Source organism: Sinohyriopsis cumingii, chromosome 4, assembly GCF_028554795.1.
Source record: "Sinohyriopsis cumingii isolate HCF-2022 chromosome 4, ASM2855479v2, whole genome shotgun sequence".
Classification (NCBI taxonomy): Eukaryota; Metazoa; Mollusca; class Bivalvia; order Unionida; family Unionidae; genus Sinohyriopsis; species Sinohyriopsis cumingii.
The window spans coordinates 51,413,626-51,516,248 of NC_142964.1; the positions used below are offsets into that span (position 1 = coordinate 51,413,626).

General features: G+C 38.0%; 1 protein-coding gene and 1 pseudogene across 2 annotated transcripts; both read right to left on the bottom strand.

The window, feature by feature from the left end:
• Positions 1-37,047: 37,047 nt before the first annotated feature.
• LOC149801152 (dynein light chain Tctex-type 5-B pseudogene) lies at positions 37,048-42,695 on the bottom strand (annotated as a pseudogene). Its single transcript, XR_016420583.1, has 2 exons — positions 42,427-42,695; positions 37,048-39,182 (listed from the first exon to the last, which is right to left on the bottom strand). The product of XR_016420583.1 is annotated as a dynein light chain Tctex-type 5-B pseudogene (transcript).
• A 15,316-nt stretch (positions 42,696-58,011) lies between these two features.
• LOC149801153 (peptidyl-prolyl cis-trans isomerase-like) lies at positions 58,012-81,907 on the bottom strand. Its single transcript, XM_089955172.1, has 8 exons — positions 81,796-81,907; positions 79,682-79,777; positions 78,242-78,430; positions 76,160-76,222; positions 73,411-73,561; positions 72,756-72,812; positions 68,792-68,927; positions 58,012-59,155 (listed from the first exon to the last, which is right to left on the bottom strand). The coding sequence occupies exons 1-8, from the start codon at positions 81,874-81,876 to the stop codon at positions 59,038-59,040; spliced, it is 891 nt and encodes a 296-aa protein (XP_089811298.1). The 5' UTR covers positions 81,877-81,907; the 3' UTR covers positions 58,012-59,037.
• Positions 81,908-102,623: the final 20,716 nt, after the last annotated feature.

Consider the following 102,623-nt stretch of genomic DNA (forward strand, 5'->3'; position numbering starts at 1 on the left):
AAAGTGGTATGTGGCATTTGGGTTATCAGGGGGATTGTTCATGGAGTTGTTGAGTTTGTTTGCCAAAGTGAGCAAGTCATTTGTTTTCCTGATGCTATGTCTAATGGCATTCATCTTAACTTGAGACCTAGTCAGGGGTGCCAATATCGCTTTGAGTATATGTGCTAACAACAGGGGCGCAAATTCTCCGCGTTGTACCAATATCTTTTTCTTTGGACGGATGGTTATTTTCTTTTGGACCATTTAGCGAAGAACGTGTTGATGCTTGGCTAAGCATTCTTTCTGATGTTGAGACAAAGGTATCGTTTCTTTCAAGACATTGAGGCATCCTTCGCATACGTATTCGACCTTTATTCGTTTATCACCCCCATGTCAGTGTAAACTTCAAAGGGGCAGCCTTCTAACTCATTGAAATTGACCGGGTTATCTTAACACGGTCTTTAGGAAGTAAACATTTGAGCTAACCCTAGCCTTAAAGGGAAATTGTCACGCAAAATCTTTCACAGATTCCGAACTGTCTAAAGCTGATGAAAGGAATTATTTCTTTGGGGACAATTAGGGACCGCTGTCTACGATTAGGCAGAATAAATTGAGGCGTACACTTTAAAAGCAATCAGACTTTAAAGTGACGACCTTAGTCAAAATTCTTTAGTCTAAAAATCTCCTGAAAGAGGAAGCGAGTCTTGACTCCGTGGGAAGCCTAAAGAGAATAGTGCTTTCCTCATTAACAAAGAAAGGGACCAGATGGCCGTCTTGTAAAAAGAAAGACAGGTTTTAGTGCTAGGACGCACAAATTCTGAAAGAGAACAAGAATAAGGTGCACAATTTAGTTTCACTTAATATTCTATTATTTGATTGTTTTTAGCAAATGTGTTAGCTATGACTAGGTTTCTGTTTCATGTATCGTCTATTCAATTCATGGAAATGTGTTGATGCTAGAGTTGTTATGCGATTTATTTTATTCAATTTCTTGGAAAGTGTTGATGCTAGAATTGTTATTCAATGTATGATGATGAAATAAATCCAAATTAAATACCCCTGCGCTTAAATTCGGGATCGGTGGTTTACAAACGGTGGTCGTACTTGTGTTCCCATATTGTCACCACTTGGGATCCTTGCTGTTCTAACTTAAAGCGCAGCTGACAAGCGGCCTCGTACAAGTCTTCCATGGTATGTTGTAATTGCATTTTAGTGCCACGTTGAAGATAACAGATGGGACATCCGTGAAATAAGCAACCGTTAAATGGTATACGATCTTGGGGTTTTCTAAGTCGCAGCCATCAACCGAATACTTTCCGATGGACTTTTCGCCTCGTCCGTTTCGGGCATATTTTATCCATTTGCCTTCCTAGTCACACAAGTAATGAAGCCAGCGTAGGACTTTGACCTAGTATTGACGTTTGACAAAGTGATTCGTTTGAGGGCGGATGACAGCCAGTGTGTTTTCGGACATGAATCGTTTGAGTACACTAAGGAGCACGCTTTGCCAGTGGTGCAGGCTTCTTCATGAACAGTTCTCGAAATTTTCCACAGCATCGCCGAAAAATATCCACGTCGGAACGAGTATAATTTAACATTTCTTCCTGAAAGTCGAAGGGACCTGAGGCGTGAGTGTGGTACCAAGCTTTGAAAGCTTCTCGTTGTTCGGTGAGCATGTTGTCGGGGTTGTAGTAGTAAGTATCAGGCAAATGGGCCAGAACGGCGCGTTTGTTGACTTTGGTATTGAAAAAGGTGCAGAAAATAGCCTTTGGCAATTTCTGTCATTCCAACCGTTTTAGGCATCCGACTCAAAGGCATGGCCAAGTAACGCATCGAATCTTTAAACTGCACTTGTCCCACTTACATGGAAATTATTTTGACTCCGTTCAAAGCCACTTTCGGACGTTCGGTGCTTTGTTCCGTATAGCATTTGAGAAGATAATGTCCATCGTATCGCGAGAAATGGTGATCCATCATCGTGGCATAGCGATGTTAATCTCCGTAACGTTCGATGTTTTCTTGGATCAACGTCTCGTCTATGGTGTCTAAGATTCATTAGGCGAAATCGATCAGCGTGTTTGGTCCCTGAACGAATTTTTCACGTCCTCCAGGAATCTTGCCACAGTGTGAGCAGTGACTAAAGATAGGTTCTTGGATTCTTCTCGCACACTCGATGAGCCATGCAGAAATTCGGAATGTGAATACCAGTTTCTTGCAAGCATTCACAATCGAAAAAGATGAGATTTTCTTTCTTCTGGTCATCTTCGTCTTCATGTTTGGAATGATATTTTTTAATGTAGCATTCGTGTTCCAAGTCCAAGATTTGGTGATAAATGTAACATCGTTTCTTTCCTGAACATACGTGAACCTTGGCACAATTAATACATATGAATTGTCCACGAGTAGGGCACAATCTTAGCAGTTGAGATTCACTTTTCTTCTATGAACCATGCATCTTTAGATGTTGTTGGTAACAGGTAGGGCTGACAAAGGTTCGCTGACAAGCAGGACATTGCACTCGTTCTGAGCATTCGTCAAGACAGGGTTTTGAGGCTAAAAATCCCTCACATTTAGATCCACAATGTTTGTGTTGCCCTCGATGATTAGTATAGCCACAGTCACATTTCTCACAGTAATAGCTGTATCCAAGGAATCCGGTGATACTAGTAATGGCTTCGGAATGTTCATAATGATGATAGACATGAATGTATTTTCCATCTTCGGAATAAATAATTGCCTCGAAACAACAGAGGTCAGCGCACTTCTTGAGGGTGTCCCTTGAAGGTGTAGCGTGGATCTAAGACGTCTTGCAGTTTTTGCATTTCAGAAATGCCATAGGATGTGTCTTTGGATAGCCCCGCTTGCTGTAACAGGAGCTCTGCTTCTCTTCGTTGCTTGGCTCGGTCCGACTTTTGAATAGTTTGTCAGGCTCTTTTTCATTCTGCCTTATCGTTCTTGTACGAATACGTTCGTCCCACCACAATGGCCCTGGCGAAACACATATTGCCTTAAAGGTTGATAATTCAGACGAGGATCTTTTTGGTGCTGAGAAGGTCGTCCACCAATAACACCTTTTTGCGTCCAGTCCCTTTGCGAAGAGAAACATGGGCCATGCACATTGTCGCTTTTCCATCAGTGACGTGAAACTTGTCGTTGGACTGCTATGCGTGTTGAATATTGTCGATGACTTTGAAAGGTATCAATTCTGATGGCCTCCTAATCTCGATCCAAAGAGGGGACTTCAAAATGGCCTGATAAATAGGAAGTGTCAAGCGATCGTCTTCTGTGGGCTCAAAATTGTCGTTTCAGTACAGTTAAAAAAGAATCCCACACATCGGTGATGAAATCTTCTGCTTTCTTCAGCCGTACGTCGGACTTGAAATCTTTAAACTTCACCGTGTTTGTGTAGGCAGTGGTTCTAAACTTTCTAGAGGAACGTTCATCGGTCTCTCGAATGTGGTAATACTTTGCATGCGTTACTGAGGGTGAACTTTGGTTTGGTGTAGACTCTCTGGGTTTGGATTCTGGTTCACTCACGTCATCTTCAAAATCTGGCATGGGTTTGAACCAAGACTTCAGCTACTGTGGGAGGCGGTAGGTCACGTTTCTGCCTATTACTTTCTTCTCCTTTCTCCACGAAATGATGCAATCGTTTCATCTTAATGGCAAAAAAGGAAATTACTACCTTTGAAACCTCATGGTCCCCTATATCAATGTAAGGCCAGTGTCTTTCCTATAAAAATGATCGGTGCCTTCCCTCCAAGTATTCATTTCACTCTCATTCATACGAGAAAGATGGAAGAGCCAACATAGATCGAACTTCTGATCAGAGCTTTGCAAGGTGTCATACGAAGGTTTTCTTCAGAGAAGCCGTCTGACTACTCCCCTCCTTTCGAGATAAAACTCAATGTAATTGCAATATCGGTTAAAAGAATGTGCATTGGTCTTCAGAATGTTCACAACGTCAACGCAAGATAAGCGTTAAAAGAGACAAAAGTCAAGATACCTGTTACTACTTCCCCTCCTTTCGAGATAAAAGTCAAGATACTTGCTATATCGGTCAGAAGAAAGGGCATCGTTCTTCTGAATGTCCACAACGTCAAAGAAAGACAAACGCTAAAAGAGACAAATGTCAAGATACCTCTTATCATTGTTAAGAGAAAGGACATTGGTCTTCAGACTGCCCTAAGAAACAACAAGAGCAGTAGGCAGAGAAGGGTTCAGAACAAGAATAAGAAGAGGTACCCTCCAAAAAGGAAGAACCCAAACACGTCAAGAAAGAGAAGTAAAGAAGACGAGAAGAAAGTGAGGACGAAGAAGAAAAACCTGTGAAAGTGAAGAAATTCAAGAGAGAGAGAGAGAGAGAGAGAGAGAGAGAGAGAGAGTAAAAACACACAGAAGAAGCTAGTGAACTTTTTAAAGTGTTGTGTTGTGACATTAGATTGTAAATTGTACCAGAATATACCAGACAGAAAACGTAAGTGTCTCTTAGTCTTGATTTTGATCATTAGGACCTACACTTACGCACTCACACACGTCCATCATGGGGAAAAAAAAGAAATTTTGAGTTTTAATTGATTTTGTCAAATGAATACTATCTCTTTTCGAGGGAGGTATGTGGCATTGAAAAGGACCGTTGGGTGTTTATTTTTTTAAAACAACAAACTTAGGAACGGGAAGTAATGAGCTTTAACTGCTTTATACTTTGCCACGGCCAAAACCAACTTCTGGACCTGCTACTGTCGTTGATTTGGTAGAAATCACTAGGGTTGGTATCCCAGGCGTAGTAGGCGTAATGACGGCGTTGGACTGTTTGGCTCGGGAAGATCTTTAGCTCTTGGATTGTATGAAAGAAGTCTGATACATTTCTTTCAGACTCCTTAACTCTGTCAAAATGTCTAACAGTACCGTTCCCGTTCTACTTTCACGGTCCTCCTTCTCTCTTAGACCTTGTTTCTTCTTCTTCTTCCTCTTCTTGTCGTTTCCTTCTGGCCTCTTCTTCTTCTCGCTGTTGCTGTTGAACGAGAAAGGCTTGTTCTGCTTCTTTCTGGTGTTGCAAAAATTTCTCCAATTCTTCTTTCTATCTCTGTCTAAAATCATGTACGTGTGATAAGGAAGGAGAAGGCGGCGAAGGTGCTAATACAGGAACAAATTATTGTGAAGAAGAGAGAAAATCCACTAAATCCTAGTTAAAATCGGTCTCTTTTGGAAGTAGGATCGTGACTGATTTGGTAGCCGCTGCTCTAGACGGCCGGTGCCCCCAATTCTTCGTCTTATAAGTTTCCGTCATGTTCTAACGCTTTCGCATTTATTCACTGCGCACAGACGCAAGCGCATATATATAGGAAATGTGACTTCACAGGTAGCTCTCTTCGTATTGGAAGACAGACTCCGCACTCTGACTGAATTTTGTAACTCGTGTTTGGTTTGGTGAAAGAACTCAATCCTTTTCGATCTGCTTTTCCACTATAAATAACCGCAGTTCACTTTATCCCATTCACCTGTTCTCTTCACAAGATGTGGACTAACGTAGAATCGTCTACCCATCTATTGTCGATGCTGTTCAACCCGGATTATCCCATGTATGTCAAATCATCATGGACAATTACCCAAATGACTGACACGGCCCTTTGGAAACGAAGGATCTATGTTGAGAGACAATGCTGTCTGAAGAGAGTCTTAATCTACAGACCAGAGATCAGACGAGGTTTGAGGAAGAGAAGAAGATCCGTGAGACGCCATCTATGTTGACTGCAAGGTGTTAATATAAAATTCAAAGGCCCTTTTCAGGGCCACTTCTTTGTCACGAAAAGATTTACTCTCTTGCCTAAAAATATTTATTCGATATTTTGTGTTTGTCTCTTTTATCTTTGTATATATGCGGATATATATATATATATATATATATATATATATATATATATATATATATATATATATATATATATATATATATATATATATATATATATATATATATATAAAGTTATATGTCCCGCACCGCCACGCGTTATATAAAGTTATATGTCCCACCCCGCCAAGCGTTATAGCTTTTTGGGTTTTTTTTTCCACTGTCCCTGTTCCACCCGATAGAGGTCAGCCACACGCAACATTGTTGCCAGTCTCTATGACGTCACCCTGTTCCAGTCATATTAACCTTATCTGTTCCAGTCCTGTCTTCCCTATACAAACCCAATCAATGTTCAACTTTCCCTTGTCCGTATACAGGCCCAACCTTTTGTCCGTATAAATCGTATCCGTAACGTGCCCCGGGGGTCTTGTCCATGAAATTCCCAGTGTCCGTAAAATGCCCCCACTTACTACGTGTGTGTGTTTAGGTATATATATTCTGATCCACCTGGGGATCCAAGTGGTCTAAGGCGCTCGCCTTTACATATCCCTCACATCTCACTCGGTCAACACGGCTGCGTAAGAAAGCTTGTCAATAGCTTCCAGTGGGTCCGTGGTTTTATCTGTATTTTAGCTCACCAGATATACTGACCACCATGTATATTTTAGGAAAATAAATTTTTTCCCAGTTCTGTTTTAAGGGTGAAAATTTGGCTGGTACTCTTAACACCTGTTAGAGAGTGCTCGTCGTCACACTCGTTTAATGGTGGGCAAGCTGACATTGAAAGGAAGGTGAAAGAGTTGGAGCCTCCTTTATGGAGGTGTCACCCCCATAGCGATGTCGTTATTGTCTTACATCATTAAGGAACGCAGAGAGAGAGAGAGAGAGGGGGGAGGAGATGGTGGGGGGGTCAACTGTAAGAAAGGTGAACTCTCATCACGAAGGTAGGTGGCATATCTCTAGTGATGCATGACTTGTACAGCATAACTCAGCACCAGAAAAAAAAATGGATATCCCTGTGGCACTCCCCTCACCTTTCTGTGCACTTTCAGTTTCTGTCTGACTTCGGAGTTCGCAACCTTCTGATACCGCCTGTTCTTGCGGTTTACAGTCGTCATTAGAGAAAATGTGTTGTAGAAACGTTTTCCATGAAATATATGTACTTAACTGATACAGAAAGAAGAAAGGAATTTGCTGATTAGCAACTCTCTCAAATCCTTTCTGAATTCACTAAGTTCGAATAATGGAAGAAAACTTATGATACGCTTATGCAATGCAAAGAATGTTACAATTATTGTATATAAACCGTAATCTGTATTGAAACAATACATATTTGAATTACAAGAATAATAAAACATTGCTGCTAAAAAAAAATATTCAATCATGACATCTAGTGTGTTATGTCATGAAAAAGGCCACAAACCCACAAAATAAACACTGACCCACATGCACATCATATTTTCGTCTGGTATGCAATTTAGAGTAAGACAAATACTTTCTACAACTGGTCTACGGTTGCACTAAATACTTCTTTTCAAATGACATACCACATTCCAATTGAAGTATGGAATTTTGCACACGTTGTCTATTCGACAACACTCAGTATGTTGTGCAGATAACAAATATGGATTATAATATTATTCTGTTAACATAACATGTATGACATTGCTGTATTTACTTTTAAGCCAGTGCCGGATGGAGGACGTTGGTGGGTCCGAGTTGCCGGAACCTACCCCTTTGCGTAACAAATGTACACACACACACACGTACAGTCACTTGTCACTTGAAATTTGACCATCATTTATTGGGTATTATGCACACTTTTAGTAAAAAGAAACTTGACGTTTGTGTTGGTGCCCTTTCTAGGAAAGTCAGGGCGCTTTTGAAATTTTGAACCCACACCCTGTCCCAACACTTGATCTGTTTCGGACCTGTACGCTGATCCTCAGATGCCGTGTGGTCTACCGTGTTCGCCTTTATTGATCATTGACACCTCACCTCTGTCTGCGTGAGTTCGAGTCTCGGGCTCGGCCAACATGGGTATGTGAGAAATTTTGCTAGTAACTTCGCGTGGGTCTATGTCTCTCTCTCTCTCTGAGTTTTTTCTTGGTTCTTCCTCCAACAAATATACTGGCCGCCACGTATAGCCTATCATATGCTGAAAAATGGCTTTAAATCCATAACAACTAACCAACCAACCAACTTTACAGCTTATGAAACTTTGTTCACATGAAAATGTAAATCTGCGTTACCTAAATGCATTGTAATAGAACGTAAGACAAAGACTGAATGTTTATACGGTATTCGTTCTAGCCTGCTAAATAATCCACGAATAACCACCCTGGGTCTCACGTTTGTGCAGACACAATCCGAAACATGATACGTTGACCTGTCAGACGCTGAGTAGGGCCAGCACCACAGGGTCCAGCCAATGTTGCCAGAAATCACCTGGAACTATACGAAACTGACGAGTGAATTACTTGCGCCAGAAAGTTCTAAAGTGCTTTGGTACAAACACTATAGACATTTTACTTATGAGTACACAAGAAATAAATCTGGTTCAACATGAAAACTATTATACGCTAAAAACAATTACATGGAATTGCATTATGAGTTCATAGATAATCGCACGGTACACAAGCTAGACCACTTACCGTTTCCTATATACATAATTCAACTGAACTTGGTAATTCAGATGAAATAACACGTGACCTGATAAAGACTATGTTAAATCTGATAGCATTGTGTTACGAGCAATTTGCCTCGCTAATATAAACCACGGAGCTTTGCTTGTTTTAATGTGTTCTCAACAGCATAAATACGTCATCAACAAAACAATGTAACGATCTGAAACACATAAATGAAACTGCCTGTTTTATCGATTGTGTTTGAATGATAAACTTTGATGGCTGATTCAGACAGCGTCAAAGATGATGTTGGATTACAATGGCAAGAAGATTCTATTCGTGCTCTCAGTGATTGGTTAGGCATTTTCGTGTGAAACGAGAAACTCCACGCAGGCAGCTACGGGTGATAAAGGGGCGTAACGAATTGTCTCTCTTGGAATGCTACGATGCACTAACCATCATAGTTCCAGTATATATTGTCTTCCCTGTGGTAACAGTTTCACGTCATCTGATTAATCATATAAGCCCCGTTTGGGTTTTGCAGCATGTCAGTACACCCCCGACTATATAGTGTGGAATAAGGTTGTACAAATGTAGAGGTAAAAACTCTCAAAAAAGATAAATCCTTCTAAATAAAATGAACATGTACTCTTACAAGATGAACGGTAAAGATCTTATAAATTAATTTGGAATGGTAATGAAAAGTCGAAATCCAAAAAATATATGCTGAAAATTTCGTTTCTTTTATAAACCACACATGTTAAAAAGTCGAATTCTCGGTTGTCGTCAGAGGTTTTCATCGAGTCGACATCATCATACTTATGCCTCTTTGATGGAAATCTATACGCTCGACAAAAAATGTGTTACACTTCCGTTGTTCATTCTCAATGCACGTGCTCTCGCCCCTCTATCCTACAATGTTACGTATCTCCAAATCTTAATCGACTTTATTCTTACAAATTTTAGGGCTGTCTTTGTACACTTTGAATATGATTTTCTTGTCTGAATTAATATTAATTACTGTAACTGTCAGGTAATGTTTTTAACTGAGGGTTCTGGTCGAGGCTCACCAGCCATTAAATATGCATTTGTCAGGTATGTGTGTCCAATACATGAGTGACACAAAATCACTTCATCTCTGAGACATGTTCAACGTGAGGAATGTCCTTCGATGGCGGCTTGCTTGATATCCAGGAGATCCGGGAGCTTGTTTCTGGTGTTTGTTCCACACATTTTGACAAGTGGATATAATGATAAATAAAGGATATCACGAATTGTTTTGGTTACAAAATATATAGAAAAATATTTAACAAGTGAAGAGGAAAGATTTTGTAGTTTCACGAGACGCGAAGCAATGAGTGGCAATGCAAAATGTTTCCCCATCCCTCCTGGAATATGTATGTGTATCAACTCAAAAAACTTTGCTTTTCTTTTTCTTTTATATATTTCTTGGGGCAAAAGCCATCGAAGTGCACGGGTTTTGTCTATTATGTGACAATGTGCGGTTTTCAACTGCATTACTACACTAACATTTCATGCCATGATTGGTACTGTTGGGATTGGGTAACTAGAAGCACAACATTGAGGTTGTATCTGACAGTCTACACAGTGAAACATATTTAAACAAATTTATTGTAATGATGGTCAGTTTACTTGTAAGAATTTTCGTTCTTCATTTTGTTTATTTCTACATTTAAACGTTACATTTTTGTGGCCTTGGCTAACATGTCTAGCTCAGTAGCAGACGTTGTATCCAATTTCCGGTTTGCAATCAATACTAATTAATGCCTAATTTATACATCGTTTTAACCACGATTGTCATGAGGTTATTTCTCTGCAAAATGTACAGTTTCTTGTAGCATATTACAGATATACAATACTGTATGGGTGACACATAGCTATTGTAAAGTGTCGAATATTAAATAGTATCGAACCTTAAAGTTGAATGCATTGAGCTTTAAAATGTTATCACATTTAAGCCAGAAAGTCTTTGTGAAAGGTCACTTCGCTTTTTCTTCTTTTGTCCCCCCCCCCCATGTCAGTGTTAAATATGAAAGGCCAACATCTACGACTCCTTGAGATTTGACCACGGCATCGCAACGCTGTACTGAGAGAGTAAACATTTGAGCTACAAACCGTAACCGCTTAATAGGAACCTATGTCAAATTATCATTTTCAAAGAGAAGTTGATTGCAGCGTAGTTCAGGGATTCTAAGTAGTGAATAGGGTCACCCTAGGGACAATGGGAATTACCATTACAGACACCCCTGGGTCACTCTGGGGACTATGTAAATTTAGCATGGAGAAAAATCGTGGGTCACTCTAGGGACAAGGGAAATTAGCATTACATGGGAATAGAGTTTGGGTCTGTCTAGGGACAATAGAGTTTGGGTCTGTCTAGGGACAAGGGAAATTGAACATGGTCAATAGAGTTTGGGTCTGTCTAGGGACAAGGGGAATTGAATATGGGATTTTTTTTTTTTTTTTAAATTTTTTTAAAAAAAGGGGTAGGCAATTGAAAGTCATTCTCTTTTCGAGAAATATGGGTGGCCCTGAAAAGGGCCTTTGGGTTTTTTTCTTCTTCTTCTAACTCTTTAACTTCTTCCACCATCCTCTTATTTTTTCCATCATTCCTTTCTTCTTCTTCTTTTCTGTTTCCGGCATCCAATCCGGGTGACCCATGGCTCGGAACTTCTCTTGGATTTTCATCCAATTGTTGTTAAGCCGCTCAAACTCTTCCTTTTTCTTTTTGTTTTCCACATCTTTTCTTTCTTCCCTCCATTTCTCTTTAATCTTCTCTACTTCTTCCTCCATTACTTTTCTCATCAGATCTTCCCCTTTCTTCACCTTCTCCAACCCCCATTTTACATTGCTCCATTCTGTCCAGTACAATATTTTTTCTAGGAAGCACCGGACTTTGATGACATGATCCAGTGCTTCCTTCAAACTTCCCACTCTGAAGTAAGGTGGGTTAATGAAGCCTTTTGACTTATTGACTTCTTTTTCAATCATCCCTACTATGATATCTCTTGCTGTCTTTAGGCCTTGAACTTGACTGGTTACAAAGTCTTTCATATCTCCATGCCTCCATTCCTCTTCTATTCTTCCTACAACATATTCTACATCCATTATCCAAAAATAGATGTCTCTCAATAGATTAAATAGAACTGATACTTGAGTCATTTTGTCTCATTTATTCCTTAGAATGGTTCCAACATTAAACTTTGTGGGTTCTTATAGTGAAAGCGCGGACGTGAAGGAAAACATCCCCTAAAACATAAAATTGATCTTACCTAGATCATGACCAAACAACGCGCGTACGTGAAGGAAAACATCCCCACTTTTCTCATTTCATATAATAAAACCCAAACTATACTCTCCACATACGCTAAGAAACAATAAAGAAACCCATAATCTACTATTCACACAAACTTACGTGAGCAGTTACAAACCCAATCACTAACACACAAACACATACACTCACATTATTAAAAAAAGAGTTAGTGTTTATATTCACACTACTCTACCTACACACAAACACACACACACACACACACACACACACACACATTGGCAAATCTATAGTTATTTCTTTTCTAGAGTATTGGGTAGCCCTGAAAAGGGCTGTTGGTTTTTTTAACTCCAGATGCACCTATCTAATGATGGCACCTTCCTGGCCTGGCGCCACACACGCATCTTCTTCCCCAGTCTCCTTTCACCTTTCTTCTTGGGAGTGCAGAGGCGGGATGATTGGCTTCAGCACCCCAATCCTCTGTCTCTGGTATCGTGTAAGTCATCCTCTCTCCTAGTTTCTTTTCCTCCTCTTCCTCTCTCTTCTCTCCTCCTCTTCCTTATTTATTCTTGCCTCTTCTACTATGGCTTCCGCGGATAGTTCATTTACTATGCGTCTGGCATATTCCAGGTGCATCTGGAGTTCTAGCAGTTTCACAGTTCTGGTGTTCATTCTTCTGGTGGTGTTGATCAATCAACAAGGGTAGCTAGACTGCCGAGCGAGTTTCAATTTATACTGAAAGCGCGGACCTGATGGAAAACATCCCCCTAAAACATAAAATTGATCTTACCTAGATCATGACAAAAAAACAACGCGCGGACCTAAAAGAAACACTCACTCACTTTTTATGCTACCCATTACTATTCTAAAAAAATTTTGTTATTAACCACTTCAATAGACTATCCACATACGCAAAGCAATCCAATCTAACCCCAAATATACACCTCAAACACCAAAAAAAAAAAGACATCATTTTAATCTACTATCCATACCAACGTACGTGAGCACTTACAAACACAAACACACAAACACATACCCTCACATTTTTTAAAAAAGAGTTAGTGTTTATATTCACACTACTCTACCTACACACATTGGCAAATTGATGGTTATTTCTTTTCTAGGGTATTGGGCAGCCCTGAAAAGGGCTTTTTTTTGTTTGCTATGGCAATCTTTTTTAGTTTCTAAGAATGCGATGTCCTCTGAGGATAGACTTTCTGGCAATAGGTCTGCTTCTTCGGAAAGAGAAGAAGAACTCTTTGGTGTCGATACGACAATCGACAAAGCCTCTGTCAGCTTCAGGTTGCTGCTGCTGCTGCTGTTGTTGTTGTTGTTGCTGCTGTTGCTGCTGCTGTCTTTGAAGTCTGTACTTCTCTGTCCATTCTTCTTTCTCCCTGTTCACTTCTTCTCTGAAGAGCTCTTCTATCAGGTCTTCAGTGACTTTTAACATTCTCACATTCTCTAGTTCTTCTGGCTTCAGTATCAGACTGTGTCTGACCCTATGCAAATTCACGTAGGCTTCGTTTAGCTTAGCTAGTTTGGAGCACATCTTCCTAGGAGGATGAGTTGACAATGGATGGTTAGACTGGAAACAACCCCGGTTCTTAAAGTCAAAGCGCGGACGTGAAGGAAAACATCCCCCACACGGTTTTCGAGCCGCAACGTTCAGTGAGTGTCATGAGAGGGATAGTAAGAAATTAAAGAGCATGAATCCAACATTCTTATAGCTAAACAAACCACAAAGGCATTTTTTTCAAAACACAACATTTTTTATTCAAAAATCACTTAACACTAACAAACAACAACTCTAACATTTTTTAACAATAATCTAACAATATAACATCAAACATTTTATTCAAATACCAAACATTTTTTTTCAACTAACACATTATTTTGGACAGGGCTGGCAACGTTGTGAATGAAGTTGTGATTTCCACTGATGGAAATCATTAGGCCATTGATGGACACTACGTTTCCTAGCTTGAGACAAAAGATAAGCATAATGGTCACAAAACCATCGATCTACTTTCACATCGTTTCTAGAAGAAGAACGAGGATCAAAATGAGTCAATAAATGTTCTAAGGAATAGCCCAGGCTGCGATGATGCAGAAAATACACACAATATTGTCCACACACCAAGGAATCTGTGCCTTGTAATTTCACGTTATTGAATCGGGTGGTTTGAGCATTTCTTCTCATAAAGTCAATAATATCGTCTTCCAAAGGAGGCAATCCATACGAATCGAAATATTCCACACATCCTTCTTGAGGAAAGTAGACGGCTACCCAGTGGGTTCCTGGGAGATGACTGTCGTCCGTGTTGATTACGTAAGCTTGATGGTCTTTAGGTTTGCGATGAGGGAGTTCATCTTTAGCACAGACGACAGGATTCCAAGAAGCCGTATACGAACTGTGGTTCAAAAGGTAATAAAGTTCCCAGATATCCATGTTTTGTGTGTGGTTTTTTCTTCTTCACAGGTAATAATAAGTCGTCAATTCGATCCTGACCTTTTGCTTGAAAATGTCTGACAAATAACCGTTTCTTCGTTTCGTCTCCTCACTCTGATTCAGGAGAGTTTCGATACGATGGATCTCTTGAGTGGTTAATGGTGGACAAGAATGTTCACGCAAGTCTTTATACCACTGATGCAACACGTCTTCGTCCGAGATGAGACTCCAAGCTTCGTCCAGATACTCGTCCAATTTTTCTTCTTGATTCAACATCAGGCATTTGTCGTGTTGAATTTGACTGGGATGATCGTTTTGACATCCATAGCAATTTTTCTTGATCAATTCCGTCATTTTTTCGACCAAATGTTTGGCAAAACAGGAGACTAAATGGGCTTCTTGTTCTGGCCATCTTGACTTCATCATGATCACTTCTTCTTTTTCCACGGTCTCCTCACATTCCATCTCCAACGTTTCTCCACTAGGTAAAGAGGGATAACAGTCTTCCATGGCTTCTAATAGTCTAGAATGACTTCTCTCAAACTGTTGATTTCTATGGTATTATCGAATTCAGCATACAGGATGACGTTCACCGTCTCTGTTAGATTTGTAGTAAACTGAAGTTCCACACGAATCTGGCCGGATTTTATAGGGTGGAAATGTCCCTCGTCGCTGCCTTGGTCTGGAGTGAAATCAAAAGCCCACAAAGCGTAGCCTCCTGCGTAATCCTCGTACGAAATACCGTGACTGGTGTTGGTTCCTAACTGTCCCGTGGCTTCGTACAAGGACAAGTACGACCTCAAATAATTCCCGTCACCAAATTTAGGTTCGAAAGGTCGGGTACAAAAGGTCTTGCCATCACGACTGACTTCGATCTTGGACACGTTGAAGTGTTTAAAGTTGAAAGGATTTTTTTCGACAGTTCCGTTGAAGGCTGCATTCACGACGATACCAAGGATTAAACGTTTGGGTAGCTGTCCTTGGAACAGATGATCTTCGATCATGGATCGTTGTCCAGAAGGAATGGTGAAGGTTTTCACTTCCACGCGACGTATCGGATACTTGGCGGTCGTTCTGCTCAACGTCTGACTGACGTCGTTTCCCACTTTAGGCAACACTTCCACACGACGCACGTAGAGTTTGGCTTCTTGGATGACAGTTTTGTAATCGTTAGCATTAGACAACAGATGGAAAGCGGCACTGCTACGATTAAGTCTCAGGCGGATATCCACTCCGTTCAGCAAATACTTTTCTTGCAACCACATGTCCAAATGTAAACGATCCATCAGTTCTAAACTCCGACTTAGTGCAATTTTCTTTCTTCGTTCTATAAATCCCGATAAGTTTTGAGCATCCCCATCAATTGTAGTGCTGTCGAACTTTGCACCTAATGCGTCAGGCTTCCATACCACGCAAGCATCCAGATGAGTGTTCTTGGCTTTTTTTCCGTACGTCAAGAGATTTTCCAGGTACGCTCGGTAAGGGTAAGTATCCATGCTGCTGCTGAACAGTTTGTTATTCAAATACAAGTCCACTCCACTGAACAAGGAATGCATGAAATTGTTGACGGGAGCTACTCTGGACGTAATAATGAGAGGGTCACCGTCCGCTTCGGTTACTTTCACTTTCAAGTACAAGTAACTGCTATTCAGATCGATGTAATCTTCGGGCTGTCCTTTGATTTCAAACTCGATGGGAGCTGAATCGGTCAATGAGGAGACGGGGTTAAATTCCACCCATTGGGATTCTTGCATGGTCATCATGGTGGGGGGCATGGCAAACATATCCAGTTCCGACTTGGAACAAGCACATGACTCTCGTTGCATCATTTTTTGTCTTTTTCTCAATAATCGAAAACGTCTAAGTCTCGAACGGTTCTTCTTTTCTTGGTCTTTCTCGCTTTAGACGTGTGAAATCTGGTGAAAGGGTGTTTTCTTCGTCGTCTCTTTCTGCCTTGTCCTTGCTGGATGCCTGACTCGGTAGCGTGCAGGGCATTTATAGGTGTGTCTCGGCGGCCCAAAAGGTCTTTGCCCGTTTGCAGCAAGACATTTTTGCCTGCCCTCATGAAGGCTTCTTTAGGGTTTTGTTTGTCGATGCTGACATTTTGGAGAAATTCTTTGCCTTGCGACAGTGCCGCATCTTTCAAGGCGTGCAATCCGCGTGTCACCATCGGTTTCAACACCGGGGCCACTGAACGAAATGCCGATTTTAACATATCTCCTAAACCGTGTCCTCGCTGTCGTGCAACCCCTCGGTACACTGGATACATGACTTACGAGTCGTGAGAGAACCGTTTTCGAAAATGGAGTTTCACCGTGACTTTTCCTTTGGTGAATGGAATATTTTGTCCCAGATCTCCTTTTATAGCAATGTTGACCGTGTCCAAATACGACTTGCTGACGGGCAAATAGTGAGGATGTACAAATTCGCGGTGAACGTGGCAAGTGTTTCCACCTTCCTCGTCAGTGACCGTGGCAGAATCCACTTTGAAAGGAATGACACGCAGTAACGGTACGGAGGTGTGTCCCACCACGTTATACTCCACCACATCGGAGTACACAAATATCAAATTCAGTCCTTGGTTCAGTTCTACCGGGGAACGAAAATATTGGGCAAAAGTATCGTTGTCGTAAATGATTGGTAATTCGTTTTTCCTGAGAATGGCCTTTCTTATGTCCGTGTTCCCGCCCAACATGACAAACAATTCAGGACAAAATAAAATGGACACGATTTTACTCCGCTCAAATTTCATCAAGAAGCGACGAGCTGCTTTGTGGTACTCCATGGTGACACTTTTTTGGGCACTTTCCAAAGCTTTCAGAAACACGAGATTAAACCTGGAGGCTATGGTGCTGACCAAATGATGACCACTAAAATAATGGTCTTGGGGAATGAACAATTGGTAGGTCCACGTTTTAGTTTTCTCATTTTTGGTTCTGTGATCATATTTGACATTCTTATCCAAGTACTGTTGCACTTGTTCGTCATGAACTTCCACATCAAATTTGTATTGATTGGCTAGGACATTGTAGACTTGAGTTGGGTGAATGATTTCAACTAAAGCCACTTCCCAATGGGTTTCGTGATCTAAGGGGATGGCTTGAGGTAATTTGGCCGTGTTCTTGGGAAACACCTGCATGGAACTGTCACTGGGTAAGGTTAAGTAAAATTGGTTTTGGTGACTCATAATTCCAGAGTTCTGTGGCTGTCCGAGGGGTTACTGGACGTCAGAGGCGTGTCTCCGCCTAAAATGGGGTTGTTGTTGTGGTTGTTGTTGTTGGAGTGGTGACTGGCACTGGCACTGGACACAAGGTTCCCGTGGTTCCCGTTCGAAGAGAATTTCAGGGAGGGATTGGGAAGCAGGTAACCGATGCAACTGCTCAATAAAATGGTCCACAATTTTTTGTCTCCTTGTTGCAAACTCAAATTGGCAATGGCTGCCCCGATGACACAATACACCACGAAGATTTGGCAGAAAAAGACGATTTGCGTTTTAGGCACACGTTCTCCACACCACACCCACAAGGGTTGTTTTTGTAAATCTTGCACAGAAGAACTAGGTGAAGGAGTGGTCGACGAAGCTGCGTCTGTGTGAAAGGGCATGATGGTCACTTCTTTTTATAGTTGATGACTTGCGAAGCGTCGATCCAAGAATCAAAACTGGGTGGATATCCTTTCCAACGTACTTTGACTTCTTTGACACGTCGTTTGCCCACTTTACGGGTTCTGCGTTCGAGAATGCTTTCGATGTCCTACACGTCGTCTTCTTTTTTGGTGACACGTTGTAACTCGGGTAAATAAAACGTTCCTTTGAGCACTTCTCCGTTCATGTCTTCCAATTTATAGACGGCAGGATGACGGCCATGCACTCGTCCAGTGACGCGAAACCATTCGGTCGTCCAGTTAGGTAAGTAACCTTTGTCGAAAGTGCGTTTGGTTTTGCCAATGCGCACCCAATCTCCTACGGCCAACATTCCACTTTTCTTGGCGACAGCCCTCGTCGGGGACGTACCAAACAGACGCTCAAACACTAGCACTTCGTTGTCGGGAGTCACTTCTTGCGCGGCACGTCCAATGCTTCGATGGTAAGATTGGTTGTACGCTTGCACCAGGTGCGGTAAGATGTCGATGTACTTCAGAGTGTGGTGATGCGTAAAATATTTCCACATGCGTTCTTTCAAAGTACGTTGAAAACGTTCCACGATGCTGGCTTTGGTTTCGGGATTCTCGGTGGTAAAAAATGAATGTCACGTTTCTTTAATTCTTTTTGGAAAGCTTGGTTCAGAAATTCGGTGCCTTTGTCCGTTTGCCATCGAAGAGGGTGACGACCGCTTTGTTTCAACACCCGTTGCAGGGCTCGCACTAACTCGCTGCTCGATTTGGAAGTCAAGGGCACGACCCAGGCAAATTTGGAAAAGACGTCGATGACACAAAACAAATATTTGTAGCCACGATTGTAGCTGGCCAAATGAGAGACATCGGCTAAATCGGCTTGCCATTGATGATCGATGCCTTCCACTCGGGTGAGACTTCTGGCAAACTTGCGTCGAATGGGTTTGTGTAAAGTGTAGGTAGCTTGTTCTTGTAACCATCGTTGCACTTGAGGTAAACGGAGACTTTTCAGTCGAGTTTTGGCAGCACGATACAATTTTTGAACTCCTGCGTAACCTGCAGGATGAGAGGGATCGTAGTAAATGCTGGCTAAGACTTTTTCCATTTTTTATTTTTTGTGTTGATTGGTATGTTAATAAGACACCCACTCTTGGAGGATGCTACTCTTTTTCTCTTGGGGTATTTTCTTGGATTGCAATGCTTTGCGTGTGCGACCGGCAATAGGTTTGAAGAGGAGCATGTCTGAGCGGGGGTTATCGGTTCTTGTTTCACTTCCGTCTTCACTTTCTTTTTCTCTTGTGATGAAGAAGGGGTGGCCATCATCTTTTTATTCCATCCAATTCTGGAGGTAGGTGGTGTTGTTAACTTGGGTACTTTTTCTGGTGGAGTTTGAAACCCTTCTTCTTCTTCTTCTTTTCCTTTTTCTGTCTTGGTCACTGGTACTGGTGGTACTGGTACAGGTACTGGTACTGTAATGGTGCTGGACTTTTCATCAAGGTCTTAAAATCTTTCAGAGTGGGTAGAGCTGTTTCGTCTAAAGCTTTCTGGTGAAAGAGTTGCAGTCGTTACAAAAGTTGACCGTACTTTTGCGATTTTTCTGTTTCGGACAAATCTTGGCGATCCATCAAGGACTGCAATTCGTGTTGTAACTGGGACATCTCGTAACAGGACAGATAACATGTCCCCATGTTTGACTAAACGTGGTGGTAGTCCTTTCCTTTTCTTTCCTTGGGGTTTTCTGGAGGGTGACATCTTTGAGTCTTCAGGAGCACCAAAAAACACTGATACCCCCGACTTGGTCACAGGCCATTTTTATACTGGAACGCGTCGCCACTGATTGTCTTTACGTCGTATCAGTTTGAGGACAGGCATAACACGTCGTGCAGGAGTACGTAACGGACTAAATCGAGCCAGTTCTTGCTTGGACAAATCCAGTAAACTTTGTAACATGCCCGATCTTTCTTGGACTTTGATTTTGGGAGAAGGTACTTTGTGAGCAGCAGCCACTGCCGCTAAATTGGAGGGTCCTGCCACTGGGGAAGTTCTTTTTGGGGTCATCAACGGAGAAGTTCTTGGTGTGATCAACGTCTCCAAGTACTCTTCAGTTCTTGGTGTCATCAACGGAGAAGTGGATGAACGTGAGGCTGCCGGAGACGCAGTCACCGTCGTGGCAGGTCGTGGTTTGCGAGTGTAAAGTTGCGTCCTGGCCGAAGTGCCTCTCTTGCGACTAGTTTTCTTCTGTGGACTTTTCTTTTTCTGGGGACTTTTTCTCTGTTTCTTTTTCTGGGGGCTTCTTTTCTTTTTCCGGGGTGGTGTCTGGTAAGAGGAGGGTCCTGCCACTGGAGAAGTTCTCCTTGGGGACCTGGTCTTTTTCTTTTTCTTCTTGGGGCTTCGTTGGACTTTTTTCTTGGGTATAACTTTGGGGGCATTAGGATCCCATCTTAAGAGAGAGCGAATGATGACCCCTCCTAGAGTACCGCTCTCTCCAGGTTTCAAAATGATTTCTTTTTTGGTTTGAGTGTCGATGCGGGGATCGGCCAGTTGGACCAAAGCGACTTTGTTTCGATCGAAAAAGCGTTTGGTTTGATGAGGAATCTGAATGATTCCTTGGAGTAATTGACGTGCCGTCACCGTGAACCATCGTAAGACTTCTTTGAGACTAGCTTCTAAGACACGAGCTCGTATTTGTGGATTTTTTTCTCGACTGATGCCATACAAGGCACGAATCAATTTGACGGGAAGATGCGACTGAAGGGACGTCATGTTGACGTTGTGTGAAATAGACGAAAAAGCGTCTGAGGTTTTTATAGATTTTTTTATGTGGAGTGAAATTAAGTCGAGGACGGAGACGTGTGCAGGACAGGCCCTCCGTCTTGGCACCAGTGGTGAAACAAGTGGGTACGAAATCGCAAATCATCGGGGGTCGTAGGTTTCAAATCGACGAGTAAATAGACGTGTGGAGCTTGAGTGGCATCGTCGTACGCCTGAGTCAGCCAAGGCGTTCCTAATTGTTTGGCTAAGACTTGCACTTGCGATTTATCTCGAGGACTTTTAAACAAGACCACGTAATGCGCATTGAGACTGATGGTGCGATGGGCTTTACTTTGTTGAAACAAATTTTGGGTGATGTAAACGACACTGGCATTACGGTGATGACCTTTGTGCGTGAACCACAGTTTAATTTCTTCTTCGTCTTCTCCTAACATGTCGTCGAAAATGACCAGATGGGTTTGACGGGAGTCAGAGACGATGCCGTCGTCTTCTTTAGGAATGCCTTCCACAAACACGATGGAATCGCCTTGACTTTCTCGCAAGAGGCTGTACGCCGATTGCCACTCTTATAACACAACACGATCCGCTGAGGTGGCCGATCGATCAAATGATGTTTATGTTCGATCAAACGTTTGACGAATTCGGTTTTGCCTGAACCGCTAGGTCCAGCAATGAGCATGTTAAAGGGATGGCGAAGATACAAAGCCTCCCAACTGGCACGATCTAAGTGTTCGTCGATGACTTTGACAGTAGAGGAAGAGGGAGCAGAGACATCAGAGGTAGCCATAGTGTGAGAAATGTCACTTGTGACACGAAAACAAACAAGACAAGAGTTTATATACTTTTTCAGAACACGTTTATTGAATGTTTTCAAACATGAATACGAAAGACAAAAATACATAAAAGCCAAAGGCTTAAGTACAAGGATAAAAGGCACATGATAACCATTAACGTGGAATAAACACAAGTGTCTGTACAACATGTTTTGGGTAATGTTCTAACCAGTTCTATAGTAGGGGGTAAGGTCACACAAGTGTCCTCCCGAAAGGGTCTTTCAGGCCTGTCCACGACTGTCCCGTGCTGGGTGACGGGTTCTTCTGGCACCGTCACTAACACGGGTTGAAAAGTAACTTTTTTCCTTGAACAACTCTCGTGCATACTGGGCCACTTCTTGGGTCCAAGCCTCAAAATCCCATTCTTTCCAGGCACGGACATCTGTCCAATGGGGATGTAAGTCACAAGCTACACACACATCGTCATACACGTCTTGAGTAGCGAAAAGTTGACGAATCTTTTTTTCCTGTTGAGGTCGAGAAGTATCCAGATGAAACCGCAAGGCTTTGAGCAAAAGGAGTTTTTTGTGACCATTTAAGGCCATTGAGGTGGTAAGTACTGATCGTAAAGAGTCCACAAAGAATCGGCTGGTAAACGAAATCCCAGAAAACAAGTCACTAAGACACACACCACTTGTCGACCCAAATTGAATGGATACAGTTCTTGTAATAATCGATGGTAATGATCCACGGTTTGAATATGGTCATTGAGTTCCTTCCACGGAATCTGTTCAATAATATGTGACATAATCCGTGGCATGGCAACTTGATTTTATAGTCTCTTTGTTTTGGAAGCAATAAAGGTAATTTCTAACTAAACATGTTCGTTCTCCAGTAGGGAATTTAAATGTTACATACTGTAACTGAAACGTCAGAGTTTGTCTAGATGTTTCGTCTTTCTCTAAGCAGATTCCATGTAACAAATGTTGGTAATCCTTTAACTCGTCTTCCTCAATACGTTGCAGTATTTGAATCTCGAAGTAACCAAAATTACGAACGTCTAGTTGATCATCATTCACAAACTGAAAGTGTTCAACAAGGTCTTACCACTGAAAAAATTTCTGACGAATCAGTCCTCTTATACCATTCAGGTACCAGTGGTTAAAGATCTGGTGACGTAACGGATGCAACTGTTCTTTACGTTTGACTTGTATTTTGACCAGTTCTCGGTAAATCCTTTCTCTCAACTCCTCAGGCAAGCCCAAAATGTTCTCTTGTAAAGTATCCATAAGTATATGCACTGTTTTTGGAATCCTTGGGTGGTGGCCAATAGCCTCGTTTACCTTTGTGCCTGATGTAATATCCACTCATAATCAGTCTTCTTACACTTTGAAACAGAGCATAATTTAAAAACGGTTGAATAACTTTGCGTTTGCGTTTCACTTGTATTTTGATCAGTTCTCGGTAAATGCGTTCTCTCAACTCCACAGGCAAAGCACGAATGTTCTCTAGCAAAGTATCCATGAATAGGTCATACTAAATCCTCTTTGGTCTGACACAAGAAATGTACTCTTTGCACAAACATGGTTTTACTTCAGTGTCGAATTTAAATCGTTTAGTCACTAATCTACACGTTACAATTCGTTCAGAAGTTTCCTCTTTCACCAAGTTGACATTTTGTTCAAGATGTTGGTAATTCGTTAACTCTTCCTCTGGAATTCGATGCAGTACGTTTACAATGATGTAGTAGATAGAATCGTCCATAACAAACCATTCCTTTTTAAGACCAGGGGATCGTTGATCAATGTCTGTCCAATGGAACACTTTCAATTGAATCAATCCTTGTATAGCCTTCAGGTACCAGTGGTTCAAACACCGGTGACGTAACGGATGCAATTGTTCTTTCCGTTTCACTTGTATTTTAACCAGTTCTCGATAAATGCGTTCTCTCAACTCCACAGGCAAAGCACGAATGTTCTCTTGTAAAGTATCCATGAACAGATTATTATGGTAAGAAGTTACTTCAATGTCTCGGTCCCACTAAGGGTAAGTAATGACAATTCGGTGACCATCGAGCATGTTCTACGTAGGCCGAATCTTGCGGTTCCCAGTGGTGAAGTGACACACCGCAACTGAAGCACTTGACTTTATCTCCTTCGCCCAAGTAGAAAAATCCGGGTCTGGCTAATTCTTCGGGGGTCGGTCCTCCCAGAGACTTAGGCCATTTTCCTTTGAACGATTGAAGACGATTTTCAAAGTCGCAGCATTCCGACAAACGCACAGGGAACGAATATTCGTCTTTCACAGGTTCGTTTCGATGAGGGTTGGGTGACATGGACAGGAGTTTGCTCAGGGCTGGATGACATCCGTAGGGGGGTAGACGTGAAGGTGAACATTCCCCTTTAAAACGAAACCCAGTAAAATGTCCAAGAGGACGAGCGGCATCACTTTCGCATCCCTCAGGTTTGACACGCACAGCACCACTTTCCATGATAGGGATAGTGAGAACAAAGTTCCCATGATGCTTTACGGCATCGCTAAGGTCACAACGTACAGCATCGTACCCATCGCAAGGCTCACAATCGCATTCCACTTCCGAAGCCTCACACTTGAATTGTGCCTTTCTAAACAACTTGTTCTGTGTTTCTCTGAAAGTATTCATCTTGTTCGCTCGGTCTTGGTAGTCACAATGAACTATCGATCTTGACCATAGCCCCTTTTTATACTAGTCGCAATGCAGTCTCCAGCTTGTACATCTTTCCTTTTTTACGTTTTTTATGTCTTGTTCTGGAAGGTACCGTCTCTAAGGTACCGTCAACATTGTACCGTAGTGTGATGGGCGGAAAGGCCATATAAAGGTAAGGGCAGTGTGGAGACCATCGAGTATGTTCCAGAATACCTGAATCTTTATAGATACATATATCCATTCGTAACTTCAGTCCGCAAGCGAAACACTGTACCTCGTATCCCAATCCTGACTCAGGTCCCAAGTAGACAAATCCTGTTCTAGCTAAAACATGCGAAGAAGGTAATCCTTCCCTATCCGTAGGCCATTTCTGAAACGTGTCCAATCGACGGGCACAATCACAATAGTCAGGTAAGAAGACTGGAAAATGGTAGGGTTTGAACTTGGAGTTCTCATCGGGTTTCTCACTCGATTCTTGCTGTGGCGAAGTCATCCTTCTAGCAGGTGACTATCCTCTTACAGCCAATGTTTTATACCAACGTGTCCATGCGGTAAGGTGAAATGATTGGGAAGTCGCACTCGCTTCTGGTACACGATTTGATAGACTTTTTCCAAGGGCCGACTGACGATGTGGTGAGGGGGTAAACGTACAATCTTGTTGGGTTGATAGGTGGTCACTTTAAAGTTTCCATCCACTCCGGATTGCAAGGCTTCTTTCAATACCCCAAAGTTGACCACTCGACTGGTACGATAATTCAGAGTCAGTCCTTTCACTTTGCACGTCGTGTGCCCTTCTCCTTGTTTGTCCCGGTATTCGTAGCCGTAATTTTTGGGGCCGCCACTGACGAAACTTAGAATCTTGTCGTCGGGATGCTCGTCTGTCCAGGCTCCTAAACGGTCTCCTTCGATGTCAGGGTGCTGTTGAATCGGGTGATGGATGTAAATGCAACTGTCCGTGTCAAAGTACAGGACACGTTCCCCTAACAGTTCTAAAGCTTCGTACAATTTTAAGCGAGCATGAGCTCGCAATGATGACATTTCCAAAAGGGTCGTCTTGTACAAAGTCCAGATCTTCTTCGTAATTCACCAAGATCAAATCCTCGCTAACGACGTCCACGTGTTTCATGTATTTGGTTTTGTCGTGAATCATCTGGAAGTAGCGGGAAGGTTCTGTCAAATATTCCGTCTTGGGTAAACACGGTCGTTGTGCCATTTTACCCCACAAGCAATTTAACATCACTTTGGCAAACGATCGCCTGCCTTCGTTTTTCTCGATGTGGTCTAAAGTGATGCCTTCTTGTTCATAGTATTTCTCTTTGAATTGTATTTGGTCTTCGGGAGTGTGACACCAGGACGGATAGCCGCTGGCTTCTTGTTTCAGTTTCAAAAAGGCATCCACGTAGTCGGCGAAAATGCCTTTCTGACAGGGATCACCCTTGTGGTATTGTTGTGTCTTGGGAAAGTGGCAAATTTCGTACACTTCTAACAGTTGGTATCCCATGTCCAGAGCTTTGAACAATTCTACGCTGACCCAGGTTCCCGTCAAGGCACGTTCTTCCTGGGTGTGCTGACAAGGTTGGTCTTGGTTGCACGTTTCGGCACAAGTACGGCACAAGGGAAGCATCAGTTTGCCTTGACAATGGTGAGGTAAGACGGGATGGAAGAGGTTCGTGGGAGGCAAAACTTTACACTTGATCAAGCCTTCGTATTGTCGAATGTTTTTCAGGTCGATGTGTTCCGTTAACAATTGCGGGTGCCCTACAGGAAAGCGACAATACTTGCACACGTAGGGATACAGCGAACACACGTCCAAGTATTTGATTTCTTCTCCTTTCTCTTCGTCGACTTGGTACAGCAAACAGGTGGCATAGGTCCTTCCTCCATACACACTATCCCTCGGGTTCAGCGGGTCCATGAACTGGTAACTTTCCACGAGGCGTTTAAACTCGGGATCGGTTTTCATACGGTGATCGTACTCGTGTTCCCACATTTCCACCACTTGGTATCCTTGCTGTTCTAACTTTAGGCGTCGCTGACAAGTGTCCTGGTACAAGTCTTCCATGGTTCGTTGCAAAAACTGATTTTTAATGCCACGGTCAGGGTAACAGACGGGACATCCGTGAAATAAGCAACCGTTAAACTCGTACACGATCTTGGGGTTTTCTAAGTCCCAGCCATCGACCGAATACGTTCCGATGGTCTTTTCGCCCCCTCCGTTGCGAGCATGCTGAATCCACTTGTCTTCCTTGTCTCACAAGTAATGTAACCAACGTAGGGCTTTGACCGAGTATTGACGTTTGACAAAGTGGGTCGTTTGAGAACTGTTGACAGCCACGGTGTTTTCAGGCATGAATCGTTGTCGATACACTAAGGAACACGCTTTGGCAATGAAGCTTCTTTCAAAGGATCGACCCCTCCGTGTTCCATGAACAGTTCTCGAAATTTTCCACAGCAACGCCGTAAAATGTCCAGGTCAGAACGACAATACTTTAGCATTTCTTCCTGAAAGTCGAAAGGGTCCGAGGCGTGAGCCTGGTACCAAGCGTAGAAAGCTTCTCGTTGTTCGGTACGCATGTTGTCGGGGTCGTAATAGTGAGCCTCAGGTAAATGGGGTAGAACGGCGTGTTGATTGGCTTCCGTATTGAAAAAGTGTGGAAAGTACCCTTTAGCCATTTCTGTCATTCCAAACGTTTTAGGCATTCGACTCATGGCCAAGTAACTCATCGAATCTTTAAACTGTACTTGTCCCACTTGCATGAAAATGCTTTTGGCTCCGTTCAAAGTCACTTTAGGACGCTCGGTGCCTTATTCCGTATAGTATCTCAAAAGAAACTGTCCATCGTATCCGGAGAAATTGTGAGCCATCACCGTGGCATGACGATGACAATCTCCGTAACGTTCGATGTCCTCTTGGCTCCATGTCTTGTCGATGGGGTCTAAGACCCATTGGGCAAAATCGGCTAACGTGTTCGGTCCCCGAAAGATTTTTTCACGCCCTCCAGGAATCTTGCTGCAGTGAGGGCAATGACTGAAGATAGGTCCTTGAATGCACTTCTCGCACGCTCGATGAGCCACGCAGAAATTAGGAATGTGAATGCCGGTCTCTTGCATGCATTCGAAATCGAAAAAGATGAAATTGCCTTTCTTCTTGTGACCGTCCTCTTTCTCTGGTGGGGGTTGGTATTTTTGCACGTAGCATTGGTGTTCCAAGTCCACGATGTGGTGACAAATGTGACATTTTTTCATTCCTCGACATACGTGTGCCTTGGCAACATTGGTACATATGCCTTTTCTACACGTAGGGCAGGAGTTGACAAGCACATATCTGCTGTGAACCTTGCGTCTTCAAATGTTGTTGGTAACAGGTAGGACTGACAAACGTGCGCAGACAAGTTGAACAAGGCACTGGTCCTTCGCTCAGACAGGGTGGAGAGACCAATCATCCTGGGCATTTCAATCCGCAATGCTTGTGTTGCTCTCGATTGTTATAACCATAATCACATTTCTTACAGTAATAAACATATCCCAGGAATGCAGTGATACTGGTAATGGTATCGAAATGTTCATCGTGATAATAAACATGAATGTATTTTCCGTCCTTAAAGTCTTGGTCTCGAAACAACAGAGGCCCACGCACTTCTTGAGGGTGCACTTTCAAGGTGTATCGTGGAGCTAGGGCATCTTGCAATTTTTGCATCTCAGGAATGCCACAGGGTGTGTCTTTGGACAGTCCGGCTTGTTGTAACAGGAGTTCTGCTTCGTTTCCTTGTTTGGCTCGGTTCGATTTTCGAATATTCTCCCAGGTTCTTTTCCATTCTACCGTGTCGTTCTTGTTGGCATAGGTTCGTCCCACCACGATGGCACGGGCTAAACACATCTAGTCTTGAGGGTTGTTAATTCGGACGAGACTTGTTTTGGTGTTGCGAAGGTCGTCCACCAATAACATCTTTTTGCGTCCAGTCCCTTGCGGAGGAGAGACGTGGGTCATGTCCAGTGTGGCTTTTCCATCGGTGATGTCAAACTGATCATTAGATTGTTGTACGTGTTGAATCTTGTCCATGACTTTGGAAGCAGTCAATTCTGCAGGGGTGCTAAACTCGATCCAAACAGGGGATTTCAAACCGTCGTGTTGTATGGAAAGTCTCAAGCGATCGTCTTCTTTGGGTTGACATTGTCGCTTGAGTGCAGTGAGCAAAGAATCCCACACCCCAGTGATAAACACTTCTGCTTTCTCTAACGGCACTTCAGCCTTGAAATCTTTAAACTTCACTGTGTATTTGTAAGCCGTGGTTCTAAATTTTCTTGAGGAGCGCTTTTCAGTCTCTCGAATGGAATAGTATTTTTCAGGGTTGACTAAGGGTGGTGAACTTGGTTTAGAGGGTTCGGATTCTGGTTCACTCATGTCCTCTTCAAAATCACTGGCATGAATTTGTGCCAAGATTTCAGCCCTGGTACGAGGCGATAGATCACGTTTCTGCCTCTTACTTTCTTCTTCTCTCTTCTCAAATGAATAGGATCGTTTCATCTTGAGTGAAAAACGTCAAATGACTCAGGTTTAATCACCATAGTCTAATTTATAGTCATGGCAGACCAGCGTATATAAAAGGGTGTGTGTCTTGTCCTTTCACTATTCATTTCACTCTCAAGCTGAGCACAACGATGGAAGAGACTAGCCAAATCGAACGTTTCGTCAGAGCTTTGCGAGGAGTCATTAGAAAATTCTCTTCAGACCAGCCGACGGACTACTCTCCTTCCTTTCGAGATAAAAGTCAAGATACTTGCTATATCTGTCAGAAGAAAGGGCATTGGTCTTCAGAGTGTCCAGACCGTCAAAGAAGAAAAAAAACAGGGACTAAAAAAGACAAAAGTAAAGATACCTGTTATTATTGTCAAGAAAAAGGACATTGGTCTCCAGATTGCCCAAAAAAGAAACAAGAGGAGTCAGAAGAAAAGAGGAATTCTTCAGAAGAAGAGAGGGATTCTTCAGAGGAAGAGAGGGATTCTTCAGAGGAAGAAAGCAGACAGGTGAAGAAAAAGAAACAGGAGAAGAAAAGAAGAAGGGAAGAAAGCGAGGAGGAAGAAGAAGAAAAGAGTGTGACGGTGAAGAACTTCAAAAAAACAGAGAGACTAAAGAAGGAGAAAGAAGAAGTCAATGAACTTTTTATTAAAGTGTTGTGTTGTGAATTGTGAATTGGATTGTAACAATGGATAAAAGAATAAATTAATTATATAAGGTAAGTATCTTTGAGTTTTGATTTTAAAATAAGAACGTACACTCACGCACTCATACAAAGAAACATACTATAGGGGGTAAAATGGGTTGTTATTTTGTTTTTTTGAGTTATTGGCAAATTGAAAGGCTATCTCTTTTCGAGAGACGTGGGTGGCCCTGAAAAAGGCCTTTTTATTTTGGTGCAGGGGTGAGTTCAAGCAATCAACTTTAACTGCCTTAAGCCTTTGCCACGGCCAAGGCCTACTTCTGGACTGCGTAATGTTGATGATGATTGGGTTGAAATCACTAAGGGTGGTACGGTAGGCTTAGTCACAGGGTTAACGTGTTTAGCTCGGGAAGGTCGTATTCTCTTCGGTCGTAATAAAGAAGTCTGATACATTTGTTTCAGACTTCTTAACTCCGCTAAAATGTCCAACAGTACCGTGACGGTTTGATTTTCACCCTCTTGTTTCTTTGCTGCTACTTCTTCTTGCTGTTGTTGCTGTTGTTTTTTTCTTACCTCTTCTTCTTGTTGCTGCTGTAGGAGAAAAGCTTGTTCCGCTTCCTTTTGTCGTTGTATAAATTTTTCCAATTCTTCTTTCTGTCTCTGTCTAAAATTCTCCACTTGCGGTAATGAAGAAGGTAACGAAGGTTCCGGAACAAATTCTTGCGAGGTAAGAAAATCCACAAAATCCCAATTCACCTCTTCTGAAAGTAACTCCGGGTTCCCTTGGGCAGTCTCCCCTGCTGGTGCACCCCAATGGATCGTTTTCTGAGTTTCCGTCATGTTGAATCACTGTCGCATAGATTGACTGCACACAAGCGCTAGCGAATCTATATAGACCACGTGACGTCACAGACTGCTCTCTTCGGATTGGATGCGGGCTGACTGAATTTTGTAACGCGTGTTTGGATTGGTGAATGAACTCAATCCGTTTCAATCCTTCCTCTACCTATAAATAAGCGCAGTTCACTGCATTGATTCACCTGTTCTCGTCGCTTCAAGATGTGGACCACAGTCGAATCATCCACCCTTGTGTCTTCCATGATGTTTAGGACGGACACGCTCATGTATGTCCGGTCCAAGTGGACCATTGTCGACAAGTCAGACACCAGTCTGTGGATACGAAGAGTGTACGTAGAAAGACAAGGTTGCCTCAAGAGGACACTAATTTATGGCCCTCGAGTAAGACGCAGCTTGAGGACAAGAAGATGCCACAAATGCCCTTTATGTTAATGGATACATTAACATAAACCCAAAGGCCCTTTTCAGGGCCACCCATATTTCTCGAAAAGAGAATGACTTTCAATTGCCTACCCCTTTTTTTAAAAAAATTTAAAAAAAAAAAAAAATCCCATGTTCAATTCCCCTTGTCCCTAGACAGACCCAAACTCTATTGACCATGTTCAATTTCCCTTGTCCCTAGACAGACCCAAACTCTATTCCCATGTAATGCTAATTCCCCTTGTCCCTAGAGTGACCCACGATTTTTCTCCATGTTAAATTTACATAGTCCCCAGAGTGACCCAGGGGTGTCTGTAATGGTAATTCCCATTGTCCCTAGGGTGACCCTATTCACTACTATTCTAGGTTGTACAAAATCTGACGAAAGAAATGATTATCTTGGTAAAATTTAGGAAATGCTGCGTACGACTGGTCAGAGCAAATTAAGGCGTACACTTTCGAAGCAATGTGAATTTAAAGTGACGACCTTAGTCGAAATTCTTTAGTCCGAAATTTCCTGAGAGAGGAGACGTTTGGCTTCAAGGTCGACTAAAAATGGTATTGCTTTCCTCCTTAAACAAGAAAAGGGGACCAGGTGGCTGTCTTGTAAAAGAAGACAGATTTTAGTGCTAGGACGCATACTTTCTGAAAGAGAACAGCATTAAGGAAACAGCTTTCTAGGAGAGACAGGACAGTCCAAAGACGGAAGTCAGATGTCCGGAAATAGATGACGTGTTCAGAATAAAAGACAAAGAAGTCCAGGAAGATACAAGGGTCACGAGAGGAAGATGATGCAATCAGTCGTGTACATTCCGCTCTTTTCTCCACTCGTTATTATGGTGAATAAAATCCAAATTAGACACTGCTATTAAACTCTGTTAAAATAACTTAGATTAAATAAGAGTTGCCGCTATTAATTGTTATTGATTAAATTTTGTTATTTTTCTTGCCTAAGGGGGCTCGTATTACATTATTTGTTCCCAATAGTCTTAGTTTTCTGTTGATATTATATCTACCCACTGCCACTGGGTTTAAAATCGAGGGAGGTCTTCCTCTAGATAATGCCAGCCAACTCCAGTTATAAAAACATCCGCATATATTTGCAATTTAACGCGATAGTTTTTGCAACTAGCACGCTAAAAGTTATAAAAAAAAGCGTGCTGTTTACTCATTTTAGCGCGCTAAAATTAATACTTACGCGTATGTTTCATTTTCATACGCGCTAGTTTTTCTAGCGCGCTAGTTTTGTTTTGAAAGCATGTTTGGCTCGCAATCTGATGAAAATAGCGCGCTAGAATGTACACTAGCGCGCTAGTTTGTACTTTTAAATAGTCCAATGAAATGAGTTGTAGTATATCGCAAAAGATTGAATGACAAGTATAAAACTGTTATTACTTTTGGCTGTATGGAGTTCGTCTTGGGGCATTTCTTGATGACATCTTATTCATTGCATAAATGTATATTAAAGGATCTACAGTAGACACATTTTAAGTGTGTGTCTGTGTGTGTGTGATTTGGATTTTTAACGTAGCTTTAAAAAAATTCAGTCTTTACGATGTCTGCAGTGTGACAGTTTATAGTGATGACTAGCACTGGGGCATCATGACGCAGTCACAATATCCTGACGCAAGGCCGACCAGTCCTAACACTAACCTTTTAATGCTGAGCGCCTAGCGAGGCAGCTATTTGTACCATTTTTGTAAGTCTTTGGTATGACTCAGCCGGGCTTCGAGCCAGCGAGCTCCCGCATCTGAGGCGGACGCTGTAACCACTAGGCCACCAGAGCGGTCGATCGATCAAGATCGATCGAGAGAGAGAGAGAGAGAGAGAGAGAGAGAGAAGAAGAAGAAGAAGAAGAATGGGAAAAAGTAGTTCCAGAACTGATATAGTCACTGTGGTCATATATTTGGTATCCACTCTTTGGCAAGATAATTGATCTCGCACTGATATATTTCAATATCCCACTATGAAATAAATAATTAAAGCATCCATCCATCCACCCCATTGTCTGCTAACATACATGTATGTGCTTGCGCACGTACGTACATAATAATGCATTCATACATGCGTGTGTGCATACGTAGTAGCATGCATTTATACATATATAGACATATAAGTGGTAAAGTGAGCATAGATGCATACATGAGTAAAAAGCTATTTTACAGCGTAGCGTTTTCTTTCCTCAGTTACCAATCTTGAGTGGTAGCACGTATCAACATGGAAGTATACACGAATCTTTAATACCAGTTTTGTTGACTTTGTATTATTGAATTGAATACCATTGACGATAAGAATCACATATTACTGTGTGTGCGGAAAAAAAGTCGCTATAGCTACTAATGCAGTAGACATTCAAGAAATTGGCAGGATTAGTTATCGTTTTAAATAGCTATCAATTACTCTCTCTCTCTCTCTCTCTCTCTCTCTCTGTGAAGCTTTCACTTAGGAAATGTATAAATATATTTCTCTGCATGTATTTTAGTGGAAATCATTGTACTCTTGCCGACAAAGTGTCACATTTCTGTTTCATTTTCCCATTACAGCGGGGTTAATTCTCTTGCTTCGATGGAGATCGCTGGATCTTTTTTAGTAATGGCACGACACGCCTATGGTACTAATTGCATGATGAATATTGTTTTCCATTAAACTCGATAAATGTAAAAAGAAATGAGAAAAAGGAAGGAGTACGTCATGTTTTAAATTACTCTGCGTATTCGGTGCATTTATGACAGAAACAATCAGCGCGCCGATGTAGGTAAAGAAACACGGGAGAAGACACCAGGGGGTAAAAGAAATGGCTAGATTGTTTGTTCAGATCTCAACATTACTCAGTACTAACAGCTGTTTGTGGAACCATAGATTTAGATACGCAAACAAATGGAAACTTGATGGACACGATTAATCAGTCTAAATGACTGACATATTTAGACATACGTGCTGCAATAAGATTATTCGTACCAAAAGAAGGAATATATTTGTTCAGCAACATGGATCAGATAAGAGTTTTATCTACTGTTGCTATAAACAAAAAAAAATCAAAGACAGATATATAGTGTTACTTTTCTTTCACACAAGTATGAAAAACAACTAACATGGTCCTTCAGAACTCTCTCTCTCTCTCTCTCTCTCAATATGAAAAAGCCGGTATAGTATTAATTTTCACAGGTGGCCTAAGCAGTTTTCATAGCCATCGCAGAGTCGGTACCCCCACCCCCATCCGAACTCACCAAACATTTAGCGCTAGACAATCTAGAACAATTGTTTTTTTGTTTACATTCAGTTAAGTGGTTCCAATTATGCCCGAAGAACGACCAGTTAGCCCCCATTCAGATGTTCCGTCTCACAGACCCCCTCCCCGATATTTCAGACTCCACTACCAATGTCAGTTTTAGGATCGAAAAATGTACAGTTACATCAGACGTTTTTCTTTTCTAATTTTTTTCTTAAATATTTCACTGATGTACAGTGTTTAAATGTATCTTTTCTATTCATGATGTAGCGATTTTAATTTTTGACGAAGTTTAACTTTTCTCCATATGGGACGTTTATTTACTTCTTTTTCAACAGTCTAAATGAACAACTTGTCCTGGAGAGGGGCTTTAGTAGGGGGAAATGTGATTTATTGATAGTTGCTTAAATGCTTTATTAACTTCTTCATTTTCCATGATTTCCGCGTTGAAACATCCAAAAGATCTCTTCCAGTGTGTATTTAATTTCATGATTCATTCAAATGTTATTCAAAGGGTTGTAAGACTAAGAGGCTATTTGCTCCCAAGTAGAATTATCCAACTTCTAAACATGACATCTTACTCTTTTCATTTCATTTTCAACGTTTGCAATAGTTTTGTTTACAGAGAGAGAGAGAGAGAGAGAGAGAGAGAGAAAGAATATTGGTTTTCTATCGTTCATCCAACATGATCTGCTGCATTATAACAAACTCTCAACAGTTGCCAGTTACGGATCAATACTGAAGGCAATAATAGCGTGGCTCTTAAATGAAATAAAGTATGTATGGTCACCAGGGAAAGTACACAAAAAATGTGTACAAATAATTTATATATTACTGCGGACAAATGAATAGACAGTCAAATGGATATTTGAAGTGGTGGTGTAGTGTGAGAGGTTATTCCTAGACTCAGTCAATAGTACAGAATACTAGCCATGCATACCGCAACGCCATTTGAGACTTTGTCGCATTAAACGACAGTCAGTCAACGCAGGCAGACAAAGCCTTCATAGACAATTGCATTGACAAGGCAAATTCGTGTCCAGGTTTACGTGTCGAAAACAAGCTCTCTCTCTTCAAACATCTAAAAAAAATTGTCAGCACTAATCTATGATCACATGTAAAGGTTTGCTGCTCGTTTAAAGTCCTGATCACTCCGATATTGCACTTATCGAAGGACAGTTCTCGGCAGCGACATTGTCTATGCTCACTCAAAATCTATCAATAGTTCATTCTTTCCTTTCATTTCACAGGGATCATTTACCGTGGAAAATGCAAGCCGATTGTCAAAATAATTCAGTTGTCTTTACCTTTATATGCAAACAATATAAATAGACAAAGGGGTCTCGGTTGAATTCAACTGTTGTAACTATTTAGAATGTTGCCAAAGTTTCTGTGTTGGCAACAATAACCATGCATCAGTTTTGAGCATTAAAAACAATTGCTTAAGTTATTTAATAAGAAAAACGTTATTTCCAGTTTTTATTTCTTCACGTTAAGGTGTGCGTTTATGGAGTACTTTCTTAACATAAGATTTGTTAGTGGCTATATTAATACAGTACGGACATTTCAAAGGTCATTGATTACCACATAGAAATGGTCATTCACATTGAAAACCATTTAGTTGCGTGAAGTGAACTTTGGGTAACATACACTTAACTAAATTAAATTTCTCGCTAATCATTACTCTTTGATTTGTCAACAAATTTGTTTACAACTAACCAAGAAATGCATTTCATATAAATAGTTATTCTTCTGCTTACATGAAATCAGCTCTTTCACTTCAAATAAACAGAGGCGTAGATTTACAGCCGATAATAACAGATTTTTGAAAGAATCACAATTTAATGAGTCATTGCTTCAGAAACAACACTTTTAATTGCAACAACTTTCACACTAAAACTAATCCTTAAACAAACTTGGTCTCATTGTATAAGTATCAAAATGTGAACCATCAACAACTTGGTCTCATTGTATAAGTATCAAAATGTGAACCATCAACAACTTGGTCTCTTTGTATAAGTATCAAAATGTGAACCATCAACAACTTGGTCTCTTTGTATAAGTATCAAAATGTGAACCATCAACAACTTGGTCTCTTTGTATAAGTATCAAAATGTGAACCATCAACAACTTGGTCTCTTTGTATAAGTATCAAAATGTGAACCGTCAGCAACTTGGTCTCATTGTTTAAGTATCAAAATGTGAACCGTCAACAACTTGGTCTCATTGTATAATTATCAAAATGTGAACCATCAACAACCTGGTCTCTTTGTATAAGTATCAAAATGTGAACCATCAACAACTTGGTCTCTTTGTATAAGTATCAAAATGTGAACCATCAACAACTTGGTCTCTTTGTATAAGTATCAAAATGTGAACCATCAACAACTTGGTCTCATTGTATAAGTATCAAAATGTGAACCATCAACAACTTGGTCTCATTGTATAAGTATCAAAATGTGAACCATCAACAACTTGGTCTCATTGTATAAGTATCAAAATGTGAACCATCAGCAACTTGGTCTCTTTGTATTTCGTATCAAATATAACCCTTGAACAACTTTGCCTATTTGTATTTGTATCAACATTGATCCTTAAACAACGTGGTCTAGTTGTATTTGTGTCAAATTTAATCCTTAATAAACTTGGTCTCTTTGTATTTGTTTGAAATTTGATCCTTAAACAACGTGGTCTCGTTGAATTGGTATCACAACTGATCTTTCAACAACGAGATTTCACTGTATTTCTATAAAAGATTTACGTACTTGTAAACTGAACTGTCACATTATATATATATATATATATATATATATATATATATATATATATATATATATATATATATATATATATATATGTGTGTGTGTGTGTGTGTGTGTGTGTGTGTGTGTGTGTGAATGAAAGATTTGTTCTTCTCTGCATAATGTTCACAGAGTACGAAGACAGAATGTTGAAAAAAAAATAGTCGCGCTTTCAACAGGAAATAGTTTCCTCTTTTTAAATCTGGAAATAATGAAAAAGGTTTGAAATATATATTTGTATAGCTTTACATTTTTCGATACCGGTGTATTTTTCTTCTTGTTGTGGTATTTCCATAATAAAATTGGTATGCGTGTGTGTTTGTGGAGGATCGCATCAATGAGTGGATATTGACATATCATCGTGGTTACCATTTCTATTGTTTGTGATGTTATCGTCAACGATGATTGATGTCTACTTTATATGCGTTCTTACACCCGAAGAGATGAGAGTACCTTGAAATTCCATGGTAGTGTCGTCATCCCCATTGAGAAAACATCTAAAATAAGCCTGCCTCAATAAATGACAATTTAGAAACACGGAAAAATCAATATTTTATTAGTTTTATCCCTTTCAAGGGATTGATTTACAATGTGCGCACCGATATTCATCACAGGAGCACGTTTCTCCACACATTAGGTGCATTCCAGTCTATCGACCTTCGTCATATATCATTCACAAACTGTCATCTTTGCAAACCGCATGCGTCAGAATAAACAACCTCCTTGATAGCAGATGCGATGTTAGTTTTACAGTTATAAATAAATCAATTACCATAAGAGAAAGTTTGAAAGAGAGAAGCTCCAACAACGCAAGTTAATTTTACAAAACACCTTGTAACCTATCATTGGCTGAAAAAATGTTATTAAACCCATAACAAAAGCAACCACAACAGTTATAAGAACAAAACAAGTTGAAGTAACTTTTAAAAATAAACGAGTAAGTATTGTTCGAATCAACCATAAGACGTGTGGAGAAATAAAAAATTGCCTAAACGTTTTTTGCGAAGAAAGCCAGTACCCAGGAGTCAAATGCTAACAGTTCCTATGCATTTCCCACATGATTGCACTTTTCACTATTTTTTTAAATATCTTTTATCAAGTTGATGATTATAACAGATTATTATTAATAAGCTTCATATCCTTTTTAATTATTTTAAAATGTTTGCTGCTTTGTAAGCGTGATCAATGCATTGAGTGTCATGGAAACGAAAATGTCTTTATAAAACATTTTGGTATTTGAGTACTACTAGTGTCCAACCGTATATTATTAATTACGACACATCTGTCTGACCTTGAGTTCACATTTTTAGATGTTCTGACCAGAACCATTCAGAAGCCCATCCTATAAATCTCGGCTAAAATTAAAATGTGTTGATTTTGATTGGGCATCAGGCTAGTAGGCCCTGGAACAAAGTTTAGCGCTTTGAAAATAAATAGCTACATCGGCAAGTATGAAATGGCTCAGCAGATCTATTTGAACTCGATTTTTTTTTAGCTCTAATTTATACATATCATGATCGTAAATACAGTGAGTGATGCTGCCTTCAATTGCGTCAATGGGCGCATTAGGAAAAGATGGCTATGACGTCGCAACTTTACATCTGGGTCTCCGTCAGAGATACAATCTAGTCACTCTCGCAGGAAAAAGTATCATGAACAAATGTTTGATTCCATATTTGAATGCTAACGCATTTCTAAAGAGCATTTAGAAATGTCTTCACAGTAAATATTACTAAATATTTCTTCAAGACTTTTTTTTTAAATTGACGAGTTTTTGTATCATTCGAGGAAATAATACAGCCCATCTGCTTGTTTCATCAGTTTCAATAATTACCACTTTCTCTTGCGCTCTGGCTCATTCAGTGCCGATCTCGTATACGCTGATAGCGAGCCTGTTCCTTGCGGGTGAATGGTAGAAACCGTCCGTTTCAGTATAATCGTGTTCCATTTTTGCATACACCCAAAACTTCAACACGTCGGCCTCAACTTTGCATACATATATTTAAGCTTGTGGTACGTCTGATACCTTTATGCGAAGAACAGTAAAAGGAAAGACACTCATTCTTGCGGAGCATTTAGGAAATACAAATCTGAGTCATTAATATCTCTATTTATGAAACATTCACCGTTCTGGTATGTATTCAGTCGTAGTAAACTCCCCAGCAGATACTTACGGCATACAAACTCTTGTTTTCATACACAGCTGTGGAAAAGGCATCATTGTGCTCATCCCAAATAAATCTACTTGCTATCTGAAGTCCTTGATCACTGTTTTGAACGATAATTACTTGCACCATCAACTTATATCGCTGGAAATTCAGTTCTTTCACTTTGGTTTTGATAGTGTCGGACAGCAGTCGGCTAAGGCGAGAGCACAACTCTCGTTCATATTCTACCTCCGCTAGTGTCTCTTTCAGTATATCGCGCATGACCGTTTCGACCTTCTTTGGCTTAAATCTTTTGTCATCGTCTGGTCCCAGTTGGTAAGTATTTTCATATCTTTTAGGATGAAGATGGGAAGATTCCGACGCATCTGATTTGGCATCAGGATATTTGTCTTTCGAGAGGTTGGAAGTCTCTTTCGGGCGTACAGTGATTCCTCTGTGGCTTTTGATTCGCTTGGAGAATGAGTGTGTTCTTGTCTCCATCCTAGTTGCGGTAATTTACCTCCAGCCTGAAAAAGCATATTGAAACATATTACACGGTCTACAATGAAGAAATAGTATGATATCGCAACTGAAGTTTATAAATGAAATTGGTTTCTGCAATGCTCATATGTGTCTTTTATGCAGTCAAAACAAAGCAACGAAATTTTCATCTCAAGAGAAAACGTTAAAAAGCAGGTGACAGTATGATTGATTCCTAATGATCGGACAGTTTCACAATGAATACGACACAGTTTGTAACAGTATGCATTACGTTCCGATAGAATCTCAAATATTTCGTCCAACAGAAAGAAAAGTATAAAAGTATGTTATGGATGCTCACAACATCAAAAAATTAACTAAGAAGTCCATGACCGGGAAACAACCTATCCAATAAACTAGAGATATACATTAGACTCTGTTACATGACAAATGTTTCGATGGTTGGATCTAAAACGAAACAGTTTGCTAGAGTAAGTAATTTATCTAATTACGGAAAAAGCTCGAAAGTCTTTAATATTCACCTGTTAAATCAGTGCTGTCCAAACTTTTTGACACCATGGCTCACTGAAAAATGTTTTTCTTGAAGCCGAGGGCCGCAGCATAAACTAAAAAGCAACGACTGTATAGCTAGCTGCTCGAGCCCTGGCGGGCCATTTAAAATCAGCCCGTGGGCCGCAGGTTGGACAGCACTGTGTTAAATGATTCCATTGCGTGCACTCAAAAATGTGATATCGGTGGCATAGTGGGGCTGGGATTTGCAAAGTGTACAAGGTACACTTCCTGAGACCTCTATGCATCTTACAATCAAGAATGTGTGTCGGTGACATGATGGTTTGGCAAAATGTGCAAAGAACACTACCTAAAACTTCTATTGGCATTTTTAAGACAATGGCACTCTCGTTAAAATCATGGTTCGCTAATATAAAAGTCAACACTTGACACTTGTATTATAATCAAAGTGAAAGCTTTACTTTTCATTCTACAGTCTGTCATGGCTATCCTGATCTAAAAATAAAATGTACATAAAGCGTTTTATTATGCTTTGCAAGTGGAGCGTTTCGAAAATCTTACGTACAAAGGAAAACCTTGTACGTTGTATGAAAGTACAGTGTCCGGTGGTGAATAAATAAAGAACCCCGCTAAGCAATAGGTCAATACCTCAAAGGACGATTAAAAATCAATTATTACGGTTAAAAATGGCTGATATGTTTTGTGTAAACTTGTACGATATTTTCTTTTAAATTGTATGCTTCGACAATTGTAAATGTTGGTCTCCAGGCAAGGACAGTACAAAAAGTCTGAAAATGTATTCATCTAAGCGGAAAAACTTTTTTTAGACTACATGTATGTATGTATGTATGTATGTATGTACGTACGTACGTACGTACGTATGTATGTATGTATGTATGTATGTATGTATGTATGTATGTATTTTTCCACAGCGTGCTCCAACTTCGGACTCACCATCTCTACCAGCAAGACCGATGTTCTGCATATGCCAGCTCCTGGAGAAGATTACCTGGAACCATCCACCACTGTCAATGGCCAAAAGCTAAAAAATATAGACAGGTTCACATACCTCGGCAGCACCCTCTCAGAAGCAGTCCACATAGACGATGAGGTCAACACCAGGATTGCCAAAGCCAGCATAGCATTCGGCAGACTCCGCTCAAATGTCTGGGATAGGAGAGGCATCAAGCTTGCCACCAAAATCAAAGTCTACGCAGCGGTTGTTCTCCCCACCCTCCTCTATGCTTGCGAGACATGGACTGTGTATAGCCACCATGTTAAAAAACTGAACGACTTCCATATGAGCTCCCTGAAAAAACTACTGAAAATCAGATGGCAGGACAAGGTACCGAACACAGAGGTGTTCACTAAGGCCGGCATGACAAGCATCTACACCATGCTGTGCAAGGCACAACTCCGATGGGCTGGCCAAGTTGTCCGCATGCCGGTAGAACCGCTGCCTAAGAAGGTCTTCTATGGAGAGCTACACCAAGGCAAGAGATCTCATGGTGGTCAAAAAAGAGGTACAAGAACAACCTCAAGGCCTCGCTGAAGAACCTAGGCATTGATCCTGACAGCTGGGAAAGCGTCGCTACAAACCGATCTGCTTGACGCAGTCAAGTCAATGCTGGTGCGGCAACCTTTGAGCAGAAAAGACTGGTGGAAGCAGCTGAAAAACATGATCTGCGCAAATCCAGAAACAGCAGCAGTTCCGCAACTCATGGTCAGCAACCTGTACACCCATGTCCCCACTGCAACAGACTATTCCGGGCCCGGATCGGACTGATCAGCCATCTCCGGACCCACCCCCAGTAAATCGATGACATTAAATGGTCCTCATCGACACCGATGGACGAACATCATCATCATGTATGTATGTATGTATGTATGTATGTATGTATGTATGTATGTGTGTGTGTATGTATGTATGTATGTATGTATGTGAATAAATACGAATGCTTTTCTTGACAAAACAGGTAACCATGTCGGTACAATTTACACAAAATGTGACGATGATTGGTACGGACAAAACTACTCCAGCTGAAACCTCTAAGGTGCCTTTATTAATTCTCAAGAATGGGACAGAAGCATTTTATTTTTCTTCACCCAATCTGGTAGTCAGCCTTGCCCATAAGTAATATATTTTTGTACAAAGATGCCGTATTATTCATATCTTGTATTTGTCGTAGTGGCTAATTATATCTTCCATGTACAGTGATATATTGCTGACATATATACTCAATCTCCGTAAAGCTTGAACACTTGACCGACTTTGTTATACCCTGTTCTATTTTTTTATTTTATAGTTTCCCTGTCTACATAAAAGTTTTTTATAAACTTTATCTCAATAAGCCCAGGTCTACTTCCTGAATCGATTAAGATTTTGATGAAAACTATTTATAGTCGCTTTGTTTTGGCTTTCGAATAACTTCAAAATCACCCCACACCCCACAAATCAATATGTCTGACAATATTAATACTTATTTGTGTTGTGTTAAATATATTCGTCATAATTAACACTGTGGCGAAAAACAAGTTGTAGCATTCTTCATAATTTTTGTCGTTCATTTTGTTAGTTTTCTATTTTAAAAGTTAACGCAATTGTTGTAGGGAAAAGAGAGGAATACAAATGTTCCTCATAGAAAGATCTCAGAAAATGTAGCCAAAGTAACTCTGACTCTGCCAGGTCACTATGGTCTGCCAGTAAGTAAAGATTGAAAAGTCCATATTAAGGTTGAAAAGTTTAGCCGTTTCACTTACCTGTAAATGTCCGGATTCGTTTGATAAGACGTATTTCCTGGGTTGGATATGGTAGACAATGAATCCAGCTTTGAAGGGGAAAAAAACTGTCACGACCTGGATTGCTGTCTTGCTGCTTGGAAAGAAAACATGTTGTCGCACAAACAGGCACGAAAAAGTGAGAGTGATTTAGTTACAGGGATCGACGTCTTATTCTATTATGGCACCTGTATTGTCCAACGATCGTGTCGATAGGCTTTGTTTTACCAATACCGGTATGTCACTGGTAACCTGGAAACTACGAAGGATTACGAACGCGGAAAAAAATAGTTCGGTTGTATTTATTGTACCATGTAGTGTCTCAGTACTAATGCCGTTAATCTGGATTAATCATTAAATACTGATTGAGCACACAGGTGATAAGTTAACTTGATATCGATCTAGACTATACTCGAAAGATGGATATTTAAGGCAGTATTTTTTATGTGATAAGCAGTATTAATTCAAAACTTAGAATATTTCAGGAAGGAAAAATCTACATTGATATAACTGAATTTAAAAATAACGAGTATTGTAGACGAATATTTTTTATTTGTTATTGAGATTTTTCATCATATAAAAACTTAAATGAAATTCCAATGAGAATTGCATTAGATCAGCCCCTGTTGGCTACCGGCGTGTGTCCATGAGGATTGATTGGTGGCTTTCTCCAATTGTCTCGGCACTGAATAATCTACTTGCCTAATCTACTGCGTAACCTTCTTGTTACTGTGCCGTAAAACACCCAATCAACTCATTTAGTGAAAAATGTTAAACACGTATTTTTTTAAATTGGAAAACAGACATTATTTTTTCTGTCATTTTTCTCTTTCCTTGATATTTAATGCAAATTACCAACGATAAAATCCACGGCCTGCTCTCTCTCTCTCTCTGAAATGTATGCTAATGATGTGGGTAACATCTAGAATGGAGCCAATTTAAACTCAACTTCTCCCCCACCCCCGCCAAAAAAAAAAGTTAAATTGCACAAGATAGAGCGCTTGTATTTTCGCCACGCAGTGTCCACTTTGAATTCAATAGTGTGAGTAATTAAATCCAGTTATAATGACCTTTTCAGCCAAGCTTGTCCCACGCAAAGCATGGTTTCGATTAATGAGATAAACACGGACCCCATACGGCACGACAATTGACGCTCACTGTTTATCTAGAGGAGAGACGGCTATTACTAAGTTGTAAAATATGCTAACTTTTGTGAAGAAGAATTGATTAATCTAATAGCCAGTAAATGTATTCCATTTTTCATGTATGAACAGTGTTGATTTTTAAACATTTCTATTGAAGGCTATGAATCACGTATGATTGAATACGCTGAATGAAAGTTTAATCAGTATAGATTCCTAGTAATTTATCATGCATACACATGTGACCTGTCATCAATATATACAATATTTTAATTATACCGGGTACAAAACATAAAATGACCTCTTTTCAAAGCTATTAATCAAGTTATTCATGAAGTTCTAATCATTTAATGGATATGGTCCAAAGAGAAATAGTTAAAATATTGATATGTCCCGTTTTGTGAGTTAATTATAATTAGCGTACCCATCACAATCACCAGCACGGTGTTAAGATTGACTTCACCAGCACGGTGTTAAGATTGACTTCACCAGCATGGTGTTAAGATTGACTACAAGAAGCTGTTTTATTGCCGGGTGCGAGATGAGTCTTCCCATTCCTGCCAGATGTGTCAGGTTCCAATCGTTGTCCTACAGCTACTGCAGTTCAATCTTGTTGGTTCTTTTTCTGAGGTTCTCTTTCTCCCCATTTATGTTGTTTAGATAAATTAAAAAAAAAAAAGTGTTCAGGATTTAAACTTCAAAGTTGGTTAGCTTGCTTTAAATAAGGAAAGCAGAGCGCAGCCATTCGATAACTGGTAAATATAGCAAGTAGGAATACTACAAGCTAAGTAACAAACACATAGAAGGTATTTTAAACATTTAGAGTTATTTGTTGTTGCTTGAAGTCATTATTATGCATGCCTTATCATTACTACTGACCATATGATTCGTATTTATCCTTCATTTTCTCCATCTTTCTTTGTTTGGTGTTTGACTCGTTTTTATCACCATGTCATGTTCAGAGAGAGAGAGAGAGAGAGAATACTTCAATCATTTTAAAATGTTATGTTTTAGATCCTTGATAGATAAGAAGAAGACCTTTTTCGAACAGTTTCAATCCCACACACCATATCGTGATTTAACTTGAAATACCTTCTTGTACCGTGATTCCATATAAAGTAAACATTCATACTTTCGATACCGTGATACGACGATACCATATAAAGTAAACATTCGTACTTTCGATACCGTGATACGACGATTCCATATAAGGTAAACATTCGTACTTTCGATACCGTGATACGACGATTCCATATAAAGTAAGAATTCGTTTTTGCAATACCGTGATATGAGGAGTCCATATAAAGTAAACAATAGTATTTTCAATACCGTGATACGACGATTCCATATAAAGTAAACATTCGTATTTTCGTTTCAGTTAATAAAGTCATTGCAAAGTGAAAAAAGATCGACTTTTTACTTGTAATACTCGTTTACTTCTATGAGTCAATTGTAAATAGAAATTTTTCACTTGTTTCCAAATGATTCGCCATCGCCTCGCCAGTACAAGGAATCTCTTAGAAGGAAGCACTGTTTGCTTTTAATCTCGCTTTTTCTCTCGTTTCGTATTCTTTCATCCTTTTACTTTTCTCCCTATTTTTCAATGTTCTATACATTTTAACTGACAGTTTCTCCTTTTAACTTATTTCACCTACTTCCTCGTTGTGCATTTTTGTGCTTTACATACCTTAACTAAATAATATTGTTTAACCAATAATAATAATAATAATAATAATAATAATTCATAAATAAATAAAGGTAGGAAGGAAGGAATAAATGCATCCATAAATAAATAACACTTTATTTAACGAGGATAACTCATTTGCTCATAAAAGTCCCATCTGCCAGGTAGTCTTCAATTTATTTAACGTGATATGTTATATAATAAATATTTATTTAGAAAAAAAGACCCAAAATATGTTTCACTTATACACACTCAAGTATCCTCACTCCGTTCTCACTCAGATTTAAAATGACTTAGTATGTGTTACTATACTGGTTAAAACTCACTTCACTTTGACTTTTCAGTAATTTAATATTTTTATCAATAAAAGTCCATATCATCTGTAGAAAATTGGCAGTAGGCTGCTATTTCTATGGGTTTATAGGATCAAGATGGGAATCCTATAGTCAAAATTAGGCCATAGGATTATCATAATGGAATTCTACTGGCGGGAAATGCAACATTGTAAAATCATTGGTCTGTTTGGCGTGACACTTAACATTGCGATATTATTGTCTCAAACGGGAAATGTAATGTATGAAATGTCCATATTTTTAACATTATGAAGTTGCCTGTTTTCTCACGAGAGGGGCCGCCAAGGGTCTAACGGGAATTTAATGTTAAAACTACACTTACTGTCCAAAACCCAATTACCTACCATCTATTACCCCCACATATATACTATCCACTACCTCACACCTATCTCTAATGGGAAGCGTCTTTTTCAAACTGCATCTGTTATCTTACACCTAATAATCTGCAACTATTCAATACCCCATACTTACTAGCGAATACACTGTTTGAAATGATTAACACCTTATCTGTAACAGTAAAGCCATCGTCCAACAGTCACATTTTCATTCATTTTATTAAACGTTGGATGACCAATATAACATTAGGTAAACCGAGGTAAACCGGTTCTAGGGTTGTCAAAATCATAACGTTTGTCACAAAAGACTGAGAAAGTAGATCTAGCTGGCCTGAAAGTGGCCGTTTTTGTAATCTTTCTGCCTTTAACGTTGGTAGCATTTTTAGTGAGAATCTTAATATCTAAGACGACAAAACTCTAAACGTTTCAAAGCTTCACAGAGGATTTATTACGAATATTTTGTGTTTGAGTTTGTACAAAGCAATACAATTCCTAGTTCGTGTGTGTGTGTGTGTGTGTGTGTGTGTTCTTCTTTCAAATTCCTTCACTATTTATAGTAACCTATTTTTTTTTGGTCTCCTTTCATTCCCTGTATGGTAGTCTTGCTACGGTTATAGGGACTGTGAGGGTTTTGAGGAATAGTAGTTTGTTTTTAATTAAAAGGGGTAGGGGAGAGGGATAGAGGTTTTCCTTCGTTTATAAGGTGATAATATGATGGTGAGGGGGTTTGAATTCGTTTTGTTTATGAGAAATTTTAATTCTATTTTACATCTCATTCTTTTATATGTTATCCTGTGTAATGAGTAGTGGAGTATGTGTCGGTAGTAGTTGGCTAGTAACTATGGGGTATTGAATGAATAGATCGCTAGGCGTTACATAGTAAATTGTTGTTGTTGTTGTTCTAGGGTTTAACGCCATTTTTCAGCACAAGATAGGCTATACATGGCGGCCAGTATAACTGGTGGAGGAAGAACCCTGGAAAACCCAGGGAAGAACCACAGCCGTACATAGTAAATGGAGTTTTAATATTGCTTTTCCCATTATAGGTAGGTGTGGGGTATTGAATAATATGTGATGGGCGTAATGGATAGTAGGTAACTGAGAATAGGTTATTAAGTGTAGTTTCAACATTATATGTCACGTTCGACTCATGCAGCCGTTCCCATGGTAAATTCCTGTTAGACAACAGACAGCCTCATAATGTGAAACCTATGGACATTTTTAACACAGGATTTTGTCCCGAGACTACCCCCATGTTAAACCTATGGAATGTTTTAGCACTACATTTCCCGCTTGACTCGAAACAGCCATTCCCATGTTAAAATCCCGTGAAACCACAGAGATTCCCATAATATTAATCCTATGGACAATTTCAACATTACATTTCCCGTTAGAGGCCACAGAAAACAGCAATGTTAAGCCAATGGAAAATTTTAAAATTACATTTCCCATTTCCTGTTAGGGGTCACATAGATCCATACTGTTAGAGTATTGCATTTCCCGCCAGTAGAATCCCTTCATTTTAAACATTTGATTTACCATTTTGACCCTATCATCCCACATAGATAGCAGCCTAATGTTAAAAAGTGGCATCCTGTATTACCTATCTGCCTACTTTTGTTAGACTTTGGTAATTATTTGCTTAATTAGAAGGAATAAGTGTTGGGATGATAATTCACAAACAGAGCAACGAGTCAATCAGTATGCAAAGTCGTCTTATTGACTTTAGGGACTGGCGATTTAATTTATTGCCTGGACGGGAAGAAATGGGCGAGTGGGGTATAACATTTTCTTTTCAACCTGGATATTTTAATTTTCTTTAACCTCACAAAAATAAAATGGGTATAATAGATTTTTAAAAATCCAAGCCTCCTCTTCCCCCCTTCCCCCGCCATTTTGAAAATGTAATTGTCTATCCTGTATTCAAGTATAGATTAGTTTCGTTGAATCTATAGTAGCTGGAAGCTTGATATAGTGTACATTTTCTTTTTTTTATGATTGGATCTTACTCTGCATGTATGTCTTTATGATATACAGAATACGATCCATACAATAAATGCCAACATTATTTGACGTCGAGTTGCTGTGAATAACCGGTATGAAGTCAGATCCACCACCAACTCCCCCAAACAAATACACAGGTGCGAAATTTGAGTCTCGTAAATGTATGTTCTTTTGGCTACTATGAAAAGAAAATTATATGTGCATTAACGCGTTTCAGAACACTTTACGAATATCATTTCTTTATCATTAGGGCCTTGAAAATATTTGTAAAAACAACGACACGATATCAAGACAAATTCTCACGTATTTTCTTCTTCTTCTTCTCTCCCTTTTTGTGTGCTGTCGATCTGTATACGAACGTATGAACAAGCTGCTTGTAGACACATGGGTTTGTTACATCGGTGCGTTACATGTGCTATGAATGGGCTCAGTAGAGTCCTTTGCGATATGCGAAAGGTGAGGGGAGACGGCCGAAACTTTTGGAGTTTGTTTAAAATAGATTATAATTAAAGCAGATTATTTACAAATAAATTTGATTTTGAAAACAAACCTGTATTTTTCTATGAATATTCTACGGAATTAGATTTTGGGGGTCCATTGTCCTCATATCGCACCGGGCACAACGGGCGTCTGTTGATGTCATCGCCTTATATGAACACTGTTTATCATTTCAAATATAAAATTATTACAAGAGGAATCTCAAAACTGAAATTTTTTTACATCCAGTTAAGAAACCCATAATCAGTTAAGTAGGTGAAATCAAAGTTAGTAAGACTACTACTAAAAGATATTCACTGTTTCCATATCACATTCCAACTTTACGTTTTGGCAAACATACCGCATGTGACTATGGGCTATCTACTACGGTAGCACGTCAAGAGGTTTTTGTGGCACGCAAAGGGCAGCCAAAAATCTCAATTTTAACAGTGTTACTCTTTTACTGGTGGCACGCGCTCGTTCATTTTGTAATTAATCCAGAAAAAAAGTGGCACGCTATGTGAAAAAGGTTGCCGACCCCTGTACTACGGTATCACACATTGGTGATTATGGACCGTCTACCCCAGTATCCCCACACTAGTGAATATGGGCTATCTACTCAGGTATCACGTACCGGTGACTAAGGACCGTCTACCCCAGTATCCACACACTAACGACTATGGGCTATCTACTCCGGTATCACACACTGGTGACTATGGACCGTCTACCCAGTATACACACACTAGCGATTATGGGCTATCTATTCTGGTATCCACACAATCGTGACAATGGGCTTTCTACTCCTGTATCCACACACTGGTAACTATGGGCTATTTACTCTGGTATATACGCACTGGTAACTATGGGCTTTATATCCCTGTATCTACACACAGGTGAATATGGTATATCGACTCTGGTATCCGCGCACTGCTGACAATGGACTATCTACTCTTTTATCCACACACATGTGACACTGAGATATTTACTCTGGTACCCGGGGGCCCCGAGTGACCGAGTGGTCTAAAACGCTCACCGTTCCGGATCTGCGTGGGTTCGAGTATCAGGCTCGGCTAACGTGGGTACGTGAGAAAGCTTGCCAATAGCTTCTCGTGGATCGGTGGTTCTTCGTGGGGTTTTCCAGGGTTCTTCCTTCACCAGTGATGCTGACCGCCATGTATAGCTTATCTTGTGCTGAAAAATGGCGTTAAACCCTACAACAACAACAACAACTCTGGTATCCACACACTGGGGACAACAGGCTATCTACTCCTATATCTACTCGCTAAAAGGAGATATTATCATCAGATTTATCCATGTCTACTGCAAGCACACAGAAAAAAAAAACCCATTGAAAATGAACTAATTGCCCCCTGAAAACAGTTTACTTTTTTTCTAAAAGAACTGGAAAATTATAAAACGTTAACCGGTTCTAGTGTTTTTGTGATCTGTTTGTTTCTTTATAATCGTGCAAACCTTTCTTTGCAGGTGTTTGTGACAATATTTGCATAGAACTTCAAATGAAGACTCAAAGTTAACAAAGCAGCAGAGAGGCTTCTTTAGTTTGATATATCCTTCTGACACCCCGTTATATATATGGTGTTCAGAACAAATGTAGCTTTCATAAGTAAAAAGACAATATAACAAAGTTAGTTCGCAATATTAGTACCCACAAAAATATGTATGTATGTATGTATGTATGTATGTGTTTTAACGGCATGTAAGCACATTACTGGCTATTTAGTACCGTTTTAAACTTCTATTTTAAAAAAATGTGCGCCGACATAAATCAACCAAAGAAAATTCACAGCATTGTCATTTTCAATATTCTCGTTCAACCAGACATCTCTTGTTGCTTCGTGAAATCTTAGTGTTGATCTTTCAGATTTACGCGCGAGTTCGGTATAGAGAGACCTCATTTTCCAGGACATTATTTTGCATGATAACTTTCTCTTGGTCCACCCCAGAGGGGGGTGGGGGTGGAGGGGGTAATTGTGGTCTGAGATTAACCGTGTTTTTTCTTTTATATTGTTTTAGAGTTCAATATCATTTTCCAGTCCATGTTTGGCTATACATGGCGGCCAGTATAACTGGTGGAGGAAAACCCCGGCAAGAACCACGGAAAGCTACTGGCACGCTTTCTCACATACCCACATTGGCCATGCCCGAGACTCAGAACCCAGGCGGACAGAGGTGAGATGGCAGTGATCGGTAAAGGCGAGTGTTTAGATCACTGGACCACCCGCAACCCCGTTAGTAGTAATATTATTACTACTCAGTTAACTGTATCACACTTCTGATGCTTGAGAGATAAATGCTTGCTAATTTAGGCCCGTAGCAGCCAATGACATATATCAATAGACACGTAGTGATTAGGAAATGCTGTTCACAGCTAGGTGGTCCTTGTCGGAGCTTTGAGTTTGCATTCTTCTGTGTACGGTTTGATTTTTGACAGGAATCTCGTCATTCTTTATATACGCATGCCTAATCGTATATGGATTTTTTAAAAAAAAAATTCCGGCAACTATCGGACTATTGCACAAACATCTTTACGTCTTTGCGTTTCCCCATTAAAATGTACCAGGGTAGAGCAAATTATCCTTTCACGCACTACGTAACATGGCCACATCACTCGTCGTTTGTATCCGACCCATTGTGTCAGGATTACATTGTACACGGGAGTTATTATTGCCTACGTTTATAAAAGACAATTTAAGTTTCCAATTCTCCAATAGACTAGAATAATCCTAGAACGTTATTTTTTTTAAAACATGATAAAAGATAGGCGAATATTTACTCTTTTTCTGAATTATTGAGCTTAACAGGATAGCTTAGGAGGAACTGGATAACTTATTTGTCAGACAGGCAGAGTGTCTGACTCGTAGATAACCGGTCACGCGTTCGAATCTCAGTGCGGACGGGCTGTTTCCGTTACCTTTGAGCAAAGTGGTTTGCCTCAGCTTATAACAACTGTTGTGTGGCAAAAAATAACTGATAGTAGTTAATGCTACATGTTACATTTACGAGTCCATACCCGTTGTGTCTATTCGCACGACGCCGTGTACTGGAAAGACTATTTGCGCCGTGTGCTCACAATAGCAAATATTATCTGCATGGCGACAGGTCAATACATTTAGGACGAATCCAAAATGTCCCGAATGAGGTAAACTCAGCTAAACGTAGTACATACTAATAGTACCAATACCAGGTTTGGCGGACGATTTGTCGGACTATAAACGTCATAAAAAAAGATTTTTTTTTCTCCATAGTATCTATTTCGTACGGCGGCTGTGTACTATATTTCTCACGGCTAGTAAGTCTCAGTTTGGATTAAAATAGTTAGGACATGGTAGGTAAACAATTATAGACCAGATCGTGAATTACTGGTTTTCCTCAAGCGAAAAAGAAATGGATAATTAAAATTTGCTTTAACGGTCCCGAAGTTTAGTTATCAATAGACAAAAATAGTACAAGAAAAGTCACCATTCAATGTATTAATTACTGTAATCGAGTGGAAATATGTCGACCTGTCACGCAAAAGACCAAGGATCGAATCCAACACTGTAGCTTTTTAATTTTTATTTTTAGTGCATGCTTTGTATGCTTTATTACCTTAAATTAAGAAGGTACTTTTTAAGTGTATGCCTTTTTAAGATTGAATTAAGAAAGAATTGTTACATGGATCTACTGTGCAAATGTTCTTAAAATACGACAGAACATAAACAGTAAACATCTGACATTAACTATGAAACTTGCTATTTTTAACCTCTTTATACACTTTAGATAGGCAACTCGTTTAGGGAAAACATAAAAATAAAATTTGTTTATTCGGAGTGGCTAACGGAATAAGTCAGTCGATTGGATGATAATACTGAAATCTTTCATCCACTAGATTCACTCGATATTTATTTAAAAATTTATATTTCTACAGCAGGTGAAGGATTATAGCATTTCTGGAAGTTTTAACATGTGATTTGCAACCATGAAATTGAAGGTAATTAGTTTTTTTCTCAGATCCTGTACGCAGCAGCCGCAACGCTTTACGTAAATCATACGTAAATTATACGTACAGCGGTCGTGCGGGAAGTCTTTTCAGATATACACAGCGGCCATGCAAATAGCATAGGCCGTTAAAGATTATTCATTACTGCCTATCGCCCCCATCCTCCTCCGTGAAGGGGGTGGAGTGGGTGACTTGTGGTCTAAAGAGCTAGACCAACGTGAAAAAGCTTGCCAGTAGTTTTTCACGGACCGCTGGTTTTTCCCGAGGCCTTCCTGATTTCTTGCTCTACAAAATATACTGGCCTAGTCATGGGCAAAACATGGGCATAAACTTCACAAAATCAAGCCAAACTATCGATTGTGGTGGCGCTGTAACATAGTATGTTTATAGTTGGGAAGCCCTACTTGCAGCATTACATCCTACAATAGAACACAGTGACCTGTAGATCTGACTTCTACCTGCATCTGTTGCATTATAATACAACACACTCTGCAGTTGGCAAGATTTAGCTGCAAATATAGAACAACTCACTATAATAAAATAGTTGATGTGAAAAGTTTTTTTTTAAATGCAAAATATTTTCAAAAATGTTATATACTGAAATGTTATTTATTGGAATAATACATTAACATTTATTCGAGAAACGTCATCATTAAAGTTGCCTTAAAGTGTAGTATAAATTGACATAAGGATATTTTATTTCTTTTATTTCCTCATTTGCACAAAATATAAAAAGTCAGAACAGAAAAATAAAGGGCCAACAGGTTACAGATTTCACCAGCAGTTCTATAAGAGATTGATGGTTATTTCTTATTTCCTTTATTTGGCATATATTTTCCAGAGAATCAAGCAACTATTTTACCTTCTTGCGAAAACAAATATTTTTCCTCCTTAAAGAAGAATTAGGGTACTGACATTGGGTTAACAGAGTACTGACATCTGGTTGACAAAATGGGTGAGATAATGTATTGCTTGGTAAATTTGTGAATTTATTTCTTGAAACTGATGCTAAATAAGGTATAAAAAATGAAGTTTTATGTTGTTTTAAATTTATTTTACAAAGTACTGTGTCAATTTATACGGCAAATAAGGGGCGTGGGGCATTTAGCAACATATGGTTGAATGTTACAGCCACCCAGACGTTCTTTTAACTTTATTGGGCCTTGATATCACAGTGGTTATAAATAATAGAACACAATCTTGTTTGCAGCCTCTGCACTCGTAATTCTCATTAATGTGATCTTAGGTGTCCCACACATAATCATTTATTCATGGTTGAATTTCTCTGAGTTCTCTTGTTTCCTACACCTTCAAAACAACATGCGGGTGATTGAGCTATTTGGGTTTTATTTGTTTTTTTACGTCTGTGATAAATGTTCTCAGTAGTATTAATACAATTCATGTTGCACCAGGTCACAGACACTATTATTTTCATTTTTCAAAAAATCAGTCTCCCTACCCCCACTAGACAAACAATAATTTTTCAAGAAACCAAAACAATACCACCCACAATTTTTTTTAGGCTGCATTATTTCTGCCACAAAGTGTCATTTTCATTTTTTTTTAAATCTATCACCCATTACTCCCACTTGACAAAAATAATTTTTTAAACACTTTACTTTTTGTCTAGTGGTGGGTAGGTTGGGGTTTAATTTATAAAAATAAAGATAACACTGTCTGTGGCCTGATCTAGCACAATGCACCGAAATGTTCTGGTAGTGAAGGAGTAAGGATATCCTAGCAAATTACAATGTACATCATACTCTACTTTTATGTTTAAAAAATGGCAGAGTATGTATGGTTCTTACAAATATTTTACAAAGCATCTACCATTTCTTTCTTTGAGTAACTTTTATTTTAAAAAATATATTATTTCAAGCATTCATCTTCATTTAACAAGGAAACAAAATAACACATGGAATGGAAACAACCAGAGATCAAAAGAAACATGTCTGTATTGGACAAGGTATGAATTTTCACACCTTGGTCTAAAGGTCAACTTTCCTTGGTGAATGGCAGACTACCAGGTGGCACAGTGGGATGTGGTACATTTGCTTTTTTGTTTTAAATATTTGAATAACTTTGAAAAGAGTAAATTAATAATCTCATTTAAAATAGCAGCAGTTTGACATGAATATCTTTTCTAAATAATTTAAAAATTTTGAAAAATTCAAACCAAAAAGAAAGGAGCAAATGTGGAGAAACTTATTTCTAGCTATTTCAGTTAATTGATAGTAAAACTCATTGAGTATTGGAGTCTCTTTTAAAAAGTACGAACATTGTAATCAGTTCACTGAAAATATATATTAATTTTAGAAAACATAATACAAATATTATTCATAAAAATTTGTCAAACAGTAGTATAAACTGCTGAGCTGTCAACTGTTTTCTAAATCATTTATTTTATTGGTCAAAGATTAAATATTTCAAAAACTTTTTAAAATTTCTTTCAGCTCTGAATAAGGTGTGGAATGAATACATTAAAAAGATTAAAGCTCCAATTTTAAGATAAAAATGAAGATGGTAAATGTGTTCATATGCTATATAGTAGCTGTTGAAATCAATAGCTGTTAAAAAAAACTTAAATTTGGGGATATGTATATTCTTATATTATGAAAACTGCACTGAGTTCATCATTGAAAATTTAAATAATTTTAAATCAATAAAATAAGTATTACTTACTTATACCAAGAGTAACATGACAACCAATGTTATTTTGCAGAATGTATTTTTCTTCTTTCAGTCAGTGACACTGACCTTTTGAATCCAAAATCAATAGTCTTCTTTCAGTCAGTGACCTTTAGAATCTAAAATCAATAGTCTTCTTTCAGTCAGTGACCTTTTGAATCCAGAATCAATAGTCTTCTTTCAGTCAGTGACCTTTAGAATCTAAAATCAATAGTCTTCTTTCAGTCAGTGACCTTTTGAATCCAAAATCAATAGTCTTCTTTTAGTCAGTGACCTTTTGAATCCAAAATCAATAGTCTTCTTTCAGTCAGTGACCTTTTAAATCTAAAATCAATAGTCTTCTTTCAGTCAGTGACCTTTTGAATCCAAAATAAATAGTCTTCTTCCTTACTCCCATGTGCAAGCCATATACAAAGTTTGACATGAAATATGTAATGTAGAACTAATATTATTGTGCAGAAAACCATTTTAACTTTTTTACTGACCTAGACCTTTGACTACAAAATCAATAAGGGTCTTCCTTAAATCAAGTTGAAGTCATCAGCAAATTTTAATTGGCTCTGTCATGTAAAACTAAAGATACTGTGCAGAAACCATTCTTTTATTCTATCAGAATGACCTTGGCCTTTGACTTCTGGCTCTGAAATCAATAGGGCTGTTCCTTACATGAAGATCAAGCCATCAACCAAATTTGGTAACTGTAGATGATGGAGAACTCAAGTTATTCTGCAGAAACCATTTTCTTCTCCAGCATGATCTTAACCTTTGACATTTTGAGATCATAATCAGTAGGGTTCTTCTTTGTATCAAGTTCAAGCCCATCTTCAAAGGTTGGCAACTAGCTTTAGATGGTAGAGAATTCAAGATGTGCAGTAACCATTTTTTTTCATACATGCACAGTGACTTTGACCTTAGACATTCTGACCTTGCAATCCTTACTTGAAGTGCAAGCTACCTACAAAATTTGCCAACTGTAGATTGTGGAGAACATGGGATATTTTGCAGAAACCAGTTTTCTTCTTTGAATTATAGTGACCTTGACCTTTAAGCCCAAATTTAGTTGGGATCTTCCTTACTGTAAGTGCAAGTCATGTACAAAGTCTGATTACTGTTGATCATGGATAACTAAAATTATTTCGTAAAAACAAACTGGTAATAGACAGAGAGACCAGTGGATGGACATAACATAATATTTTATATGGCATGCAGCTCATGCTGTCTAAATTAATTTAAAAAATTCAAACGCTATCCATGACATAGCCTTTTTAAAATTCTTTGTGAAGTCTAGAATTTCTTTTTTTTTGTTGTTTATATATAAAAGAAAACTCAACTAACATTTTGGGTTTATAAATATTCACACTGTTTCTCATAAAACAGATGTAAATATTAAACTCAAGTTGTACTTTTGGAGTAGATACAGGCCAAAGCAACACTGACTTTACAGTAATATCGGTATCTCTAATAAAGGCACAGAATACTTCATAAGCAGCAGACCTGCCAACCCCATCAAGTCAGTCTCAGTAAGACAGTTGATTTTTTTCCGTAAGACTGACCAGTTTTCAGTAAGGTGTAACAAAATATCAATAACTGCTATCGTAAAGCTAGATAACGTAATGTTGGACATTATGTTCAACTAAAATGTTTTGTAAAGTAAGCATAGACTTTATTTACCACTTGAACAGTTGCACAAACTCTAGTTACAAAAGCTATGCAGCTCAATGGCTTGTTGCTACCTCTCAACTTGACATAATTCTTGGAAATTCTTTTCCATTTCGAATGACGACAGCAATCATATCTCCTGCCACGAGACATACTCAAATTGGCATGTGATGTCCAAAAAACACAATTGTGTCCTTTCCAGCTTATATTCACAGGATCTGAATACTCCTTTTTATTCTTCTGTGTTGATTATTAACACTTTTCTAAACGCTTACTTTCCCTTTCATCTTATATATGCATCACTTTATGGATGCCATTTTTAAAAATTCTATAATCAACAGTTTGATCATGCAGATGCTTCTCATGAATAAATATGTGCAGTTTAAAGCATCTCGGGTGCTGCTGTAAAGTTAGTCTGTTCCCTGACTAATTTTACTAATTCTAATATGTAACCCGATCGAAATGAAATATGGATGAACCAATTATCCGGATTTTTCAGCCACCATAATTTTTCTGTAGTTTTTGCTAATATGCAGTAAGTCCGTGTTTTAAGGGTAATTTTTGTAAGACTTATGGCAAAATTGTAAGTGTTGGCAGATGCGAAGCAGGTGTTCTTCCATGGAAATGTCCACTGTGACAGGTTTCCATGTACTGTCATCTTCCACAAGAAATTATCATTATGAACAATTAACAGATAAAAGGATTTTGAGACAAACCAAATGAAGGAAGAAATAAATTTCAGTATCCATTTGTACAGTTAATAACATGATAGCAGTCCCTCCCTGTACAAGCTGACATGTAAATATCTAAAAATAGATTTAGGTTTTGATGACTGAATCCAAATTTTTTATGCCACAGGTCTAGGTTCCGTGTTCATGAAATCTTCAGTTTGAGTGTTTAAACAAACTCGCATGGTGTATTGAGGGGAAAAATAACAAGCATATTCATACATTTATAATAACATTTCCTATCAAATAGATTACAATGTTCATGTCATTTCTATCCAAATTAGCTTCTTTGATACAGATACCAAACTGTGTGTATTATGTTGCAGAGCTTTATGAATAAATGAACAGCTCAGTCACATTTTTACTTTGATATCCAAAAAACTGACATCACATGTCCGGTTACAATGTATAACCTTTGAGAGTATTTTCAATAATCTAACCAAAATTATGGATGATTAAACGACTGCAAACTGGTGAAAAAAATACTAGAAAATCAATTCAAAAGATATGCCATTTATTACATTTACTATAAATCAGTAACAGAAACATGTTTTTCAATGAACTGTCTGAAGAAATGTACTATGTCACAAGTTTATTTTAAAAATTGCCATCACAGATTAAGATTACACAATTTTGCCAATCAGGTAGATTTAATTCATTATCTAAATACAGATAACTTATGAAGAGCTTTTGTTATTGGAAGGAATGAAATGCACCAGGAGCATAGGTAGGCACACTCAATTACACATGAGTATACAGTGTTGCCAAAATTGTACATGGTAAGCGTGTTCAAGGTTTGCATCTTTACATATTTTTACCATATAAACGTATAAATGAAGACCAACTGCCAATAAGACAGATGCTGATATTCCGTCACATAATACCCTGGCAAATCAGGGTCTATGCTGCTTGTTCTACTGATAACTCCTAACAAACTACATAGACCTAAATCTAGTGATGCATTATACAATGGTAGATCTGGGTATATGCAATTTTCAGATGGACTCGACTTATGGTTTAGTATACATGGTAATGTGCCCTACAATACACATCTGAAGAACCCTAGCTATGTGACAAAACTTCAGATATAACCAACTAATGTAGTGCTACTAATTCAAAATTTTATTTCATGAAAGAAACTAACCAAGGTTTCAAGTACATGAAAATATTAGAAAAGATAAGAAGACTTATGATGGTTTCAAAACATTATCAATATGCTTGTGTATATCCGAAACATTAAACAATACACATTATTCATTTTAAACAATATACCAGCACACATGTTCTTGACACTTGTATATGATCTTATGCAATAGTTACCAAATCTGTAATTCCTTGTAAATGGTTGTATGGTAACATCTTTTGCAAATATTTGTTACCACAAGAAGGGTGAAAAGAAATTCCATTGATGTGCTGGTTTCATGACTTTATATATTGCCATACTGGTCAGCACAGTCTTGTATATTTCAAAGTGAGATTTTTAGAAAAGTTGCATTTTTCAATGTCACACTTGATGTTCTTCTCTAAAATTCATACACGCAAACTCCACAGTCAGTGATGATAATGTCTTTGTTGGGACGTTCATTCATTGTCTCTTGTTCTTCTATTGCCTTCAGTGTGTCCGTTCCCTCAATCACCTGACTGTTTGATAAAGAATGAAATGATCTGCATTAAAGATAAGAGAAATCTATGCATTCTGCACTGAAATGAAAAGAATCAGTTTCCAGAACTAATTTGAATGTTTTATTAAACAAATCTGATTTTAGAGAAGATGCATGTTTGAAATGCTTCTAAGCATTGACCTTTTGTCCCAGACAAGAAAAAAGGTTACTGAGTAAAGGGAAATAACTCCTTCATTTGAAATGCTTCTAAGCACTGGCCTTTTGTCCCAGACAAGAAAAAAGGTTACTGAGTAAAGAGAAATAACTCCTTCATTTGAAATGCTTCTAAGCATTGGCCTTTTGTCCCAGACAAGAAAAAAGGTTTCTGAGTAAAGGGAAATAACTCCTTCATTTGAAATGCTTCTAAGCATTGGCCTTTTGTCCCAGACAAGAGAAAAGGTTACTGAGTAAAGGTAAATAACTCCTTCATCTTTTAGTCTAAATGAAGAAGAAAAAAACAAAACAAAAAAACAACAGAAAAAGGTTATATTCCAGTTTGAAATACTGGTGGTTTATGTTTTTGGAGAGAAAAAAATTTCATACCAGTACTATATGGATTATTTTCTGTGAGTATTTAGGAATGACTGTTTTTTATTGTTTTCTTCAGGGTTGTTTATCTTTATTTTGGCAATATTGACAAACTACATAAAACTCAACACATTAACAAGGATGTAAACTGAATCACCCCAAGACTATGTGAAATACCAATTTAGACACATTCCTGTTTTATCACAGTTCCACTAATATTATCTTCCTTCGATAGCAAATTTTATTACCCCATCTGTATGAAAAGTATAGTCTTAAACAATGACATTTATATTTTTCATTTCTTACAATGTTCACTGTGCAAAATACTGATTAATATGTAGCAGAATTACATTGTTATTACAAGTAAATGTATATGGCCCCACTCACCCCAAAAATAAGTATGGCCCCACTCACCCCAAAAATATGTGTTTCTTGTCAACAGAGCATTCATGTTTTAGTTGCTGACCCCCCACCCCACCCCAGGGAAAAATTAAAACCTAAAATGGATTTATGCATTTAACTGAGCTGGTTTAGCCCAGTACTTCAAGTACTTAAAACACTATATAGGCTAAACATTATAATATATATGTTTAAAAAAACAAAAGACTACCTACCTACTCTGATTTTAAAACCAGTGCAATAAGAAACACATATTTCTTTTTCTGGCCTATGGTACACGTACGTTTGTTTCTATGTGTACGTTATTTCAATGAGAGAACGATCAAAAGCTGTGATTGTTTTGCAAAATAAGTGATACACAGACTAAATGACCATGTCATATTAAATTAGAAAGCTCAATTAATTATTTAATCAAAGTCTGTCATAACACACATGCCAACAGTTAGATAAGTAGATATTTAATCAGTGTGAGAAATAGACTGGACACAGTTATTATGGCACCAGTGTATGAACTATATGTATTAACATACTAGTTCAGATCCAACTGTATAGACCAGATCTGCTGTTAAGTAATGTACCAGCAGATCTGGTCTATACAGTTTGTCTTTTGAGATACATTAAATTCTATTTTATTGCTTAAATGTACAGACAGGTGGCCCAAGTGGCCAAGTGGTCTAAAGCGCTCTCCGTTACGGATCACTGCCATCTCACCTCTGTCCGCATGGATTCAAGTCTAGGATTTGGCCAATGTGGGAATGTGAGAAAGCTTGCCAGTAGCTTCTCGTGTGTCAGTGGTTCTTCCTGGGGTTTCCCTGGGTTCATCCTCCACCATTAATACTGGCCGCCATGCATAGCCTATCGTGTGCTGAAAAATGGCATTAAACCCCACAACAAACAAACAAACAAATGTACAGACAAATTCAGGACCAGAATTACATAGCACTTAAAACAGTTTATTAATTTGTCTGTGCATTGATGTGCTTTGTATATCAAAGTAAAATATAAAGTAGCTTGGAGACAACTTAAAAAGAAGATAAACAACTCAATTACTATTTCTGAGATGACATAGTATGCATACTACGGTAGTACAAACAAGCATGCTAATTGTGCTAAACTTGTTAAATGACATAGGATGTATAACAGTGAATACAAGCATGCTAATTGTGCTAAACTTGTCAGATGACATAGTATTTATACTAGTACATACAAGCATGCTAATTGTGATAAACTTGTCAGATGACATAGTAAGTAAAATAGTACATACAAGCAAGCTAATTGTGCTAAACTTGTCAGATGACATAGTAAGTAAAATAGTACATACAAGTATGCTAATTGTGCTAAACTTGTCAGATGACATTGTATTTATACTAGTACATACAAGCATGCTAATTGTGCTAAACTTGTCAGATGACATAGTATTTATAATAGTACATACAATCATGCTAATTGTGCTAAACTCATCAGATGACATAGTATGTATAATACTACATACAAGCAAGCTAACTGTGCTAAACTTGTCAGATGACATAGTAAGTAAAATAGTACATACAAGCATGCTAATTGTGCTAAACTCATCAGATGACATAGTATGTATAATACTACATACAAGCATGCTAATTGTGCTAAACTTGTCAGATGACATAGTAAGTAAAATAGTACATACAAGCATGCTAATTGTGCTAAACTTGTCAGATGACAGCATTTATACTAGTACATACAAGCATGCTAATTGTGCTAAACTTGTCAGATGACATAGTAAGTAAAATAGTACATACAAGCATGCTAATTGTGCTAAACTTGTCAGATGACATAGCATTTATACTAGTACATACAAGCATGCTAATTGTGCTAAACTTGTCAGATGACATAGTAAGTAAAATAGTACATACAAGCATGCTAATTGTGCTAAACTTGTCAGATGACATAGCATTTATACTAGTAGATACAAGCATGCTAATTGTGCTAAACTTGTCAGATGACATAGTAAGTAAAATAGTACATACAAGCATGCTAATTGTGCTAAACTTGTCAGATGACATAGCATTTATACTAGTACATACAAGCATGCTAATTGTGCTAAACTTGTCAGATGACATAGTAAGTAAAATAGTACATACAAGCATGCTAATTGTGCTAAACTTGTCAGATGACATAGCATTTATACTAGTACATACAAGCATGCTAATTGTGCTAAACTTGTCAGATGACATAGTAAGTAAAATAGTACATACAAGCATGCTAATTGTGCTAAACTTGCCAGATGACATAGTATTTATACTAGTACATACAAGCATGCTAATTGTGCTAAACTTGTCAGATTTTTTTTAATCCTTTAGAAGTTTTGTTCTGGACAGGAGAGAAGATGCTGAGACTAATCCATTATTTCACAGATGGAAAAAACGTAATTAGGTGGACTGTGATCTCCATACAGAGGACACATCTAGGATAATGTTTACTGGACCCCACTACTCTTATATTATCATCTGTATAAAGGACAGCTGTCAATAAAGGCAAATGTATGTTGTCACTTGAGTACAGATCTCTGCAGACAAGTTTCCCTTTCATGATGCAACCAGTATAGTCTAAGATGGAATGTAACAATATTGCATTACATGAAAAATTTATGTCACATTAACAAAATGGCTTTTAATCTTTTCCTTCATGTTGAGAAAATAGGTCATATTTTGACTACCATTGGATACCTACTATTTCACATGTACAATGAATATTTGTAAAAACAGGACACTCAAGATTGAGGAATATATCCAGAAGTGCTAAATGAGGAGTTATTATGGTGTCTTTTGAGTCAATGCCTACACTATGAGGGCATTTTATCAAGAAAAGATTAACACTGTTCCAATTTTATTTCTCTTTTTATTACAAAGGCAGCCTATCATAAGTTTTTTTATAAAAAAAAACACAAGATGCAAAAAATTTAAGCAAAAGCACATTATACATCAACTGTATGACACATTAAAAAATATAAATATCATATTGTAAAGTATAAGAACACATTAAAATATAAATATCATATTGTATAGAATAAGAACACATTAAAAATTATAAGTAGCATATTGTATAGTATAAGAACATAATTAAGAACACATTAATATTGACTGATTGTCTGTTTTTCACTGACCATGTTGATAGACTATGGCACTTTTCATCATTGTGTCTAGAACATTTACTGGCAATACAAGTAACTTTCTGTAAGATTCTATATGGGACTTCCTGTAAGATTCTATATGGGACTTCCTGTAAGATTCTATATGGGACTTCCTGTAAGATTCTATATGGGACTTCCTGTAAGATTCTATATGGGACTTCCTGTAAGATTCTATATGTGACTTCCTGTAAGATTCTATATGTGACTTCCTATAAGATTCTATATGTGACTTCCTATAAGATTCTATATGGGACTTCCTACAAGATTCTATATGTGATTTCCTGTAAGATTCTATATGTGACTTCCTGTAAGATTCTATATGTGACTTCCTGTAAGATTCTATATGTGATTTCCTGTAAGATTCTATATGTGACTTCCTGTAAGATTCTATATGTGACTTCCTATAAGATTCTATATGGGACTTCCTACAAGATTCTATATGTGACTTCCTATAAGATTCTATATGTGACTTCATATAAGATTCTATATGGGACTTCCTGTAAGATTCTATATGGGACTTCCTGTAAGATTTTATATGTGACTTCCTGTAAGATTCTATATGGGACTTCCTGTAAAATTCTATATGGGACTTCCTGTAAGATTCTATATGTGACTTCCTGTAAGATTTTAAATTACACTTTCATCATTTTCACTCTTAATGTTTTCAACATACTGTATGTACTCACTTATAAGATGAATCTGCCATAGCATAATGCACCTACAATATCAGAGTCTATCTTGTTTGTCTTACTGATTACCCATAACAAACTGCACAGACCCAGATCTACCGGTGAATTATGTGATGGCAGATCTGGGTCTGTGCAGCTTGCAGCTGAACTTGTCTTATAAGCGAGTATGTATGCTATGCACTAAACATCAACACTATGATAAACTTCCACCAACACAGCTTCCCATTCATTAAAATTATCTTCTGTTGGTTCATTATTGCATCAGCATCTGTCATGAACACACACAAAAAATCTGAGAGATAGAGATCATTCTTAACCACCACAGTACATTCCAGTTACCTGTTACCTGCATAAACAGTAACAAGTCCTGATTAGAGCTCATGTAAAACTGTCATCTGGACAGTTCATATAACTAACTGTCATAGTGGCAATTAAAATTAAAAGCTGTCTGAGACAAACAACCACCATTTCCAGATTATTCAATTGGCTGACAATAACTTAGTGCAGAATCCTTTAAAAATTGCTGTGGGAGAACCAATTAGGCTAATTTACATAGGTAAAGTGTACTAAGTGGAAACCTCAATTCATAAAACATTTGGTAAATCAAAGAGATGTGTGTTCAAGAACAAAAGTTATAACACATCATTGCCTAAATTGGCAATGTTTAATCCATCTTTATTAAAGATTATTGGCAAGTTCACTATTAGTGGCAATATTTCTTTGAATTCAGATACTCGATACACTGGGATGTCATTTCAACTTTTTTTGGGGTGTGGGCAAAACTTGATTTGGAGGTGGGACAGAACTTAACAAGCTTGTTAATTTTCATATATAGGCAACAGCAATTTTACATTTTACAGCACATGCTAATTCAGGGGTGGGGGGAAGCCCCCTTGCCCCCCCCCCCCCTTGAAGTCCCTGTCCATACATGTATATAAAATGCAATACATGAATATTTTGGTAGTCAGAATAGAGAATAAGACTTAGCGTAATTAACTTTTAAGACAAAATGTTTAGTAATGCAGCTGTGATTCTGGAAGGATGAGCAATTTGTGAGGTGAGTGATGCCCAGCAAAACTAAATTTCAGGACTCCTGGTTGATGAGTTGGACTTTGTGAAGCATAGCAGCAAAGGAGAGCATTTTATTCTTCACAAAAACTGCAAAAACACCATATAAATGTAAGTTATTCTGGCGTGTACAAGATCTGCTGAATGAACAACACCATCCAGCATTGGGTCATTGCATGAATGTAGAGCTCAATCACAAAAGTAACTGACATATTTAAACAATCACTGATAGACAATATAATATGAGCCAAAGTACTCAGTTGTAAATAGTGCTTCAGACCTTCATGCTTTACATTCCCCGCAGCAATGCAGATACATAAAGATCATTTTCTATGCTGAGAAAAATTTGATAAGATCTCCATAGATGCTTGAACAATAGTGCAGGATGGTGAAATGCTGGCAGATATAAAAGAACAGTTGAAATTCTCAAGAGACACCTATAACACCAACTTCAGACCTGATACGGTTCTGTGGTCAGGAGGTACCAAACAGGTGATTTTGTTGGAAGTGGCAGTGATGTGAGAAGCTAGAATGGAGGAGGCCCATGAGAGGACACTGGCCATGTATCAGCCACTCATCCATGAGTGCCAGCAGAATGGATGAAAGGCCTGGAATCTACTGGTGGAAATAGGATGCCATGGCTTTGAATCACAGACCTTTGGCATGCCATGGAAGTCATCAGGATTACAGGAGCTAGCTGTAGAAAGTCAGTCACCAAGGTTGGCAAATGACTACGAAAGCCTCAAATTGGATTTGGCAGAAGTAAGAGGAGCAATGGGAAAGCTAATCAGTTCCAGGCTGAGTCTGATCAACTCAGTCAATGCAACCCTGGAAAGTGTTGTGGATCACTGCCAAAATGCTACAGGAATGGGGATCCTCACCTGATGATGAAACTGACTGCAGTGCAAAACTGTATTCATATATTGCCATCCAGAAAGAAAATAGCCCAAAGATGAATGTGACACTTGCATTAACTTCAAACCCTGTTACTGAATTACTCAGAGGAACACAGACTGCATCTAATTAGGGCTGCATTTCATTGTCCAATGGATATTAAAGACAGACACTTGGTGTACTTTGGCTTTTATGTCTGTGTGGTTGTCATTATGTGACTTTTAGCACATGTGTGTGTAGGTGTGCAGTGATAATATTCGGCAATACTAAGTCTTTATTCTTGTTTTTAAGTGTAATACATACTTAAAGGAAAATAGATATGTTATTTTCTTTTATTCAAATTTCAATTTCCTGTCAAGCTCTATGTCTTCATATATATATATATATATATATATATATATATATATATATATATAGAGAGAGAGAGAGAGAGAGAGAGAGAGAGAGAGAGAACTATTGCACTTGTCCAACTTGGAAACTCAAAATCTGAGTTTATAAAAAAAACAAGAACAATACAGTCTGGTAGGCTGGCAGACATGGAGTATCCTGTGTGCTGGAATTGACCTGTACCTGATATTCATGTACACCTGAGAGACAAGCCACTTTGCATGTCAGTATTATGAAAAGATGATCTTTTGTAATACATGTACATAGTATTTCAGTGCTCAAAATTACCCTAATGGTCAGAATTTGACCAGCCTATCATATAGAAATTAATATAAAGATAAATAATGTACTTTTTCATATATCAAAATGACTATAGAACCAGTCCTCTTTCATATATCAAAATGACTAAAGACCTTTACATTTTTATTTCCATGGGCGTGGCCATATTTGTGTCACGTGACTGTCCACCATTACAGTACTGATTCACCTCTATGGTTTGCCTTAGAGACGATTATTGCCTACGTGTTGATTCTGAATACCAGCAATTATCTCAAGTAGTCAAGTCAACAGAAAAGCTTACATGTGTAGATAAGTAATATTTTATACTAAAACAGATAAGAGTAATTTTAAATTAAAAATAATTAGCATCATTAGAAAGTTAATTAAATATAATATCTGGGCAATTCCAATTAAGTCTTCTTCCCAGTTATTCCTAATTTAGTGGACCAGATCGAGTCCGGTCCGTAAATTTCGGACATAATCAATTGCTTTAAAATGCAATAAAATCACAGAATGATCATAAGAGCTGCTTTTGGATAAAAAATAAAATGATGAAATGTTATATCTGTGAATGCAAAATGCCTAATAGTTTTGACACATGCTCCAGATTTACAATCATCAGTCAGTTATGGTCTTTCAGATAAAGCGTACATAACACCTTAAATTTGAGAATGATGCAGTATGAGCTGACCTGACAATAGAACACTTTAAAGTATTTTAAAATGCCTCCATCCTCGAATTACTACCCTACTAACATCTTGGTGCAATGAGTGGGAGAGAGGAGATAGTGACTTAGATACCCGATTGTAGGACTGAAGGTCAAAGGACAAAAAGTCACAATTCTGATTTTTACAGTTATGAAACAGGTATAGGATAAAACTCAGAGATCAAAAGTTATGAAAAAGAGAAGATCAACAATTCACAATGTGACTTATGTAATTTTTTAAGTCTTCTTACTGCATGAATTAGGACCATGATTTATTGGTCCTATTAAATCTAGTACTCATACAAAAATACCTTTTTGCCAGCTAAATTCTTGCCGAAAACCACCACTTCCTGCGTACAATATAATTTGATAACAAGAGACAAGATATTTGCTTCTATCATGCATATCCTGAAACCTTGTCTACTCAGTAATTAAAGAAACAAACCACGGCACCAATTGAAAAATTCTTATCAACACCACCCCTTCTTGTAAAACACACCTTCTCTAAGACGCAAACCAAAACTATCGATTGCTAAATTATTGTCAAAACCACTGCATTGTGTCATAATGATTTTTTAGTTGTTATTTCAGTGTGTATTATTTGTATCAATTAGAATATTGAGCGCGTATAAGTACATCTGTGTAATTATGATCACTGAAGAAAAAGTGAATGGAAGAAAGAATGAAGCAGATAAAAGTAAATTGTTTACAGTGCAGATATTACATGTAGATAAATCCAGTAAATGCATGTAATAAAACAATCTTATATTTTATTGATTTATCCATCACAGTTTATGTTATTTGTTTTGATATATCTGTTAACAGTATCACACCATAAATATTTAAATTAATTTATTCCTCTGAGATGCACACAGCAAGAAGTGAAACTCTTTATAGCACTAAGTTATTACAATTAAACAATCTCCAGAGAGGTGGTTTCTCAATAGAGGACAAAGAGTAATACATTAATCTGATCAAGTTGTGCATTATGAATCTGCTTTTAAATGACACTTGGACCGTATTGGTTGTTTTAGTTACAAGAGATGAATTATTAAGTAATTTGAAATAAGTGTGTAAAGTTAACAGATCTGTTACCATAACTAGTCAAAAGTACAAAGTATGCATGATAGGTAACCAGGCTTCATCAGCACCTTAATGGTCAAAGCTATTGCTGACACCTATCGGCTAGGAGGAGACAATTATTATAAGCACTGTCTACAGGAAAGGTTTATAGAACCAGTCCTCTTTCATGTATCAAAATGACTATAGAGCCAGTCCCGTTTCATATATTAAAATTACTACAGAACTAGTCCTGTTTCATATATAAAAATGACTATAGAACCAGTCCTGCTTCATATATTAAAATGGCTAAAGAACCAGTCCTGTTTCACATATTAAAATGACTACAGAATCAGCAATTATGACCAATGAGTATCATAAATGAGGGAAGTAAGAAAAATATATCAAGAATGCATCTGTCAAGCAAATAAAAATAATTACCCAAAAGCCACATATTTTGTGTCCATCCAAGCCGCAGGCTGTAGTGTGATGTAAAACTGGGAACCATTTGTGTGTCGCCCTTTGTTGGCCATTCCTAATATACCTCTTCTAGAATGCTTCATACTAAAATTTTCATCTGAAAAGACATACATTTTTGGGCTGATATTCAAATCTGACATTGATTCAGAGTGTGATTGCACAGTGTCATTTAGTCAGGTCCGGATCAGGTCAAGTATTGGAGGGGGTTTCCAAAAGGGCCCCTTAAAAGGGCACCAAAGCAAAAGTCAATGTGTCTGTTTACTGAAAGTATGCATAATACCCGATACTTGTTTGCAAGAATAAATCACTGGTCCAATTTCAAGTGATGAGTGACAGCATGTTCGTGTGTGTGTGTGTGTTTGTATGTGTGTGTGTGTGTGCATTTTTCTTTTGTTATATTTAGTAGATTTTTTGTTTTCCTTTCTGCCTCCCCTCCAATCCATTCCTGAATAGTCTTAAAACAAGAGATGAGAGAATATAAACAGCTGTGAAGGGGTGGGGAACACTTCTAAGAACAACAAATAATAAAATAAGTGCAGTAATTTTTTTCCATTCTATAGATGCTTTCTAAAATAGCAAGAGTTGCAACCCCTATCTGAATCATTCATTGGCTTTAGTTACATAATGGCAGCCTGAACTGTACAAGGACCAATTTTCAGGATAATAATAATAATAATAATAATAATAATAATAATAACAATAATATTAAATAATAATATTAATAATAATAATACTTGCATTGAAAATATGATAATGTCCATTGATAACAATGTCCCTAATCGAAAGCTTAGAATTAAGGGAACTAAGAGGAAGGCAGCATGTATGATTCCCAACTGTATTACTAGCGGACATGTAGAGCCGTCATTATTGCTTGAGAAAATGCTCCAAGGATATAGGCGTATTACCAAGGGGAAGTAATTCTGAAATTGTAATTGTCTTTTGTATGTAATGATACAGCATAACATTCCTGATAATAAAACTGTATATAACAATGTTAAATATTATAGGGCCACTGCAAACAATAATGCAAGATTAATTTCTAAAACAATGAATTAAGGTTTTGAAGTATAATATTTCTTGATTTCAGTCTTCTTCACATACATGTATATAACATTTGTTTGGCAACATATCTTCATGGGCTAATTTTTCCCTCTTGTACAAATGAAAGTATAACAGATAAAAATAGGTGACAAATTCAGCTTTGTTTAAAAACTTTTCGTACACTCTGTAACGACAATAAACCTTCCCACTAAAATTAAAAATAAATTAATGTCCAATCATCAGATATAAAATTTGGATGATTCGTCTACAATTTAAGGAATTTATTAATCATTTTCACAAAGAGTAATAAAATCTTTGAATAAAACAAATTCATTAATTCGTTAATTAATTAATTTCCCACAAAGAATATGTGACACTGAATAAAATAAAATACAAACTTAAACAATTTTAAATAAAACCATTTGTTTTGTGAATCTCTCATACTAATAATGATAATTATGCATGCATGTCATTGTGGATAGGAATAGTTTTATTGCTTGCAATATTCGTAACAGTAGATTAGGTTCAGCCGTAACTAAACCTAATGGCACCAGTTAGAGGTAAACAAAAATGACATTCAAAGATTTATTTTTCAAAGTTAACAGAATCATATAATTCCAATTGTTGTCAAGTGACTTAGTGTTCTAAAATGTGATTGGGTAAAAACTGTCACATGATACTGATTTGGAATTTCGTACACATTGGTAACTCAGGTGACTACTTTCAGTTTCCAATCAGTTTCCAGCACACTTTCAGTCAAGCTTTGTCTGTACCAAACTCCTTACACTATAATTTATAACAGAAAGAAACCAGGTTTGGATTTAGCAAAGATGCTGAAAGCTTTGTCTGTACCAAACTTCTCACACTTTAATTTGTAACAGAAAGAAACTAGGATTGGATTTAGCAAAGATGCTGAAAGCTTTGTCTGTACCAAACTTCTCACACTTTAATTTGTAACAGAAAGAAACTAGGATTGGATTTAGCAAAGATGCTGAAAGCTTTGTCTGTACCAAACTTCTCACACTTTAATTTGTAACAGAAAGAAACTAGGATTGGATTTAGCACTGAAAGAAATTTCATGAATGAGATGTATTTATAATGTAACTGAATGATGCAATGATGCAACGATGCAATGATGCAATGATGCAACGATGCAATGATGCAACGATGCAATGATGCAATGATGTAATGATGCAATGATGCAACGATGCAACGATGCAATGATGCAATGATGTAATGATGCAATGATGCAATGATGTAATGATGCAATGATGCAATGATGAAATGATGCAATGATGCAATGATGCAATGATGAAATGATGCAATGATGCAATGATGAAATGATGCAATGATGCAATGATGCAATGATGAAATGATGCAATGATGCAATGATGAAATGATGCAATGATGCAATGATGCAATGATGCAATGATGCAATGCACCTAAGTCCAACAATGGATTTAACAGAATGATGTGTACTAAGTTCAACAAATGATATAAGGAAATGATAAATAAAACTAATCAGAAAAAGTAACTGTAACAAGTAATCAAACAAGAATCAACGTATGGAACTCATAAATAAATATGATTGATATATGGATATATCACCATGGATGGAACTCATAAATAAATATGATTGATATATGGATATATAACCAAAGATGGAAATAATAAATAAATATGATTGATATATGGATATATAACCATGGATGGAACTCATAAATAAATATGATTGATATATGGATATATAACCATGGATGGAAATAATAAATAGATATGATTGATATATGGATATATAACAAAAAATGGAAATAATAAATAGATATGATTGATATATGGATATATCACCACAGATGATCAATGAATTCAGTGAACTATTATTAAATTGCATGAAATTAAATACAAAACATAAAATGTTTTTTTTAAGAAAGACTTTTTTCAGTATCTCTTGATGAGGGTTTCCACATTTCCAAATAATATAATTGTAAATCTCTAAATCCCAAAAGTTCTTTTAAAATTGTGAAAATAACCAAAACTTTATAAGAGAGTAAGACTGAGTCACAGTGCACTTAAGAAATATAAACGTGAAGCTCATAAACAGAATGAAAGTGAGTAAACAATGGTACAGTGGTCCATTTGTATACAGCCTTCTCCCCTCCAGTATACCCTTTCCACTCATGTAACGCTGGTATGGTCAGAGCAACCTATTATACCGCTGCCTCTCATCTAACACTGGTATGGTCAGGGCACCAAAGTAAACCAATGCCCCTTGTTTAACATAAGTAAGGTCAGAGCACCTCAGTATACCACTTACCCTCACATAACACTGGTATGGTAGAGCACCCAGTATACCACTGCCCCTCACATAACACTGGTATGGTCAGAGCACTCCAGTATACCACTGTCCCTCACATAACACTGGTATGGTCAGAGCACCCCAGTATACCATTGCCTCTCATATAACACCAGCATTGTCATGGATCTTATGAAATATTGAGTGACTTCTGAGCTTGGTTGGTTAAAGCAACTACCAATGTGAAGACATGAAATTTACTGACCAGATCCATAACTCTGTTGAAAATAAAATGGAAGCCAAAAACTTCCCAAAAAGACACATTTATGTCTATCAGACAGTGCTTACATAAAACTGCATCAAAATATATTTAATATTTTCTTAGCTGGGCTGGTTGTGAAAATCAAATAGTCATTAAGCAAGGATGGTAACTATCCAAACTGGAGCTAAAAAGACTAAACTTGCAACCAACTCATGCTCATGTGCAAATAATGTCAAAACTTTGCAGGTTACAAAACAATTTTCAATGGCTGACAAACAAATTGGAACAGGTGATTACTTTACAGCCTTAATAATTATGCTAATAATTACCTTCAAATACAGCCCCATATATGGATTCTCCACTATTTCCTCTTCCATGAAAGAAATCTATAAAAACGATATACATATCAGGTAAATTTAAAGTAATGAACAGTGAATGACTGAAGAGAAACCTAATGAAACTGAAGCACTTGTGACTGTTGACATGAATACCATATAACTGAGATAAAATAATTGGTCATAGTCAGTTGCAGCACATATGTGCATATGAAGAGAGTAGAGCAAAATTCTAGCCAGTATACAGAAAACTAAAGAACTACAATTTGTACTCTTACTCTTAGGATCCAATATGACAACTTTAGCAATGCATTATCTTTTCATTTGTACACCACACAGACCAAAAAGTAAATATTATGGTACAATCGAATGCACACACAAAATGTGTTAATACCATCAATTACTCCTTATATCAAATGAAGTTAATTAAACTGATTTATGTTATTTAATTAATAAAATAAAATACAGGCTGTTGTATTAGAATTAGCAATTAACAATGCCTCAGAAACTGACTGAAACACAAATGTTAACATAAGTTTTCCAGATCCTCCAAACCGATCCCATACCCTAAATTAACTATGTACACTGATAAAAGCTTTAAAAGTCATTAACAAAATTCTACCACTTTTATGAAAATAAATTCTCTGACCTCCTCCCTGCACCCAGCCATTAGGAACAATTCTGTGCAGGAGTGAATTTTTGTAGCTCAAAGTGTGATCTGTCTCAGGGGATTTGCCTTTCTCTCCTGTACAAAGAGCCTTGAAATTTTCACAGGTCTTTGGTACAAGGTCTGTGAAAAGCTGCAAGCAGGATTTCGATTAAACAATGAAAGCAAATGTACAAAGATTTCATGCTTCTGTAATTTATTGATAAACTATCTCTGCAGTCACATTGAAAACTGTCAAGACCATTTGCAAAGAGACCAGAATATGAAATGAGAGCAGAGACATGCAGGTTATCGGTACAGTAACTGGACCTGGGTGCTTGTATTGCACTGAGTATGAAAAGAGAAGGACAACATATATTGCAATGCCTGAAGGATTGAGGATGGTCTGATGTCCTTCTGCTGTTAAAAGGAAATATGATACAATTACACAAATCAAGTTACTGTGTTGATGATGACTATTATTATATATCCTGAACAATTTGTATGCAATAAAAGACAACATTTTATGATGTTGTTTTTTAGTTTGATTCCATCCATCTACTCATAATTATTAATGTAACTTTAGCAGTCCCTTTACATGACCATTGTTCGTTGATGTCATACTTGATGGCAAGAAATTGCAATCTGTATCAGATATATACCTGATGCAAAGCTTTAGGTCGGCCTGAGGAAAAGTGATGGGTTTATAATAAATTACAAGATACACTCACTAATAAGTCCAACTGCAAACTGCACAGACCCAGATACATCATCACATAATGCACTGTATGATCTTGGTCTGCACAGTTTGTTAGGAGTAATATGCAAGTGTATTATGTGACAACAGATCAGGATCTTTGTTGCTTGCAGTTTGCCTTGACTTATAAGTGAATATATTTTGGTATGTTGCCTGTTGGTTCCTAGTCAAATCATTTATGGGATACTGTAGCACAATTTTTGTACTGGAAAAAAAAAACTAAGTAAACGGGCACATCATGAATAACAGAATTAAATAATAATAAAAAAAACACATTATGTAAATAATGTTTATGATATCTAAAAGTTACTCCTGTTCTTTTATAAAACGATGCTGCAAAGATGAGAGCACTATCTTTTATCTGTGTAATGAACCTGAACTTACCATTTTACAGATGTTCTATATTATTGTATCCTGATGCTTATAGATACAATAACACAAAGGTTGAGCAAATTCTTAGGCTTGTGTGTATATCAAGTTAAAATTGTTAAAATTTATATTTTGTAAAGTTAAGAAATATACTGTAATAAAAAAATAGGTTTGAAAAACAACTATTTTATGTTTTAAATGGAACAAAATACTAATCTTAAAGATCAATTATGCAGAAAATCTTCACAGTTAAATAGTACAAGCTTTCTTGTGCAATATTATGACTGGATTAATAATGCATTTTTTAGGATAAAATTTACTCCAGCTAAATTCATGAAATTCAGTGTTAAATTTAATGAAGAGTTAAACTGTCCAAAATTACCGACATTACCTCCGCTTGACTAAGGCTCAATTTGAAGTTATGGGTGACATCATTCTAGAATGAACCAACCAATTAAAAATGTACAAGTGTATTGACTGCATGGCCATTTCAAGTAAAAAGTTACATATTTTGTGCAGCATGGTAAACAATCATAATCAAAAACTGAAAAAAGGGTTAATGTTTTCTTTCTAAATCATAATGTTATTGAAGAAACAATTGCAGCAAAATGGGAATTATACTTTGTCAAGAAAAGAAGTATTATCACAAGTTTTCCAAGTAGGTCCTACTGCCCATTCTACTTTCTGCATATCACATAAATGATTGAGTCATCAAAAATACTTTTAAACATTGAAAAAAGAATGAACAGACATATAATTTACACAATCATCAGGAAAATATGAGAAAGTCAGCATGTGAAAGAAGTAGTCAAGAAGAAGAAGACTGAAAAATAATTCATCCCCTTTCAAAGGGCAGAGAAATTTTATCTTTAAACAGATTTTCATGAAGCCTTGCTGACAGATTTTATGATGGAAAATAGCAAATAAAGAACATGGCAAAATTTTCACAAATTCTCTACACTATAATCTCTATGATAGTCAGCACATTTGTTCTAGTGATATGTCACTTCCATGTACATATCAAGGACAGATAAATCCTGTGTCAGCATCTGTGAGTTATACTTCACAAAAGAATTATTCATAAATGATGATAAATACACTTACTGTAACAAAAAATACAGGGTTTTCAGTATGCAAGATTAAAAAATAAGTTTAAACAGGAACCTCCAAACTGAACCTTTAAATTAACCAAAAGGGAATGAGAGGCAAAACTTCACTGGAATACAGTTTTAACTAAACCAATGAAAACATGAGAGACTAGACAATAGCTCTGTTTAAATGTTATGCCTGTGATATAAATACGGCAACTACACTATTTGCACCAAGTATTTATTGTCTATCTGTCTGATTACCTATAAATGACACTGTATGAGATTTTAATAATAATATTCCATAAACTATGTGCACCAAGTATTTATTGTCTATCTGTCTGATTACCTATAAATGACACTGTATGAGATTTTAATAATGATATTCCATAAACTATATGCATCAAGTATTTATTGTCTATCTGTCTGACTACCTATAAATGACACTGTATGAGATTTTAATAATGATATTCCATTAAAAAATTTAATTTGCAGAGTACCTCATTAAGAATTAAAGGTCATTCAATACACAGATTACCTCAAACACCAGGCGGCCAACAGGCTCATGAGAAATTGAAATATCCATGTACACATAGTCATGCTGCAAGAAAAAGAAGAACATCTTAGTCCTGTTAGTAGACTTGTTGTTATCTTAGTCCTGTTAGTAGACTTGTTAATATCTTTGTCCTGTTAGTAGACTTGTTATCTTAGTCTTGTTAATAGACTTGTTGTTATCTTAGTCCTGTTAGTAGACTTGTTGTTATCTTAGTCCTGTTAGTAGACTTGTTGTTATCTTAGTCTTGTTAATAGACTTGTTGTTATCTTAGTCTTGTTAATAGACTTGTTAATATCTTAGTCCTGTTAGTAGACTTGTTATCTTAGTCTTGTTAATAGACTTGTTGTTATCTTAGTCCTGTTAGTGGACTTGTTGTTACCTTTGTGACAATTTATGTAACAATAACAAAAAATATTACTTGTCATCTTATTTAGGTTTAACAGATTTCCCTGACTCAAATATCACCTTTTCCCAAACATAAGCATCAATGAAAATGCTTTTATTATTTCAGTGTTATGCACTGATTATCAAATACACTGACACATAGGCCTAATGTGAAAAAATTTATTTTTCTTTCAAAGGTACATGTTTTACCTATGACACATATTGTTTCTACTATCAAAGTTATTAATCATGCATTATAATCTAGTCTTTTAAAAAATTCTTACCAAAAAATGAACATGAATTCTGTGTTTCTAAAACTTCCTGTACTTCCCCATTTTTGTCTCAAGGGCAAAATCCCTTGTGGTAGTAAGGCTGGACTCTAGAGTCAAAATCAGTTGCATGTATACTGACAAATTTGTCTTTTAATGTGCAGTAAGCCTATATAATAGTCTTTAAAAATTAATGTATGGTGACCCAACATATATGGTAAATAAGGTAGATGTGGTTATAAGGTGAGGTTCTCAACAGTTTCAAAGTTGTGACTCATCAGGGAAGTCCTAGGGTTGGGATGGACCCTTGAGTTAATATCAGTCGCATATATAAATTTATTTTTTGTGCCCAGCACTGGCAAGTGTATATATCATTATAAGATGATGATCTCAATAGCTTCCACACTAAAACTCATGGTTCAAGTTCCTGGAGATAGCGAAGGACCCTGGCACATCATCCTGGGGTCCCAGTCTAACATGTGTTCATACCTGAGTTACTGACCACTTACTCCATACTCAAACCAATTAGACATACAGCTCCCTGAGTCACTTTAAATTTGCTCATGTGTTCAGCCCTCCTTTAACAGTGTGTTGAAGCACTTTTGCATCTGGAGATACCAGTATATATCAAACTTTTAAATTCCATCAGTTTACCCCTGGATCAAAGGTTATATCTGTCAATCAGCTATTGCATAACAGATTTTACAATGGACAGCTTAACAAATCTGATCATCAGCTTGCCAACCAAGCAGTGCCAACTGAAAGATTTACCATATAAACTGTTCCAATTTATTTTTACATGTTTGGTTCAATTTCCGTGAAAAGTGTGCATTATACTTATAAGTCTTCATTCAATCAATAGAAGAATTTTCAAAACAAAATGATAATGTACAAATAAGGAGGAGGTAGAGCATTCTCTGCTTTTCTGAGGTCTCAACATGGAAATTACGTGATATCCTCATGTGTTCATCAAAGAATTCATAGACAGTTTGGATGCCTTTACTTCTTTTAAGCCATTTTTGCAGAATTTTTAACTCTGGTTTATTTTTTAAAAAAATGCTACAGAAACAAGTAATATGGCTTTCTACTGAAACAAGGACTATGGCTTTCTACTGAAACAAGGACTACGGCTTTCTAAGTTTTATTACTGTACATATCATACACATGAAGAGCAGCCATTAAAAGAGATTATTTTTAAATTTCTGGGTAATTTTTTAAAAAAATATATATATAATAAAAAAGTAGCCTCGACATTATCTTCCGGGACATTTAATGTTTTTCTACATTGTTTTGGACCAAAGTTTAATCATGGCATTTCCCTGTTGACATGAGTTAAAGTCTTGGAGTCTTCCTGGTTAGAAGAGAGGGAATATCATATGTGTGTTACTAAGTGGAATTTTAAGGTTCCAACCTTTTTCGAGTTGAGATGTGACTTGTATGCCTCTTCTCGAAGAGTCTCATATAGGGCATCTGGTCTGTACTCCTCATAGTTATACTTCTCCTGGGCCCAGCTAACAAAGTCATCTGGACCTCCTATCAGCTGGCCATTAGCAAAACAAATTGCTTTCTTGTTAAAAGCCCAGGACTCTCCTCTAAGCTCCTGTTGAAAAACATAAACAGTCACCGGGAATCTTAAAATGAAAATTGATCCTAAAGAGAACTACGAGTACAAATACTGATACTAGCCATAATAACAGTGAAACAGCTATAAATGTGATAGACAGATAAGTAGACAGAGGGATTCTTTGATTTTCCATTGTTTCAAATCTTTCTCATGTTATGCATATTTAATTTAATTGTCTGTCTGTTCGTTTTAAAAAAATGTATATTCCATTACATGCTATTGTAATGTAACATTGTTTACTGGATTTAACAGTGTCCAGAACTGATGTTTTTAATTTTTTTAAATTTTTTTATGTAAACAACTAATAAAAGAAACATTGTATCTAGTTGCTGACCTTGTTCCAAAATCAGTGACAGTTTTGGTAAACAATTTTTAAATTATTTTTTTTTATCTTTCTCAGAGTAAGAATCATTAAGTTGAGTCAATGTCATACCTGGACTATGTGACAAGTAGCATGTGTTAATTGGTAACAAACTTCTATTTTTTTTTCTTCAGAAGATAGAAATTTTGACCCTCATCTGGGAGTCTGTGTTGCATCTTAATTAGTTGTATTACTGATGATTTGATAAAACCTAGCCATTTGGGCTTAAAACATTTGACACGTTAAGTTTTTTTATATTGTGACCAGTTTTGGGCTGAATTTTATTTTCTTTAAATTATTGAATTTAAGTGATTATTTTCTCTGGAAATACAAAAGTGCTCTATCAAAATTCTTAGACAAAGACATTCACTGGAATTTATACTGAATTCAAACCTAGAATAATATTTCTGTGATTCAACAAGAGACTGTTGACACATCTGCTCTTTGTAGGTTATTACAGACGTTATCGCCTTCCATCTTGAATTTCATTCGGATTTAAAATGAGATTCACTTAGAACTTTTTATTGATAAGACATGTATTTTTTAATTCTTGGATTATTTTTGGACTCAATTTACAAAACTGTAAGTTGTATTCTAGTGAAATAAATTATTTGCTAAATTTTATGTAGAGCTTGTTGTCTTCACTCTTTTCTGTTACTTTTTTTAAGAGCATAGATTTGTAACACTCAACAATATTGCTGTTTAGGTGTTAAAATTGACACCCTCATGAAAAGGAATTAAAATATGCCTGCTTAGTCAGGCTTTTATGAAAATTATTCTTGCAAATGCTTAGATCAAAATACACATTGCATTCAGTATTAAATGTGACACAGCTTTCAGACATTTCATGATTTATATGTACAAACCTTCTTTTTTGCATCTATGAATAGATCCCATTCAAACTCGAGCATGCCTTTAATAACTGGATATGAGACTACATTTGGATCCTTTTTATACAAATCCTGCAAGAATAAAAATGTCATTTTCAAATACTGTTTCTATTAAATAAAACAAATACCAATATGATCTGTAATATTCGCGCAAAACATTGAAGAAATAAGAAACTGCATTGACTGTTATCATTTCTGTATTTCCTCTTGTGATATTAAATGCTTTCAAAGTACGTTATTTAATAGTTAACCCCTTGTGCTGACTTATTCTTAACACCTTTGATGATATAGCTTCATCATTAAACTATGAATGTAAAAGATCTAGAATGAGTACTGCTAAAGAGAGAGGATTATTTTAATTGGTTTTACTGATGCAACTCATTGTTGTGAAAAATTTATTCAGAATACATGCAGTGCTTAAAGTAAGCAGCATATAGACAATGCAATTTGCATTTGACATTGCACACTGAACCTATTCCCTTGTTTGAAAACATGATAGAAAACTAAATTTTTATATATGGTTGCTGTACCATTATTCATCAGACTTAGGGGAAACTTCCTTGTCTAAAATTTTATCATAATTTACTGGGCAGGTGAAATTTTAAGTCATTTGCCCTGAATTTATAATGCAATAGGATGGAGATATCCAAAATTGGGGGCCATGACATAAAAATTTCCACTTTTGACAAGAACATTTTAAGACTTTTTCCTAACAGATGACTCTAAGTCATTAAATATAAATGAAAATAAAAGGAAATCTCTTCATCAACAGTGTACTTTTTTACTTGCTTAAAATTACATTTTTTTGTTTTCTTATGATTTGCTGGAAATTATCTGTGTTTTAAAAGTATCTGCAACATGGTATGAAGAAGACTGGCAAAAAATAAATGAAACACACTAATTAAAATACATATTCATTACATAAAATGGAACTAACATATTTTTAAATGTTAAACTTGTATATATTAAAATGTGACCTAATAGCCACCCTGTATAAAAGATATATGATCAAAATGGACGGTACTGATAAGCTCATTTTCATAATTCCATTGTCATTTTAAACTTCTATTTTCAAGTGACCACAATGGATCTAATTTGTTGTCCTTTGATTTTATTTATAGTAAATTAGCAGGTTTCACTGCATTAAATATCTTTCTCTGAAGTAAATAATTTGGGATTTTATACATGGTACAAAAGCTCTTAAGAAAGTTTAAATAATGCAACAACAGTATAGTTCTTCATTCAAAACTTGATTACAGGATGTATTAGATGAGTACATCAGTGTGCATTTAGACTGGAGTGATGCAGATTGTGAGATACACAGCACAACTGAATGTCTTATGTTTTTAACATCTTTTCAAACCAATGATAAGATTTCAACTGCCAGAGACCAAACAAAATATCAACAATAATCTGCACAATTGTATTGGATGATAGTCTAAGAAATTATACAATTGATATAGAGCTCCTCGCATTTATGCTACGCTAACAGAAACAAATCTTTAGCAGAGCATGCACTGAAGGGATTACATGATTTGTATACACAGAAAAGCAAGTCAGCATTTACACAGGACCCAAAATATGCAAGCAGATATGAATAAAGTGAAAAATCTTTGAAAGAGCCTTTAAAACAGCAAGTTTTATTAGTGCTAGATCCATAACTGCACCATATACTGGTTGGCCTAGGATTATCATTCAACATTTTCATATTATTATTGTACGTTTCCAGAGGCGCCTAAATTCAAAAGTAAACACGGTTTTAAAGGGAGGGACTGCGAGTAGTATTTGAAAGCCGTTGACTTATTTATATATGGACTGTAAGAGCTCCACGTGTGGGCTATGAGTGGATTCAGCCATAGAAAGCATCGGAAAACCATATTCATCGTGTTCGTGGATGAATGTACTAGTATAAAATGGAAAGTAGATACATGACACATTTTGTATTATATTAATTTCAAAAACGTATCGTCGAAGAGAGGAATACCAGTATGTATAGAGAATATCATCCATGAATGTCCCGTGTGTCTGTATGCACAATGGTTTCAGTACTCTGGCTAGAATAAAAGTGAGTATAGAGAATCTCAACATACCTCGGCACAAAATCGTGCCTTCTGAAAACTTATATCATTGATTAAACCGAATATTTCAATCTTCTGTGGAACTGTATCCATTGTTGTTTTCCTTAGTGATGAGATCTGCAGCGCTGCAACGCTCACGATGATTGTACGATTTTTTAAAAGCGTTTCAATAACTTTGATGGAATTGGCAGAATTATATTCAGGGGGTCAACGTATATTTGATAGGACCTTGAGCATGGATCTGGGACCACCGTTTTTCTTTTCTCTTCATCATCTTTCTTTTTAAACATATATCTGACAGGATAACAAAACTATTAAGAAACAGAACATATTTTACTATTTGATCATTAATTAAACTTCATAAAAAGATTAAAATCCAGATGGTATTTGCGATGCCCTGGTTCGAAATACAACGCTCGACTTACCAAACCAGAGCGACTATTTTGAACGGCTTTACTAATATGTCCATACATGGTGTATGGTCTTTTTATTTTTATTTTTTAAAATATTTTTTTATCTTATAGTTTGAATCGCTTTAGCATAATCTTATTAAAAAGTGTATGAAATATAACAAAATCAGCTGCAAATGTAAGTTGTTCAAAGCATAAATAGGGATGGCCCAAAGGGGTTTTGGCGACCCAAGACCTTTGGCACATATGTTTTTATCACCCCAAGACCTCTGGAGCCCAGGGCAGCTGCCATCCCCCCACCCCCGTTAGTATACTACTGCCCCAAGTGAGCTATGGGGACAGTTAAATATTAGTAATAAGTAAACAGATTCATTTATTCCCATTTCCACAACAGATGACATCTGCTTGGGAGTAATAAACACCGGCACTTTTGGGCAAAATGGGATGCCTTAGTTAAACAGGCAAACAGTCTGTATTGGGCAAAATGGGATGCCTTAGTTAAACAGGCAAACAGTCTATATTGGGAAATTAACATTAGGCTACCATTTTGAAATGTAGAGAGTAAATTTTTTGTACACAAATTTTGGACCGCTCACGGGGGCCCCGTGCGTTGGTAATTGTTATAAAAGATATCTATCGAGAGAAAGTTATTTTAAACCGATGTAAGAAAATGTTAAGTTCAATATCATATGAAACTTGTTTAAAAGTTTATTTTCAAATGCCGTGCTAACAGGGTACCCCGCGCGTAAACCCAGGGGAAGCCAAAATTAACCAAATCCGGCCCCGCGTTTGCTACGACCGTTCCTGCCCAAAACTGTAATAATACAATTGAACCTGTCTCCAAAGACCGTCCTTTCTGCCAAACAATTTTGGTCTTTCAAGGTAGGTGGTCTCTCATAACAGGTCACAATGCTATATAATCAATAAATTTGTGCATTGAGAATATGGTCTCTCAAGACCGGTGGTCTCACATAACAGTGGTCTTTCAGGACAGGTTTCACTGCATTGACATATCATCATCAGTATCAACACAGATTTGAGGGCTGATTTATCAGACTCGTCGGACCTCTGTCTAGACTTAATATAGCATTGTACGCGAGTCTGGCTGGTTGGAAATGTAACTAACTGTAGCTTAAATCTATTTTGGCTGGAAATGTAATCGGTTGTAATTTGTCTGCCCTCTAACTTTAATGAATATATGTGTGTCATGTGTACGGTTTTAAGGTACTCGAGCGCCTGATTCTTCATGGTATATGTTTATCATGTGAACGGTTGTAAGGTGCCGGAGCGCCTGATTCTCCAAAGAATCGGTCCGGACTTGGAGAACATTATAACTGTTGAGCGGGCAGATTTCAGGGAAGACCTCAGCACTTGCGATCAAGTCCACGCCGTTTGTTGAAAACAGTTTTCATAGGAACCTTAAAACTGGAATTGTTTTCCGTGATGTAACAGTGGTATGTGACACGGTCTGGCATGCATAGCTGTTTTTGAAAATTTCCATAGTATTTCCACGATGGATAGTTGAGACTATCGAACTGTTCCTTCGCGGCAGGTGCTTCAGAGTACACATCCGAGAGAAGTGCAGCTAGTGGAGACGTCAGACTAATGGACTCCCAATGGAGTCTGTTCTTTCATCAAGTATGTTCAATGTTTATATCAATGACTTGCCTGAAACACAGTCCCGCAAGCTCATGTACGCAGATCACATTGCTCTCGGGACCCAAAGTCGCTTGTTTAGTGAGCTTGAGGGGGTACTGAACAAGAACCTGGAGGAAATGACAGACTTCTTCAAGAAATGGCACCTACAGCCAAGCACAGCAAGGACAGTCTCCACCGTCTTCCACCGTAACATTGCAAATTCGAACCTTGAGTTTTGCATACTCTTCAGTGGGCAGTATATAAATCACGACCCGATACCAACATACCTTGGTGTGACTTTGAACAGATCACTGACATTATACAGCCACCTGAATAAAACTGTTGAACACTGAGCACTCGAAACAACCTACTCCGCAAACTGGCTGGCTAAACCTGGGGCGCTAGTGCTTAGACGCTCAAGACATCAGCACTGGCCCTCTGTTATTCGAGAGCCGAGTACTGCGCTCCTGTCTGGGCTCACTCGTCCCATACCAAGCTAACTGACGTCCAGCTTGACACAACAATTCGTATAATCTCTGGAACACTACGCCCTAGTCCTTTACCATGGCTGATGTTACTCAGCAACATTCGTCCTCCACATCTCTATCGCCAGGAAGCAACCACAAAACTGCCGGCTAAGGTTTATACCGGTGAGAAACTTCCACTGTACATGGACATCATTAGTGAATGGGGACACTTTACGGACAATGGGAATTAGCATTACAGAGATTACAGAATCATACAGACAAAAGGTTGGGCCTGTGTCCGGACAATAGGAATTGAACAGGGGTGTCGTCACAGTATTGGACACTACCAAAAATTTTGCATGGGGATGACCTGAATCGGGCGGAACAGTGTGGCAAGGGATTGACCTGAATACGCGTTACTCTAAGGACAAACAGAGACATATACAAACAAACACATCAATATGGCAAAGAGAGAATATAAATCTTTTCGAGGCAATGACGTGGCCCTAAAAAGTGCCTTTGGTTTGTTTTTGTTAACACCATTTAGTTAACATAGACGGCATCGCACATATCTTCTTCTCTTCCTCAAACTTCGTCTGACATCTGGACCGTAGATTGAGAAGACTCTGTTTAGACAGCATTGTTTCTCCACATAGATCCATCTTTTCCAAATGGCTGTATCAGGCATTCGGGTGATTGTCCATGATGATCTGACATACGTGGGATAGTCCGGGTTGAACAGCATCGCCGATAGGATGGTAGACGATTCTATGTGCGTCCACATCTTGCGACGAGAACAGGTGAATGGAAAGAAGTGAACCGCAGTTATTTGCAAAATTCAGTCGCAGCGCGGAGTTTGTCTTTCAATCCGAAGAGAGCTACCTGTTACGTCACATTCCCTATATAAGTGCCCTTGCGACTGTGCGCAGTGAATCAGTGCGACAGAGTTAGAACATTACCGGAACTAAGAAGACAATGAATTGGGGTGCACAGGCTGTGGAGACGAGGCGTGTTGGCATTGCAGCGGCTACTGAAACAACCACAATCCTACTTCCAGAAGGGAACGATTTTAATTGGGATTTAGCGGATTTTCTTTCTTCACAAGAATTAGTTCCGGCACCCGTACATTCTCTTTTTTCTCCTTCCTTACCACACGTCGAGGATTTTAAACAAGGGCAGAAAGAAGAATTGGAGAAATTTTAGCAACAGCAGAAAGAAACAGAAAAACCTTTCTCATTCGACAGCAACAGTTAGAAGATGAGGCAAGAAGAAAACGACAGGAAGAAGAAGAAGAGGCAGAGAAGAAACAATGTCTAGGAGAGAAGGAGGACAGTGAAAGTCAAACGGTGACGGTACTCTTAGACATTTTTGGCAGAGTTAAGGAGTCTGAAACAAATGTATCAGACTACTTTAATGCGACCCAAGAGAACAAGACCTTCCCGGGCCAAACACTCCAACCCTGTTCACACTCCCATTACGCCTGAGATACCAACCGTAGTAAGCTACCAAATTAGGTAATAAAGAATGACAAGAAAACTTACTAAAACCTGAACTGGTAAACGAAATCAACCAAAAGTACCCGGACTATGTTAAAATATATACCGATGGATCAAAAACAAACAACCCACCAAGAACATCAGCAGCAATAGTCATCCCTGAATTCAATATACAAACGGGATCCAGATTACCTGACTACTGCTCCATTTACACCACTGAATTCTGGGCTATACTTGAATCACTACAATGGATCAAAGACAACCAAATACCTAAAGCAGTCATTAACAAGCGATTCCCTAAGCTTTATCAAATCGATCCAAAATAGCAATACACACACTAGGGAACAATTCCTCGACAGAGCATGCCAATTAATCGACGATATCACCACAGCACATCAGTTAGTCGAGCTCATGTGGATACCGTCGCACATTGGAATCTCTGGCAACGAAACAGAAGACAAAGTTGCACAAACCAAACTAGCAGATCAAAACTCTATCAAGCTTAAATATAGCTCTACAGAAGCACTAAGCTTCGCACAAACATATATAGACCAAACATGGCAAGATTTTTGGAACTCCTCCACAAAAGGTAAAAAGCACCATGAAACCCCAAAAAACGTAGATAGGAACATACAGCTTCCTAAGGGTACCTATTTAGAACAGAAAACCATAAACAGGATAATAACTGGGAAAACTAAACTAGCAAGCAGTTTTGGAAGATTTATAGGACCCAAACCAGCAACCATTAACTGCTTTAACTGCCACACCACCGAAGATCTACACCACGTATTCAGTATATGCCCAAAATATCAACCCGCTAGGAAAATATTTATCAAAAAACAAAAAGAGATTGGATACCACACACAAACCCAGAGTTACTTATGGACTCTAATAACAAAAAAAAAAAAAAAACAGCATATAAAAATATAAATAAATTCATAGACTCAGCAGGACTTAGGAACAAAATGTAATTACTATCCCCACAAAACCAAAAGACCCAGTAACTAGCTAAATAAATTTAGAAGCCCCCACATAAAAACCCATAACATATCATTCAATTTTATAAAAATATTAATAAATAATTCACTTACGAAGCACCTATCAAAAACTAAGGAAACCGCAAAATCGGATGTCTTAGATGTCCTTAACGAACCGTGTAATCGGCTAGGACTCCGGTCTCTTGCTAAATAAAGTATAAATAACATTCAATCTCTAAAAACATTAATAAATAAATAACTTAAAGAGGCAATATCTAAAAACTTATAAATAAGATAACGTAGGAAGCACACCCTAAACACCTCGACTAGTAATACCATAATAACCTTGAAAATCTCTCTTCATACTTGATTTCTACTTACAACCTCTATAAACAGCATAGAATACCCCACCCTTTTTTAGAATATTTTGGGAAAATAAAAAAAAAAAAAAAAAAGAAACACCAGGCAAATGCAACAAGAAACCAAAGATGTGAAGCAAGCAGGACCGTTCCTGAGCTCTCCTTCCCACTAATGACAATTTGTCCCATTTCAACCATCGCATAATCAAATTTAGCAACAACTGCGTCTTTCCTGATCCAGATGGGCCAATAATTATCATTCTAATCGAATTCGGTAATATCGCATTATGTTTCACCTGCTCGCGTCGCTTCGTGGCTGAAAAATCAATTACATTCATGTTACTAAAATACATGGATCTATATTGTGTAAAGTGTCGCACTCACACAGCTACGTTAAATCCAACCGAAATCGTTACACGCAATAACAGAAACGCAATTGCAGGAGAATGCAAAGTTTGCAAGACACGCAAGTTTAGATTCGTAAAAAAAAAAACTAGAAAAACCGGAGGAGACATTGCCGCCTCCATGAAAAATCTACCTGGGCTGCCCTGGGCGAAATATCCCGGAGAGAAGCATCTACCAGGGTACAATTACTGTGGACCCGGAACGAGGCTCGATATAAGACTCGACGATAATAACCAACCAAAGCAAGGTGAAGATCCAGTAAACGCCATTGATAACGCCTGTTACTACCACGATCTCGCGTATCGCAGCGGAGATCTACAACAAAGGCATCTCGCTGATATCAGGCTAATTCATGCAATAAACGCGATTCCTGACAAAAGTTTCAAAGAAAAATTGGCAACTTGGTTGATAAAAGGCGCAATGAAAGGTAAATTAGTACTCGGCGCTGGTAAATAATAATGGAGCAAATATATTATTCTCCGCGAGGATTCTGGCGAGGAAAATCAGCAATTGCCAAACTCGCCAAAGCCGCTAAGGTAAAACAATCCACCGCTGAATCGTGGTTATCGAAACAGGCAATTTGGCAAATATATCTTCCTCCGCCTAAGAAAATACCATATGCAAGTTTCACCGTCAGTGTCCCTAATGAGGTCCATCAGGCTGATCTTATGTTTCTTCCTTACGATACCGTTGACGGCGTCACGTACAAATACGTCCTGACAGTCGTTGATATTGCCAGCAGGTATAAAGAAGCGGAGCCATTATCGAATAAAACAGCAACGGAGATCGCTAAGGCGTTTAGCGAAATTTATTCACGATCCCCGTTGACATGGCCAAATCTTCTCCAGGTTGATCCAGGTCGAGAATTCCTCGGCGCGGTTACTTCATTGATGAAAAAGAATAATGTCAAAATCCGTCGCGGTATTGTAGGTGTTCATCACAATCAAGCTATCGTCGAAAGATTCAACAAAACGCTCGCAGAAAGATTATTCGGATACCAGTACGCGCGTGAATTTATCCAAGATAATCGATCTCACGATTGGGTATCAAGATTGCCTCATGTAATTAACGCGCTAAATAACGAAGTAACTCGAACGATAGCAATGAAACCCGCAATTGCAATTACAAAATCGAATATACCCCTAAAGCGAGATTCCACAATTCAGCCTGTACTAGGTAGCGTCACGGTCAGATATTTGTATAAGGAAGGCGAGGCTGAAGGAGGAAGAAAAAGAGCAACCGACCCAACCTGGAGTGTCACAACACATAAAATATCCGCCGTAACAAGATCGTCAGGAAGACCAGCAATTTATATTCTGGATTCGTTAGCGCCTCAACGCGGATTTACCAAGGAAGAATTACAAATAATACCCAAAGATACTCAACTACCGCCAGCGTCATTGAGATAATTTACTCGAATTCGTCCTAGCTGAGATAATTTTCTTACTCTCGACACGGCCAAATACACTAAATTTGACCAGGAAATTCTATCATCGACGATCCAAACCTGACCATCGACGGTCAATCCCTGCGATGAGTGTATCGTTGTTGCGTATCCTAGTTTCCATGGCGATTTTTCTGCATTTATCGCGTCATTAACGAGATTAATATCAACAAAGATAATATCATTCAAGACCAAAATCTTTTCCTCTCCGCATGGCAAAGCAACACTGATATTTTGTTTCCTAGTATTGGCGGGCCTGTAGCATAATGGTACCTGCAACGTTGGAAATTTCTCGCAATGCAGCTTGAATAACATTTCCTGAATAATATCACGAATAATTTTTCTACTAGCAACGATCAAATGATCGGGACGCCACAAATTTAGAAAATCGCTCATCGGAGTCTCGTCGATTATTTTTCTCATTACATCGAACTGAATCTTGTTAGGTTGTAGTCGAATTAATTTTTTGAATTCGTTCAGTAAAATATCCGTCGATCTATAATCGGCGTCGATTTCTTCATAATAATCAACGAAGTTTCTGAGCCATTCGTGAGGCGATTCACCATCAATCGGATCAGGTTGACCGTGATCGCCGCACATTATCACGGCGGTATTTTTCCCTTCCAGCCAAGCCAAGATCGATTTTAATATATCTAGATTCACCGTGCAAATTTCATCAAATATAATAATCTTGTTGATATATTTGTTTCCCATACGAGCCGAATCCCATGATCCACCGCTGTACTTGAAATAACTGTGATACGTGCAAGAACCAGCGCCGCGCTGCTTTATTTCTCGCGCTAATCTGTGAGTCGGAGTCAACACAATCATATCGGAGTTCGCAAATAAATTTATTGCTCTCGTTGTTTTACCGCTACCACCAGGTCCATTTAGGTAGACGAATTTGCTACGTGAAATTGGGTCAAATGCAGATGCGGCTGGCGAAGTTTCTCCAAATTTATCTCGATGAAATTTATCGCAATCTTCGACATCAGCGTCCTCGCAATAATCTAAAATATCCTCGTTTTTTATCCTCCAAGTTCCCCAGGAGCTACCGTCGGTGATTAAATTTTCCAATTTATCTTGGTATTTTTTATCGATATAAAACGAATCCGTCGCGACTCTTACCGCGATATCAGAAAATTTATTTATCATCGACAGCAAATTTATACTCACATAAGCGAGCATCGACGACCGCAAATGTGTATATTGCGCTGATTCTCCGTCAAGGTAGCTAATTACGGTACCTAACTTTGCTCCATCAATCATAATATTCTCTCTGTTGCAAAATATTCCTCGTGATACCGTATCGGCGATTATAAAATCCATCTCGGCATCGTTGATAAACAACCTAGCGTGTCGATGTTTATGATCAACGGATCCTCCTTGAGTAAATTTGCCAATTATTTTTCTTCCAATATCTTTCGCGTTGTCACAATCCGTCGGCAACCACACATTAGTTTGTTTCCTATACGATATAATCGCCTCACTCACCGTCAACGACACTAACATCGACGAATCTAGCATATATCTCAATAACACCGTAGGAACCCAACGGCGCTGAGAGAAATGCCTACCGAACCAAATATAGCAAATCTTATGCAAATTTTCAGCAAACTCGAATGACGTAACACAAGCGAATCCGGTCATGACAAAATCAGGCAACGGTCCGTTAATCGCTACTCTTGTCATCTCGCTGGTAGGATGGCCGAATTTAGCAAAATAATCTGCGCAATCGCCATATCCAATGAAACTTCCAGGATAACACGCGCTCATGTCAACGGAGATCATATCTTCGAAATAATATTTGGTATTCCACAATCCGCCATGGCCGTATTCGATACAGCTAAGTTGAATATCAGCGAGATATTCGTTCCTTGTAGGCTTCCATGAGTTTTTCTCTCTAGCAGCGTGAGCGGCCACAGACGGAATTGTAAAGCAATTCGTTAGTAGCTGATCGGGATTCGACGAATATTTCACCGCGAGATTTTTCATCGACTCGTGTAATATTTCCCCCCGGTAAATATCACCGCATGGCAAGATAAACTGATCGTATCTTTCTTCACTCGAGAATAACCATATCGATATTGGATCAGATGCGCTTAATTTTTTGATAAATCTAAACATAGAATCGGAATTGTCCTTCGCGGGATCAACGGATAAAATTTAACAACACGATCTCGTGGAAATATCATCACCGATTGCGACCACGCATGTGAATTATGATCGACAATCTCGATTGGCGCTCCTCGGGATCTATACGGTGATGAATATAATATTTCTCCCTATAGCGTTTTCACCGTAATAGGAAACTTAAGTTTCTTGCTCAACGCAGCTACATCATCCACAGATGCACCATCAGTGACAGTCTTTGCCCACGCGTTAATTTTATCCAGCCTCAACTGGGTCAGACCAGATCCACGTCGAGCGTTTTTCATATGTTCGATTACGCGCTCGGCCACGCAGTTTATCATCGGCGATTCTTTCATCGCGGGTAGATTTTTCACATCCGGATTATTATTTAACCGATAAATACCATAAACAACAGCGCTAGATGGATATGCCCTGGCGTAATAGGGACCATCGATTCCCAATAACAATCCGTGCTTAGAGTTTTTATCAAGAACAACATTTTTCTTACCGCCACGCACTGGATCTCGTTTATCGCGAATAATCCAAATATCATCGGGTAGTTGTGCTATAAATTTTATTCCAAAAATAAATCGCTCTTCCTTGTGTTCGGTTTTTATATGCTCGATTATTTTCTTGGCTCGCTCCAGATTCATCGTAGCATCGACAGAGTTTGTTTTCCAAGTCGACCAAGTGTGAATCGCTCCATCGTCGAAAAATTCTCCCTTCGCTCGATCAACTTCAGGTATAATATATTCTGCCTCGTCAAGATCAAATGCGTCCATGATTATATTTTAAACAAATGTTTAAATTATAATAATGCATTGCAAATGGATACTGATCGGCTCAACAAAATCATGTGACAAATCCTGCAGAGGTGATTATTGCGGTGCTCATATACACGCAATTCGACGTGGCAGCAAAGGACCACAGCGATGTTTAGTGTGTCAAGTTGGCACGCGAGGAAAGACTCGGTTGTGTTTGGCCTGCGGAGGAAAAAATTATCGAGAATTGCGTCGGTATTATGAAAAAAGATCCTCGTCGGTTATAACATGTGAAGAAGATTATATTAATCCATTCAAGGCAAATAACGATTTAGACATATAATTATTATATAATGAACTTGAAATCAGTGATTCCAGAAACAACAATGACATGCGAGTTTAAATCTCATCCAACGATCGAGGGATACGAGGCGACATCGGATGGTATCGTTAGAAATATTAGAACAAAGAATCGGGTCGGTAAGGTTTGTAATTCAGGTTATCTTGTTTTTACCATCAACAAAAACAAAAAACGAAGATGCGCAAGTTATTTTTGTCATAAGTTTGTATTCGAATGTTTCAACGGACCAATAGAAATCGGTCTCGTTATCGATCATATCGATGGAAATAAACTTAACAACAAACTATCTAACCTTCGAGAAGTAACTCAAAGTGAAAATTGCAGATCCGGCAATGCCGGTGGCGTACGGCGACCATCTAAGGCAGTTAAATCAGTAAATCGAGAAACAAGCGAGGAAATTGTATTTACATCGATGAATGCCGCTGCAAGATATTTTAGTATTAATCCAGCATCGGTGCAACGTGTGACAGAAAAAATAATCAATGCAACATTCTCATATCTATTTGGCGAGTGGATCGAATTTTATTATATTCCAATAATATCCGATTCGGAAAGTGAAATCGAAGATTTTTGAAATTGAAGATTACAAATATAATATAAATGAATGAGGAAAACGTAAACAACATCATCGAGGCCATCGAGAATTTAAAAAATAAAAATGTAAATTTATCCTCAGATTTGGACGCAGGTAAAATCCGGTCCGAATTTGAGACGATTGTCCAGGGAAAGCTCGAGTACAGGTACACGCTGCCATCCGAATACAAATTCATAAAGAAAATCCAAATTGCCATGTATCAATCACTTGCGACAGTCAGCGATGATCAAATCGAGAATTTCGTTAAATTATCGACGCTGGTAGAAAAAGTTAGATCGATTTTGTCCGACGAATACGAGTCGAGAAAAATTACTAGCTCGCGCGTCAGGCAGTTGAAAAAGCTGGTCGATGAAAACAGAATTAGGGAATCTTCCGATTCTTAAGACTCTGAAGATTTTATCACAAAAAAAACAAAATTTTATTTTTTTTTATTATTTTACTGAAATTATGCAATTTTCTTAATTTTGACTACCAACTACCCCGTCAAAATCAAGAAAAAATTAATATTTATTTTACAAAATACAAGAAAAATGTACAATTTTCTTCATTTTGACTACCAACTACCCCATCAAAATCAAGAAAATTCTAACTTTGTCAAATTATTTTTATTTTTCATAAATAAAATTTATTTATTAAGAATATTATTTTTACTGAAATTTTATTTTTTTTTGCTAAATAACAACGAAATTGCTCAATTTTCTTGATTTTGACTACCAACTACCCCATCAGAAATTGAGTAATTTGTACATTTTTCTTTGATTTTGACTACCAACTACCCCGTCAAAATCACGTATTTTGTACATTTTTCTTGATTTTAGTAAAAAAAAAAAAAATTTCAGTAAAAATAATATTCTTAATAAATAAAATTAATTTGTGAAAAATAAAAATAATTTGACAAAGTTAGAATTTTCTTGATTTTGACTACCAACTACCCCGTCAAAATGAAGAAAATTGTACATTTTTCTTGTATTTTGTAAAATAAATATAAATTTTTTCTTATTTTTGACGGGGTAGTTGGTAGTCAAAATCGCGTGTTTTGTAAAAAGATATTATTTTTCCTGGTTTTTTGTTTATTTTTTGCCATTTTTTTCTCTGGCGGAAAGATTTTAAAAATCTTCGATTTAAGAATCTTCGATTTAAGAATCTTCGATTCTACGATTTTACCAGCAAGTTGATACTCAGTGTTTCTCCGCGTATATCAAGCAAATGTCCATTTTGATCGGTTAGTTTGAAATTTATCTTCGATAATAATCGATTGTGACATCGCAGATAAAACGGATTTACTGGCTCTTTTATTATCAAATATCCCGGAGAGGCGCTAGGTGAAAACGAATATAAGATAAATCCCTGCTGTGCCTGCTCTGACACAGACGAATCCACGTTGTAGCTGTTTTCAACAACATCCGCGTGAAGATAAATCGCGATAACTTCCGTTATGTTAACGATACCTGGCGAGATATGCCGCCCTTGCCCGGCAGGATCATTATTGTGTTTGAGAATCGATTCTGATTGTATTTTTTTAGTCCACGCGGCATGTAATTTCGGAAATAAATCATCGATGGTATCAGTGACGGATTTTCTCATTTTATCAACATCATAATCAGGAAATTTGAAATTTGGTAGCGTTTCCTCGGTTAATCCAAATACTCTCATGAATTTTTGTTTTTCTCCTGAATTTCTGATCAACGTGAAGCTGCTAATAGGAAGAACATAATCGGCAATTGATATATCGTCGATTATCGCCCGAATGAACATACCGTGATAATATTCAATATCATTCGCGAGTTGATTTAAAATCTTCACGCGTTCGATAATTTCGCTACATGAGCCTGATTTATTTAAGATGCATTCATGAAAGGATTCCCGCAATAAATTTAATTGTAATTTATGTGCTTGATTAAATTCGTTGATGGTTCTTCTTATCAAGATACCTTCTATGGGGAATATTGTCCTGTTAATGTTGGTAGCGTCGAAGACTTTGACATTTGGAGGAATTTTGGGGAGAGGCAACCACACGAGAATTCTTTCGTCAATAAAAGTAAAAGCGAACATTACCAGGTTAAATTTGTGGTTATTCATGAGATTAATGGCGCTGTGGATCAGAGGCTTGTGTTTGATATCTCCGTACCATCCTTCGTCGGTGGTAAAATCTGATTTTTTTGGTTCCGGTTGCTCTGGAGGGGCTTCTTCGTGCCAACCTGGAATAATAAAATCTGGTTTTTCTGGTTTTGCCTGAGGTGCGATTTCGGGCCAACCCAGAACTGTCCTAATCGACGACTGGTAAATATCGACGACATATGGCGATTTTACTTCGATTATCGACGACAACGTTGGTTCGTGTGTTAATATTTTTATTCCTGGAGTAGCATCGCCGGTTATATTTGATATCCTACTGGTAAATTCTTTATCTAGTTGCTCAATTTCGTAACTGCCTGTTGGTATGCCAACGACGATCCAATCGGGAGTTCCATTGGGGCGGTTTTTATTGGCAAAAACAAGCGAATTATTCGATGATAATCTACCGAATGATTTCGATCTAACATTGGGCCAGCTATTATAGACGCGTAACTGTGACAGCGCAATTTCCTTGACGCTAATTGGTACTGGAAAATCGATACTAAATTCTGGCCTGGTTGAGCTTGCCGATATCAGCGTTGTTATCAGCGGTGTCGTGTTTGTCACGATTTGAGCTAGTTCCGACATTATTGATATTCATTTGTTCAATCTCGGAGTAGATATTTACCATCACAGAAAATTCTAGATCGGATATAACTCCGTCGTTGAGACTCTCAGAAAGCAACGATGATAATTTCGAATACGCATTGTTGACCTGGGATAGTTTACTCTTGTATAGAGACAATTTCTCATTCGTGCATGAGAATATTTTTTTTGCGATAATATTGAGAACACCAGCGATTGTTGTTGTCGACGAGATTATTATCGTTGCTGCGATCGGCGCGATTGTTGTTACCGCGGATAAGATTATTCCCGCACCGGCGATAATTGCGCTTACCGCGTACACAGCAACATCGATGGCAACTAATCTGCGCTGGTATTTCTTTATTTTTACCTGATACTCGTCGAGGAGCTTTTTTAGCGAATCCTGCCATGAACGCGCCTGATTGTATCGGTAGTCCGATGCTGTCATTTATTAGTACCTAATGTGAACAATTGCAGTTGATTTGGGTTTACCAGTATTCACCAACTGTGGTCCATACCGATAAATATTCGAAAATTACAAAATAATTGATTGGTCCTGTGGTGGTTCTATCTGGTGGTTCTAGAACGAATACTGTATCGCTATCTTCACTTAGCGAAATAATAAAAAATCCAGGGTAAAATTCATGGATTTTACGATCCTGTATTGGTTGTACTTTAAATTTTATCTCGGAGATAATATGTATTCGATATACGCCAGTAATTGGCGCGGTGAAAAGAAATCCGTCACTCTCGGGTGACCAAGCATAATCATATGTCCTTAACACAAATGTTGGATTGCAGGGGAGATTTTTTGTTACCACCTGATCTGGCACGTAAAAACGCTCCAATTTTGGAAGATTCAATGGCGATATTTTTGTGTTAATATCGCTAATTTTTGTAGTTGCGTCGAGAAGTTTCGCATTTAAGTCTCGAATTTCTCCGTCATACGACGATACATCAACCTTTTGAGGCGCCAAATCACGCGTCTTGGAAATTTCATCGTTGATTTTAGCAATATCCTCGTTGATTTTTCTCACATTCTCGCTGAGATCGTCGTGTGATGTTTTATCGACTTTTTGAAGCGCCAATTCACGTACTACGTTAATATCATCGTTAATTTTGGCAATATCCTCGTTGATTTTTTTCGTTTTCTCGCTGATATCATCGTGCGATGTTTTATCGCTTTTCTGACTCATTACGATATTTATTTCGGTAACATCGGCGAGAATATTAATAATATCTTCGCTGATTTTTCTTACTTTATCGCTAAGATCATCGTGCGATGCTTGATCGGCTTTTTTCCTTGCTAGTTCGTTTGCGGTGGTGGAGATATTATCGACGGATGTTTTTATATCCTCGTCAATTTTTTTATTAAATTTGGTTAAGGTATCGTCGAGTTTTTTAAGATCGTTATTTAGCCTGTTAAGTCTTTTTGTCATTCTGTCCTGAAGATCGTCGTGTAATGTTTTATCAGCCTTTAGGAGCAACATTGCTGATAGCTCGTTGTCTTTTTTTTCCACATCCGCGATATTAGCCTTCAGGGGTAACTTCGCTATAATATCGGCGATATCAGCGATGGATTTTGATACCGAATCTGACAGGCTAGTAAATTGATTAATGCGATCGTTATATTCGTCTCGCTTGATTATATCGGTTATTTTCACGTTGCTTGTTTGTAATCTTCCTTCGCGGCTCTGAAAAATAGCAACTTCGCCAGGGTCTACCTCTGACAGCGATAGAAGATTATTAATATCATCCCTGGTTGCGAACTTTGATAGATCGACGTCAGTCACTTCTGCTCCCTTCTTCCTGTAGAGAGATCTACCGTAAATGTCAACCATGATATTTATCTACGGCATATTCAAATACGATTCTGTGATACGGACCGGATGATTTTGAAATTGCATCAAGGACATTAATTGATTCTAAGCCGCATATCGGTGGATCCATTAACGTCTGCGTCGGAAGTGTCGAATACCAAATTGGAATATTTAACTTTGACACGTAATCGATAAATTCTTTTGGTGGAGCTAATCCGTACGAGTCAAAATAAACAACTTCGCGAGGATTAATCGCGTAGGCGACCCAATGTGTGCCAGGGCCAGTATTTGAATCGAGATTTATTATTCCTGTCTCGGTGGGGTTTGGTTTTTCTGGTAGTTGATCCCGCATAAATACGCCTCTGAAAAAAATTTTTTTTTTTTTTCTTTGCTTCGTTGAATAAATCTAAATTTGAATAGGCCGTGCTAATCTTAGGCCGGATCCGTACGGGGGGCGTCTTAGATAAAGGCCGCTTCCCTTTTTTTTACCATATCGCCCTCCTATTGCTTTATGCGCTAATTTAGCACCTACGGCTCCAACCGCACCTAACCCTAGTGCCTTTGCACCTGCTATTAACGCGGGAATAGCGGCTAGTAGAGGGAAAATTCCACCTGTTTTGACCATATCCCTGATGGCGCCTATGCTAAGATTCACATGAACGCCAGAATTCGCTGATTTGGCTTTGGTGAAACGTTCACGTTGACCCCTAGTTAGCGACAGTTTGTTAGGACCGCCCTGAATTTGATCATTTTTCAGGGTTAAATTTCACACCGCATCGCTTTGCTGTTGCTGCTTGGAGTTTTTTCATCTGACCGGGGGTCAGAGTTACGCTGACGTGTTCGTATGGCATATTAATAATCGTTTAATCTAAATTTAGAAATCTTCGATTTTGTTACATTTTCTCGACAGGAGCGTCGATGACTCTCATTCTGCCGCTGATTCCTTCCAAGATCATTGTTCTATCGCTGAGAATCACCGCGACTACTTTATATAAATTATTTCCCGTGCGAATTCTGGCTTTGAAATGGATATCAACGACGGATTGCTTTACCAGATCGAGATGCTCCAGAGAAAAGTAATAGATAGGATAGCGAGAATTAAAATCTAGCTGCGATATTTGCAATCCGGTATCGATATTTTGATCACGACCCATGAAACTTAACAAGCGATGATATGCGCGGGCCGTCGAATAATTGGCAAAATCAATCGATATTTCCTCGGATGGTTCTTGTTGGCCATTTACTCTCAGTGACACGTTTGTTGCGTGGATATTATCAAATATCATGTGGCTGTACCTTTGATGATATCTTCGCGTGTGCAAAAAAGCGATAAAGATATGCCTAGGTGCAGAGGTACCCTGCTGCGATGCAATACGCCAAGTAAAATCACCATCAATATCAGTATTTGTGGAATCTGTTGTTGTTGTCAGCCATGACATGACAGATTTACCACCTTGGTTCATGAACGATAATAATTTTTCTTCTTCGATTATTGATGGGGTTATCGCTGGCATCCACAAGGTAAATTTGAGTAATTTTACCTGGCCGCCATTATTCGCGGCATCATTGGCGTGTATCAAACCAGTAGCGGGATCAATAGTAACTTCTCGCCAGATAGCATCATCGCTATTTCCTTTTCTGACAAATGTTACGGTATGTTTCGCTCCGTAGATGGTTTTCCTGAAATGCCTGCAAAATCCGAATATATGGGATAACGGAATAGCACAAGAGAATCTTTTGCGACCTCCTTGCAGCATAAATTTTCGCGTGGTAAATCCGAGATTATAATCAGGATTAGTATTAATAATCATATCTTCGACATCTGGATTAGCAACAGCAGGATTGGCGCGATTGTTGGGCTGTCTGACGATAAACGGCCTATCATCGGGGTGATCAGAATTATCTTTGGCAAACATCATACTAGGGCCAGCTGATCTAGTAAAATCATCCGAGTATCTGGCTAGGCCTATTATCGTCGTTGCCAAATCAACATCATTAGTAATTGACTCAATCTCTCTTCCGTCGATCATGTAAGTAGCGTTCTTGAATAATGCCATAATACCGTTGTTAACAAATCCGACTCTAAAATTTGCTCCATAGGCGGTATTATCCGTTTTAATAACTTCCCCGGTAACTTCGATATATGCCTCAGATGGAAGAAAATATATTGTTGTATCGTGAACTTGAATTTCCAAGCGATTAGGTGTATTTGGTTCAACTGCATCGTATGAGAAATATTGGAAATCTCGCACGGATGTGTCTCTACCTACAGGCTCGTCCATGTCGAACACTTCATTTGACACTTGTGCGAACATTTATTAATAAGAATTATCGTCTAAAACGAAGACCGCTGCCTGAAATAAAACTTGTATTTGCAACTTCCTTTGCGAGATTTGCGTTAGCAACTTCCTGAGCCAGATCATTTATTTTTTTATTTGCTGCGTCGTTTATAGCTTTACTGACATCAGCGGGCATTTCGCTGGTACTAGGTAATTTGACGGGTTGTTTTTTACGTGTTAAGTTTGATATTCTGCTTTTGACAGCATCGAAGCCTTTAGTGGCCAAATTACCAATACCAGAGATGACAGTCTCGCCAATCTTTCCTATTGCCTTTGACGCAATTTGCTTAGCTGCGGGTCCTATTTTAGGGACTACCCGCGTGACGAAACTTTTAACGATGTCGCCGAATCCATTGCCGTGAATATATTTATATACAGGCAATCGAGAGTTAACTATGCGGACCTGTCTAGGTCTGCGCTGATGTTTGTGAACAATCATGTTATTTCAATTGTGTTGTTTTAATCGATGAGTTCGTCAACAAGTTCCTTGTAAATGTAGGAGTCGATGACACCACCGCGGAATAATCGCTGGCAAATATCTGAGGCCTCGTTGATTATTTCACGAGAGTTATTTCCGGCTCGTTTTCCTCCGATTAATACTTCGAGGCGAGACACATCATTGACAACGCTGTCAGGGCAAATGGTATATCCGCTTCCTGTCTTTGGGCTTAGTGATTTTTTTCTTTCTTCTCTTTCTTTATATTCTTCGACCTCCTTTAAAAAATTAAGATATCCGTGATCATAATAATTTATATGCTTTCTTAAACTAGCAAAATAAACCATCGCCGGCCATATTGCCGGTGAGAACTTATTAACAAGTTTCTTTTTCATATACACTGATCTATTTATCGGAGAAGGATTCGCAGCAACTATCAATCTAGCATAATCGTCTTTGAGAAAATCTATACCATCTTCTTTAAAATAATAATCGGCAGTTACATGAGTTTCAGGTGTTTTGTATAAAGATGCAATTTCTTCCTCAGTAAATTTTGGATCTTGGGGGGGCGGAGTTGGCTCGTATTCTTCATCAGTTACCATTCGAACTTTTTCGTCACTAGGTTGTTTGTAAATGCTTGGATGAACTGCTCCACTTGATATTCGCCATAACTTCGGTCTAGCTCCTAATTCCTGTGGTTGAATATCTTCTCCCAATTCCTGTGGTTGAATATCTTCTCCCAATTCCTGTGGTTGAATTTCTTCCTCCTGTGGTTGAATATCTTCTTTTAATTTTACTTTTCTTTTCCGTGGAGATTTAGCCTTTTCTTCTTTCTCCTGTCGTCTTTTTTCTTTCGCTTGTTGCTTTTCTTCCTTCGCTTGTTGCTTTTCTTCTTTCGCTTGTTGCACATTATAATTATACGTTTCCTTTGCGGCTGTTAAAAATCTTCTGTAATATGGATCCGCTTCTCTCACCTGTGATTTTCCCGTGTAAACTTTATATAACATATTATACCAATTTTTACGGTTTGCGTATCTTTTTTTTCCTTCATCAGTCAGATATTCTCTTCGACTATCAAAATAATCTTCCGCAAATTGACCAAATTGATCTATATTACTATACAACGTCGAGAGCGGCTGTGATATTATTCCCCATCCCTCCTCGGTGAAATTTTCTCTTAAATCCTCAAGACGGAACGCTTTTTTTCCTACTCCAGGTTTTCCTACTCCAGGTTTTCCTCCTCTAGGTTTTCCTTTACTTATTTTAAACCCAATTGCAGGGGGTTCTCCTCCTGGTGGTCCCCCGTGGGCTTGTGCTAGTATTGCTAGTCGATCCGGTAATATTCGCGATTGTTCTTCAATGTCTCTCAACATGGGAAGCATTCCGCGTTTTCTGATATCCGGATCATCATCGTCACCAAAAAAGGCTTTTTTGGTTACTTCGGTAATTGGCTTTAATAACTTCGATGATAATTCGGTAAATCCCTGCTCCGCGTCTTCGCGTTCGCGTACATTTTTCTTGAATAATTCCTTCGTGGGAATAAGTCTCCTTAATGCTGCTAATTGTTCTCGCGCTAATCTAGCAGAATGAGGCTCTCCAACTGTGCTAGTTTTCCGACTCATATTATTTTCAAGTATATTATTTTAATGCGACGTAAAATTGGCCAAAGCAATCCCCGATAATTTATTTTCCTGTCCTTGGTGCTATGTTTTGGAATACACACCCGATGCACTCAGTCTGAAATACATGAAAATTAGCTCCCGTAGAAGGCCGTAAAAGTGAAATCCGAGGCTTCTACGGAGAAAGTTTGCGTAGGAAGGTTTATTTTGTCTGTTCACCCTGGTCTGTACAACTTCCCTTGATTATGAAACTTTATTTTCCTGTCTCGAATGCTATGTTTTGGAATACACACCCGATGCACTCAGTCTGAAATACATGAAAATTAATCTCCGTAGAAGACCGTAAAAGTGAAATCTGAGGCTTCTACGGAGAAAGTTTGCGTAGGAAGCTTTATTTTGTCTGTTCACCATGGTCTGTACAACTTCCCTGCTGCTCAAGTGACCAAGTATATTATTGACAATTGGGTTTCGCAGCTGTGTCATTTCCCGAAGGCATGTTGTTTATCAGATATGATAGAATAGTTCTTCAAATGTTTCATTATAGTAGAACAGAAAATATGCTCGAGCACTTTGCAAAGAGCAACGGTGAGTGAGACTGATTCGAATACCCCCCCCACACACACTTTTTTTCTATAGCAAGTGTTTACTTTGGCGCTGTATATGTCGAACCATTATTACCTGTCGTCCGCAGTTTTACTGTTTTTGATGCTGTTTAGTACCGTCACCATAATCATCTGTGCTGTGTCCAAGATGGGAAAAAATTCAGTGCAGACCCATTTATTACATTATATATCAGACTATGTTATAGTTTCCTAGTTTCCGTCATATATCAGACTATGTTATAGTTTCCTAGTTTCCGTCATATATCAGACTATGTTAT

Coding starts and splice junctions, on each gene's coding strand:
- LOC149801153 (XM_089955172.1), bottom strand. CDS start 81,876: ATGGATACAGTTCCACAGAAGATTGAAATATTCGGTTTAATCAATGAT. Junction 79,778..81,795: donor AGGCACGATTTTGTGCCGAG/GTATGTTGAGAT, acceptor TTATTCTTGCAG/GATTTGTATAAAAAGGATCC. Junction 76,223..78,241: donor CACATCTCAACTCGAAAAAG/GTTGGAACCTTA, acceptor TTTTTCTTGCAG/CATGACTATGTGTACATGGA.